Here is a 144,179-nt window from a genome sequence, read left to right on the forward strand (position 1 = left end):
CTGTTCTACTGATCTATGTTTTTGGTTTTGTTTTCTTCCAAGTTAATAACCAATAGTTTTAATGACTACTGATTTATAATATAGTTGAGGTCTGGTAATGCTGTAACTGTTCTTTCATTATACTTTTTCTTGTAGCTCCCCCTGGAGATTCTAGAATTTTGTTCTTCAAAATGAACTCTAATATTGTTTTTTTTCCTAGTTTCCTAAAGTATTCCCTCGATAGCTAGTTTTATGCGAATAGCACTAAATCCCTAAATTAATTAGTTTAATAAATGGTAACTAGATGAAATCAGAAAAATTGAATTCAAACCCTGCCTCCAACACTTACTAGCCATGTGACTTAGGACAAGTCATTTAATCTCTCTTTATCGTCTCTGTTGTTGTCAAGTTGTTTCATGTCTTACTCTTCCTGATCCCATAGAACATAGCACACCAGGTCCTTCTATCCTCCTCCATCTTTCAAAATCTGTTCAAGTTCAGGCTCATTTTTTCCATGGTACAATTAGCCACCCTTTGCTGTCCCCTTTCCTTTTACCTTCAATCTTTCCCAACATCAGAGTCTTTTCCAGTCTTTTTATTATGGAATTTTGGTATTTTAATTTTTGCTTTAGTATTTGACCTTCCATTGTATAGCTTGAATTAATTTCGTTAAGTATCAACTGATTTAATGTTCTTGATGACTTGAAGAGATTCTCAAAAGTCTTCTTCAATACCACAGTTCTGTAGTATTCAGCTTCCCTTCTATTCCAGATTTCATAGCCATGCCCTGTGATTAGAAAAATCCTAGCTTTCATTATGGGAGTCTTTGTCAGCAAGGTGATATCTTTGCTCTTTAGTATGCTGTCCAGATTTGTTATAGCTTTCATTCCAAGAAGCAGTTGCCATCTGCAGTGACCTGTGTGAGCACAAGAATATAAAATCTGACACTGCTTCCATTTCTTCTCCCTCTATTTGCCAGGAAGTGATGGCATCAGTTGCCAAAATCTTAGTTTTTTGGGATGTTAATCTTCAAGGCAGCTTTTACATTCTCTTAATTCAAGAGTGTCAAGAGGCTTCTTAATTCCTCCTCACTTTCTACCATCAGGGCGATATCTGCATATTTGAGATTGCTGATATTTCTCCTGGAAACCTTAATCCCAGTTTTTGATTCATTCAACCTGACATTTCACATTATGTACTCTGCATATATGTTAAATAAACAAGGGAGACAATTTTACAGCCTTGTCCTACTTTTTTTCCAATCTTAAATTAATCAGCTGTTGCAAGGTCAGCTCTAATTATTGCTTCTTGGCCCAAATATAGGTTCTCAGGAGAAAAATAAGATGATCTAGGATTTCCATCTCTTTGACATTTTGTTGTGATCTAAACAGTCAAAGGTTTTAGTGTGGTCAGTGAAGCAGAAGTAGATGTTTTTCTAACATTCCTTTATTTTCTCCCTCCTCTCCAATTTAGTTTAAAAGGCCAAAGTCTTCCATTATATACAGGGCCATTTCCAGTTGTTCTGATCTCTATCTGACCACTGGATCCAGATGGTTCTGGAGGGGAAAGTGAGGCAGGGGATCTTGCACTGCCCTCCTCTGAAATCCAATTCATTTGTATGCCATGACTTGATTTCCCTGATGTCATGGTCCTCTTCGAGAAGGAAGGACAAACAACAACTCTCCAACTATATCCTCCACAATCTCCAGTTACTTTGGAGCCCACATTGAAGGGTTTTCTATAAAAACTCTGCTGCAGAAGAATTTCCCCTAGAACCCCATTGATCTGATTGATAAATATTTTTTCCGACTACTATTTTCTGGATATTCAAGGCAACTCTCCACTTCCCTCCCTCCTCTACAGTAATCTCCATGGTCTCATCAACTACCTTAGGCATACCATTGTTCCTTTCTCCTTACACCCAACCCCCTCACAAATTCTAGAATTAATTATGCTATTATTATTCCTGAAAAGGCTGTGTAACTCACTTATGGCTCCACTCACCATCTCCTAAGCTTTTTCCTTCCCCACCAATTCTTATACATGTATTCTTCTCCATTAGAACAGAAGCTTCTTGAGGACAGGGACTCTTGTTTTTATATTTGTATCCTCAGCACTTAGTAAAATGCTTCAAACATCCTATTAATAAATGAATTTTCATTTATTCATTTTTTTCTTCACTAAGACACAATAATATATTATTTCGTGAGTTTGTTGGAAGGATCAAATGTGATAATATATGTAAAGCACTGTTTTGTAATTTTGGCAATACATTTTCTTATTTTTTTCTTGATAAGTTTAGCTAATGCTATATCAACTTTACTCAAAAAGTCACTTCTAGGTTTTGTTAATTGTAAGATTTTTATTTTGAGCTTCTCTTATTTTCTTTCTTTTTTCTGTTTTAAGATTTATTTATTTATTTTCAATACACATTGCTTTAGAATCATGTTGAGGGAGAAAAATCAGAGCAAAAAGGAAAAATCAAGGGAGAGATTTAAAAAAAAAACAGAAAAAAAGAAGTGAACATAGCATGTATTGGTTTACATTCAGTCTTATTAGCTTTTTTTTTTTTTTTTTTTTTTTTTTTTTTTATGCAGATGGCATTTTCTGTCCTAAATCTATTGGGATTGCTTTGTATCACTGAACTATTGAGAAGAACCAAATCTTTCATAATTGACCATTGCACATTCTTGTTGTTATTGTATGCAATGTATTCCTGGTTCTGCTTATTTTGCTCAGCATCATTTTATGTAAATCTTTCCAGGTCTTTCTGAAGTAAGCTTGTTCATCATTTTTGTTACAACAATAATATTCCATACCTTCATATATCACAATTTGTTCAGCCATTCCCCAATTGATGGGCATTTACTCATTTTCCAATTTTTTGCTACCACAAAAAGAGCTGCTACAAACATTTTTGCCCACGTGGCTTCTTATCCCTCCTTTATAATTTCTTTGGGATACAGACCCAGTAATGACATTGCTGGGTCAAAGCGTATGCACAGTTTTATACTTAGGCAGAGTTCCAGATTGCTCTCCAGAATTGTTGAATCATTTCACAATTTCACCAACAACGCATTAGTGTCCCAGTTTTCCCACATCCTCTCCAACATTTATCATTATCTTTTCCTGTCATCTTAGCCAATCTGAGATGTGTGAAGTGACATATTATTTTCCAGTTTTCACAGCAATTTTTGTGAGTTCTTATTCCAGAACTCCAGAAGTTGGAGTAAAAATACTAGATTACTATAGGTTTTGATTATTGTGTCATGTATATCTAATCTATTTCCCTGATCCACCACTCTATTTCTTAGCCAGTATCAAATGGCTTTGATAATTGCTGCTTTATAATATAGTTTTAGGTTTGTTAACTATTGTTAAGCCACCATCCTTTGTATTCTTTTTCATTAATTTCCTTGATATTCTTGTCTTTTTGTTCTTCCAGATGAATTTTGTTATGATTTTTTCTAGTTCTATAAAATAATATTTTTGTAGTTTGATTGGTATAGCACTGAACAAGTAGACCAATTTAGGCAGAATTGTTCTTTTAATTATATTAGCTCAGTCTAGCCATGAACAATTGATATTTTTCCAATTGTTTAGATTTGACTTTATTTGTGTGAGAAGTGTTTTGTAATTATGTTTATATAGTTCTTGAATTTGTCTTGGCATGTAGACAACTAAGTATTTTATTTTGTCTATAGTATTTTTAAGTGGAATTTCTGTTTCTATCTCTTGCTGATGGACTTTGTCAGTAATATGTAGAAATGCTGATGACTTGTGTGAGTTTAATTTAATTTACATCCTGCAACTTTGCTAAAGCTGTTAATTATTTCCCATGGGTTTTTGGATAATTTTCTAGAATTCTATAAGTAGATGATCATCATTTGCAAAGAATGATAGTTTTATTTTCTCATTGTCTATTCTAATTCCTTTTATTAGTTTTTCTTTTCTTATTGTTAAAGCAAACATTTCTAGTACAATGTTGAATAATAGTGGTGATAATGGGTATCCTTTTTTCACCTCTGACCTTATTAAGAATGCATCCAGTTTCTCTCCATTGCAAATTATGCCTACTGTAGGTTTTAGATAGATACTGCTTATTATTTTAAGGAAAGCTTCCTTTATCCCTGTGCTCTGTAGGCATTTTAATAGGAGTACTGTATTTTGTTAAAAGTTTTTTCTGCATCTATTGAGATTATCATGTGATTTCTTTTGGTTTTGTTACTTATATTGATTATGGTAATAGTTTTCCTGATATTGAACTAATCCTGCATTCTTGGTATAAATCCTACTTGGTCATAATGTGCTATTTTGCTGACAAGTTGCTGTAATCTCTTTGATAATATTTTATTTAAAAATTTTGCATCTATATTCATCAGGGAAATTGATCTGTAATTTTCTTTCCCTGTTTTGGCTCTTCTTGGTTTAGGTATCAGTGCCATATTTATGTCATAAAAGGTATTTGGCAGGACTCCTTCTTTACCTATTTTCCCAGATAGTTTATATAGTATTGGAATTAATTGTTCTTTAAATATTTGGTAGAATTCACTTGTGAATCCATCTGGCTCTAGAGATTTTTTTTTAGGGAGTTTATTAATGACTTGTTCAATTTCTTTTGCTAAAATGGGACTATTTAAGTAATTTATTTCCTCTTCTGTTAACCTGGGGAATTTATATTTTTGTAAATATTCATTCATTTCTGTTAGATTGTCAAACCTGCTGCCATACAATTGAGCAAAATACCTCCTAATTATTGCTTTTATTTCTTTGTCATTGATGGTAAATTCACTCTTTTCCTTTTTGATGCTGGTGATTTTTTTCTTTCCTTTTTCTGATCTATTTTATTGATTTTTTCATAAAAACCAACTCTTAGTTTTATTTATTTGTTCAATAGTTTTCTTAGTTTCAATTTTATTAATCTCTCCTTTGAATTTTAGAATTTCTAATTTGGTATTTAATTAGGGGTTTTAACTTTGTTCTTTTTCTAGCTTTTTTAGTTGCATGCCTAATTCATTGATCTCCTCTTTCTCTATTTTATTCATGTAGCTATTTAGAGATTTAAAATTTCTCCTAAGAATTGGTTGCATCCCTTAGGTTTTGGTATGCTGTCTCATTGTCATAATCCTGGATGAAATTATGGATTGTTTCAGTGATTTGTTGTTTGACCCGCTCATTCTTTAGAATTAGATTATTTAGTTTCCAATTAATTTTTATTCTGTCTTTCCCTGGCCCTATTATTGCATCATAGTCTGAAAAAGAAGCATTTACTCTTTCTACCTTTCTGAATTTAATTGTGAGGTTTTTGTGCTCTAATAGATGGTCAATTTTAGTGTGGGTATCATGTACTGCTGAGAAAAAAATGTATTTCTTTCTGTCCTTATTCAATTTTCTCCGGAAGTCTTTCATATTTAGGGTTTCTAGAATCCTATTAACTTCCCTAGTTTCTTTATTGTTTATTCTGTGTTTACATTTGTCTGATTCTGAGACAGGAAAGTTGAGGTTCCCCACTAGAGTAGTTTTGCTGTCTATTTCTTCCTGTACCTGGCTTAAAATCTTCTCTAGGAATTTGCTTGCTCTACCACTCGGTGCATACACATTTAGTATCATTATTACTTCATTATTCAAGATAGTCTTTATCTAGATGTACTTTCCTTCCTCATCTCTTTTAGTAAGACCTATTTTTACTTTTGATTTTTCTGAGATCAGAACTGCTACCCCTGCTTTTTTACTTCAGCTGAAGCATAATAAATTTTGTTCCAGTCTTTTACCTTTAGTCTGTATGAGTCTCTGTGTCAAATGTGTTACTTGTAAACAACATATCATAGGATTCTGTTTTTTAATCCACTTTGCTATTTGCTTTCGTTTTATGGGAAAATTCATCCATTCACATTCACAGTTATGATTACTAGTTCTGTATTTCCCTCCATCCTGTTTTCTCCTCTGTATATACTTTTGTTCTCTTTTCCCACCCTGTCCGTAGATATTTTTTTAACCCACCCCACTCACTACCTTATCTCCTGTCATCCTTCCCTCTTCTCTTAGTAGGTTTTTTTTTTAACCCACTCTACCTACTACCTTGTTCTCTATCAACACTTCCCCATTCTCTTACCTTTTTCTCTACTGTTTCTGCCTTCCCTTATATTCTGACCCTCCATTTTCTCTTCCTTATTCTCTTCCTACTCCTTTTTAGTGTTAGATAAATTTTTATACCCAATGATTAAGTTGTTCCCTCTTAGAGTCAAAACTGATGAGATCAGACAATGCTCATGCCCCTTTGATCTTTCCCTGGAGTGTCATAGGTCTTTTGCACCTCTTCATGTAAACAAAATTTTCAATTATACCTCCCCTTTCCTCTTTTTTCCAGTAGGGATCTTTTTCTACCCCTTAATATCTTTTTCTTTGATGTCTTCACATCAATCCATTTGCAACCATACTCTCAGTTCATGTGATACTCTCCCCTCTGTGTGCCAGATGCAGTCCTCAATAATTACAGATATTGTTTTCTCATCTAGGGGTATGTATAAACAGTTAAATAATATATACTTTCCCCTGTGTTCCTTTTATACTTCTCTTGAGTCCTGTGTTTGTAGGTTCTGTTTAGTTCTGTTTTTTTTTTAGTAGAACTGATTGAAAGTCTCTTACTTCATTGAAGCTCCATTTCCTCCCCTGAAAGATGATGCTGAATCACACTGGGTAGTTAATTCTTGATTGTAACCCTAAGTCTTTGCCTTTCAGAATATGGTATTCCTGGCACTCCAATCCTTTATTGTAAAAACTGCCAGATACTGGGTAATTCTGACTATTGCTCCTTGATATCTGAATTGTTTTTGTCTGGCAGCTTGCAGTATTTTTTCCTTGAAATTGTAGTTTTGGAGTTTTGCAACAACATTCCTTGGAGTTTTCCTTGTGGGGTCTGTTTCCGAAGGTGGTTGATGGATTCTTTCAATCTCTGTTTCTAAAATGTTGAAGCAATTTTCCTTGATGATCTCTTGTAGAATGCTATCCAGGTTCTTTTTTCGCTCTTGGCCTCCAGGTAGGTCAATAATTTTTAAATTGTCTCTTCTGATTCTATTTTCCAGGTCAGCTGTTTTTCCAATGAGGTATTTCACATTTTCTTCCATTTTTTCATTCTTTTTAGTTTAGTTAACTTTTTAGTTTGATTCTTGCTGCCTTACAAAGTCATTAGATTCCATTTGCTTTCTTCTACTTTTTTTTTTTTTGAGGCAATTGGGGTTAAGTGACTTGCCCAGGGTCACACAGCGAGGAAGTACTTCTCTTCTATTTTTTCCATTTAGTTCATTCTAGTGTTTAATGAGTTGTTTTCTTCAGGCAAATTTTTTCTTTCCTTTTCCTCATGCATATCTCTCATTTCCTTCCTCATTTTTTTTTCTTTTACCTCTCTTATTTACCTTTTAAAGTCTTTTATGAGAACTTCCAAGAAGCTTCTTGGGTTTGAGACCAATTCATATCACTATTTGAGATTTCTTTTGTGGAATTCTGTCCTCATTTGAGTTTGTGTTTTGCTCTGCCCTGTCACCATAGTAGCTTTCTATGGTCAAGGTTCTTTTCTTTTTCTTGCTTATTTTCTTTCCTTTTCTTTTGATATTTCCTTTTTTTTTTTTTTTTTTTTTAACTTTTATGGTTGAGCTCTGCTCCTGGGGTTAAGAGGGCACTGTTCCAAGATTCCTGTGCAGTTCTAAACCTTGGCTTTGAATATAGGGGCCCCTTGTGTTTGCAGGGGTAGTTTTGTCTGCTCTTTTCAGGAAACAGCCTATTTTCCCAGAGTTTGCCTTCGGAGCTGAGACTGAAAGCTGCCCATCTGATTTGCTCCACTACTGAATTAGGACTGAAGGTTTTAGTTTCTGATTTGCTATGATTTAGATTACTAGCTTTCCCAGAATCTACCTGAGTTGGGCTGACCATTCTTTTCATCCTAGTGAAACTGACCTTTCTTAAAGTTTTTCCAGTCTATCTTGAGCTGGAGAGTGGTTTCATTCTGTTAAACTCTATTTAGGGGCTTTATGTAGTTTTTGAGGGAAACTAGGAGAGCTCAAACAGCTTTCTGACTTTACTCTGTCATCTTGCCTTCCACTCTTCTCATTTTCAATTTTTTTTTTACTTATATGCTTGTTTTAAACTTTCTAATTTATTTAGCTTTTAGTCTTAATTATATAAGCCTTTCTTTTTCCCTTTTGTTGAAACAAATTCTCAGAATTATATATTTTCTTCTGCATCCTATTTTAACTGAATAGTATAAGTTTTAGAATGTTGCCTCAATGTTACTATTGCATGTAATAGAATTTTTTTTACTGTTACCATGATTTTTTTTAATTCAAAAATTATTTATGATGTCTTTATATAGTCTTAAATTTAGTTTGATTTTTTCTTATTCCCTTGATAATTTCTTTTGGATTCACATTATTGTCTATAAATGATGTATGTATTATTTTTGTATTTTAATATTTATTTGTGAATTCTTTATGCTAAGCACATGATCAATATTTGTAAAGGCATCATGAAATCCTGAAAATTATTTATGTATATATTCTTTAATATTCTCTTTCAGATATCACTATAGAGCAGTCCAGTCTATCTTTTCAACAATTTGTTCATGTCCATGGTTTCCTTCTTCTTTATCTTTTTGTTGGATTTATCTTGTTCTGACTGAATATTAAAGTATTTTATAATAATTGTTTTGCTGTCAATATCTTTGCATAGTTTACTTAGCTTTTCTTTTCAGATCAAAGACATTATCCTATTTGGTATACATTTAATAATGCTTTCTCTCTACCTTTGTTTTGGTTCCTTCCTTCCTTCCTTCCTTCCTTCCTTCCTTCCTTCCTTCCTTCCTTCCTTCCTTTCTTCTTTCTCTTTCTTTCTTTCTTTCTTTCTTTCTTTCTTTCTTTCTTTCTTTCTTTCTTTCTTTCTTTCTTTCTTTCTTTCTTTCTTTCTTTCGCCATTGGGGTTAAGTGACTTGCCCAGGGTCACACAGCCAGGAAGTATTAAGCGTCTGAGGCCGGAGTTGAATTCAGGTCCTCCTGCTTCAGAACTAGTGCTCTATCCATTGTACCACCTAGCTGACCCTTCTTGGTTTCTTTCTCTTGATATTATGAAAGTTGCTGCTTGTTTGAAACTGACTGCAATTCAATTGGATTCTATTTCAAGCCTGACTCAGTCTATGACTTCCTGGATTACTTCTGCACATCTATACCAGTGGCTTTCTCAAGTTGCCAATTCCTTCATTTCCTATCCTTCCCCTTACCTAGATTCTTAGCACCTTTTTAAAAGTTATCTTCTGTCATTAGAATTTAAGTCACTTGAGGTCAGGGATTTTTTTTTAACCTGGTGACCAAGTAGAACACAGTAAGGATTCAATATATATTGTTTCTACTGATCTATTCTTCCTTTTTATAGCTACCTAAAGAATATTGGATTTTGTTTTGTTTCTTTATTTTCACTCTCTATAGCAGTAATTGTTTTACATTTTTTTGAGTAGCTAATTATGGATTTTTTAAAAATCCATTCCACTATTTGCTTTCTTCTTATTGGCAAATTTAATCCATTCAAACTTCTTGTTGTTTATTCATTTTCAGTCATATCTGACTCTTCAGAACACAATTTGGATTATTTTATTTTATTTGACAAAGATACTGATGTGGTCTGCTATTTTCTTTTATAGATGAGAAAACTGAAGCAAAGAAAGTCATGTGACTTGCCCAGAATCATACAACTAGTAAATGTATGAGAAAACATTTGAATTTAGGCAAATGAATCTTTTTGACTTTAGACCCTGCATTTTAATTACTCTAACTACTATTCCATCTACTGAATGCTCTATTCAAAATTAGTTATATTTATTGTGATTTAGAATCAGTAATGTTAATTTTGTATTTTCCTTACGTACAACAAAACACAATCAATAACAAAATAGTTATAAATGTATGCATCTATTTCACAATCTCTTATCTACTGGTAACACCTTCTTGGGCAAATAGCTCTGTGACTCCTGCAGTATCTATTGGGAGGGAGAAGTGATTTCTGACTGTGGGAGAAAATGCTCAGTATGATGCTTCCTAACCATGTAAAGTACTTCAGTTAGGGGCAGACACTTTGAGAGAAGACTTTGAGAAAGATCGTTTAGAGACAGAGAGTCATGAATTTTTAAAAGGTATACTGGAGTCTGTAGAGCCCCATCATGTGATTATAAACCCAGGGCTTATAATGCTAGACATTGTAGAGACTGGACCTTAACTTACATGAGATCTTTCTTAATTTTCTGGTTTGAGCTGAGACTTTACTTCTAAATGAAGAGCTCATTTATTCCTGTATATTTTTTGGCATAACCTAATCTGTAGAAATTCTCTGATTTGTTTGCTGTTTTGCTTGTATAAATAGGTTTACTTGCCATTCTCTATTTATGGTGGTCTTTTGTGGTTGGTGAAAAGTAAATTTAAGATAAAGATTATGATTTTCCTTAAGAAATAATAAAATAAGTGGTTTTTCCTTTTGAACCAGACTAGTACCCTTATATTAGAGATATTTGAGGGATAGCAGAGACAATTTTAAGCTAACCTCTCTTAGAGATTAAGGGGAAATCTCTTAGGCTCCTGGTTTTTGCCTGCTCCTCCTCCAGCTAGGCTTCTGGTGGTGTTGGCTCAGACTCCTACACCCCATAAAGAAGAAAAGACAGACTCCTTAGAAACAGGTTGAGCCAGATTGGATCACAAATCATTTATATCCATACCACCCACAAGTGCTGTCTGTATATTTAGAAGTCCCTCCCACATTTATCTTAAATATCTGTTATTACTCTTTCTTTTTCTCTCTGTTTCTTTTGTCTCTCTGTTTCTCTCTGTGTATCTCTGTCTCTGTTTCTATCTCTCTTCCTGTGTGTAGCTCTCTCCCCCTGCTCTTTTAAAGTATCACTTAACATTTGCAGTTTGCTTTTCTTACATTCTGGTCTTCTTCCCTCAACTCCCTCTCAGTTATGTTACTGTAACTAATCTCAATGTGACTTGAGTTTTCTTATTATTTAGGTAACCTCTGGAAAAGTCCTTTGACTTCTCTCAGCTTCAGTTTTCTTATTTATTATCATTAAAGAATAGGGATAATATCTACTTCACAGATTGTTGTGAGGATCAAATGAGATAATACATGTAAAATACTGTGCAAACCTTAAAAAGTGGTATTCAGAATGATCCAAAAGGCTTAGTGTAGTTTTAAAATTAATGCCAACAACAGAGTTTTCCCCAGGATCCAGATACCCTTACCTCCTTTAATATGGCTTCCTGGTTTCCTAATAGCATAAAAATTAATAATAAAAATATAATGAATGATAATAATAGCTAGCATTTAAATAATTTATATAATATCTACTATATGAGAGACTTTACCAAGACTTTTACAAAAATTATCTCATATGATCCTCACAATAATTCTGGAAAGTGCTATTATTATTATACCCACATTGTAGTTGAGGAAACAGAAAATGCTATTATTATTATTCCCATATTGCAGTTGAGGAAACAGATAAGTGACTTGCCTAGAATAATACAGCTACTAAGAATCTGAAGTTATGTTTGAACTTAGATATTCTTGACTACAATTCCAGCCTTTTGTCCACTGTGAGACACTTAGGTACCCCCTAAAAAGTCTAACCCATGTAGAATGGAGTCACTTGGACTTGGTGAATATGTGAAGAATGCACGAGTGACCATATCTTGCCCTACTGACCAGTTATGTTTCCATATAGAAATAAAGGGAACTGTGTCTATAGAATTTAAGTGCTGCTGTAGCCTTATGGTATGGCTTTTCTGTGTAAGGCTTGTGTAAATCTCTTCTTGTTAACTGTTTACTGAATCATGCCTCATTTTTTCCAAAATTAAATCTAAACTCACCAGGTGCTGGCATCACACCTGTCTTTCATATTTGGTGAAGTAATTGAGAACAAGATGGGACGGTTTTGTGGCTTACATTGTGATTAAGTTGGAGGGAGGGCACTGCAGATATGGAGGATGAGGCAATTAGATACCACCCAGTGGTATCTGGTAGCATGAGTCTTGCCAGTCTTGTTTGAGGAGTCCTCTCAATAAGAAAAGGAGTCATCTTTAACTCACTCAGAGAGATTAGCTCAATGGTAGCTAGAGGAGGCTGCCAAAGAGAGCAAAGGAAGGGTCAAGCCAGCATTCTCCGGTAGCTGTTAAATCCCCTGCAAAAATTGGCTGGGCAGCCTAATAAAACTGAAAATGAACTTGCTTAAGCATTAAAGACAGAGCTCTTGCTTTTTAAGGACTGTACAATAAAGGAACTGGTGCCTTGAAAGTGAAAGGATCATTTCCCTTTCCTGATGAGTGGGGAAGAACAGATAGGCACTTTATGGTGTACAACCCAGATACTCTATTTCATGAATTCTAGGTCAGCTGTATATTACTGATACTGGAGGCATGAGGCAGAGAAATGAGTCTAGTCATGAGGAAGAGATGTGGGAAATACTACCAGTGATTTAAAACTTTAGAACTATCTTATTACTTACTCCCTGGAGGAAAGTGATTCCTTTACCCTGAAAGAACAGAGGGTAGGTAGGTCTTCACCATCAAGAAACTGAATGTATCTCATGTTTCATGTCCAAAAAGAAACCTAATGAGTCAATGGAGATATAGGTTCTTGAAATAGTCTAAATGGACCCAATATTGAGATACCCTATGTAGCTGACTTCTATCTATTTGGTGTGATATCTCAGGATTTATTGTTACAGTCAGCTAAAATAATTTAAGGTTTTAGATAGAAACCATCCTTGGTCCTTTTTTAGTTGGCTAAGATTGTGATTTATATGTACTTGATCCCATAAAAAAAGATGACTTTCCTTTGCATTTGACTCCCAAATAGCTATCTTCAAGGAATGGCTGAAATCTTTGAAATACATGTATTTTATAGTTTACCCTTATGTTCCCCCCTGTCCATGGTCACACTCAGTGGTGAAATCTGAGCAGGATTTTATATTTGTAGCTTGGCCAAATATTGATATTAGGGTGAAGAGGTTCTCTGGGAATGGGGGTGGGGAGTAGGCAGAGGGCATAATGTAACGTTAGGTTATTAAAGGGCAATGATACTCTGTCCTGGAGAGAGCTTTGGTTGTAGGATCCCAAAACAAGAGGTAGATAAGAAAGCAAATGATGGTCAACCCATGGAAATACAAGTAAAACTATATAATTTTAGCAATAAGTCTGTAAGGGGCTTTTTAGTCCCATACAAGTCTAAAGCATCCGCTTTACCCTGCCACATTAAGATTATTCAAGGGAAGCTATAAAGAGTTCATCATGAAAAGAAGCAGTATGATGAGTTCTTGGGAATCAATATCTATAGGGCCCTTTCCGGTTATTGTTTGTAGGATCAAACGTAAACTCTTAAAATTGCCTTTATCATCTCATGTAGTAGATTTCCCTTTGCATTTGATTCCCAAATAGCTACCTGCAAGGAATGACTGAAATCCTTGAAATAAATGGATTTCATAGCTTGCATTTATGTTCCCCTTTCTTCATGGCCACACTCAATGACCACACTGTCCCTGAGGCAACTGGATCTGACATCTTGGTGGAGGTCCTTAGAATGGCTCCACTATGGACCTCTTCTATAGATAGGGGCTAACCCATACAGACCCAAACAATATTGAATTCCAAGGAGTAAAAGATAATTCTTCTCTAGTGATGGGGATGGAGGAAATTGGAGTATTTCATAATAGCACTCCTCTTACAACTCTATGTTGCCCATGGGTAAGACAGATGGCTTATGGCAGTTTATAATGGTCCATATGGAGCTCAACAAAGTCATTATGTCCATCACTGCTGTTGTTCCTGACTTGATCAATGCCATAGACTAGTCAGTCAAGGCCCAGGGTGAATAGTTTGGAGTTAATGTTCTCTTTCTCCATTCTAATGACTGAGAACAGTCAGAAACAATTTTCTTTCACTCAAGAAGAGCAGAATTCTTTTATTGTTTTTCCTTAGAGTTATCTGAACCCTCCTTTATACTGCCACATTATAGTAGGCAGAGATTTGAAAGTAGTCTCTTTTCCTTTGGACAATGATATATGTATGTATGTATGTATGTATATATATATATATATGTATGTATGTATATATGTATATATATATATATATATATATATATATATATATATATAGTGGATAGGAAAAACCCAGAGGATTCCAGGGATAGTTTGGAATAAGCTAATGATTTCTACAATATCTAAAGAAAAAAACCCCAAAACTTATTGCACTCTTCAGGTTTTAAAGAACAACATTCCCCATTTGAGTATGGATATGACTTCCATTTTCCAAGTTCCAGCAAGCCTGTCTCTTTCAAGAGGCAAGAACAAGACAATTATGTAGAAAATCTAAAGCAGATTATCTAGCAGAACTTCCCCTTGGGCTCTTATGATCCTGAAAAGCCCTTGTTTCAGATGGTCTTTGTCCATAAAAACAAGGGGAGTGCAACATTTGGCTGATCCTAAGGAGTTTCCTGAAGAAGTGAGTTTCCTGAAGAAGCCTTTCCTGAAGAAGGCTTAGGAGGTGCAAGTTTTCCAAAGTATTCATTCATTATACTGCTTTTGAAAAATAATTATTTGCTTATAACTGGAATGAAGTTGCTACAGAAGAGATGGATAAAAGTTTATAATAATCACCCTTTGTCCAGAATTGCTTATAATGCATTGGGTAAGGCAAAATCTTCCTCCTCCTCCAATAAGATGGATACAATAGGCTTCTATGATTAAATAACAAGGGTATATTCAAAGTTATTTATCTAGGTCCCACTAGTATCCTCCACAAACAGGTGGTGACCATACTAGAAACTGAGGCTTATTCCTTTACTGGCCCAATAAGTCCCCACTGATTAGGACCTGACTCTTGAAGAATGCAATTTTTCCAGATTTAACCATGGCTCTTTTTGCAATTGGAGAGACATATGCAACTATACTTCAACAGCCAATAATCTGGCAATAGGGTAATAGGTTCATTTGTTTCATTCATGTCTGGTTCTTTGGCATCTACTTGGGGTTTTCTTTTCTTTTTTATTAAAGCTTTTTATTTTCAGAACATATGCATGGATAATTTTTCAACATTTTCAACATTAATGCTTGCAAAACCTTGTGTTCCAATTTTTCTCCTCATTCCCTCCACCCCTTCCTCTACATGGCAAATAATCCAATATATGTTAAACATGGGTAAAAATATATGTTAAATCCAATATATGCACACATAGTTATACAATTATCTTGCTGCACAAGAAAAATTAAATCAAAAAGGAAAAAAAAATGAGAAAGAAAATAAAATGCAAGCAAACAACAAAAAAGAGCGAAAATACTACATTGTGATCCACATTCAGTTCCCACAGTCCTATCTCTGGGTGTAGATGGCTTTCTTCATCACAAGGTCATTGGAGCTGGCCAGAACCATCTCATTGTTGAGCAGAGCCACGTCCATCCATCAGAATTGATCTTTGTATAATCTTGTCTTTGCCATGTACAATGATCTCCTGGTTCTGCTCACTTCACTTAGCATCAGTTCATGTAACTCTCTTCAGGCTTCTCTGAAATCATCCTGCTGATTGTTTCTTAAAGAACAGTAATATTCCTTAACATTCATGTACCATAATTTATTCAGCCATTCTCCAACAAATGGGTATCCACTCGGTTTTCAGTTCCTTGCCGCTACAAAAAGGGCTGCCACAAACATTCTTGCACATGTGGGTCCCTTTCCTTCCTTTAAGATCTCTTACAGGGGTCCTCAAACTTTTAAAATAGAGGGTCAGTTCACTATTCCTCAGACTGTTGGAGGGCCGGACTATAGTAAAACCAAAAATTTTGTTTTGTGACTTGATCAATGTCATAAATAATAAATATTTTATATTTATTTTTAATAAATAAATAAAGAAACTTTTAAAAAAGAAACTTTTAATAAAGAAACTTCATAGCCCTGGGTGAGGGGGATAAACATCCTCTCAGTTGCTGCATCTGGTCCACAGGCCGTAGTTTGAGGACCCCTGCTTTAGGATATACTCAGTAGAAATACTGCTGGATCAAAGGGTATGCATGGTTTGATAACCATTTAGGTATAGTTCCAAATTGCTCTCCAGAATGGTTAGATTCATTCACAATTCCACCAGCAATGTATTAGTGCCATTGTTCCCACATTCCCTCCAACATTCGTCTTTATCTTTTCCAACCATCTTAGCCAATCTGAGAGGTGAGTAGTGGGAGCTCAGAGTTGTCTTAATTTGCATTTCTCTCATCAATAGTACTTTATAGCATATATCTTGAAATGGTTTCAATTTCTTCATCTGAAAATTGTCTGTTCATATCCCTTTGAGCATTTATCAATTGGAGAATGGCTTGAATTCTTCTAAACTTGAGTCAATTCTATCAAAACCTTTGGATGTAAAAATGTTTTCCCAATTTATTGCTTCCCTTCTAATCTTGTCTGAATTAGTTTTGTTTGTACAAAAATTCTTTAACTTAATATAATCAAAATGATCTATTTTGTGTTCAGTAATGAATTCCCAGTTCTTCTTTGGCCTATTTAGGGTTTTCTTGGCAAAAATGCTGAAACTGTTCACCATTTCCATATTCAGTACATTCAACAGAAAAGGAAACTGAATAAAATAGTGTTAAGTGAATTGTTCAGGTTCACACAACTAGTAAATGCCTGAGGTCACATTTGAACTCAGGAAGATGAGTCTTTTTGACTTGAGACTTGGTACTCTATCTACTGCCCTACCTATCATCTCTTCCAGTTAGCTGCCCCGATAAGGAATGAGGCTTTTAGTAAATTCTTCTGCTGAGTTGAGTTGTATGGCTGGCATGTGAGAGGCCCTTGAGGAATGAGGAAAAGATTTTAATTTATATTAATTCTTAGATAGTGGCCATGGATTTGGCACAGTGTTCTGGTGCTTGGAGAGAAAAGGACTAGACAGTCAAAAGCTCTTTCTTTTGAGGCCATGAGCAGTGGAAGAATTTTGATTATGCTTTCTTTTCCAGTATGTATAGCTGTTTGTGGGGTACATTATTAATACTAAACAAGCAGCTTGCAGCCATTACAAAAGCAACAGTAATTGTGTAATGGTAATGGATCCATTGCCAATGCACATCAAATTAGCCACAGAACTAAGGACGTGCAGCTATTCCTGGCAGTTGGGGTTCCTTGGTACATCAAACCCAAATAAGCGATCCTCATTTTGTCCCCAGTTGGCAAAATGGCATTATTCTGTCTCAATAAGGAGTTTGCCTTTGCTGATCATCAGCAGTACTACCATGGGCCTCCCTGCTCAGGTCAGACATCTAGCTTCTCAAAAGCCACGTCTATGATGAATCAATGCTAGACTAGGAAGAAGAAGGACTCTTCAGTCCAGTGGATTCTGGGATCCTTTCTCCAGGAAAGGCTTACCTAAAAGGATTGGATTGCTTTGGCTGATTCTTTTTACCTTTCCTTTTCCTTTTTCCTTCCCAGATAGGAAGTCCTTAGCCCCTCAAAGATCTCTCTCTCTCTATCTATCTATATCTTGAAGAAATATATCTAGTTTTCCTCCACTGACTTTCTTTATTTCAAGATGGTTTGGACAACCAACTGTCCAGCAGAATCTTCCCTTGGACCCTTATGATCCTGAAAAACCCTTGTTTCAGATGGTCTTTGTCCTTAAGTTTAGAGGGAGTGCAACTTTGTGGATTTTGGGAAGAAGAGGCTTTTGGGTGCGCCAGCGAATGTTCAGCAGATGGTGATATTGGGAAAATTTTAGTCTACCAGCTTAGATCCTGGGACAGGTTGTAATGTAAGAAGTTTATGAACTTTTTGTCACTTTACTACTGTGCCAGAAAGGTCATCATCAGTGCCCTGATGCTTTTGGAGCTGCTTCTTCTCATTGTTATTCTTTCACTTTCTCTTTAGGAAAAATATTCATAGCATGCTGGAAGTATCATTATCTGTTTCTGGTACTGTTCTGCTTTGTTGGTTTACAGGTTTATTGACTGATCCTCACTTTCCCCTGCATGGGGAAGTCCCTTATGAACTTCAAAGATTTTTCATCACATGAATTAAGTCATTGAGATTTGGTATTTCTAAGGGAGAGAAAAAAAGTCTAGGATTTCTGGCTCTTGTTCTCCATATTCTTTTTGTTTATGGTGATTCTTTGGGCTGAGATGGGGCTGTGAAGTTCGTTTTTTTTTCATCCTAATACTGTCTATGCCAGAAGGATTGTCTTGTAAAAGTGATAGGAGCAACTTTATTTTTACTACAGAGAAAAAAATTTCCCCTTGTTGTTTAGTTATTTCAGTCACGTCCAATTCTTCATGACCTTATTTGGGTTTTCTTGGTAAAGATATTGTAATGGTTCATCATTTTCTTTTTCAGCTCATTTTCAGATGAAGAATTTCACAAGAAGAATTAACAGAGTTAAGTGACCTATTTGCCCAAGATCACACAGCTAGTAAGTTCCTGAGGTCAGATTTGAATTCTAGAAGATCAATCTTCCTCATTCCAGTCCTGTCACTCAATTCACTGAGCCATGAACTGACCTTAGGATTACTTGACTGTTCCTTTCTTTTTGCTTGACACAGATTCCTGATCATCTAAGGGAATTAAAAATTCCATCTAAGTGGAAGTGAGGTCTGGTGGATTTGGGTAGATTTCTGAAGAAAATGTGAAACACCTTTCTAAATACAAATAGGGAATTCTCTATCTATAGAAACTAAATGCCTCTATATCCTTGTTTCATTTCCCAAATATATTAGGATTAAGTACACGTCGTTTTGTTAACTTCAATGACTTATGAATGACTCACTTTGTTCCCAAAACAACTAAACTAAGGGGTGCTGGTATTAGAGCTGCCCCAAACAAAGTCAGAATACTACATATGCTATGTGAGTAATACAATAATTCTGGTATTTTAATTAAATCCCCCTTTTAGACTCTAAAAAAATCAATAAATGCAATCAAAAGTGTTACTCAGGATAACATATGGTAAACACAGAACTAAAGTGACCAAATTCTTTGATGACCTCCATATGCCTGCCTTGTGTTTGTTGTATTACTTTCAAACATAATCTGTTCTAGAGAAAGAGTTATTAGGAGGAAGCTTAGGTTTAAAAGCTTAGAGGAAAGATAATATATTATACTCTTAAGAAGCCTTGCAGGATATAAACATTAGTTCATGAACTGGAACCAATTCATGCTTTATTAGAAAATGTATTTGGAAATGGAAACCTCTGTAACCTTCCAGTGAAGAGGCAGCATGGTATGGTGACATGTGTAGACCATAGAATAGGAAGGCTACTCTTTTTGGCCTTGCTACTTATGATCTGGAAGATCTTGAGCTGGTCATAATATCTCTATTGTTGCTATTTAGCTGTTATAGTTGTTTCTGACTCTGGGATACCATTTAAATTTTTTTTTTTGGCAAAGATACTGGATTGGTTTGCCATTTCCTTCTCTATCTTGTTTTGTATATGAAAAAACTGAGTGACATGTCTAGGGTCATACAATTACTAAGTGTCTGAAGCTACATTTGAATTCAAGTCTTCCTGACTGTGGGTCTAATGCTGTATCCATCAGGCCATTTAGCTGACCCTGTGGTCAAAAAACCCCCAAACAAATAAACAAACAAAAAAACTATGTTCAAATCTTTTACATCCTGGGGATCTCAAAGTCCTTATCTGAAAAATAAGGGAGACCCACTAAGATCCCTTCTGGCTGTAAATCTATGATCTTATTTCCTCCAATAAAGTTCTCATATTCATCATTTTGAAATGCAGGAAGAGAGGGATGGGGATTGTCCAATGAAGGTCCAGTAAAGCCTATGCAGTATTCCCTGCCTGATATCTACCCCTCTGGAGGCTTAAGAAGTCCACTTTCAGAAATGTAATGGAGGAATTCTTTCCCCATTTCACTCTATGACATGCCCAATGACTGCTTTTTGTATTTTTTTGATCAGCTTATTATGTGGTCAAGAAAAGTCTTTTAATTCTATGTTGAGATAGAACTGCATGCATATACAAAAAAGTCTCAGATGAATAGATTATCTCTGCCTTTTCTGGCACCAAGGAGGGTAAATACTTCTGTGATCCTGAAGTTAGGGAGAGAGGTAGCAATGGCAGAAAGGGAAGCCACTTTTTGCCCCTGCTGGCTGTTTCTTCTCATCTGGATACCATGTGGTTGGAAATGCATCCCACTTCTATCCATACAATATTGTTCTTTTCTTAAGTATCAGAAACTTAAAAACACTTAAATGAACATCAGAAACAAAATGTATTAGGTTATAATGTTGCAAGCTTAGAAAGATCAGAAGAGCTACCAGAGTGGCCCAGAATAAAGTTTGTCAGTAATCTTAGCCACTGACCTCATTGAGACATGAGCCAGCTAGTAGATAGACTTCTGAGTCTGGAGTCAGGAAGACCTGACATACTAGCTGTGTGACCTTGGGCAAGGCAATTAACTTGTCTGCCTCAGTTTCCTCAACTGGAAATAGAGATAATAATAGCACCTGCTTCACAGAGTTGTGAGAATCAAGGAAGATAATAATTATAAAATGTTTGGCACAAAGTATTAAATAAATATTAGCTATTAATCTTAGTGAAAAGCGTGTGTTTGACCCAATCCGGCAATTAATCAATCCAGAAACTATAGTATCCAAGCAAGGGAATAACTATGCTGTACCCAGAAATGAATTTGGGAGTGGTGAGGAGAATATGGGGAAAAGAGAGTGGGCTCCCTTTTTAAGCTCTTTTATTACTACAGTTTTTCAGCAAATATTTATTTGCAAAAGTTAATTAATGCCAATTAATTAACTAATGATAGTTAATTAATTGCTGTTGAAAGGTCAATTAGTCAAAATAATAGTGGAGCATTAATTATTGCTTAGATGATATTGAAGAGACATTAATTAGGTGATCAACAATGGCATGATATGCTGAGTATAGGATAATGAGCTCTGGGGGAGCAGGAGCTTTGCTTTAAGTATTCAACCTGCTAGTTGGATTGTGGGTTTGGAGGGTAAATCTAGAGACTATCTGTGCTATATGTCAGGCTTCACCTGGAAGCATTTGTGTTCATTTTCATTTGTAAGGGTCAATTTGATTCTCTACTTGGAAATTTTATCAAAATCCCTAGTTTGGGGGATCCATTAGAGGAAAATTAAAATTTCTCCCTCTTTTACACTAAGCTATAAATTGTAAGGTAAGTTTTCAGATGTATTTTTGTGACTAGTTTCTCTATGATAATTTTTGCTTATTAGAACACCTGTATGTAATGATTTCTTTTCTATTATTGTATCCAGTATTAATATATCAGTTAATGTGAAAAATATGAATTTGGAATCCATAAAATACTGGACCTTAAGTCATAATGATTCTTTTTCTAATTTGTTTATGGTATCATCTTTTATACCCAAGTGATGTACTCATTTTGACCTTGTTTTTGGTATGGGGTGTGAGATGTAGGTCTATGCCGAGTTTCTGACATATTATTTTTCAGTTTTCCCAGCAATTTTTGTTAAATAATGAATTCTTATTCCAGAAGCTGGAGTTTGGGGGTTTATTAAATACCAGATTACTATAGGTCTTGCTTATTGTGTCTAATCTATTCCACTGATCTAGAGTGATTCCACTCTGTTTCTTAGCCAGTACCAAATGGTTTTGATGATTGCTGCTTTATAACAGTTTTAGGTTTGGTATTGCTAAGCCATTATCCTTTGTATTTTTTTTCCATCAATTCCCTTGATATATTTTCTACTTCTATACAATAATTTTTTAGCAGTTTGATTGGTATAGTACTGAACAAATAGATCAATTTAGGCAGAATTGTCCTTTTTATTATATTAGCTCAGGAAAAACAACAGGTGTTTTTCCAATTGTTTAGATCTAACTTAATATATGTGAGATGTGCTTTGTACTTATGTGTGTATAGTTTTTGGGTTTGTCTTAGCAGGTAGACTCCCAACTATTTTATTTTGTCTAAAGTAATTTTTAAATAGAATTTTTCTTCATATCTCTTTCTGATGGACTTTGTTAGTGCTATATAGAAATGCTGATGACTTGTGTGGATTTAATTTATATCCTACAACTTTGCTAATGCTTTTAATTGTTTCCTGTGGATTTTTGGATAATTTTCTAGGATTCATCATATCTTCTCCAAAGAATAATAGTTTTATTTCCTAATTCCTTTAATTTCTTTTTCTTTTCTTATTGCTAAAGCCAACATTGCTAGTACAATGTTGAATAATAGTGGTGATAATGGGCATCCTTGTTTCACCCCTGATCTTATTGGGAATGTGTCCAGCTTCTCTTCATTACAAATAATGGTTGCTGTAAGTGTTAGATAGATTAAATACTTGAAAAAGAGTAATCAAACAACAAATCACAGAAAACAATCCATAATTTAATCCAAAAGAATGACAATAATGTGACAACATACCAAAATCTATGGGATTCAGCCAAAGCAGCTCTTAGGAGAAATTTTACATTTCTAAATAGCTACATGAATAAAATAGAGAAAGAGGATACCAATTAATTGGGTATGCAATTTAAAAAAAAAAAAAACTAGAAAAAGAACAATTTAAAAGGCCCCAACTAAATACCAAATTAGAAATTCTGAAACTCAAAGAAGAGATTAATAAAATTGAAACTAAGAAAACTATTGAACTAATAAGTAAAACTAAAAGTTGGTTGTATCACAAAAAAATAATCTCTTTGGGAACTTAACATGTGTTGAGATGTTACTTAATCCTATTTTTCCCCTCTTAAATAGATACTGCTCATCTCAGTTTTGCTTGGATTTAGAATAAAATTCCTTTTTTAAGAAGAAAATTTGAGGAATCGGCTGTCTCATGTAGAAAGAAACACCTAAAGATTTTGCTTATTGGATTCTCTATGTGCTTCAAGCATTTTTGAAGAAAATTGTGGGTGCTCTATTGTTATTATAGCGACTCAGAGGAATCTTAGTAGCTTAGACTTATTAAGTGTGGATACCTTTAGGGTTAGGGGAGCAGTGAAGTTCTCTAATTCCCCTCCCCCACCAACAATGCCACTTTGTTTAAGCATCACATACCTTATTGAGTATTGTGACATAAGTACAAGCCAGTTTGGTGTGGTATTTCATCTGAGGGTGCAGGTATAACTTTCAGGTGATTCCAGGCCTTAAATGGCTACAAGGAGAGCTTCTTGTGGTGAAAAGAAAATTCTGTAAGCACCAGATTCATTCTGAGAAGGAAGCTTGATTTTCTTAATTTTTTTTTTTTTTTTTTTTTTTTTTGCCATTTGAAGTACCTTGAAAAGCTGTTGTTAAGTACCGAATAAGAAGCAATCTGATATACTTTGTAAAATATTCTTTCTTTGTATAATTATTTCGGTGAAATTATAATTTCTTGTACATGTTGAACCATAACATCTGTGAGACATTAACTACTTTCTATAAAGCACTTGAAAAACAGGTGAAAGGATAATATAAGCATTATAATGCTACATTTTCCTGGGATCCCAGAGAATTGTTCTGTATTGGAGATAGAGACAGTGGTTTCAAAATGCATTCTGATTGATTTTTCAAGTACCTCCATATTTTTACACAGGGCTAGGGTAGGAAGAGTATAATATAGTAGAAAACTGATCCATAAGGGCCTAGTCTTTGAACTAGGGTTTTTTAATTTGATCTCTCAAAGGATCTATGAACAGATTTTGGGAGAACCTGTCAACGTGAATGGAGAAAAAAGTTTTATCCTTATTTTCATTAACTTCTAGCTGAAATAATAATAGATAGCACTCATCTATTGCTTTTAGGCTTGCAAAGCATTTTAAATATGTTTAACTCATTTGCAATTGAACATTTCCTTCAATTATAAATATAAGCAATAAATATTACTCCAACTTCCTAGGCTTCATCAGTTTGCCAAAGAGATCTATAAAACAAAAAGGGTTAAAAAATAATGATGTAGTATAAACCCAGAAGCCTATATGTTCTATAATTTCTTGTTTAATCATGCACCTCAGTTTGTTTGATAAACTTCTCAATCAATGGGTACCCATTTTATTTCTTGTTCTTTACTACCACAAAAAGTGCTGCTGTGAATATTGTGTTATATATGTCCTTTCCATATGTTTCTGTCCTTCTTGTGATATATACTTCACAGTGGGAATCTAGTTCAAAGGATATGGGCCTTTTAGTCACTTTTTTCTCTATAATTCCAAATTGTTTTATAAAGTAGTTGGATCATTTCAAAACTCTACCAACAATGATATCTATTTTCTCAATCTTTCACTATGCACATTGATTCTTTTCATCTTTTATTATCTTTTCCAATTTCCCTAGTGTGAGATAAAATTTTAGAATTGTTTCAATTTGTATTTCTTATTAATGTTAAATAATTTTCATATAGTTGTTAATAATTTACATTTCTTTTGGGAACTATTTGCCCATACTTTGGCCATTTACCATTCAGTTACAATGTGGTACACTCTACAGCAATAGAAGATTTGAAGAAGGAACATTTGGAGGAGAAGATGAGTTCTGTTTTGAACATGGTAAGTGGCAGATGGCCACAGAACATTAAGTTCAAGGTGTCCAAAAGATACTTGGAGAAGAATAATCATAGATCATCAGAAAGTCTATGGTGTGTTTGTTCACTATTGCTAAAGAAGCATTTGGTGAAAATGAGCTAAACTGGCTTAGAGCAAGCTATTTATTCTCTCTTTTAGGGCAACCAGATAAAGTGGCTTTTATTCTGAACTCTTTAAAAATCATAGGTTTTTATTAACAACATATGCATAGGTGATTTTTCAACATTGACCCTTGCAATTATTCTGAACTCTTAAAAGAATATTGTGTTCTTAGATTGCAAATATCTCATGTGTAATAGATGGATATAATTCTAGCTTAATACTTTTTTTGGAGATAAGAGAGTGGAGAAGTTAGTGGCCAGTCAGGGACAATTCCAAAGGTGGAAATGGCACTCATTTTTAGGGAAGGTAGAATTTGGTATTCTAATTCTTATTTATTTAAACATATCCTTTCAACAGGCTGACCCTGTAGTTTTTACCTGTGGATTAACTATCCTTAAATCATGACTACTGCAATATGAGCTGTCCAGGCAGCCCATGAATGTTTCATGTTGCTTTTGGATGCGGAATGGAATCAACACTATCAACTTCTTTATTTCCTCTCCAAGAAGACTCAATGATTTTCCCATTTAATTGCAACTTCCTTCTAGTTTATAGCAAGAATGTCATGGTAAATGTGATTTGGTTTAGGGCATCTTGGTGGCTCTATAGGGCAATGGGCTTGGAATCAGGAAGACTCATTTTCATGATTTCAAATCTAGCCTCAGATGCTTACTATTTACATGACTGGGTAAGTCACTTATTTGCCTCAGTTTCCTCATCTGTGAGCTGGAAAGGGAAATGACAAACCACTCCAGTATCTTTACCAAGTATCTTTACCCAACAACATTAGTATGTACACTGATTGGCTTGCTGGGCAAGAAAATTACATCTAAAATACAAACAACTAAGTTAATGTTGATGGATGGCCTACATTGTGACTCTTAGCACTCTTGGACTAGTGCATAGAATTCTGATTTGGGTTTAGGAAGATCTGAGTTTGAATCCTACCTTTTTAGCTGAGAGATTCTAGGCAAGTCATTTAATCTCAGCTTCCTTATTTTAAATAAGGATAATAATAATATCTGTCTTCTAGGACTGTGAGGACAACATGTAAAAATACAAAATGTTTTGCAAACCTTAAAGCATTATATAAATGCTTGCTCTTTCCTGTAGAGGGTCACAGTCAGTGAGTAAACTCTGCGTGAGGTATAAGACCCTTCAGCCCAGAGGGAACCTGCTAACAATGTCTGGTTCTTCCCTTCCTCCCCCATCTCCCCTAAGGACTCTAGCCCTTCCTGAGCATCAGGGAGTGGTGAAAACCTGTGTTGTGATTGAAGGAGACCGATACCAGGTGGCAAACTGCCAACAATAGCAAGTTATTTATGTAGTCCCATGTGAGCAGTATTTTTGTCACCTAAGGGTAAGAGGGTATAAAAAGGGGAAAGTCCTTGAAATAAACAGATTCTATTTTCCCACCATCCTCGGGAGTCCCCGCTTCTCCATTAGGACGGTTTATTTTAATCACCTTGACTGGGGGCTCTAGAAAGCAGGCCACAATAATTTCCAACATTCTTTTTCCATCACTGAAAATGCACAAGATTGAGGATCATTCTGTTTTACGTTCTTTACATTTTTTTTTCTTCTTTTCCCCCACTAGATGTATAATTTTCAAAATACCACTTAATGCAATTCCTGCCTCCTAAGTGAAGTTAGGTCGGCATGATTTCAAACTCCAGACAGACTGTAAGGAAGTAGGGAACAAAAAGCGGATATTAGCTAGAGTCTCTTATGATCCCCTTTCCTATGAAAGAATGTCCAGGCTGCAGTGTAAGGGAAATTAGGTGACAAGCGTCCGATGTCATGAAGGAGGGAGAGAGAGATGTTACCTAAAAACCCTGCAGTCGGGCCTGTACCAGGACTTTTCTGGCCGTGCCCAACTATTACTTGCTCTGCCTTGGTGCAGGACCAGGACAAATGTCCGGCGCGCTTGTGGGGCGTCGTTCTGCGGCATATTCCTATAGATTGTGTGGGAAGCTGGGAGGGGAGGGGAGGAAGGGAGCGATATGAAGAGGGATAGAGAAGGTGAGAAGGGGGAAGGGAGGAAGGGGGGAAGGGAGAAGGATGGGGAAGGGGGGAGGGGAGAAGGATGGGGAAGGGGGGAGGGGAGAAGGATGGGGAAGGGGGGAGGGGAGAAGGATAGGAAAGGGGGGAGGGGAGAAGGATAGGGAAGGGGGGGAGGGGAGGGGAGAAAGATGAGAAGGAAGGAAAAAGGCCAAGGTAAAGAGGGGACAGAGGGAGGAGGAAGAGGTGGAGGTGAGCCTCACATGGCGAGGAAGGGGAGAAGAGGAAGGCGAGGAGAAGAGGAGGAGGAAAGGGGAGAGTGTTAAGGGAAGAGGAGAGGAGGGGGGGAGGGAGAACGGAGAGACGGAGAAGCGAGGAGGAGGACGCGGGGAGCGGGAGATCCCTGCCGGGCCCGCACTTCACAGCGTGCTTCGTCATTCGGGACATTTCGCGGTCGGAGGCGGCCGGGCCCTCCTGCGGCGCTCCGTCGGACGGACGCAGAGACGCGGCGGCGCAGCAGCCAGACCCGCGGCCACACTCCCTCCGGCAGCGCCAGCCTCCCACTCCCCCAATCTCGGCCTTCCGAGAACTTTATTTCCCGTCAGGGCGTGGGGCCCCACGCACGCGCGTAGCGGCCTCCGCCATGGCGACCGTGCTGTCCCGCGCGCTCAAGCTCCCAGGTAAGGAGAGGAGGCTCCGGGGCCGCGCCCCCGCCCACCCACTCGGGCCCCTTCAGGCGGGGGCGGGGGCGGAGGCGGAGGACGACCCTCGGGTCCGGCTCCCAGCTCGGGGAGAGGGAACGGAGATCTGGGCTGCGGAGCCGGTTCTCGGGGGCGCGGGCGGCCGGTGTGTCGGGGGCGGGGGGCATCTCACGGGCTGGGGTCGCGGAGAGGGACCCGGAAAGGGCTACGTGCCTGAGAACGGGCTTGGGGATGCGCGCGCCCGGGAGCGTGAGGGGCCAGCGGCGGGTGGGGGTGCGAGGGGCCGGCGGGGCGGGCCGCGGGGCACCTGCCTCAGCCCCAGCACCAGGGTCAGCGCCGCCCCGCAGCGGCGGCAGCGGCGGCTCCTGGCCGGCTCGGCCTGCGCGGGACCCAGACTGGATCCGAACTCCGCCAACCCTGGGTCTCCTGTCCCCGGCGGTTCTTGTGGGCTCCATGGCGGCTGGGGCCCGGCTAAACCTGAGCCTGCCCTCTTTTTAAATTTTAATTTTTGAGCCTGTCTTTTTTTTTTTAATTTTTATTTTTGAGCCTGTCCTTTTTTTTAAATTTTAATGTTTTGAGCCTGTCCTTTTTTTTTTTTAAATTTTAATTTTTTGAGCCTGTCCTTTTTTTTAATTTTTATTTTTTGAGCCTGTCCTTTTTTTTTAAATTTTAATGTTTTGAGCGTGTCCTTTTTTTTTTTTTTTAAATTTTAATTTTTTGAGCCTGTCTTTTTTTTTTTTTTTTTTTTTTTTTTTTGAGCCTGTCCTTTTTTTTTTAATTTTAATGTTTTGAGCCTGTCCTTTTTTTTTTTAAATTTTAATTTTTTGAGCCTGTCCTTTTTTTTAATTTTTATTTTTGAGCCTGTCCTTTTTTTTTAAATTTTAATGTTTTGAGCCTGTCCTTTTTTTTTTTAAATTTTAATTTTTTGAGCCTGTCCTTTTTTTTAACTTTTATTTTTTGAGCCTGTCCTTTTTTTTTAATTTTAATGTTTTGAGCCTGTCCTTTTTTTTTAATTTTAATTTTTTGAGCCTGTCCTTTTTTTTTATTTTAATTTTTTGAGCCTGTCCTTTTTTTTTTTTTAATTTTAATTTTTTGAGCCTGTCCTTTTTTTTAATTTTAATTTTTTGAGCCTGTCTTTTTTTTTTTTTAAATTTTAACATTTTTTTAACCTTTAAACGTAGGAGATGGAGAATGGGGGAGGGGGAAAGAAGGTGACACCTTGAAAACGAGTGTGGAGGCGTTCCTTTCTGTCCCCTTTGTCAGCTGAGGTTTCTGCAACCACGAAGAAAGTATCCCCGGAACTGATAACAAAGGGGTGTCCCTAGGAAAGGGTTCGGCAGTACCGGGCTTACAGAATGAGTCCCCCATCACCCGCAGGATGAGACTGCCCTCTTCCTTTTCTTTTAACGGAAATAAACACATACGTAAACTCAACCACCCGAGCGTTTGTTTTGTCTCTGTGAAAGAAACACTTCGCTTCCAGAAAAGTAATTCCACTGTATGTATATTCTTAACTTTAACATTAAGTCCATCGTGGGAAAAGCAAATCCTCTCTCTGGGTTCATCAAAAAGCTTTTCGTTCCTTCATCTAACAGAATGGTGGGGCCCCGAACCATGCTGGAGTTTGTTTGCAGCCTAATTTATGCAACCAAGTTTTATGATCTTATCTCTGCAAGGGAGAGCTCTGTTTTGTCTCCAAACTTTCCCTTTCACCTTAAGCCAGTTTTTTTTATGGGTACTTTCATCCAAGGTCACAAGACGCTGGGATAATTATTAATGTCATATCTCTGAGAATTTATGGAGAGACAAATTTCACATAATTTCCTTGATATAAGGAATTCCCTGCACTTTCTCTGCAACTTGCATTTTTATGAATTATCTAGGATACTGAGAGGTTAAATGTATTGTCCAGAATCACCTAACCAGAGGTAGGACCTGAATCCACATGATGTTAGTTTTTGAGACTGGTTCTCTATTCATTGGGGCAATGAGGTGGTACAGTGGGAAAAGTACAGGAAGACCTGAATTCAATAAGGCCTCAGGCATTTATTAGCTTTGTGACCTTGGGCAAGTCACCTAACCCAGTTTGCTTTAGCTGCTTCATCTGTAAAATGAGCTAGAGAAGGAAATGGCAAACCACTTCAGTATCTTTGCCAAGAAAATCCCAAATGGAGTCACAGACAGTGACATGACTGAATAATAACTGCTTCTCCTAGGAGGGACTAAATATACTGGGAAATTTAAATTTAGGAAGTAGCACATACTTTTATATGGTGAGTCTGATTGACTCTTTATGAATGAAGCTACCTACTGCATTATGGTCGGGTATCTTTCAAGGTCTAGAGATTAGAAATGAATGAATGAATGAATGAAGCTTATATTATTATGAAGGCACTACTAAATGCTGAGACTATAGATATATTAAGAGACATTCCCTGCCCTCAATGAATTTGCATTCTAGTTGGGGGCTTACACATAGGAGAGATATGGCTAGGGAAGGGTAATTTAGTCAAACAAGTTGGGATGGTGAGTGAATTTGAATCATAAGGCTTTTATGATTAAATGACATTCCAGAAGCATACAGAGCTATTTTTTTTATCAGTTTCTCCTTTATTATTATCATTTTTTTGGTCTTTGTAAAATAAATTGAAAATTTTTTTTACACAATTCTTCATTGTTTCATACTTGGGGGGGGGTTAGTTAGCATGATGGAAGTTTAGAAACTCAGAGGTTGTAGGCTGTAATTCTATGTCTTTCTTTTTAGGAAGAAAATGAATCACAGTTGAAAGCTCACTTTTTTCTATGCTGTGATAGATTTGACTAGGTCACTAGATTATATCTTCTCCCCCATTTTATCAAGGAAAATATTGATTTGAAGAATGATCTCAGGAAATGATAAAAAATCAGAGTTAGGTTGCATACTCAGGGCTCCATTGCAGAGTGACTTATGGAAGCATAGTCAGGGACCTTGGGAGGGCTAGATGTATTTGTCAGCCATGAGAATAGCACAATCACCAGGAGTTCTAAAATTGAATGACTTAACTCTGTTCTGGAAGAACAGGGGAAAAGCTGTATTAAAAAGATTCAGAATTTTTTCTTTAAATTCCCTTTTCTATGTCAGCGTGGGTCATTAATGATCCTTGGAAGATACAGATATAGGAAAAGATATTGTTTCAGAAATTACTGAGTTCTTCTCAATTCTCATCCTTAAGCCTGGGGCTAGGAGTCTCAGTGAAGTATTTAGTTTCAGAAACTTGGCCTTCTGACAAGGTACAAATCTTTGCCAAAGTCAATTTATTCATCAGGCTTGTGTGTAGACAAGGCATATGGTTTAAAGCATTCAAGTGTGTCTTTTTTTTTTTTTTTTTTTTTTTTTTTTTTAAATCTAAAAACCAGTTGCTTTATGTTCTGAAGTACAGAGCTATTTTTTTTTTATCAGTTTCTCCTTTATTATTTTTTTTGGTCTTTGTGAAATAAATTGAAAATTTTTTTACACAATTCTTATTGTTTCATACTTTGGGGAGTAGTTAGCATGATGGAAGTTTAGAAACTCAGAGATTGTAAGTTGTAATTCTATGTACTTACCTGATCATTACCTCAGTTAATGCCTTTGGTTAAGGGAATCTGAGATAATGAGTTAATGTCAGACTCCAGAATCGTAAGGATAAAAATTCTACTGATGAATCTTTCATCCATTAAACGTTCATTAAAGACAAGAAAAAAGGAAGATATTTGATTTATTTTCATATAATGAGTTTAATTAGCAACAAAGAAAATGTACTATTGGCATGATTAATCACCTAGTTCCTGATTTTCAGGGATATTTTAAGTGTGGGTGAGTGATTTTTTTTGAGAATTAAGCATGACCTTAGTCCAAGTGCTACAAAAACATTAAAAAAAAATATATATATATATATATATTCTTAGCTGTACCTTTTGGTCCTCCAAACCTATTATTCTTTATGTATATTTTGTCATACTTTGATTTGTTTCCCCCCGGAAATATTTAGGGAAGTTTTGTGGTTATACTTCCCTGTCCTTCTGACCTATTTATATCTCTTTCTATGTGTACTTTTGGGGCATACTCAATAAACAATACTCTTTAGTTGCTTTTTTTAGGAAGAAAATGAATCACAGTAGAAAGCTCACTTTTTTCTATGCTGTGATAGATTTGACTAGGTCACTAGATCTTCTCCCCTATTTTATCAAGGAAAATCAAGTGATAATTTGGGGAAGTAAAGCTATAATTATAACTTAAGATTAAGTTTGGCAGAATAGAATCATTAAATGACTTGAATATTAGAACACGAAGTTTGAATTCAGCTTTGCCAATTAAGAACTATCTTGAACAAATCCTTCTATATCTTAGTACCTTTAAGTCAAGTGTACAAGCATTTATTTAGCACTTTGTTATTATTAGTTTGTTTTTTCAGTTTATATCTCTTTTGACCCCATTTTTTTTTTTTTTTTGACTAAGATACTAGAATAATTTGTCATTTCCTATTCTAGCTCAGAAAACTGAGGCAAACAAGGGAAGTGATTTACCCTGGGTCACACAGGTAGTATAAGGTCAAACTCAGCTCTTCCTGACTTGGTGCTCTACTTTACCAATTAACTGCACTATTAATCACAATATATTAAGTATTATGTACCACACACTATCCCAGCACTGGGGATTCAAATAGAAGTAAAAAAATAAATACAAATAAAAGGTGTGTGTGTGTGTGTGTGTGTGTGTGTGTGTGTGTGAGAGAGAGAGAGAGAGAGAGAGAGAGAGAGAGAGAGAGAGAGAGAAAGAGAGTTTCTGCCCTTGAAAAGCTTAAATTCTAATTGTGAAAGATAACACACATAATAGTGCTAGGGTCAAAATAATATATCAATTAGAGGCAGTGTTACAGGAGAAAGTACACTAGATTTTAGACTCAGAGATATACATTCTCATTCCAGATGAAAAGCAGTGGTGGGGTAGGGGGAGGGAGTGAGAAGGTGTTTATATCGGGCATGATGATGAAATCCTAGGAATGAGAGTTGGCTGGGCTGAGCTTTTCCCCAAAACAGAGCTTCCTGAAGCAGTGGGACAAGGGAGCCATATTGAGAAAAGGACAAGGCAGGTGAAATGTGATGGCAAAGGAGTGTTTTATTTTTAATGTCATCCTGTGAACCCTCAGAAAGTTCTCATTAATTTATGGCTCTGCTAATTTAGAATTTGCAATTTATTGTTTGGGCAGAAATTTACCTTTATACAATCTGAGGAAAAGAATTGATAAGTAGTTTTTAACTTTATAATGAGCTTAAGAATTGTTTTTAAAGACCACTTCAGTGGGAGATTTGTTTTTAAAAGAATATATGTTGTTTATTAACATTTCCTTATTTGTTTATGCTTTTATTAGTTTTTATAAACCATCTAGCAAGTTATCAGTTACATTATATAAAAGTTTAAGAAAATGACCAACTAAATTTCTGAGTGCTTTGGCAATATAGGCTGCTTATTAACCAGAATGATTTTTTTTTTTAGAGTGAATTGGTGAGATCTCACTGTATTTTGTAGGTAATCAAAGAATTCAGAGGAACCTTTGAAGTGATGGAGTCTCCAGTTGAGATAATTGAATTCCAGATTAAGTTACTAGATTGACTCCAGGAGCTAGTCAGTGATACAGCTAGACTCAGAATTCCTATTTCTGGATCTATAGTCTAGTGTTTTTTTTGCTATGACACTGCCTCTAATCGGTGATATCAAAGTGATTTTATTTTGACTCTAGTACTAATTTAGCTTGAATTTAAAATGTGAGAAATTTTCTTCTGAATGCTGCTTAAAATGTAGACTTTTAATTAAAAAAAAATGCTCTTTATCACAAAAGGCACATAGGATTTTACGATACTAATCTTATTCCCTACAAGTTTATCAACACATTAATATATATAATAAATAAGTTATCAAGCATGAATCCTGAGCAAGTACACACACATAAATACGTGTGTGTGTGTGTGTGTGTGTGTGTGTGTGTGTGTGTAAGTAAACATTTAAAAATTTAATCTGTTTCCAGTCTGTCTTTCCAGGATTATTTCACATTAATCCTTTCTGCATATTCTATCTACCAGCAAATCATTCTCCTTGTTGTTCTCTGTATATGGTATTCCAACTTTTATCTCTGCAAAGGCTGTCCCTCATACTTGGAATGCCTAACATCTATTTGCCTCAGTTTCCTCAACTGTAACATTTGGATAGCATCTACTTCCCAGAGTTGTTGTGAGGTCAAGTGATATTTGTAAAAGGTGAAAGATTTATACAATCTGGAGAGAAACTGGAGAATAAGTGAGATATTTGTAAAGTGTTTAGTGCAGTGTCTGGCATATATAGATCATAAATAAATATATAGGGCCTGGGGTCCTGTGCCTCATTCCTCCTTGCTAGCATGACTCCCAGCTGCTATTCTCCCTCTCCTTCTCCCCATCCCCTACCCTATCCCACCTTTGCTGGCTGCTGCTGCCTGCAGCATGATTTTTGCCATGTCAGCTTCCAGAAGAATAACTGCTTTGCTGCTGCCATCATTTGTTTCCAGCAGGTGCTAGAGTTATCTTGTCATTGTTTCTCTCTCCACAGATGACTAGGGTTCCCAGCTTCCCATGGTCCTCTTTCTTCATGCTTTAGAAAACTTTCATGATTTTCTTTTCCCCCAGATATCAATCACTTAGTGAGATTCTCTTCTACATTATCTTCTTGGCTGGTGGTCATCATCAATCCTGGGACATATAGTAAAGGACTTGAAAGCTTGGTGGAACCTGCTTATATTCTGGCAGGAAACAGAGTGGCTCTAGGTTAGAGCCTAGAGAGCCAAAGCATAGAGAGTAGCACCATATATGCTTTTCTGTATACACTTTTGGCTTCATTTTAAGTTATTCTCATTCATTCATTTTATAGTTTAGCCAACTGGCCTAGCTTTTTGATCCACACATTACACCATCTTTTATCTCAGTGCCTTAGCACAGGCTCTTTTGAATATGTGGGAACCACTTTCTTCTCACTTTTACTTCATAGAATCCCTTTTTTTCTTCAAGATTTAGCTCAAGCACCAACTTGCATATGGAACCTTTCTTAATCCTACCAACTATTAGTGCTTTCTCAGTTACTTTGTATTAACTATCTTGTATTTATTTTCTTTTTATTTACATAGTCCCTTATGTTTACATGTCCTTGTTTTGTTTCCTATTAGAATAAGAACAAGGATTGTTTCATTCTTTGTATTTGTCTTCCCATTACCTAGTATTTGTTATTCAGTTATTTTAGGCATGTCTAACTCTGTGACCCCATTTGAGTTTTTCTGGGCAAAGCTACTGGAGTATTTTGCCATTTCCTTCTCCAGATTATTTTACAATTGAGGAACTGAGGCGTTTAAACAGGGTTAAGTGACTTGGCCAGCCAGTGAGAGTCTGGGACTAGATTTGAATTCAGAAAGATGAATCTTCCTAACTCCAGGCCCAGTATTCTATCCATTCTACTACTTAGCAGTTCCTGGTATCTAGCATAATACTTGGCAAATTAGTAGGTGCTTAATAAATGCTTGTTTACTGATTGATGTACAAAAGGCAGTAAAGAAAATTTGTGTTCAAGTATTGTCTCTGACAAATATTGGTGGTATGATCTTAGGCAAGGTGCCCCTGTCAGTACTCTAGACTTTTCTTTAGGATTCTAAAATGCAGAATAATTGCCATTATGAATTAGTGGAAAAGGTTTTCTCACTTCATATATCAGTGAAATCACTGGTTTGGAACATAAATGAATACATTCTTCAAAAAGCTCAGTGTTCATCTGGAGTTTATCGTTTTCTTTTTAATCCATGATGACAGCTCTCTCTGTCCTTAGGGAAGAAGAGCCCGGATTTAGGGGAATATGATCCTCTCACCCAGGCTGACAGTGATGAAAGTGAAGATGATCTTGTTCTCAATCTAAAGCAGAAAAATGGAGGTGTCAAAAATGGAAAGAGCCCCCAGGGAGAAGGGCCAGACCCTGACTCAGATGCAGAAGGAATTGGGCCTGCCAAGCAACATTTGTCAGAAGTCACCACCGAAGGTTATCCTTCGCCACCTCTTGGCAATCTGGAGCAAAAGACAGCATCTTCATTTGTGTCTCACATACGCACATTGATCTTCTTGCTCACTGTCCTGATTTCGATGATCCTGGTGCTAGTATGTGCCTTTCTGATCCCTTGTCCTCCCAGAGATCTGCAGAATATGTGGAGTCGCCATTTGGGCCCAGAAGGGGGTAAGTATCACTGTTTCTAGCTCTGGTTTTCTGAAACTTTATGGTGTTCCTCATTATCTCATGATTCTTCAACCAAAATTAATTTATATTTATTCTAATTGTTACAAAACTCTTAAAAAACTTTTTTGGTAATAAGTAGAGGGATTTGGGGTAGGTGAAACTAATCTAATGCTTTTTATTTTTTTGTGTGTGACAGACCTGTGTCAGATATTGGAATAAGGCTTACTATTAATTGCAGAGGTTGGAGCTGGATCTAAAAGTCCATTGGTGCATGGAGCTTAGGGGCAGAAGGCTTCCTCTACCAGTGCAGCTCAGTACTTTCTCTGAATCATGTGGTCTAAGAGAGTTGTCTGATTATAATACTGTAGCATAATATACTATAGTAATAATAACCACATTTATACAGTAATGTTACAATTATGATTTAATCTTCATGTGAGGTGGATAGATGAGGGAACTGATGATCAGAAAGGTAAATTTTGTTTTACTCAAAGGACAGGTGTAAATAGGATTTGAATTCGGGGCCTCTGACTCCAAGTCTGGTTCTTTTTTCCAACTGCAAGCTGGGGAATTATTACCCTACAGTATCTTTGTTCAGTTTGAGAGGCCTGGAGTAGATTCTGAGAGGAGGAAGCACTTATAAGTGCACCAGTGCAGTGGAATGCCATAGAAAGGTGGATTTCTAATGAGAAGTAAAACCTAAGGCCTGATCATTCAAGGACAAGTGCCCCATGTAGAAGGCACTTGGCCAACTCTATAAAACATGATGTATTCTTCTTTCTTTTCTGTCTAGCCATATAGGCTAGGGTGGTGCACACTGAGTGGTTAATATGCCACTTGCTGTGTTGCCTAGAGCTACCCCAGCAGTGTCTGTGTTTCAAACAAGCTTAGAATGGTTAGAAGATTGTAGATTAAAAAAAAGTTATGTATTTTCTTATAAGAAAAGTTAAGATGTATCTTGATTCCTGGAATTATTTTAATACAGAAACTACTTAATTTTTCCTTTCAAGGTGAGTCCTTGTATTCTTCCTAAGTGGTATCTTAGGGGGGTATCTGTAGTGTGGAATATCTTCCTACATATGGGATTATGTATCTTTTTCTGTTCTTTGTGCATCCTGATTAGCGAGTTGGCCCAGTTAAAGAGTAGGAGGGAATCTCTTTGTAGATTGGGTTTAAAAGGACAGGGAGAAGATTCTATATCTTATCTTAGACTATTACTGTTTCTTCCCCCTCAGACTTAGGGAATAGTGTAATAATTTCTAATGATTTCCACTGCAGATCAGATCTCATTGTTGGCATTTTGTCCTGATCTTTTTTTTTTTTAATTTAATAGCCTTTTATTTACAGGTTATATGTATGGGTAACTTTACAGCATTAACAATTGCCAAACCTCTTGTTCCAATTTTTCACCTCTTACCCTCCCACCCCTACCCCCAGATGGCAGGATGACCAGTAGATGTTAAATAAATTAAAATATAAATTAGATACACAATAAGTATACATGACCAAACCGTTATTCTGCTGTACAAAAAGAATCAGACTCTGAAATATTGTACAATTAGCTTGTGAAGGAAATCAAAAATGCAGGGTGGGCATAAATATAGGGATTGGGAGTTCAATGTAATGGTTTTTAGTCATCACCCAGAGTTCTTTCTCTGGGCGTAGCTGGTTCAGTTCATTACTGCTCCATTGGAAATGATTTGGTTGATCTCATTGCTGAGGATGGCCGGGTCCATCAGAACTGGTCATCATATAGTATTGTTGTTGAAGTATATAATGATCTCCTGGCCCTGCTCATTTCACTCAGCATCAGTTCGTGTAAGTCTCTCCAGGCCTTTCTGAAATCATCCTGTTGGTCATTTTTTACAGAACAATAATATTCCATAATATTCATATACCACAATTCATTCAGCCATTCTCCAACTGATGGGCATCCACTCAGTTTCCAGTTTCTAGCCACTACAAAGAGGGCTGCCACAATTTTTGTCCTGATCTTAAGAGACTGAATTGAAACTGCTTTTTTTGAAAGATACACATGATCTGATAGTTATCACATCTGAAGGCTTCTTCTCATTTCTTCTCATACTTGACTTCTCTGCAGCATTTGATTCTTTTTGTCACCTTTTTCTCTTGAATATTCTTTCTTCCGAGTTTTCATGACATTGTTCTCTCTTGGTTTCTTCCAACCTGACTACTTCTTCTATATCTCCTTTGCTGATCAATCATCCATGTAATGCCCTCCTAACTGTGAATGTGCCCCAAAGTTCTGCCCCTCTTTTTTTTACTCTCTCAGTTGGTAACCTCGGTAGTCCTTCTTGGTTTAATTACCATTTCTATGCAGATGATTCTCAGACCTAAGTACTTAGCATTAGTCTTGCTCCTAAGCTCCATTTCAAACTATATGTTCCACAAACATTTAAAACTTTGCCCATCTGAAGCAGAACTTTTTAACTGTCCCCCCCAAACTCCTCCCCCTCCCAGAATTCTCTATTTCTGTTTAGGGTAATTCCATTCTTTCAAGTACTCAGGTTTGCAACTTTGGTATTACCTTTAACTCTTCTTAAAGCAGGAGGGAACTGTTTCCTTTACTATAAATTGTGGTCCCTTTAAGATTATCACTCTGAGATTGTGTCTCCTTTGATCAGGATCTCCCAAACTCCAAGGAGTCCAAGACAGAGCCCAAACCTTTCAGGATGAGAGAATCAATTCCCATAGAAATTCTAAATTCTCATTCAATTGAGGAATCCTGATCTGAGCTGTCCCAGCCTCCACTTGGTCTGATCTGCTCTGGTTGTCCTAGCCCCCACCAAGATACCCAATATAACAGCTTCCCTCAACTAAGCTCTTTGCAGATGGGCCTAGGTAGCTTGAGATCTCTGTCACTCTCAGCTGCCAGGATCCTTCTGCCCACTGAAAAAGCATTCTCAGTGCCAAAACTTCATTTCCCACTAGAAACTGATTTCTATCCAACAATAAACTTTCATTTTGCAACTAATAATTTGGAAATGAGTGAATTCTTTCACTCCTAAACATGCAGCCAGTTTAAAGGGGATTCTTAACAACTCTCTTATTGCCACTAACCTCTTGACCACCAGGAATTGAGACCACTCAAACTGCATCATTCTCTCTCTCTCTCACTCCACATGTATTTTGTAACTATTGATAAATCTTGTTTCTCTTTGCATGACATTTCTTGAAACTGTCTTTTCTCTGCTCAAATGACCCCCATTCTACTGTGAAATCCTTATTATTTCTCACCTGGACCATTTAATTGATTTCCTTGCTTAAAGATTCTCCCCTCCAATGTATTGATTTTTCTAAAGCAATAAACCTACTCCCCTGCTCAATAAACCATTGACTTTTTGTTGCTTCTGTGACCAAACATAAATTTCTCTGCCATTGAAAACTCTTGATCACCTAGCTCCAACCTACATATCCAGCTATATTATACATCACTTCCTTTCTTTAACTTTACAACCTGGCCACACTGACTTTACTGTTGTTCATCAAACATGCCATGGCTTTGATTTCTTCTCATACAAGGTATATACTCCTTCCTTACTGCTGCTTCTTAGAATCCTTTGTTCCTCCCCTCCGTACCCCCAAACTTGGTTCAAGTATTACATTCTACTTGAAGTCTTTCCTTATTCCCTCAGATATTACTGACCTTTCCCCTCCCAATTATTTTGTACATTGTTTGTATATATATTGTCTTGCTGATAGAATATAAGCTCCTTTATGAAGTTTGTTTCATTTTTGTTTTTTGTATCCCAAATGCCTAAAAGAGTGTCTTATAGTAGGCATTTACTTGTTGCTAGATTTGCTAAGCATCTTCTTTTCTTTGTCAACATAATAGGTGGGAATTTGTCTCCACTGGAACTGGTTGATGTGAATGGTGATGGGTTGCCTGATGTCCTGCTTTCTTTTGTGAACTTAAAAAATGAAAGTATGATAGGTAAGAGAAATGATGCTGAATTTACTTAATTTGGAGAGTTTTTGGAAAACTTAATGCTTTTGATATGTTTCTCTCCATATGGCTGCAACATTCATTAAAGAGGATTAGAACTATGTAGTTTGTGAAATTATATAACTTTTATTTGTGTTTGAGAGTGTTAGTAATCTATTCAAATTTCTTGTCCTGAGACATTTATTTGGGGTTCCCATTTCGTGTTCTTCAAAAGTATGAAACTTTGAACTTTATTTTTGTTTAGAAATTTGTTTAACATTTTTTTTTGCAATGTACATAAACCGTTTGAGTAGAAATAGAGTATGAAAAAAAGTCCGGCCTTCAATCAGGAGGCATAACACTTATTTACTGTAGTTATTGCATAATTTTGTTCTTTGTTTTTAACTTAGAAAGTGGATCAGTGAAATATTTTATTATTTACTTAAAAATATGATTAAGTTTTTTAAAACTTATCTATGGTTCTTGCTTATTTTTTCTTTGCTTTAGCAGCTCTCTATTCAAAAAATATTTTCCTTACTAGCTTTTTATAGCTCATAAGCAAGGTAGCTTCCAGCTTTTTGAGATTCCATACTGTTAGAATCATAGTAATGAATAAAATCATTAGTTTAAGGCCCATTAGACCCAACTAGTTTTACTCTGATCCATGGTTATGGATGCATTGCACTCACATCCTTGGCCACCTGCCTCATAAATATGTGCCATTCATTGGTCACAAGAGAGATGAGTGAGAACTTATAGATGGATAAATGCCAACCCATCACCAGTCCTAGACAAACAATTCAGAGCACTCATAGTAGATCAATAGCATTGTTTGTTTCCATGAAGAGCTTTGTTATTCACAGATGGATAAGTGTCACAGTCTCCATTTTGTAGGAGAAATTGTCTTCAGCTGTTATTCAAATCTTATTGTTTAACTTTTCACATATTTTTTATCTACATCCCCCCTCCTCCCCCCCCCCCCCCAAATAGACTGTTGGGGAAAGAATGATTTTCTTATACTTTTTTGGGATATATACAACACTAATAGGTAACTTTTCTCTACCTTTTTCCTATGTATCTTTAGGTGTCCCTAAGCCCCAGGCCACTCTTCTAGCTCTTTCAGGGGTAAATGGTAGCACTCTTTGGACCAGTTCTCTTGCAGAGGAGGCACAAAGTTTGCAGTGTTCTGGGCTTACTCTAGTAGACTCAGCAGAAGCCATCTGTCTTGTGACTGGAATATCCAAGCTGCTCAGTGCACTCAATGCTACTTCAGGTAAAAATGAAATGTTACAGAAAAATAATTATGAGCCATGAAAATGGGTTAGATCGTCGCAGTAGGGAGTGGGATCCTTGCCCTCCTCCATGATGGGAAGTTTGATTTCCTTATACAAAAGACATATTTTACAGGGTATAGAGCAATAAATTAGAGAATATTGAACAAAACTAATTCAGATTTAGCTGTTTTGTGTAGTTTGAAACAAAAATGTACTATTCTTCAAACAAAAAGTACCCTGAGAACTTTGGTTTACATATTGCTGCAACCCCACCCCCTCATTATTTTTCCCTTAAAGACAACCAAGTTTTATAATGTCAGAATTGGCACATAGGAGTGATGTTTAAACACATAATTTAGCTACTTAAAATATATAAAGAAATCAAGGTTTGTTAAGCCATGCCAATTTGGTTATTTATACAATTGCTTTTATGTGCTTGTTTAGCTAGAAAGGCTGAAGTGCATTGAAAATAATTAATAATGATCTCTGCTACAAGACTTATTTATATGCTACCTATAAAATGCATACTTGAATCACTTTTTTTCATTGGATTTTGCCTCCCAGGTAAAGTTTTGGAATAAAACTAATAAAAACCTATTATGTGTGATTTATGAAGTGATATAGCTGGATTTTTAGCAATTGCATAATTTGTAAATTTAGGTGAGTATTATTCCCTTTTCAGAGTAGTCACCTCAGGGAGCTATATGTTTATAGTTATTAAAATTCCACTTATGGAATTACTTGTCATGCATTCTTTTGAATGTCCTCAGATTTTTGTTCACTGAGTGATTTTTGTAAAAAATAGTCATTAGGAACCGAATCTAGTGAGCAAAATGGGTTTTCAATCCAGGAAATGCAAATTTTGGTTAAAAATATTAATGTTCTTGTATATGATTCCTAAGCTGTCTTTGAAGGCAATCTCCAGTACTTTTTCTGGTATTTGCTTAAGTGTCCTTGTGGTAAAGATAAAGAATAGGTTTTCTGAAAAATTTCCCCTAATCCTCAATAGGACCAGCCATACAACAAACCACTTGCAACCCCAAAATCCCCTCAAAAAAAAATCATTAGCTTTTTCCCAGGCTGATTGCAACTACTTTTAAAAAATTATATATATATATATATATATATATATATATATATGTATATATGTATATATGTATATATGTATATATGTATATATGTATATATAAATTTAATACATTGCCTTGTTAGTTAAACAAATTTCCCAGCTTTACATGCTACCTATTTAATGAGGAAGAGGCAAGGAAGGTGGCTCTTTTTTTTTTCTTCCAACTCAGTTTTTTTCTTTTTGGGAGATGAAAGGTCTGCTAATGCAAAGTTGTATCAGTAATTAGTCTGCTTGTCCTCCCATAGGTAAAGCCATTTGGACTCTAAATCCAAGCCACTTATCCAGTGGGACTTTGGCCGCTCCAGCTGTGTTGCTGCCTGATTTGGATGATGATGGAGTTAGAGATCTCATGATTCTGACTACTGGGCTCTTACAGGTATGGCCTTATTTAGCTGAACCTCATTTTTGAAGGAGTTTTACAGTAGAAATACCTCAATGTGGGCTTGTCATTTCCTAGTTTTCCCACTGTTATGGAAAGATAATAAATAGGAATATATTATTCTTATTTTTAAACCTCTAAAGGACTCTATAGATATTGTGATTATTCCTATTGAAGTCTTTTCTATTACACTCCCTCCCTCAAGCTGCTGGTGCCTCCCGTTCCAAACTACTTTTTACTGATATTGTACCTATTTAGTAGAACTTATAGGATACGTTTTTTGATCTGGTAGAATATAAGTTCAGTGACTGCTTCATTTTTCTTTATTTTCCCAGTACTTATTTATTGATTAATTAAAACTTTCAGTTAAGAAATTGGACTTATGGTTCTATTAAGAAAAAAAATCCTAATTTATTATTATGGTTGTTTTTTCTCTGATCACTCCATTCTGGTTTTCATTGCATGTTTTTCTCTTGCTGTTTTTTTAAAAGTATTTTCTTTCTTTATTCAAGTTCACAAAAGTTTCCAAATTTACCAGCTTGGAGGTAAAAGTCAGAACAAATATAGAACAACCAAGGATAGTATGTATTTCTTCCTTTATATCCCAAACTATAATCCATCTTCTTTCAGATAGAAGAAAAGTTGACTCCTTTTCAGTGTTCCACTAAGGTTTTGGGGATTTTCTTCTTGTCAGCAGTTATTCTCAATAAACCAAGACCTAGATAAATAATATCAGAATCAGCCACAATATTCATTTTGTCTAAGAATCTGTTAAATTGGATGCAAATTTCCTGACCATTATCAATAATTTCATTCTAGGAACTAATAAAAAAAAAAAGAAACCTAAGGGATAGTTTTTAATCTTTGTGGAGAGGAAGTTTTTTTTTTATTTTTATTGTGGTTTCATGGAAAAGAAAACAAAGTATTGGTACCCAGGACTGGTTTCTTCATACTCTACCTGGTTTCTTTCTGGGATAGGTATCATCAATATAATAGACAGAATAGGATTCAGGCCTTTTTCAGGATAAGACTTTATAGAGGCTTTGGTTCCAACAAAAACTCTGTGCCTTTTAAAAAAATTTCTGTGCTGTATCTAAGACATTGACTTGTTCACCTAATTATAGTTCCATATGGGATCCATTCAGAGATGATGCAAAGGTAATAAATCTTCTTGGGAATGATAGAGATGATAGTGGTGAAGTCAAAGAGAGTAGAAAAATGGATTTCAACCTTTTCTTGACTTCTTTTAACTCCTGCAGTAGCAATACAATAGCTGTGGAAGTGTTCCATTCAATTCAGGATATGTGTATGACTTGTATTTCTATGTAAGAGCTCACTATGATTTTTTTCTTTAATAGAACAATTAAGTCCAATTTCTTGCTAGTTGACCAAGTCACTTAATCCTGTTTCCCTCCGTTGCCTTATCTATCAAATAATCTGGAGAAGGAAATGGCAAACTACTCTAGTGTCTTTGCCAAGAAAACCCTAAATGCAGTCATGAAGAGTCAGATACGACTGAAATGACTGATGACAGCAACAAGGGATATGCTGAAAAATTTTAAGTGGAAAACATGATTAGAGCAGTGTTTTTGTAAGATTACTAGGGTAGCATTACAAAAAAATAAATTGAAAGAAAATAGACTTGAAGACTGGAATACATATTAGTAAGCTCTTATGATTGTAAGGGGAAAAGAGATGAGGGTGTACACTAGAGTAGTTGCTGTGGAAATGAGAAGATAGAGAAAGAGTCAAGAGGTATTGCCAAGATAGAATTTGGTATTTCTTGGCAGTCACTTAGAGGTAAGAAATGGACAAGATGTCTCCAAAGTTATGAATTTGGGTGACTTGTAGAATGGTAGTGCCACAGTAGGGATTGAGAAATTAGTGGAGAGAACATGTATGGAGGTAAGAATATAGAGCCAAGGAAACAACGTTTGGTGGGAGATATTGTGTTTATACGTGGGGAGTTCAATGAGTTAGACTCATGGAATTAAAAGTGCCAGTAGGAGGCAGTGTGTTGAAATAAAAAATGCAATGTATTTGAATATGGTAATCTTGGTTTATAGGATCATAGGTCAAAAGCTGGAAGGGACCTCAAAATTCAATCCAAATTAAGGTCCAAAGTTAAATACTTTGTCTAAGGTCATACCAGGAATGGTTCTTACTCTCTGTGTGACCTAGAAAAAGTCACTTACCTCCTAGATCTTATTTTACTGATTTGTAAAATGAAGATATTGGACTTGATGGCCTTTATAGGTCCTCTCAGCACCATTTGTGATTCTGTGATTCAGGTGGGGATATTCAACAAGCATCTGAAAATACAACAGCTTGAGGGGAGAGATTGTCAGGGAATATAGATTTGGGGGTCATCTGTATAGAGGTGATCAATGAGACCATAGAAGTAGATTAAATCAGGTAGAGAAAGAATCTACTTCTGGTTTCTCTTATTTCCCATTATTCTTCCTCAAGCATTTTCCATTCCAGTCCCAAATATACCATTCCTTCTGTTACTTTGGTGCTTTTTGCACCATCTCTCACTCTCAAGGTATGGGTGCTCCCTTCGTTTTGAGACCTTTCCTGATGCCCTCAGTCATTAGTGCATCATTCCTGAAACTGCTTTGTGTTTATACATACCTTGGACATCCCTTGAGGTATAAAAGTTTGAAAGTTTCTCGTGGGCAGACAACATTTTGCTTTTGTCTTTATATCCCTGACATTAATAAATACTAAGTGAATGAAATCGAGAAGAAAATAAAACCAGTCTTAACCTTGTGGAAGATTTGGGAGGAGGATGAGGCACTAATAAAAGATAGACAGGGAAGACTCACAGAGGTTAGAAGGAGAACCATGAAATTCAAGTATATTTAGCAAAAACATGAATCCCTATATCTTTTACTTTTCCATTGAAATTCTGCCCTCTGTGATAAATCTAATCCTTCTTCAATATGACAACCCTTCAGATATTCGAAGACAATGACAATACCCCTCCAGGTCTTCTCTTTCAATTCAACTGAATTGAATAATTTTTCACGAAGCCTTCTTATCTTTACTCTAAGTAGTTTCTAGTCCCTTCACAATGTTGATTGCTCTCTCTGGACATTTTTTAGTTTGTCAATATCCCTCATAAAATGTAGTGCCTAAATGTGTTCTGACTCATGCAGAGTTAAATGGGACTCTTAGGGACTGCCTTGATGGTGAGAATTTATAAAGTACTTCTATTGATGCAGTCAGATACCACTCACATTGAGTGCACAGTTAATTAAAATTCCTTTTTAAAAATATGAACTGTCATTATGTCTCCTCTATCCTTTATCTGTCCATTTGTTTTTTTTTAACCTTATATTCTAGACTAAATTTGTGTGGTAATTTTCATTTTGTTTGTTTTGTCCTTTCCTTTTAGCCTTTTGAGACATTTTTGAATCTTTATTCTGACATTCAATGCTTAACCTGCTTCTTCTACTTTTGTGTTATGTATGGCTTTAATAAGCAAGTTTCCTGTGTCTTCATGAAGGAGTGATTGAATAAAAGAAAAATCATTTATTGAGCACTTTCTATGTGCCAAGTACTGTGCTAAATAGGTAATAAATTGTTGAAAAAGTCAGGACAACTCCCCTTAATTCTGGGGACTTCCTACTGCTGATTCTGTCAGATCTACTTATATGATGACTTGTCTGTACATAGTTGTTGGCATGTTGTCCCCCATTAAACACAGAGTTCATCAAGAGCAGGGATTCTTTTACTTTTCTTTGTATCTCTAACACTTATCACAGTGCCCAGTACATAGTAGGGGCTTAATAAATGCTTGCTAATTTGACTGGATATGACTTGACTAGGCTGTTCCTTATGCCTGGAATGTACTCTTTTCTCAATTCTTAGAATAGTTAGTTTCCTGTAGTTAGCTTACATAACACTAGACTGACTACCTGGCTTACACCACACTATTAAGAGAGGATCCCCTTCTGCTAGCCAGGTTGCCACCTATTCATTAATTAACGTTCTTTGGATAAAGTTGTTTGAGCAGCTTTTATTCTACCTAATTGTCCTATGATCTGGGCCAAATTTTTTGTTCTTGTCTGCAAGGGATATGTTATAGGAATTTTGTTAGATGCCATGTTAAAATCAAATATGACATCCCATTGATAATAATCCTATCAAAACAAGGCAGACTACTATAGTGGGGTTGGCTGGTTGTCAGGCCAGATTTCCTGATGTCATTATGTATTGGTGAGGAAGACCTCCTGGCCTTCTCCTGATTTGTATTCATGCCCCAACCTGCTGCTTGCTAACCTTGTACCTTTGTACATTTTAGCTCCATTAAAGTGAGGGATTCTTCTCACCTTCATACCAGAAGTTGATAAGCAATATAATTTTGGCTGCATGTATTCTGATTCTGGGTTCTTAGTCTTTTAGTTAATGAGGCTGTGACTGAGAAGGTTGTATCTGAGGGGGAGGGTAGGTGATCTCTGACATCCATCCCAGTATGATATTTGATAGGAAGTGGCAGGTCCACCATTAACTTTTTCTTATGCTGCTGCCAACTTTTTCTTCTCACCTCTGCAGGGAGATCTCTGTTTCCTGCTAGTTTCAGGCAAGACAGGGATTCCTATGGGCCGACCTGTGAAGTACAACATCGTGAGAGAGGGCAATCTGATTGGTCCTCAGGTTCACATCACCACACATGGAGCAATCTATATCCTGTTTGGCTTTGGTAAGAAGGGTGTCTAAGAGTGTTATTGAGCTTGTCTTGTGGGACTTGAAAGCTAGGAAGAATTTGGCACTATCCCCTACGGTATCTCCTGGTGGCAGAGGTCTAGGATTCTCCTCTGTCCTTCTGCTTGTGTTGACCTTGTTCTTCCCTCTCATGTTTCCTAAGAGGCAAATCATCATCCTTGAGTTGCTTTAGTCACTTCCTCATTTTTTCCTGAATCAGACTCATCTGGTCAGACTGTGTTAGAACTTCTTGTTCAACTTGGACCCTGTGATTAGCTTGTTAGTTCAGTGTTGGTTTCTTCTCGTAATGCTAGGCAACATTCAGGCCATCGCCCTGAAGGATATTTTTATCCAGGCTGAAAACCGGGATAGCTCACCGCCTTCGTTGCAGATTGAGGAACCAGAGTGGGAAAAAAGAAGATCCGTCAATCTATCTGAGCTTATTGATGTTTATAGGTAGGGCTGTCATCATTCTAACTTTGGTTATGGTAAAGCCCCAGGGAAATCAGCAAATGCCCATATGCTGCAAGAACCTGCAGTGTTGTCTAGGGCCAAAGGATTACAGAAGAAACTGTATTAATTATAACATGCCTCCACTTAAATTTTTTGCTCTGTATTAGTTTGTAAGTAGTGCTGTATTTATGTAGGAAATCATGTCACGGTTATCTTTCTGGCATATATACTTCACTTTTGCAGGGAGAAGTGACAGTACATTTATAATTAGCATTTATTCATTGGGTATGTGAGATCCAGTAATTTTTTAAGCTTTTTTGACTTGTAACAAAGCTGTGGTAAAGTGCTTGCTACATAGTCTATTTATATACTTTCCTAATTTTTTTCTATTTAATATAAATTATGATAATATAAAAGGAATCCTATTTTCCTTTCTTGTTTATTATCTTATTAGGGAAATATCTCATATTAGTAGACTTTCACTGTAATTTGTGCTTTATTTTCTGGGATTTTGAAGGGTTTTCCCAACATTTTGTTGCTAATTTCTTTTGTATTTCTGGGAGGGTATATAGGTAGTAAATATGATTTAGTAAATAATTTAGCCAAGTTCAGCCTGTAAATCATTGGCAGATTTTAATGCAGGATTAATGGTTTCTTCTATCTTTCTATAATTTTGTCTTGATTATTTTTCCTACACTCTTAGAATATTTAGTTAAAACATGTATCCAAGAAATAATCTTTTGTGTGCTTCTCTTGGTAGCACAGTTAGGAGTGTCCTAAAGATCAAGAAAATCAGACTGGGCATAGATTGGCATCATCCCCCTTGTGGAGTGAAAGTGAAAAAATAAGAGGATATATGTACACAAAAAGCCTACCAGAGGGGCCACAGAACATAAACTGCTTATGTTTTACTTTCCTTAGTGATGGAGTTGAATTCCTTCAGATGGTAAAAGCACCAGACAGCAATTGTAGCAACCTCCTTATCACAACCACTCAGGGTCTTGTTCTACTTCGGGGTCAAGACCTTGAACGTCATTGGGTGCTGAATCTCCAAGGTCTATGCAGGTTTGTAATATACCTACTATAGTATCTTTTATTTCTTAAAATTGCAGTTTCCTTTTACATAATTCAGTTTTGGCTGGAGAAGTTTGATGCCTGAGACCTATGTATAAAAAAAGGGATGGAAGTTCTTGTCTCCCTGATGGTTTCTTTTGTTTACACTTTTAGCCAACCTACTCTTGGATATTTTACAAATGACCAGACCTTGGATTTCCTACTGGAGGCACAGTATGGAAATGGGATGAAAAAGGTAAAATACAAGAAATCATTTTGTCAGTCAGCAATACTTTAGAAATGCTTAATACATGTCTAGCATTGTTCATATCTTAGTTTGCATGGGAAAAGAATAAGACATGTTCTCTATCCCTCTGGAAGTATATAATTTAGTTGTAAAACAAATACACAAAATCATTTGAGAACAACTAACTGGGAAAGTTTCAATGAGATATAACATTTGAACTGAGCTTTGAAGCTCAATTTGGCAGTTTATTTCAACGGACATTTATTAAACACCTAATATCAAGGCACTAAAACACCATACTAGGTGCTGGAGATTCAAATAAAAATGAAACAACCTCTTTTCCTCAAGGAGCTTGTAGTCTTCTGGGGAAATATTACAGGCATGCCAAAAATAATGTAGTCCAAGTATATTTTGTACTATGTAATGTAGTACAAGAAAATTGAGGAATGAAAAAGCATCTGAATTGAACTTCAAAGAAGGAGAAGAATTTTGAGAGGGAGATGAGGGGACAGATGAAGAGTGCATTCCAAACACAGGCAATCAAATAGTGCATAAAAATTTATTATATTGGGCATGCTATGTGCAGTGTCCTGGGGACAAAAATGAAGCAATCCTTGTCCTAAAAAGGAATTTCCATTGTAGCTTTAGGAGATGTCCTTTATCTACATAAAGAAAAACAAAATAAATAAAATATAACTTAGCGAAGGGAGTTCACTAGAGCTGTGGGGATTAGGAAAGGCTTCAAGTAGAGGGGAGAACTTGAGCTTTGCCTTGAATGAAACTGAGGATTTTAAGAGGTTGAGATTAGAATAGGGTACATTCTAGACAGGATGGGCCACAAGGGCAGAAGACTAGAGGTTGCATAGCATGTATAAAGAGAGAAGGCAGGTTTGACTAGATGATAGAATGCATGAAGAGAAACATGTTATAATGGAAATATGTTATAATGTTATAATAGTAGATTGTTAAACTCCTGTCCTTCTTCTCTCTCATCCCCTCCCCACTACAGCAAGCAACCCTATATATGCTAAACATGTGCAACCTTTCTACACATACCTTCACATTCATCATGCTGCACAAGAAAAATCAGATCAAATAGAAAAAAAGAAAGAAAGAAAAAAGCAAACAACAACAAAAAAGGTGAAAATACCATGTTGTAATCCACACTCAGTTCCCACAGTCCTCCCGCTGGATGCAGATGGCTCTCTTCACCACAAGACTACTGAAATTGGCCTGATTCCCCTGATTGTTGAAGAGAGCCATGTCCATCAGAATTGATCATTATATAATCTTATGGTTGCCATGTACAATGAAATCCTGGCTCTGCTCATTTCACTTAGCATCATGCAAGTCTCTCCAGACCTCTCTGAAATCATCCTGCTAATTGTTTCCTAAAGAACAATAATATTCTATAACATTCACATACCATATCTTATTCAGCCATTCCTCAACTCAGTTTCCACTCATTTTCCCAAAAAGTGCTGCCACAAACATTTTTGCACCTGTGGGGTCCTTTCCCCTTTTTTATGACCTCTTTGTTGTGATATGGTTGCAGTAAAAACACCGCTGGATCAAAGAGTATGCATAGTCTGATAGCCCTTTGAGTATAGTTGCTTTTGGAACTTGTTAAGGAGAGGCAAGATATGAACAGGATTGGGTTTTAGGAAAAATCATTGCAGTAGTTATGGGGAGGATGAATTAGAGTGAGGGAAATGAAATAGGGAACAGAAGCTGTTACTAGTATCTGGATAAGCAGTGATGAGGTCTAGAATTAGGCCAGGGGCTCTGGGAATGGAAAGAGAAGAGATCTGTGAAAGTATAAGTGACAAGATTTGGCAACTGATAGGACATGTGAGATGAGGAAGAGCAGGGAGATAAGGATGGGAATCTGGATGAATGGAAAGATAATGGTGCCTCAGTCATTAACACAGGTGAAGAATTAGGCATATTGTCAGACATGCCTTTTGTGTGGATTTCTTTTTTCTTAAATATTCTTATTAATTATAATGTATTTCTGGGAGTAAGGATAGAGTTATAGAAGAGTGTTGTGGTAATGATAGAGATGCCCCAAAAAAGGAAGAAAAGAAGAAAAAGCATCAATGAAACATTTTAAAAATACTCAACAGAAAGAGGTTTGGAAGGGGACAGAGACTAACAGGATAGCATTACTGCTACCATGTTAAATTTAATATAGACTTGTTTGTAACACATATTCATAATTTCTTTTTAAATGTATTTTTATTAAGATTTTTATTTTCAAAACATATGCATAGATAGTTTTCAATATTTACCCTTGAAACACCTTGTGTTCCAATTTTTTTTCACCCTTCTCCTCCACTCCCTTCCTTAGACAGCAAGTATATGTTAAACAAAGCAATATATGTTTACCATGTGAAATTCTTCTATACATATTTCCACAATTATGCTGTACAAAAAAAATCAGATCAAAAAGGAAAACAATTAGAAAGAAAACAAAATGCAAGCAAACTACAACCAAAAAAAGGTGAAAATACTATGTTGTGATCCATACAGTGTTCATGTCCTCTCTCTAGGTGCAGATGGCTCTCTATATCACATGACCATTGGAACTGGCCTGCAGATTCATAATTTGATGCAAAATATTTTTCTTCTTTATATGTGGAGATGTTTGTATTTAATTTTGTAAAGTTCAGAATTCCAAAAAAAGGGTAGTTTTTTGGGGGAAAGATTCTGAGTTCCACTGGCCAGACATCAGAAAAAAAAAAAAAAAAAAGCTGTGTTATTCTCAGGTAACCAGGAAGGGATATCTGTAGTTTGAACTTTTAGTTCCTTGAGATGATCAAGTTGAGAGAATGATTTCAATATCTTTTAAGGAAAAAAAAATTTCAAACTAACTAGCCTAATATACATATGTAGAGGTCAGAGGTTTAGGATATTGCTCCCACCACAACAATTATTGACTGGTGGTGGAAAGTAGGAGGAAGTGTGGGAGAAGGAAGAGTCAAGGTGATTGAAAGGCTAGTGGTATCTTCAATAGAAATAGAGAAATTTAGGAAATGGCAAGTTTTAGGCAGGGAAAAAATGAATTCTTATTTAGGCTTGTTGAATTTGAGACTCTTATGAGATACTTGGTCAGCATTTGGTAAAGTAGGAGAGGAGTTTAGGAGTTTCCCTCCTTTACCGAAGGAGAGAAGATGCTTGAATGCCTACGGACACTGGTGAGATCTACAAGAAACTGCAGATGTTCAGAAAGAAGAGCTAGGAAAAAGGACGGCGGAACACTTAGAATAAGGAGGGCAGGAAATGCATGACGTGACAACACTGTTGTGTTAAGAATAACTTTTGAGCAGCTAGGTTCTTTTGACTCTCATAGATACTAGAATTAACTACAGAGTTCATGGGAAGGAAAATGTTCTCTGCATCCAGAGAAAGAACTGATAAGTAGAAGCACATGTATAATGGTTTTACATATGTATGTGTACCGAAGTGCAGGCCCTCATCATCTGCACTATTGACCATTTTTCTGAATGAGAACCATGACATCAGGAAGGTGATGCCATGACACGCAAGTGAATTGGATTTAAGTGTGATCAGTGACACTTCCCCCATCCAGAGTCATTTGGGTTCAGTGGCCAGATATAGATCAGGACAACTAGAGATAGCTATGTACTGTCACAGCAGTCTGCTTCTAGTCTCTCCCCTCTCCAATCCTTTCCCATTTAGCCACCAAAGTGATTTTCCTAAAGTATAGGTCTGATTATGTTGCTCTCTTATTCGTGGACTCCAGTGGCTTTCTATTTTTCTATTGCCTCCAGAAGCAAATCCAAAATGCTCTGTTTGACATTCAATGCATTTCATAATTTATCACCACCCCCTGCCTTTTTCAGTTTTCTTTCACATTACTCCCCAACATGTACTCTTCAAACCAGTCACACTGGCCTCCTGCATGTTCCCCAAACAAGGCAGTCTATTTCTCAGCTCTGAGCATTCTCTGACTATCTCCTATACCAGGATGCTCTCCCTCCTTTGCTCTGATCACTGATGTCTCTGGTTTCTTTAAAGTTCTTAATGAAAACCTACCTTCAAGAGACCTTTGTCAGCTCTTCTTAATTTGCAGTTTTTTCTCTTAATTATTAATTATTTATCCAGCATATAGCTTGCTTCAGACATATTTGTTTGCATGTTGTCTCCCCTATTAGGCTGTAAGCTTCCTAAGGGCAAGAATTGTCCTTTGTCTCTTTTTATTCCCAGCTCTTAGCACAGTACCTGGAACATAGGCAGCAATTCATATTTATGTTTGGCACCCCTAAACTACACAGTTTAGCAGCCCTGCCATGCTAAATAGGAGTTTCTTTTGCATTTTCTGTGGATTACAGAAAGACATTTCTCTTCCTGGTATCTTACTAGGGTTACAGAGACAGGCTTCAAAAAGCTCTTGCTTTACTAATATTCCTTTTCGTTCATTCCAGCTAAATAGCGACACTTGTTACTATATTGTATATTTTTCAATGTCAATATTCCTTTTTCTAATTCCTCATATTTTTCTAAGTACATAACATACTTACTCCATGATTTCTCTTTTCAGGTGATTGTAGTTGATGGTAACTCAGGTGTAATCATTTGGAATAACAGTCTCCCATGTCACATGAAAGAATCAGCAGCTACTTCAGTGATGACATCAGACCAAAAATCTGTTTTTCTCTTTTGGGCTGAAGGCTTATCAGCATCACCATCTGATTCAGTGAGTAAGCCTGTGAAAGAGGGCATTTTATGTCCAAAGGCAGCTTGCTACTCTTTAAGAAATTACTATTGACTTAAGAAATTGTTGAGTTTTTTTCATGAGAAAACACTTTTCAGCTGTAAAAAACAGTAGTGGAAATAAAGTGGTCAGTCAGAATACTTTTGTATAATGAGGAACTAGAGCATTTTGCTTCTGGACATGTTGGAGTTTGTGTCAGAATCTAAGATCTTTCTCATAGGAAGAAATCAAGCTTTAGACTTTAACTATGAAAAGAATTATATCTTAGACAGATTTCTTCTCTGCTTTCTGTAGTAGGTCAGCATTAAACGAGGGAGTTAATACTTCTATTTTTCTTTCTTTTCTTCTTAGGATCTCAACTCAGAACCTGAACTACCTGGACTCCACCATCTTTATCTTCTACATCCAACCTTCCCCACACTCCTCCTGGATCTGGCTAATGACACAGGCACTGTAAATGCTTCAGCAAGTGAGTTTTCTGATGGGAGAGTCAGCATACACGGGGAGAATATTGTCTTGTTACATAAAAAAAATCTATTCCATCGAACCATCATTTTTAGAATATATCCCTTTGAGTTTTTTTTCCTATTAACAACATTGAATGACACACTCTTGCTTGATTCCTGTTGTGAGCAGCAGCATAAATATAAAAAATACTTACAATGTTGACTTCTTTAGCATTAGCTAAATTCTTAAATTCTCATTTAAAAATATTCATATTCAGAGAAGTCAGTTCAAATAAGTTGAGAGTTCTTCAGAGTAAGTATCATGAGATAAGTGATGCTTAGAGAATTTTTAAAAGAGAAAGGAATTTATAGAGGGAAAAGATATTTTAATAGGATGTTGGGTAATTGTTCTAGTCTTTGCCATCTCAGGATGAATGGGAATTTAATTCACTAAAGTCATGGAAAGTTAGCCACTGTTGCCTGTTGAATTGCAATTACATTCTCTTTTCTTCATCAGCCTATTCTTTCATGTTATTAGTCCTGAGTAATCTTCATACCTGAGTTGTAACCAGACTGGCTAAGTTTCCTTCCCTATCTTTCTCTATACCTTCCTGCCCTCTGGAAGCCAGACTTTCCATTTCCATTTTCCAACTGTTTCCTCTGAGGTTGAAGCCAGTGCTAGTATTTGTGACTCTATTGGAATGTTTTAGCTTTTGTTTTCACTCTTCAGATCTTCTAACATAGGCAAATATTTCATTCCATTAAACAGGAGACAATATACTGTTCATAGAGGAAATGCCTATTGGTTGTTTTATGTTCTTTCAATATTTTTAAGTGCCCTATGTTGGTAAAAATTTTTTTTATATAGTATGACTGAACTAATTTTTAACATCACCATCAAGCACATTAAAAGAACTCAAAAATAGTAAATAATAATGATAATTAAAAGTCATGACTGTATTATGATGCTTATTTAAAGGTGAGTCAAACTAAGTAATAACTGGATAAGTGTTAGGTTGCCAACCCAGTATTACAATTCTCAACCTTTCTAATCCAGTGGTTGGTTCATTTCTCTGCTGATTTCTTCTTCTAATTGTTGGCACAAATAATAATAAAACAATAATAGCATATGTTTTCATATCATCTTAAGATTTACAACAAATTTAATACACATTGTCTCATTTGATTTTAAAAACAATCCTATAAGGTTGTTAGTGAAGGTTTTATTATTTCCATTTTACCTATGAAGAAATTGTCTCAGAAAGGTAGAAACTTTTCCACAATGATGCAATTAATAAGTGATCAATTCAGGATTTAAACAAGATCTTACTCTCTATCCAGTGATCTTTTCTTACTAAACCATAGTTACCTCACCAATTCCCACCTCTTATAAGGCCTCTGGAAAACTTGTATTCTGCTTTTCACACTTCCAATTGGTACATAAGAGACTCTCCTTCTAAAAGAAGGAACATGTTTCCTTACGTTACTTGTTATTTTCTTTGTTTTTTCACAGTTGGAATTAATGATGTCTGGAAAGATGCCTTCTATGTTATCAGGAAAACAGGGCCTGGGTCTGAAAACCATCCAAGACCTCTAGTTGTCAGCAAGGTGAACTTAAGGTGGGCCTTGATGGAAAGCCAGGTTGTTCTGCTAAAGGAGACCACTCCCAAAATTGGCCGGGGAGAACTAAGAAGATTCCTTTCTAGGATCAAGTTTGTCAGTTCACAGAAGGTAAGTGGATCCCTTGTGAAAACGAACAAACAAACAAACAAAAAAACAAAGTTTGGCAAGTATTGGAATTAAGTGTAGTTAGATCATCAGAACCATAAAATCATAGAATAGAGGACTTTGGAAAGCACATGGGTAGTTATCTAGCCCAACCTATACTTGAATAGAAACCTTCCTTCTACAAAATCCCCAAGTATCAGAGGATATCCAGTGATGAGGAATTCATTACTTCCTAAAGGAATCCATTTTACGTTAGGACAGCTTTTTTATAAAAAAGGAAAAGAATGTTAGAAGAGACCTTTATTGAGATCCTGGCAAGAATGCTGGACTTGGAGTCAGGAAAACAATAGGTTCATATCCTTCCTCTGATGCTTACCAACTGTGTGACTACAGTATATCACTTTAGGTCTCTGGAACTCTATTTTCTTATATATTCAGTGATGAATTATAATACTTTCCTTATAGAATTGTTGTGAGGATGAAATGAGATTTGCCAATAATATCCAGCACTTTGCAAACTTTACTGTGCTATGGAAATTCTTGATATTATTATCTTTGAATACTTAGATGCTCAGAGTGAAGTTCTTTGTGGTCAGCCCTGTTTCCTAGAAGATTCTGCACCCCCTGGAAAAACTCAGTAGCAGATTACTGGGTAAAAAAGAAAAATAGAAGTACAACCATAGACTTAAGAATATGGAAAATAGAAGTTTTGTATTTAGAGATCTAGTAAAAAGATAGAGTGTTGGACTTAGACTCAGACCTTCATGCACTAGCTGTGTGATTTTGAACAAATCATTTATCTCTCTGAGCCTTAGTTTTTTTTTAACTGTAAAATGGGAATAATAATACTATCTACCTTATAACTGTGTTGTTGAGGACAAAATGACATAATGCATGCACAATGCTTTGCAAATCTTAAAGCTGCATAGAAATGTGAGCTATTATTATTACTTTAATAAATCCAAAAATTTTCATCTCAAAGCAAAATTAAAATAAAACATATATTCTTGTTTTTCTCTAGGTTTAATCTGAAGTTACCTCCACTTTCAAAATGGACTAATTGAGGACCCTTTCTTTAACTTAGAATCTTCTCAGTCAAATCTGTAAAGTCAGGTATATGGAGAAAGCAAAAGGAAGCTTCTTTCCCCACATTGTCTTGCCACTTTTGTCTAATTAACACAGAGCATTTTGGAGAGCAGGCTGTTACACTTTTATAATGGTTTCACCTGAATAGCAATGATATGTTTAGCTTTCCTTCTTGACTTTCATATCAGAACCATCCACAAGCTTTCTGTGGGTCGTTTAAAAATGTAAACCTTATGGGGTGGGGGAGGGGAAAGGAAAAGAATAAGGAGAGGGAGAGGGAAAAAGAGGAAGAGAGAGGGAGAGACAGAGACAGAGACACAGAGTCATGGAGGGGGGAAGAGATACACACACACACACACACACACACACACACACAGAAAGGAGATGGGTGAGGGAGAGAATGAATGAGAATGAATATGTAATTTATAAGGAAATGTTGAGAAGTGTCAGAGAAGTAGTTATATCCAGGAAATATTTTTTGCTTTGTGTTACTTTTTGGGTTTTGAAATGTGGAGTGTTTATTAGATGTAGTTCTAATTTCCTTGCACATGTGAAACATGTGAAACATATCTGGGCCATTTGGTCATCTCTGCTCCTTCAAATTTCCTACCACTTATCTTAGGGTCACCATTTTTCTGACCTTTCACTTCCTCCTCACCCATGTCAATCTTGAACTATCTCATTTGTCAATCATTGGCACCAATTTAAAACAATATGAGAATATTGCCTATTCTTATCCATTCCATCCGTTCTTTCTAAACTTCCCATCCAGATATCCAGAGGCTATGGAAAGAGCTACATTACTATCACAAGCAGAATAAGAGAAATAAGTTCAAGTGAATTATCTTCGATAAAGCCCCTTAATATATTGGTTTTCAGTATGTCAGAGATGATCCACTGTTTCTGTTGTGATGTCATGAATAAGTGGAAACTTCTTACTGGTCATAAAAATGCTAAAAGTTGGGAAGAGTTGAGTTTCATATTCTTTTCCTTATATTACACTGACTTTTCCTAATGAGTGGTACACTTCCCTCATTGAATCTGCTTTCTTCCTACAATTTCTTCTTGCTTTTTCTATATATGAACAATATTTTTGCATTGTTGTACAAAATCCTTATGGAAGGAAAAGCTATTCTTGAACCCCTCTCTTAAAACCTTGAGCCTTGATATGTAGTTCCATTTAGAGCCATGGAACAGCTTGTATATATTTTGTGATGTTCTTGTGTAAATACTGTAATTTTGTAAATAGCAAGTTCATTGGTGTAGTCTCCAGTTTTTTGTTCCCTTCCTTTTTTCTTAATAGGTGTAGATTCTAATAAGTTATCTTACAATAGGGTTATTTATTGCGCTAAACCTTTCAGTGGATACTTTGACCCATACCCACAATGGATGTGACATATCATAGGAAATCCTAGTCAAGGAGCAGGTAGAAGGACCATTTCCTCCCTTGAGCTGTTTTATAATGTGTCTTCACTGACATTTTCAGTAGTTCTCCCTTATGTTTATCTTCTGATAACTTCAGGTATTTCACTGATAACGTTGTTAAATTTGAAAGAGCACGTGTTCCATTTTCCCAGTGAAAGTCATATGACATAATAGAAAAAGGTCAGTCACTTTCGACATGTACCATGTACTGCTTGAATGCAGCCAGTCTGGGTATACTGCTTCTCCAAGTACTTGACCCATACCTGTGATGAAAGTCAGTTGCAGACTAGCTTGTGTCTGAATCCCAATTTGGCACAGAGAAAGGAAGAAAGAGTATCCAGTTTGATCTAAAAATATCCTAGTAGGATAAGATGTTCCAGGTCATCTGGAGTTTGTATCTACTTTGAAGGATGTAGTAGTATTAGGTCCTATTTTGAATGAGGATCTTTCTCTGCTTTACATAGATCCAGTTGTTGGAAAGGGTTCCAAAATCTAATTTGAGCCATGCTCTGTAATGGTCCCTGTGGCCTGGCTGTTCCCGGTCATATACTGCTGAGATCTAAGGATTTCATATTTCTCCAGTATAGCCAGGCTTTCAGATTGACTATCTATATTTAGGCATAAATATGTGAGACATTTGTTCAGAGTATATGTGCAATTGAGATCATTTTTAGCAGAGAGCTATGCTTCTTTTTTGGTTAAATTACAAAAATATAAAAGCTGGAAAGAAAGTTTTATGTGAATTCCTGATAATGTGCTTGCCTGCCACCTTAAGTATTCAATTTTGGTTATACTTGATATGACACCTTCCCCCTCCCTCCCTCCCCTCCCCCCCCCCGTCTCTTCCCTAAACCACTTACTAGATAATGAATTGTGATGGAAGGTTGATATTGATATCTGGACATTTTGGGTGTTAACCTATGTTCAAATGTATCTAAACCTCCCTCTTCTCTCAGGGAACCATTAACTGGATGAATGAGCATGAGTCTTTATTGTAAGCATTCCTTTTTTTTTTTCTCTATTCTTCACATTTGAGTACCTAGAATAGTCCAGACAACAACTGTGAGAAATAGGAATAATATTATCTGCATCTTGCTGCAAAGAAGCTGACCCCTCTGTACTGTGTCCTGAATTTGCTTCCCCTCCTCAACTAATCTATGAGGTATCCTTCTTTAATTTTGTTATTCTGTGGTATTGTTACATCAATTCCCATAAATGTGAAATGTTGCCTGCATCTTCTATGTAAAAGAAACATCAAACTATGTATTGTAAGAAAAGTATTTGGAATACAAGATAAAATAAATAAACCCCATGTATAGGATTATTTGTGTGTACAACCTTTCATTTTTCTTAGCTATGAATGATGGTTTTATTCAGTTTTATAAAATATAAAGAGCAAGTGATTCATGGCATTTTTTTGGTGGAGGAATAAGAAGAAAGTCATTGGAAGGACAAGGAAAAGAATTGGATTTAAAAATAGGAAAAGGATGAAAGCATATCCTTTGACTCCTCCCAGAGGTCTCAAATCAAAATCTTGTTTTATTGAGCACCTAACAAAAGGAAGGTACAATGCTAAACACCATGGAGAATACAAAGAAAACTGAGACGTCATATGTGATGCCAAATCACTTAACGATGTATTCTGTTTTCATCTCATGCTAGCCAGGATGACTCTGGTATACTTGCCTATAAGAGAAGTGCTAAAAATTCAGATGCTAAGCACAATCACATTGACAGCTTCTAATTCTCCCAGTCCTCAATAGACTATATATATCTAATTCTCCCAGTCCTCAATAGACTATATTAAGTAGAAAAGAGACCCTGGCTTCATAGTAGGAAATGGTGAGATGGGAAGAAGAGGCATCTGAGGAGATTTGGGAAGCTCTGGATAAGCTGAAAGATAACCTTGCACTTAGTGCCCAAAAGCCATGCTTAAAAAGGGAAGTTTGGAGTTGTACACATATTCCTCGTGGCTATAGGAGGTAAGATTTATTCTTTTTATGTGCCCCCGCCTCCTTATTCTCTCCCTTGCCTCTCCCATAGTAGTCCTAACATTGTTCTTCTTCAACTAATGATTCAAGCACTTCGTTTAATTTCATCCTAGGCTCTTGTGAAAGCATCTTTTCCTGTAGCTCTGAGCAAAAGTCAACCCCTATGGAGACCGAGTGGACAGACTGATTTTGGTCCTGGTAGAAGCTGCTCAGTTGGTCCCTGGAATTGGTTGGAGACCGTGACTGCTGCTGCTGCTGCCACTGCTGCTGCTTCTGCAACAGAAGGCATTGGTAGTGTAGGGACGAGGAGTGGCTCAGGTTCTCTTTGAAGGATTTGTAGTGGCTACACTTGAATTCCAACACCAGCTTGGTGTAGGTGTTGAGGGTTGTGACGGCTGACATCATGCAACAGATGAAAGAAACCCAGGCCATGCTACGGAGGAAGGAACAGAAGAATTAAAAATGAGAATCTGACGTTGTTCTCCCACTTGATTGGAGGTTGAGTCTATGGGAATAAGAGGGCTTCCTCTTTTCATGCATTAATAACAGGAAGATATATTTTAGGGAATTAGGGTCCAGTGGGGAAAAGTAGATGTATAGTCTTACATCCGTATTTTGTGGATCAGACTATGGATATCTTAGGGGTTCATAGAGCTTCATGGAGTAATAAATTTAATCAGACTAGCTGTATGAATATTTAACTGTTGTTTTATAACTTGACCATGTTGGTCAGTACAGTAAAATTGTCTATTATGTTAGACACTGACATATTTAATGTGGTTTCTCTGGGCAAAGGTTTAGAGCTATCGGATTTATGCACTTCTCATGTCTTTTGGGAACTATTTTGAGTATACACACGAAAAAGCCTAGTATGGTCCCATATTCTAAGTGTCAAGAAGTTTCTATTCCTATCTTTTGACATTGTGCTGAGGAACCCTATCTCCTATGTTGTCTTCTGTCTGGAATATACACAACTTAAGATCATTGGGTTTGAATTTGGGGAGATTAAGTTCTCCAGTGAAAGGCAAGTGTTCATTCATTGAGAATACTCCCTTCTCCCCCACTCCTGTCTTATCCCGAGCAATCTCTCCAGTTATGAAAAGCCCCCAAACAGAAAATATTGTGAGTTTGAGGAGATTGTTTTTTCCTTTGCCTCTAACAAATTTATTGGAATAAGGCTACATTTTCTCCTGTTTTCCAAGGGCAAACTCAGCTTAGTTTGCTTATGAGGCTAGTGACCAAAGCTAAGAAATGCCCCAATGCTATAGATAATAAGAATATTCTGTGGGCACCCAAGTGAGTTTGGCAAGAACAACATTAAGTGTTTAGTAGTTGATGAAGATATCTTAAGAAAGAAATTTCAAGACTTTACTATATAAAGTAGCAAGTATCAGGAGAAAGTTAGGCATTAGATAATATTTAGCAAATATAGAAAAGCTAAAAAACTTTCCCCAATACTCTTAGTCTTTAGGTTTATGATGTTCTTTTTAGAATAGTGATTCCTTTAGGTACAGCTTTGTGTTTTTAGAGTATTACCAAAATTTACTTGGAACTCTGTAGACACTTAATAAATGACAATACTTTAGAAAAGGGATTCTTTACCTAGTATCTATTGATTTCATGGGATCTGTAAATAGATTTCAAGAAGTGTATGAATTTGGATGGTAAAAATTATAGTTTTATTTTCACTAACTCAATTGAAATCTATTGTTTTTTGGATTATTTTTTGGATTATTAACGTATACAACAAAAATCATTCTGAGAAAGGATGTGGAGGCTTTGCCAAACTTCGCAAAAGGGTTTGTGACATGAAAGAAGGAATGACCACTGTTTTAGAGAATAACTAGTAATTAGATGAGGAAAGTAGAAATGTTCAGACACTTCATTGAGAAAAGTGAAATCATTTTGAAGGAAGAGAAGATTATAGTTTTTCTTTCCCTCATTTTTTTTTGGGGGGGGGAAAGCTAGATAAATAACATTTATCTTTTTTTTTAAGTTACACCATGATTGTGAGGTAATTTATGGGGTAAATTGTAAGATTTTGTAGGACGGAATGGAAGTAGATGATTTTTCACATGTGGAAGAATGAGCCATTCATAGGCCTAGGAATTAAATCCACTCTCCTGTGCTCCAGATGCCAAAGGATCATAGATTTAGTTAGAATGGATATTAGAAGTTATCAAATCCAACTACTTTCATTTTACAATGAGGCCCAGAGAGGGAGGTGAGTTTTCAAAAAGTCACAGAGACCATAAGCTGGGAACTAGATCTTTTGACTCCAAATCTAATATTCTTTCCATTGCATTGTGGTACTTCTTACCAATAAGATGTTATCTAATTTCTCCCTAGAATAGATGTATTTTTTCAAGTAAATGAGGCTTATTTTTATAGCTCACCCAAAATCATGAGTCTTGTTACACAGCTCTCATTTCTCATGGATAACTTGACAAGTGCCTCTCCATGAGGCACTTGAATGGTGATACAGTTGGCATAACTTCATGAAGTTATGAAGATTTGTGCCATTATGAGTAGGAGGACAAATGAACTGGGCAAATTATTTGGGGAAAAAAACCTGGGGGAAGCACATTTGCACTTGCTGGGGGGAGTTGTGAATTGGATGTCACCTAATAGGCCTTTTTCATTTGGCTACAGTCCTTTTTGGGAATTAATCTTGGTTCTAATTACACAAATTTGACAGTGACAGTGAGGGATAAGGTGAAGACCAAGGGACACTAAAAGACCATCTTATAACACGTTTTTAGAAGGTGATCTAGCACCTTGGGACTGGAGGACAATGAAGAGTGTGTGTGTGTATGTAAAACAACATTTTGGTGAACATACTAGAAGGCCCAGCCATAATCCCAAGTATGTGGCCTCCAGTCTTCTGGTCCCAAGTTGACAGTTGCCTGGAAAACTTGTGTATACATCATGTGTGCCACCATCCCCAAAAGTCCTACAGAGGGAATAGGAAAGCAGAGTCTGTTACTATGTCTTATGATTTCATCTTTGGTAGAGTCTCCCTACTTTGAAAGAAATGCTCAATTTCAAAGACCATAATTTAGGAAACTACAGGTAATAATTGAGGAGTAGGATGAGGCAGGGTGTAAAGATGGAGGAGTCCCATGGCATTTGTCCTGACAAATAGAAAAACTGCATCCCATAAAATTCAAAACTATAGTGAAAACTGTTTGAAAGGTCAAGAGCGTCATCTTGATTAGTCAGTCATTCAATCAACATTTATTAAGTATGTACTATATGCCAGGCACTGTGCTAGCATTGGGGATACAAAGAAAGGCAAACTCATAGTCTAATTATGAACTGTTTAGACATAGTACCTGGAATTTTATTTCATTCTATTTTTTTTCCCTGAGGCAGTTGGGGTTAAGTGACTTTCCCGGGGGTCACACAGCTGGGAAGTGTTAAGTGTCTGAGATCAAATTTGAACTCAGGTCCTCCTGACTTCAGAGCTGGTGCTGTATCCACGGCGCCACCTAGCTGCCCCAGTATCTAGAATTTTACATCCACAGCCTTTGAAAGTGTCTTTTTCCTTGCTATATTTTTAGCTCAATGGTCTTATTTCCTTGCTTTCCTCCTTTTCCCTCCCCTGAGTTTTCCTACTTACTTTCTCTTCTTGGATTCTTCTTCTTTTTTTTCCCCCCTGGGCCAATATACCTATATCTTTCACTATATTTAATATATTCTTAAAAAGTTGTGGAATCATCAAATGCTATTTTAAATGCGCTGGAAAAACTTTTAATTTGAAGGATTCTGTGGTGAATAAATTTTCATGAAAAGCAAAGAAATTTTAGAAAATGCAAATTAACTCAATATCTCACATATATGATTTTAAAAAATAACACATAGGGACTTATATGAGTTGATGGAGAATGAAGTGAGAAAAATTAGGAAAACAATTTATATAATAATAACACTGAAAGACAACTTTGAATGACTTAAGAACTCTGATCTGTCAGTTACCAACTATGATTCCAGAAGGTTGATGATAAAACATGCTACCCACCTCCCCAAAGAGGTGATGAACATAGGATGTTACTAATTTGAGACTTAGTTTTACTTGTCTATGAATATTTGTTCTGGTTTTTTTTTTCTTTTTTAGTAGTGGGGAGAGAGGAAAGAGAAATCTGTTAATTTAAATAAATAAAATCATTTAAAAACTACAGGTGGGATAGTGTCTATAATTCATTTTCACCTCTCAACTAATACATTCTGACATGTTAATCACAAACTAGAATTCATTAAGAATAGGTTTGCACTCTTTACATGTATTTGGAAAAATAAAATACTATTGAAAATAAAAGGGGGGGGGCAGCTAGGTAGTACAGTGGATAGAGCACTAGCCCTGAAGTCAGGAGGCCCTGAGTTCAAATCTGGCCTCAGATACTTAATACTTCCTGGCTGTGTGACCCTGGGCTAGTCACTTAACCCCAACTGCCTCAGCAAAATAAAGAAAGAAAAAAAAAAGAATAAGCCTGCACCAAGAGTCATTTTCAAATGGATGAGTGTCAATATGAAGAGTTTTCAAAAGAATTACAAACTACTAACAACCTTTTGAAATATTGCTTCAAGTCACTTTTAACAAGGATCAAAACAACTCAGATTTGTTTATCACACATAAAATTTGGGGAAATGGCAAAAGATGGGAATAGTCAATATCTTAAGGAATGATGTGCATACTAATGTACATAATGTGCAATAGTTATCAATAATAATGAACTAGGTCATCTTGGAAAGCAATTGGGAATTATGCTAAGAAAGGGACTAAAATGTTTATATCTGTTAACACTGACTGAGGTTTCTCTACTAGGTATATATCCCAAGGAGAGCGAAGATAAACAGTAGTTTTTGGTAAAAAACTGGAAACCAAAGTTCAAGTGCATTGATAGGGAGAATAGTTAAACTGATTTTGACACATGCATGGCATTCTTACTGTGCCAAAAAACAAGTTGAATGAAGAATACAGCGAATCAAAGAGAGAATTTTATGAACTGATGAAAAATGTAGTAATAGTAGAAAAACTATATATATACATATATGTAAGAACTGCAATGGAAGTGAAAAGAAGAATAAAAATGAAAACATAATTATAATAATCACTCAGTCTCAAAAAAAGAGGATGACTGGATATGGAATATTACATTATTATTACATGAGTTGGTCATTTTGAGTTGATTTTTTTTCCCTTAAGCTTTATTCTTTGTTACGATAGATGGCCCTGTGGATAATGAAGGGTGAAGGGATATATTTGGAAATCAATGGAAAAGCAAAAGATAAAGGATTTTTTAAAGGGCAAGTTATTTCTGTGCATACCCTTTGAGTCAGCAGTGTTTCTACAGGGCTTATATCCCAAAGATATCTTAAAGGAGGGAAAGGGACCCACATGTGCAAAAATGTTTGTGGCAGCCCTCTTTGTAGTGGCTAGAAACTGGAAATTGAGTGGATGCCCATCAATTGAAGAATGGCTTAATAAGTTATGGTATATGAATGTTATGAAATATTATTGTTCTGTAAGAAATGATCAGCAGGATGATTTCAGAGAGGCCTGGAGAGATTTACATGAACTGATGCTGATTGAGATGAGCAGAACCAGGAGATACATGGCAACAACAAAACTATATGATGATCAGTTCTGATGCACGTGGCTCTCTTCAAAAATGAGATGATTCAAATCAATTCCACTTGTTCAGTGATGAAGAGAACCATCTACACTCAGAGGACTGTGGGAATGAGTGTGGACCACAACATAGCATTTTCACACTTCTTGTTGATGCTTGCTTACACTTTGTTTTTCTTCTCAGATTTTTTTTCTAGATCCAATTTTTCTTGTGCAGCAAGATAACTATATAAACATGTATACCTATATTAGATTTAACATATATTTTAACATATTTACCATGTATTGGACTACTTGCCATCTAGGGGAGGGGATGGGGGAAGGAGGGAAAAATTTGGAACAGGTTTTGCAAGGGTCAATGTTGAAAAATTACCCTTGCATAAGTTTTTGTAAATAAAAAGCTTTAATAAAAAGGGGCAAGTTATTTTAGACTAACCTAATTTCCATTTTTGATAGGATTGTTAGATCTTTAATAAAACATTTGGCAAAACTTTATATATACTTGTGGGAAAAAATGGTGAGATGTGTAAGCAGTTTCTCTAAAAACATTTGGGGATCCTTCAATAGGAAGAAAAGATGATTTTTTTTGGGGGGGGAAGAGAAGAAAGGGTAGTTCCGGACCTCTGATTTTTATCAGTGAAGGAATCTCCACTGACACAGATAGACTACTCTTCTGTAACTAAAAAATTAAATGGCTTGCCTGTGGTCAAACAAGTGTTGTATGCTAGACTTAAACCTAGCTTTTCCTGTTGCCAAGACTGGTCCTTTACCCCCATCAAGCTCTCTGTCTCAGTAGAGGGATATGGCAGGCAAAAATGCTAACAAAACCTTAGGTTGCATTGAGAAGTATAATTTACAGGACTATAGGAGTTACTAGTTCCTCATTATTCTATCCTTATTTAATTCTGGAGATCATATTTTAGAAAGGTAAGTAGGCGAATGTCAAAAGGAGATCAACCAGAATGGCAATAGTCCTCAAGATTATACCATATAAAGATCACTTGATGGACTATGACAATATTTAGCCTGGAGACAAGAGTTGTGGAAAACATGATAGTTGTCTTTAAATATTTAAAGGGCTGTCATGAAGAAGAATTAAACTTGCTCCGTTTGGTCATAGAGAGCAGGAGCAATGGGTGAAAGTTTCAAAGCTTCAAAGCTTAATAGGAGGGAGGGAGGGAAGGAAAGAAGGAAGAATGGGAGCAGAGAAAAGAACATAGTGACTTATTTTAGAAGGTAACTATTTGTGGCAGAAGGACATGGCAAGCTTCATGTGCTGTAACTAGTGGTGATAAAGTTCTTCCAGAAACACATGGGCAGAAACATATGTGCTTGCCTACTAGCCTAAGAGGATATATCATAGACATTGTTGCTGAATTTCAACCTGATGTAGGGAAAAGGAATTTCCTAAACACTATTACCTTGGAATTTAGCAAAGAAGAGAAATTTCTTGGATAGTGCTCTGAGACTAACCTCAAATTCAAGAGTTAAAGGAATTGATTTCTGGAGAAAGAATTCCTCAGTGCTCTCTTGAAGAAAGAAAATTAACCACATGACTCCTGCAACTGAATGGACACTAAGGTTAAAACTATGTGATGGGAGAACTAGGTATTTACCTTTGGCATCCTGAGATTATAATAAGTAATTTAGGTAGTATAAATATGAAGCAAGAGGTTATCTGTCTAGTAGCTCCAAAGTGTGTTTGTCTTCTGGGAAGTTCAACCACAAAGGTCAATAAGAAAATAGAAGGGAGTATTACTCCCATAGGAAAGCTAAGGATTCACTTGGATGTTGCCTCACTGGCAACTTAAGTTCAGTTCTTTCTTAGGGGAAGTATATATATATATATATATATATATATATATATATATATATATATATATATATAATTGTTTAGGACTTGTCTTTTGTGCCTTCTGCATTTTTTGTGAGCTACTCCATGAACAAGTATATTTATTACTTGAATGATTATAAAGGATCAGGGGATCCCTATTACACATTTCTGTGAAAAACTAGATAAACTATATTTGAAGATTTCCCAAAGTAAACTTTGGGTTTAATCAGTTGAAAATTATCCTTTTGGGTTAATCACTGAGATCATAACTTCTTCATGTGAGTCCAAAACCTATTGCTTGAGACACATATTTATATATATTACATATATTTGGAATTCTCTCTCCCTTATAATGTAAGATTCTTAAAGGCAGGAATTGTTTTGTTTTTATCTTTGTATCCCCAGCAGCTAACACAATGATTTTCACATTAATAAAAAAAATCTTTATCAGGTGAATGAATGAGTGATCAATGAGTTTCTAGTAGAGCACATGCCAAATTGATTCTTGTATGTGCAAGAAGTATACTGGGGTGATCCTTGAGGTTCCTTCCAACTTTGAGGGGTTTGTGATTCTGTGCTCCTAAGGGAGATATTCACCTGACAAAACGGAGGACATAGCAGCAAAGGCATCAAGCTTTAATCCACAGCCAGGGTTCCCAGGAAAGAATAATTCCAGTAGCAACAGGAGGAGGCTGATGGATAGCAGACTGATGTAGACAATCTCTGACCCCAGGGAAAACCAAAGTATTCCTGCCAGAAAGCAGAGAAAGGAGGTGTTATATCAGAACAAAACAGTAACCCAAAGTGCCAGTTGGGAAAAAAAAATAGGATGCACATACAAGATTTATTGTAAGCCAAGCTAAAGGTTAGTGAACAGAACAGCAGAGGAAGTCAGGAAAGTCTGATCTCATATGACATGTCTAATTTCCCTCTCCTTGAGATTACCTTATAGGATAGCTTTGTCTACTCTGCACACAATGGGCATTTCATAAATGTTGATGACTAATTAAATTCATAAACTTCTAGGGAGGTTCCTAGAAAGTCATTCTATTCTCATCTAATCATTTATAGATGGAATTTTTCCCATTACCAGACTCAGAGAAAATGTCACCTCCCACACATTTCCCCCCCTTCCCACTTCATTTGCTTCTTTAACAAATAGTTAGTTACTATAATGGAACCATTGGGTGAGGATAGTGGAGGGAATATGCAGTTCAGTGAATTAATAACAACCACAACAATTATTTGTTGTTGTTCAAGTTCAGTCCTGTCCAAGTCTTAACCAAAATACTGGAGTGATTTGCCATTTCCTTCTTTACCCCAATTTACAGATGTCTGAGTAAGTAATAAGTGTCTGAGTTTGAATTTAAATTCAGTCTTCCACTGAACCACCTAGTCTTCCTAAAAACAATAATTAGCATTTAATTTCAAGTGCTTTAAAATTAAATGTAAATATGAATACTATATATAAATGTAAATAAATACATATTCATTTGAAACAAGAAAAGTAAAAGTAGTTAAAATTATGTTTTAAAGAAAAACTGAAAATCTGAGCTTATAAAAGGTTTTTGAAGGCAGCTAGATTTTGCAGGACATAAAGTTCTGAGCCTAGAGTCAGGAAGACCCAAGTTCAAATCTAGCAATAGGCAATTACTGTGCAACTCTGGACAAGTCACTGTTTATGTCTCGGTTTCTTCAACTGTAAAATGGAAATTATAACAGCATCTACTTCCCAGAATTGTTGTGAGGATGATATGAGATAATATTTATAAAACACTTAGCATAGTATCTGGTACATAATACATAAATGTTGTTACTATATTATTATGGTGATTATTTACATATATGTTAATTTTATTTCACAAATTGCAAGACCTAGAAAGGTTATCTTTGAAGCTATCTGGTCAAACTTGTACTTGACCAACAATTCCTTCTGCAACTTCCTCAAGAGATAGTCATCCAATCTCTGCTTGAAGACCTTCAGTGAGGGAGGGGAAATCTATTTGGAGACATCCAAATTATAAGTCATTATAAGTAGTAGAGCATTTGGGAAACTTGTAACTCCAAGTAAACTTGGGATTCTGGGTGGACTTTTTTGTGGGTGCCATGAGCTTTTTATCACCTTTGTGGACTTGTTTTCTTCTCTCTGGAGCACAGATCTTTCCTGCTAGATAACTTCTATAAAGTCTGTTTTTACTTGGGTAAAAAAACAAAACAAAATACCCAAACATTTTGCAAGGGGTCACTTAGAAAAGTTCTGAGGATTTTAGATTTTAGTGCAATGATAACTCCAAGTCAACAGTGTGACATGATAGTCAAGAAAAACATTGCAATCTTAGGTGTGTACCCAGATTAAAAAAAACAAACATAATTGGAGTATTGTATTCAGTTCTGGTTAGCACATTTTAGGAAGACTATAAAATGATAAATGAAAGAGTGTCCAGAGGAAGGTAACCAGGATGTGAAAGGATCTGGAGTTTTTGCTAGATGAGGGTTAATTAAAGGAGCTGGGGAAGGTTAGCCTAAGAAAAGACTTAGGCAGAGGGGAAAGGAACAAGATGGGAAGGGAATGCACAGAAAATTTATTAAATGCCTTCCTAGAGCCAGGCCTGGTTCTAAGCACTTTACAAATATTAATCTATTTAATGGGAATATGAGAGCTAGTTTTAAATATTTTAAAGGCTGTTATGGGGAAGAAGTATTAAACTTAATACTTTAGAAGCTGATCTTTCCTTAAGTTAAAATTATGAGCAGAGCTGCCATGTATTTCATGTCCACAAACTGGGGAGCTCCAACAGTACACACTAGGAAATGACTGAGATTTTACACCGAAAGATTGGGATTTTGGTCAAAGCTTATGTGCTCTAAGATAAATTGGAACAGAAAATTTCAAAATTTTGAATATTACTAACTTTGCCAAAGTAATGTCGTCTTCTGCCCCTTAGACTAAGAGTGTCCAGTTAGCTATGGTAAGCTGGTGACGGGGATGGGTACATGTGAGCCAATTATTTTCTGTCTTTGGGTTTTCCTTGAATAGATCAAGTAGAAGGGGATAGGGAATGAGGAAAGGCTCTGTCTCCGAGGCAATGGGAAGATATGGCCTGGGAAAAGGGACTATCAATATCCTTCAGGTGCCAAAGCCAGAGCATGAAAGTGAGTTCTTTTCTCCTTTTGCTCTTGCTTTAACTTCCTATCTTAGACTTTTAGACCTTACCACAAGGTAAGTGCAAACCACTAGGTTATAAGATAAAAAAGAGTTACTTCCCACACAGTCAATGGCCAGTGTCATATAGAAAAGGCCTCTGAGCTTCCTTGAAAGATTCTCAGTCTGCAGCCTCATCCAATGGGTGCAAATAGAGAGAGTTGGGTGGCCCTATGCGGCCTTGGGCCTCACACAGTACACAGTACAATCATGGGTTGTGTCTGCAGAAAGGGAAGTCAATTATCAGCTGTTTATTAGGATCACATGATCCAAACCAATGGCTAACATTTGGATCATTCAAGTTTCCAAATATTCTTTTTGGGTCTTGAATTATCTGAAACTTGACTATAATTAATCATGGAATCATCCAGACTCAGTAAGAGGTTTGGGGTCTAAAAGTTCCAAAAAGTAGCTGTTGACATGATTACTGTCTTTAATTAATTATTGGCCTTGGCCAAATGACTTCACAAGTTTGGGACTAAAATTCCTTAATGAGAGGGTTGAGTTAGGAGTTTCTAAGATCTCTTTCAGCTCTAAAATGTGAAGCATCTGAGAACCGGGCAGTTCAATTCAATTCAATAAATACTTATTAAGTACCTACCTATTATGTACCAGGCACTATGCTGAGGGATACCAAAAAAGGCAAAAGACAGCTCCTACCCTTAAGTAGCTTACAATCAAATAGGGGAGACAACATTCTAATAGGTATATACAAAGCAAACTGTATGTAAGATAGATAAGAAAAAACTAAGAGTGAAGGCATTAGAATTAAGAGATGTTAGGGAGGGTTTCCTGTAAAAAAAATAAGACTATAGTCTTAGTGCCCAATCTTTATTTGATCTGGGTAGTCAAATGTGGAAAAAAAATAAACCTCTTAACCTTAGCTTGGAAAATCAAGCCAGCTACTGTGGAAGGGCTCAGAATATGTTTCCCTTTAATTGTTCTCAAGAAGTGTCACGTAAGAAAGAGGAAGCCGAGATCCTTGTGCTTAGGTGATCTCTGACAGCTTGGAAAGTCCCCCTTTTTCAATAATCTCAACATATCTCTCTGTCTTCTTCTAGCATTCATCTTTTCTTACTGCTACTTAATTATTCTATATCCAACATAGCCCAGAACCCAGATTCTATTCCTCTCACTTTTCCCACTGCATTGACACTTTCTATCAAGGTCTTGAGGAATGACAGTTTTTGTAATATTTAATGAATTAATTAAAGGGAAAGTGTTGATCTTTTGCTATGCCACTTCTCCCATTGTTATATACACTAAAGAAATGAGTTTCATCTGGGTTCAGTGCTTTAAACCAAAAGGAACTTTAGCTGCTCTAGTAAGGGAAAGGATGGAGGGTATAGGACATGTTTTGGGCAGGAGTTTCTTTCCTTGTTCCCCACATAATACCAGCGGGAGGCAATATACTCTGTCCCCTGAAAGGCAGGCTCCTTTATGCTTCATCTTTCAGAGAAATATCAAGACACATTCATACCTCTTTCAACTGGTGGTGTGAGTTCAATGAAACTGCGGCACTTCTCCCCTAAAATAAAGACAATAAATACACACAGAAGCAGGTAGGTGACATCATGGGGAGGCAGAGGAAGCCAGAGATCCTTCATTTATCAGTTTTCCTACTACCTAAGTTGTCTCACCTTCATGAAGGTGCTGCCTTAGAGCCGTAGAGGACAAAATCAGTTCATAAGCATCACCATTATTATGATTAATGTAGCAGAGATTGGATTGGAGCCCACTCCATGAAGCACCCTTGAGCCTGAAGGGTTGAGTGGGCATCCAGTGGAGTATATTAGGAGTTGAGCTTGTTCTTATGCCAATTTCAGTGAGACGTGATGAGAATTGGAAAGGATTTTAAAAGCAAACTACCCCACCTTTTTTATTTTATAGATGTAGAAATTGGGGCCCAAAGAAGATCAACTGACTAAATTATAAAGCTAGAGAAAGGAGACAGGGACAGAACCCAAATTTCTTATTTCCTATTGTGTTCTTTTTGTTATAGAACGTTGCCCTTTATTTCTTTTTATTAATTTTCTTTTAATGAAGCTTCATTGTAATAAAACAGGGCTTCTTAATTGGGATCTATAAATTTGTTCTATCTATGTATCATCTACTTATCTATTTATACTCATACATACACATGTATATGAAAACTTTTAATATAACTTCATTGTGAATGTTATGTAGTTTATTTTACATATTTAAAAATTATGCTGAGAAAAGATCCATAAAGTTTTACAACACTGCCAAAGGGATCCTTGATATATAAAAAATCAAGCAACTCCTCTGCAGCACAATTGTTTTTTGTGCAGAAATTATTATAAAATGTGAGTAATAAGGGAAATTCTTAAAGGTAATGTTTTTGTATTCTTAACTGAAGATGTGAAGAATGAATAACCAGTAAAGAATGAATAACCAATGGAGAATACTGATTTTTCATCTTTTAGGAGGTAGTGGATAGAATCCTGGCTCAGTTATCAGGAGATCCTGGTTCTAGCCTTGGCTTAAGTTGTATGACTTTATGCATGTTTCTGCCTCACTCTTTTGTTCTCAGTTTTCTTGTCTGCAAAATCAGAGGCTAAGAATTTCAAAGGTGCATCTGTGGTTCCATGAAAGATCTCTATGGGGCAGAGGCAGAGGAGTTCTTGTCATTCTGTTCCTTAAGTTGCTTTCATCCTCAGTTAGATAACCTAAAGCTATTCCTGAGGTTTCTGGGATGGAGATATTACCTGAGCTTTCCATGTTCTCCTCGCATGAGAACCACATTCCGGCATGGAAATAGCGAAAGGAGAAGCGGTCATCTCCTGTCTCCCAGCTGTAGTTCACCACTTCCTGACTTGATGCATTGCTGCTCCCCCCATCCATGGGCACGGGCATCCCAATGCACTTGGTAGCCATACTCTTTCCACACAAGGGCTTGGGCACTTTCTGTGTGCCCACACACCAGTAACTGCCAAGGAAGGATGTGGTAGAGAGACAGAGGGCCAGCATGTTGAGGATGACTGCTACAATAGTATGGTGATGGAGGGCCAGGAGCTTCAAGAAATCCATCTGCAAGAGACAAACATTTGTAGGGGAAGGAACAGGAACACCCTTTCAGATTTAGCTATTTCCCTTTTTCATTCCTTGAATTCACATCATATTTCTGCCTTTACTGGAAACCAAACTCATGATAAAATCTTTTTTCAGTGCTTGTATGAAAATTCTATTTTACTCAGCATATCTGAAGAAGAACTTGTTATTTTTCCAAGTCAATCACCTCTTTTCCTAATCTCTAAGTTTTTTATTGAGGGTACCACCATTTCTACAGGCATTAAATTTCCAGCTTACAGTAGATGTTATCTTTCACTCTTTATGCTCACTTATTCTCTGCTTTATTCTTTATTCTCATTTATCCAATCTGTTGCCAAGTCTTATTAATTCTTCCTCTAAATATCTCTCAGATCAGATCTTTTGGTTAGAGCCAACCATTTCATCTGGATAATGCAAGAGCATCTTTATTGGTCTCCCTGCAACTAACCTCTTCTCTCTTCTATCTTTTTTACACAGCCACATATTTTTTTTATAGCTCTTTGGGTATCGTTCTTTCTTTCTTTATTTTTTTATTATAGCTTTTTATTTACAAGATATATGCATGGGTAATTTACAGCATTGACAATTGCCAAACCTTTTGTTCCAATTGTTCCCCTCCTTCCCCCAACTCCCTCCCCCAGATGGCAGGTTGACCAATACATGTTAAATATGTTAAAGTATAAATTAAATACAATATAAGTATACATCACACAGCCACATTTGATATTCTTAAAGCATAGGTATATATGACTTTTATCATTCTACTGTCCCAAAAAAACCTGATTGATTTTTCATTTCCTCTAGGATAAAATATGAATTCCTCTATTTGATGGTTACAGCCCTTCACAATATGATTTCAATCTTTATTATCAGGCTGATTATTATTACTCTTTTTCACATTTTATATTCTAATTAAATTGGTCTCCTTGCTATTTCTTGTATATGTTCTTCCACGTCTTGTCTCCATGCCTCTGCATGGACTGTCCTCATTCTCTGGAATGCTCTTCCTCCCTTTTTCTACTTCTTGGGATTCCTAGAAACAACTCTTGTCAACATGAAGCTGCTGGGATGGACAAGTCATTTGGGATTTCTTTGTCTTCATTACAGGAGAGTCACAGGATTAGCACACTCCTGGTACATAGTATGTGCTTAATAAATATTTATTGACTGATTGAAATGCTGTCATGGAAATAGTGAAAAGAAAAGTCATGATTGCCTATCTCCCAGCTATAATTTATCACCTTCTGGAACTTCATATTTATTTATCCACATATGTGTTATTCTCTACAAAATTCTACTCTAATACTCATTGTGGTGTGGAAGTGAGTTCTTAAAGGTTATGCTAACTGAGTATGGAGACTGGTTCATCACTAGTAGGCTAGTCATTTGGTGATGAGTTATGTGGTCATGGCAAGCTCTGATTAAAGGAAAAATGAAATGCTTTCTGAAACTGCAATGATATGTGGCAGAATGTCTACTTTGATTAAATCAGTGGCTTCTGCAGGAAGTAGCTGCTGAATTTCTAGACCAACTATCAACTTTAACATGTTTACACATGAGATCTTTGCCCAATAACCCAATGAGTGAACATTCTAATGGAGAAATCAGATCAATCTTGTCAATCTTACAGTAAATGAAATAAGAAGAATGAGATTGGTCTAAATGGAAGGGTGACTCACAAGTTCTCCTCTGAGAAGCAAATAAAAGAATTCGTGGGGCTGATTTTATCTTGTCCCCAAGGGCAACAAGAAACGTTATTTTATGAGGCAGTTGGTAATCATATTTTGAAGTATTTATGACAAGTATTTGCAATAAAAGACATAATGAAAATCTTTGTAGCTCATACTCTAAAATCTATTGCAGAGATTGAAGATGTGGATATATAAATTAGAGATTGGCCAATAAGGGCTCAGTCCTTAAGACAGGTACAATATGTTCTGACTGCAATCAATCCTAATGGAGTTGCGATGCTCTCACTTCCAAAAATGTGTGAGAGAGGAATCCTTTACCTCACTGACTCAGCATGCATAGGTATTTTCTACTTCATGGTGATTTGCTTTGTGATGATGAAAAGTCTCTTAATTTCTGTTGAACTGGAAATGAGTGTGCACATAAAAGGCTGGAACAGGAGAATTCTATTTCTCTTCCCTGGTAGCAATCAAGATAAGAATTGCTGTAAGCCTCAAGTTGGGAGGAGAGCTGAAATGGATAAAATTGGCAGTGACTTGTCATTGACTGACTATCTCCTTCCTAGCTATTATGTGACTATGACTATTTGTGAGCATCATCTCCTTTGTCTCTCTCATAGTTCTTTCTTGATGTTAGGTGAAAGAGCATTGGAGGTAGAACCCCGAAAGATCAGAAGAGCCACCAGGGGTTCAACAACTGGTATATATAGCAAAATTTGTAGTTAGCTGAAGAAACTTGAGTCCCCCAGAAGAATTGGCCCTGAGATCAGACTTGCATGGCCCAGTCTAATTGTGAATTGATCTGGCAGCCAGGAAACTTGTAAGCAAAGGAGTGACTCATTCATGGACTATGTCATTCCCAGAAGCAAATTTGGTGAGGAATCTCTAGAGAAAAAAGGCCATTTGAAGTCATGAAATTTCCCTTCCTCCAGGCTATGTATGTATGTAGGAATGTTTTGTAGGAACCACTTTACTTCTGAGTCCAGTCTTCCTAGGAACCAAGTGTGTGAATAGAGAGGAGGGTATGATCCTTGTTTGGAAAGTTTTTCTATTTTGCTCCTTGTTATACTTTATCAGTAAATTCTCCTTTGTAAGAATTAATTGTTGTTAATTGATTAATTGGTATTGGAGAGGTGTCTATTGATTGATATCCAGGGAAACATACCAAATGAGGACTCGTGAGCGATAATAGCTCTTAACATTCAATTTTTCACTATCATAACTAGAATCCTGAGGGTAGATGTAGCTATTGGGGATCTAACCTACTAGTCTGCATATATTTGGGAAAGTGAATATTACAACATGTAGAAAAATTTCACAGAAATTAATAAGATTTTCCAGATTAAATCAACATACTTTGAAACTTGGCAGTGCCCATGCAAAGGTAGGAATAGAAAAAGACTATAAGAAATATGGCAAAAATGCATGAATCAAGAACAAGGACTGAGAGAAGCTAAAGATATGTACATATTTATACATCTATGTATACAGAACTCTCATGCTTATTTTTTTCAAGAAAATAATTGGTGTTAGACATAGCATATATGAAATATAATATAATTTTCAGGAAAATAATTGGTAGGTTCTAGACATGATGAATGATGAGGTCCTGAATAGTGCATGGGGTAGGCAGAGAGAAATTGGAGAACTGATAAAAATTATTCTCTGGGGCAGGCAGGAAGAAGGCTCTGTTAATCAATTTAGTTCTGTGGTCATACCTTCTGAGGTAATCTAGTCAGAAATCCAAGTTATGTCAAATCCCTGAGGTTTTCCCTATAAAACAAGTTATGGTCTATAGCTTTTTTTTTGCTCTTCTTTGGGTCAGTCCACCAGGTACTCTGCTTTTGCATCTTTCCCTTTACCCCTCCTCCATGCTATGGGATATCTCTTCTAACCCCATTATACTTCTGACTCTACTTCTCTTCCTCTTTTAGCTAATTAGCTTTTTTAGGGTGTTAAATCCCTTTCAGGATTTACCCTGCCATCTAAGGGCACTTGTCTTTTATATGCTTTCCCAGCTCTAATCCATATTTACCATTCCTGGTTTACTTTGTCTGTAACCTCACCCTTTATATAGACCTACTTCTTGCCAAAGAGAACAGCCATTGTGAATTCTTCACATGACCAGACCTCAACATTTGAAGCCTACCATCATCTGGTGTCTACATCAGCCAGATCAATGAATACCATAAGAGACCACACACATAATACACAAAAGAAATAAGATTACATTGAAACGTACTAGAATCAACTCCTTACTGATGGTGGGAGTTGTTTCTGAATTAACTGTTTGTATATAGTTAGTTCACTAATTTTTAAAGGCAAAAATCAAAAGTACAAAAGTAGAAGAGAGAGTAAATATGAGAAAAAGCTATGACATGCAATTGAAGCAACTCAGTCCTGACCTTGTCAAAAAAGTTATTCAATTAAAAATGAGTGACAGATGGAAGAAAGAACATAAGCACATCATGTAATGATTTTCAACAGAAATTTAAATGATGTAAATCATGGACCGTTATCTAGTAAATCTAGTAAAACAAACAAAACCCCCACCTATAATGCAACCTAAAAAGCAAATATATGATATATGTCAAATAGGCAGAGATGGAAGTAAAAAACAGCACCAATTTAGAATATAATACTAATTTTTAAAATCTTACAAAGATGATGGAAGATTGTGAATAGCATTGTCTTATAAAATAGGCAAAAGAGAGTGAAACATTTCATTTACTTTTTCTTTTTCTTAAAAATTCAAAAAAAAATCTTTTTGGTGAAACATTTTTTCCTAGTTTTTTTTTTTCTTAATAGTATTCCCCTCCCCCCAATACATGTAAAGGTAGTTTTCAACATTCATTTTGGTAAGATTTTGTGTTCCAAATTTTTCTCTCTCCCTCCCTTACCTTTCCCTCTCCAAGACAGTAAACAATCTGGCATAAATTAAACACGTGAAATCCTTTTAAACATATGTCCATATTTGTCATCTTGTACAGAAAAAATCAGACCAAAAGTCAAAAAGCCATAAGAAAGAGAAAGCAAACAAATAAACAACAAAAAAAGGAAAATAATATGCTTTGATTCACATTCAGTCTCCATAATTCTTTCTCTGGATGTGTATGCCATTTTCCATCCCAAGTCTATTGGAATTGTGTTGAATCTTGGTGAAACATTTTTAAGGAAAGCTTGGTAAGAGATTCAATTAAGCTAATTATCCCAAGGACATTTTAAAGATCAGCTTGGAAGAAAGACAACAAAGGAAAAAAATGAAAAAGATCTGTAAAGATTTTTATAATAAACATTTTACATAAGCAAGAACAGTAAAGTCACTAACTTTAGCTTGAAGGAAGCCAAAGCATAACAAAATTATCATTGCATAATAAAGAACAGCTTAAAGGGTATCCCTTTTGGGAAACCAAGTCTCCAGTGCCAATGTATTAAACAAGTGGGTCCAGAGAGGAGTGTTACATGAGAGAGAAAATGTTATGGGTAAATGACAATAATTAAAAAAAAAAACAATAAAACACATACAAACAAAAAAAAACTAGCAGAACAGAAATCTATTTGAAGGAATGGAAGTAGGCATAAGAGATTAATGCAAAGAAGATGATTTTTATCTTGCCATAAAAATGAAGAAACTTCTATCTTTTCCTTCCCTAGCTTCTATAGGAACTTTCATATGCTTTAGGAGTCAAAAAAAATTACCAGAAGAAAGAAACTCAAATGAAAGACACTGACCTTCTAAGTTGCTCTTTTAGGTTGTTTGCTCTAAGAGGAAATGAAAAGGAAAAAAAAGGCAAAAAATGAATAAATGAAGGAAGATTCACCAAATCTGATCAAGAAATATGAACTTAATATTTTTCCACTTGCTATCTGAGCATTTCTATTGCTTCCTCCAAACACTTTGAGTCCTAAATTGGACAAAGAGAAAAATACTTTCAGAATTCAGTGACTGGATGATTTTAAAGCAATAAAGATTTTTTTCACTTAATATTTTATCCCCCCACCCCTTATTACATGTTATGATAGTTTTCAACATTCATTTTGTAAGATTTTGAGTTTTGAATTTTTCTCCCTCTCTTCCCTGCCCCCTCCCCAAAACAACAAGCAATCCTATATAGGTTATACATGCACAATCATGTTAAATATATTCATATTGTGAAGGAAGACCATCTCCAGTTGCCTTGATCTATATCTGGCCACTGGATCTAGATGGCTCTGGAGGGGAAAGTGAGGCAGCTGACCTTGCATAACCCTCCCCCACTTAAATCCAATTCACTTGCATGTCATGGCAACACCTCCCTGATGTCCCATTTCTTTTCAAGAGCAACAACAACATTCTGTGAAAGAAGAATACTAGTCAAAAAGAAAACTAAGAACAAAAGGAGGAAACCACAAGAATGAAAACATTTAAAAAATATTTAAAAAGTGAGAATGGTGTACTTTGATCTGCATTCAGACGCCATAGTTCTTTCTTGGATATGTATGACATTTTCCATTTCAAGTCTTTTGGAATTATCTTGGATCATTGTAAGCAATGGAGAATTTTCACTCCCATTATTCTCAACCAATATCCCTACCTTTTGCCAACACACACACACAGTCTTACTGGCTAGGATTTTTATTTTAGTCCTACTCAAAAGTAGTAACAATACTAAGGCCTTCAATCACAAACCGAAAGAAAGAGGTTTACTTATCTAGTGTTTTGACTATTACTGGTTTAGAATTTTTCTAGAGAACTTACATATTGAAGTGAAAGATGCCTAATTCTCTTATCTTGAGAGCTATAACAAGACTAGAGCAAAAGTTTGATGGTTATAAAGCTTTCTCTCTTATACTTGGCACATAATTTTTCTCTTTTTAGTGAAGGACTTTTTCCTAAAAGTGTCATTATTTTTTTCCTTCAGCATTCCCAAGAACTAATATTTCTATGTACTAATCAATACCTAGTGGAAATAATTTTATAAGGTGTAACTAATTTAATTATAAACATGTTTTTGGATCAGATTTGTTAATGGAGACTAATGAAGTAGACCCTAGAACTTTATACCTACCTAGAATGCCTACAGTACCATCCTGGCAACTCTTGAAAGAAGATGCAGACCTTGGAGCCTTGTATCTGTTAGCCTATTTGGACCCCAAGTTTTAACCATTTCCTAACCACGGATATCTTGGAGGATAGCAATTTCCCAATCACTTATTACTTTCACTTAAGTATCAGAGAGATTTCATGGCTGGCTGCTTACCCATGTCCCATTTCAACTTTCTCCACTCCTCTCTGAAATATGTAATCCATAACTAACGACTTCTATTCACTTTAGACCTCTTTTTTTCTTGGACCTTCCATCTTCTTATGTCATAGAGACCAAGCTTCCCCCAGGTGATGTTGCATTCCTGGTCACCTTCTCCAATACTGGCTGTACCTTCCCTTATACTATCCCATTGCTGCTGGAGGAGTTAGAATTCTCATTGCTTCCCACTTTTGCTTCTAGAACTTCCCTTTGCCACTATCTTCAGCAACCTTTTACCTTTTGACATTCACTCACTCAAAATTTATTAGACAGCCTAGTTCATGATTCCTGTTATCTATGACATTCCCTATAATTTCTACTTTTTTTCAGAAAATTCAATACTTGGCTCACTGTATTCTTTTCACCCCCCAATTCCTTCCTTCATAGAGAGGACTTCAGCATTCATGTTGAATTTGATCCCTCAAATTGCAAACTCCTTATTTCTTTATTCTTCTCAAATTCATGCTTTACTTCTCTTTCCTTCTTCAGCCATGCACAGGGATGATCACACCCAGATCTTGCCATCACATAGGTATTCTACTTCCAAGATTCAAAACTCTACCATTTTTATTTTTGATCATATTGTCATCCTATACTTCTCTATGCTGTATTGCCCAGTGTATAAGAGACCCATCCTCTTTGTGTGGGCAGTAAATCCCACAGGATAAGTAGACATGGATAGATTTTGATATGAATCCTATACCTCATTATGTTATCTTTCCCCCCTAAATCTACCTAACTTCTGAACTTTTCAAATTTTTTAATCAAAGACACTAGCATCTTTCCAGTTATAGAGATTCATAACTTCCATCTCTGAAGTTATACTTCCAATTTTTAGAGTATATGGGGAGTTCAGAGAGGACTTATGCACAACTTTAGTGTGAGGGCTTAGTGAGTCCTTTTTAGGACTGTCCATCTACCTTTGGTGTCCATTTTACACTGAATTCTCAATTGTGGCTCCAAGAAATTGTAACATGTGAAGAAGTCATGCACCAGTAAACAGTCTTGGCAGATGGGTTAAACCAGGCCAAAGATAAGGTACAGGCCCCAAATTCATAATGAGGTAAGGGGTGACTACCCCAAGATGTCCTTTGGTGGAATAGGCCAGATGAGAACAATTTTTCCAGTGGCCATAAAGGTGGCTGAAATAGTTACTTTGGAGCTTTTAGAACTTGGCCAGATAAGAAAATTCCAAAGTCATCTGCTGCATCCTGGGCCACCACCAGTCATCCTGACTTTTATCTTGTCATTGGACTTTGATGACTCTGGAAGGAAGAGTGAAGCTGATGACTTGGTGTAATTCTGTGTTAGTTTAATCCAATTCATGTGCAAGTCATCAAGGGATATCATTGGTCCTCTTATAAAATAAATGACAAACTGTAACAGACTTTATTGCTCCTAAATCTATTCTTGATCCAGATCTCCAAATCCTTAACCCTTTAGTACTTTTTTAGACTCTTACTTCGAGCTCCCTTCCTTTTCTAATCTTGACCTTATTGTTAACTAGATCAATTCTATTCAATTCTCTCTGGCTGAATCCTTTGTTCCCTTGTCTTATTACTATTCTTAAAAAAAAAACTTTTCCAATATTTTATTAACCATATCTTTGTCTTATTACTATTAATCCCTTTGCAAATTGCAACCTTGGGAAAGATTCTTCCAGCTGGAGGAAATCTCACAAACAAGCTGATTGGGTCTAACAAAATTTTGTCTCCTAACCTCTCTTTGACCTACATTGCAACATGATAATCCTTTTATTCATTCCTAATTCATTTCTTAATCTCCCCCAAAACACTGTTCTAAATTTCTTCTTTCCTCAAATCTTTTATACCTTTCATCTCCCCATTTTCTTAGTTAAGTACTCTTTCATTATGAGCTCCTTTTCTGTCCTCTTATTTTGATCTCTAGACTCCTTGTCATAAGCTCCTAATCTCTTTTACTTTATTCTAGTCTCTTATAATAAACTGGTTTTTCTCCTTGTTGGGATCAACTCAACTAGATGAGCCTTTGATCGCATCTCTTCCTGTTTTATTCACCTTACTGCCTTCTTAATTATTTTTTCTCTTTTTCTTTTTACTGGTACCTTTCCTGATGCATTTGAACACACTTACATCTCTACTATCTTTAAAAAAAAAGACCAACAAACATCCAATTTTTCATAGTACCATCAAATATCTCTCCAGAAAAAGCTATCTTTCCTCACGGCCTCCACTTTCTCTTCTTCCATTCACTTTTTATATTTTAGTAATCTAACTTCTGACTTCATCATTCAACCAAAATGTTTTTTCTAAAATTATTTACGATTTTTAAATTGTCAAATCTCAGTTCTCTTCCTTTTTGACATTTGCAACATAAGTTCTGTTTTCTGAGCTTTGCAGTGTAACTCTCTTCTGTTTCTCCTCCTACTTAGTTGACTGTTCCTTCTCTGTCTCCTTTCCTTGTTCATCATTTATGATATACTTCCTAAATACATATAATTCAAGTCTTTGTTCCAGGACTTGCCTGGATACACTCTTAATGATCTTATCAATTTCAGCGAATTTAATTCTCATCTCTATATAGATGATTCCTAATTCTAGATATCCAGCCAGAATTTCTCTACAGTTTCTCTGAGCATAAACAAATATTTCTCCCCTTCTTATATTCTACTCTCCACACTATTTATCCTTGCTATTCTTTACATAGAGAACTCCATTTCCTATCTCCATGTCTTTGTACCATGCCTGAAATTTACTCTTTCAATACCTTTACTTCTGAGAATCTTTTATTTCCTTCAAGAAGGAAGCTCATGTCATCTTCTACTTAAAGCATTTTCTTATTTTTACAGCTGCCAGGTAGATAGGAGAATGCTTTTTGATTGACTGATTTGTTAAAACTCCTTCTGTCCATGTATATTGGCACATGTAACTTAATCTTAGAGAGTTGTCTTTGGTGGGGAGGTCAATTGATTTGTACAATATCATCAGAGGAAAAATGCAAACCCAGGTAATCCAGATTCTGAGGCCAAAGGTTATTCACTATGACATACTGCTTCTTATTTTATGTGAATAATTTATATATAAATTGTATAGTTCTGCACTTGCATTGATAAAAATATATTATTAAGACTGTTAAGCAATATTCTACCCAAAAGTCCCAAACAATCCACATTTTAAGAAGTATTTAACAAAAGAATTTCTTCTGGAGACACTCTTTAGCACTACTTAGTTTGTGATCTTTCTCAGTTTAGCTAGTTACTCAAATGGCCACAGAGGCTTGAAGGTGGGGAGATGGATTCCTGGTGTCAGAGTCATAGCAGGATTTGGCATTGGACCCAATAAACTTCCCACTCCACTGAGCTATACTTCCATTTCTAGGGATTCTGAATCAGAGAGGACTATTTCCATTTCATTACTGCAGAGTAAACTTACCCACTTATACCTATGAGATAAATAGACCCATCAGTATAAAATATGAGGGTTATTAAAGTCCTGTGTGGTAGGAAAACATAACTCTGCTTAAAATAGAAATTGAGTCACTTTAAAATGATGTAGTAGAAACCTGTACTGCCTGCCAAGGACAAGGACGGGGAAAAGGGTTATGCTACTCAAAGAATCTTTCCTTGCTTCCACCTCATCCTTCCTCTTGCCTAAAAGCACCTTTCCTCTTCCTGATACTCAGAGCAGATATTCTTAACCTGGAGCCTTTGACATATATAGCTATATGTATGTATGTATGTACACACATGTATATCATCTAAATGTGCATGTATACATATATTTAATATATACATATGAGAGAACTGTTTTTCAGTATAATTGGTTTCCTTTGTAATCTTACGTATTTTATTTTATGCATTTAAGAACATCATTCTAAGAACATGCATTAAGAACATCACCAAACTCCCAGAAGGCTGTCCTACATGAACCGCCTCTGTCCTAGATCAGCGTGCTAACTGAGATCTCTAGAAATGGCAAAGTACAGGCTTTGTCCCTGTGCAGTAGCCCTTTCCTCTTTAGATATGGGACAGAGAAAGGATTCTCTTGAGGTTAAGGATTGAGAATAATTATGTGTCATAGAATACACTATTCTCTCTGACAGATAGGCTAATATGAAAATTTCCCAGGCCCAAAGCTCAGCATTAAGTGGGCTGGCAAAAACCAGAAAAGTAATCCTATGTAACAAACAGAAAAAAATATAAAACTAAGCTGAGGAACATTTGAAGTATGGAAATAAGCTCTCCAAAATGGCCCACGATAAAATGGACCTTGAACAAGGACCTTAAGCCCGAAAAATAAAAACAAATATTGACTCATACACCCATAACATACTCTCTCTTCAACTCTGTCTGTTAAAATCCTTGCTTCTATTAAAGTTCAGCATGAGTGGCATCTACAAGAAGAAACCTTCCAAAATTCATTTTTTGAGAAATGAGAGATCAGTTACCTTGCTGTGATGAGATTCCTTTTACATTGATGCTGTGTAGAGGAGAGTTATAGGACTCACTTCTCATTCCAAGTCTTTTGAGTTAAATGATGGAGGAATTAAAATAGTTTGTATTCCTCCTGCCACCCCCTTTCTGCTTTTGTTTTCCTTTCATCTTGTACTGTTGGAGTAACCTCCTGATTAAATGTGGCTTTGCAGGAAATATAGGCATCTAATAACTCACAATGCAATCATGGTCCAGCTGTTCTAGAGATTACACAAGTGAGATAGTGTCAGTGGGAGTCTATGATTAAGCACGGAGAAGACTTGACTTGCATTTACAGAGAGGATTTCATTCAAATAGAAAAGAAGATTTTCTTCTGTCTAATGACTATTCCTTAAATCATTGGTGAAAAAATGGGTTACGTGCCATTTTTCTGGCTAGAGATATGTCAAGGATCATCACCACTGGGCTTTCCCAACAGGCTATATCAGGTGAAAGATCAAGGCCTAATGCCAGTGTGTGAAGTGTCTTGCACATAGTAGGTACTTAATGGATGCTAATTGAATCCAACAGAATTAGTAGGGTTTTTGTGCTAGCTGTTACCTCCCTGTAGTTATGAGGCTTTTTTAAAAATCATAGTGAAGTATATGTATGAAACAGATGAACAATTTCAAAAGTAATCATGGTCTGAAGTTTAAACCCAAACCATATTAAAATGAATTAATATCTACCTCATGTTTTGAAAGGAGATTCTTTTTCTTTTCTCAATAGCATCCAATCATTTATTCAGCAGATACTGAGTTACTATTGTGCTTAACACTGTTAGGCTATGTAGACCCTATTCTCAAGGAATTTATAATCTTTATGATAAGATAAGCCTTAAAAAAAGCCTGATCATATTATTTCATCCTTATAATTATAACTCCTTAAGAAGAAATTTCCCTTTACCAATGTGGATCTATAATTGTTCTAGAACTTGAAATCTTAGCAAGTTGCCTACAGGCTCTGAGTGGCTAAGGTACTTTGAGATCTCAACTTGTCATCTTGATTTCAAGGTGAGTTCTCTATCCATTATTCAATATGTTCACTATACCTTGAAATAAGGTAATATAAAACAATTTCAGAAAAATATGAACTTGAGCTGGGAAACATTTGAAATCAGGCAATAAGCAGCAGGTAGATGGTCCAGTGTATAGAGAGCTTGGCTTGGAGTCAGAAAGACTCATCTTCTTGAGTTCAATTCTGACCTCAGACAATTACTAACTGTGTGATCTTGGGTAATTCTTCAGCTGACAACCATCCTTTAATTTTTCCATTTTTTTCTACCATAAAAAAGATAGCTTTGTATATAAAAGACCTTTTCCATTTCCTTTGATCTTTTTTTAGCTATAGATCTAACATGGGACCAAAGGCCACATGTTGTTAAAGAACTTTTTATTTATAATTCCAAATTGCTTTGCAGACTATTTGTATCTACTGAAAGGTTTCCTAATATTCATGCATGCACCATACTTGGTTTTTCCAAAGCTTCTCCAACATTTATCATTTTCCTTTTTTTTTTGTCATCTTTGACATTTTGGTGAGTGTATGGTAGAATCTCAGATACTGAGAACATTTTTGCAAATGTGTGGCCCAGTTTTATGTTTGGATAATGATGGATTTGTAACATTTAAGTTTACTTTAATAACTTGTGATGTTCTGCAACAAGATCATCTGATGATCAATTCTGATGGATGTGGCTCTCTTCAACAATGAGATGATTCAAACCAGTTCTGATTGTTTAATGATGAAAAGAGCCATCTACACCCAGAGAGAGGAGTATGAGAACAGAGTGTGGAACACAACATAGCATTTTCACTCTTTTTTTTGTTGCTTGCTTGCATTTTATTTTGCTTCTTTTTTTTTTTTTACTGGTTTGATTTGATTTTTCTTGTGCAGCACAGTAATTGTATAAATATGTATGCATACATTAAATTTAACATATATTTCTATCATTTTTAATATATATTGCACTACTTGCTATCTAGGGGAGGGCATGGGGGAAGGGAAGGAAAATTGAAACACAAGGTTTTTCAAGGGCTAATGTTGAAGAATTGTCCACACGTATGTTTTGAAAAATAAAAAGCTTTAATAAAAAAATTGTGAGGCTATTATTATTATTATTTCTCTCATAGCATTAATAAGTGAATGGTATGTTTAAAATCTAAAAATGTCATTTTTGAATGCCTGGTTAGTGTAAATAGAAATACACCAGTGGTCACTCATAAACAAAGAGATGAACAGTTCTAGATTATTAGTAGGACTTTGAGAGAATTTGATTGTAATAGTACTGGCAGTCCTTTCCCAAAATCTAGTTATATCAGTATAAAGCATGTTGAAGAAAGTCAGATAGCAACTAAATGTTCCCATGCCCATCTGGTAGGTTTGAAGAGCTCCATGCTGTACTCCATAGAGTAGGTAGTCCACTCCATGCACCTACTACACATAAAAAAGTTGCTAAACCTCATTTCACATGTTACATATTCAGGAATTAAATTTAACTTAAATTTTTCATGTGTGGTTGAAATCCTCCTTCTGTTATGCACAAGTATCCCCTACTTTTAGAGAGTGAGCCAATTATATTGTAGTGGAATGGAATTTGAGTTGGGAATCCCCACTTCGAGTCCTGTCTTTTTTGCTTGCTAGCTCTTGCAATTTGCTTCACTTCCCTGTGTCTCATTTTTTCTCATTTGTAAAAATGAAATTAATAATTTTTATACCATCTATCTATTAGAAGAAAATCTGATTAACCATCCCTGGGTAGTATTATAATATAGAATGACAGACCTTCTAATTATTTGAAATTTTGGGAGGATCACTAATGCCTCACCCTTCTTTTACTTGAGTCCAACCAGAATAATATTGTGGCCCAACATAACACATACATGAAACTATAGTGAGAAGATTTTTGGTTTGCTAATAGGGCAGCACCATTATTTCAATATGGATTCCCTCCTTCAACGGGAATGACTTCCAGAATTCTTAGAAGTTGATATATAGAATACATAAGGAAGTAGGTAGATGGGTGAGAAGCTCAGGAGCAAATATAGTATCAAAGGCAGAGCTGCATATTGTGATACTTTGGAAAGGAGACATCACCCATAATTAGTTGAGGACCAAGTGATGGAGATCAGCTGGGTACTTGGCCCTTTGTAAAAACTTCTCGTAATTTCAAGCCAATTCAACAAGAATTTTCTTTTTTTTATTATAGCTTTTTATTTACAAGTTATTTGCATGGGTAATTTTACAGCATTAACAATTGCCAAACCTTTTGTTCCGATTTTTCCCCTCTTCCCCTTCCCCCTCTCCCCCAGATGGCAGGTTGACCAATACATGTTAAATATGTTAAATAAATAAAGTTAAATAAATTAAATACAATATTAGTATACATGTCCTAACAGTTATTTTACTATATAAAAAGAATCGGACTTTGAAATAGTGTACAATTAGCCTGTGAAGGAAATAAAAAATGCAGGTGGACAAAAATAGAGGGATTGGGAATTCTATGTAGTGGTTCATAGTCACTGGGTGTCGCTGGTTCAGTTCATTACTGCTCTATTGGAACTGATTTAGTTCACCTCATTGCTGAGGATGGCCACGTACATCAGAATTGATCATCATATAGTATTGTTGTTGAAGTGTATAATGATCTCCTGGTCCTGCTCATTTCACTCAGCATCAGTTCATGTAAGTCTCCAATGAGCATTTTTCTAAATTTAAATATTCTTTTATACATATCATACATAGACTTATCATTCATCAACAAATACATACATTTTAACATACAAAAAACAAAAAATAAAATTGAATATGAACTCATGAATTTCAGTTGATTTTTTAAAAAGCAGACATGAAATTTAACCCAACATTAACGAAATTTCTATTATCTTTTGAACTTCTTTTTGTGGTGTTCTGTATATTTTTTAGTGTGAGTTCACCAAGAGTGACAGTATAATCCATTCTGGGATGCAATTTCCTTCAGCTATATCATCCCATGCTCAATCTGTAGAAGTGCTGAAAGGGCCGTTTCTGAGTTAAATAACATCCATATTCATCTTACCACAAGGTGGCAACCTTTATCAGGTTCTTTCTGCCAATATTCCCCGCCCTGAGCTCACGCCCAGCTTCCTAGGAAAGGGAGCAATTACTAATTCCTATGTCTTCTGTTCTCTCCTTTATCTCTCCTGTCAAGTCTTGCCAAGGCATAAAATGCTCCATCTTGTCTATCACTGTCTCGTAATGCTAGGGTTCTGATGAACTTTGGAGACTTCCAATCTATCCTTTCGGGAGGAAGAGGGAAGGACATCATGGGATCATTTCCCATAGCAAGCATATTTTCTACTCCCAGTTCCAGTTTTCAGTGACTCAACAAGACTACAATTGCTTCCTCTGGGAGAAGTAGTTTCAGAGTATTAGAAAATTTACTGTTAAACCAAAGCTTCCTGTTAAGTCTCCCTCGCATTTTTCTTCGCTTAATGGTATCTCAGTCTCTCTTCACCCTGGGACAGTGAACAATTCTTTTCCTTCCCCTGCACTTACACCCTTCGAATACTTGTGGACACTTCTCATATCCCGCCTGAGTCACTGTTTGGCTCGGCCACATGTCTTCATTTTTTATGGGCTCTGCTCATAAACCAATTCCCTCAGGCCTTCTCTAACAAGAAGGCTGCCTTCTCTAGGGAGAGGAGAATGGGAGAGGGACATCCCTAATAGCATGTAAAATGACAGGGGTACGTACGGGTGCTTGTGTGGTCGTGTACCAGCTCTCTGTGGCTGGCTGGTAGAGGAAATACATTTTTGTGAACCCATCAAAGTCCCCCGAGCAATCATGTCTTTGTATTTCCTCTTTTCTTCTGACAAACTATGTTTCAATGACTGCCCGCTGAAATTAAGATCCCCTCATGATGTATTGAGGATAATAACTTTCTTCTTTCTTTTCTTTTCTCAAACCAGAATAAAATAATTGCCAAAAACCTCGTCACTGCAATAGAGTCAGTTACACAGGATTTTAATGCAACGAAGAAGTTCAAAAGTTAAAGTTTTTGTAGTGATTCACACAGACATAAAAAGTGACTCTTTTAAGGATGCTGCCTTTTTTTTATAGCCTTAGTGCTTAGCACAGTTTCTGGCACATAGTAGGTGCTTAATAAATGTTAATTGACTGACTAAGTAGTTGGCAGACGACTTTATGACTCTGATAAGTCTTAAGATCTTGATAATAATATATAAGCAATCCTAGGAAATATAGTCTCCCTTTTGTGTATTATCTTGCTTCTCCCCTTCTCCCCCAAACAAGAGTGTATACCTATCCTTGATGGCAGGGACTACCTTTATTTTTTTGCCAAAATTTATATCCCTAGTCACAATGGCTGACCCATGACAGTTAATTATAACAATTAACAGATGCTTATTATCTGTCTGCCTAAAAGTTCTTTAACTTTGAAAATACTTAGTAGATGTGAATCAGGAACATTCCTTTTCTTGGGGCTGAAAGATGCAATTGATTTTCTCTTCATTTCTGTATTATTCCCAATAGTTTGTTGATCTGACCCTTCTCTCTCTCTTTTTTTTTAAATAACTTTTTATTGACAGAACCCATGCCAGGGTAATTTTTTACAACATTATCCCTTGTACTCACTTCTGTTCCGATTTTTCCCCTCCCTCCCTCTACCCCCTCCCCCAGATGGCAAACAGTCCTATACATGTTAAAGAGGTTACAGTATATCCTAGATACAATATATGTGTGCAGAACCGAACAGTTCTCTTGTTGCACAGCGAGAATTGGATTCAGAAGGTAGAAATAACCTGGGAAGAAAAACAAAAATGCAAACAGTTAACATTCATTTCCCAGTGTTCTTTCTTTGGGTGTAGCTGCTTCTGTTCATCCAGATCAATGAGTTGATCTGACCCTTCTCAATAGCACTTTTTTCTCCAAGGGCCTTGTATCTCTGATCCACTGCCCCCCCCCCCCCCCCCCCCCCCCCCCCCCCGTTCTATCCTGATGTTAAGTAGATTAGACAGAGAGGATAGGGAGAGTGGAGCACATATTTCTGCTGTCATGGTCACAAAAATTGAAATATTAGAGATAAATAGATTGCTACCTTTGCATGTAATATGGTATTTATTAACAATGAGCACAAATACAGCTAGAAAACTCCTAGAAATAATTGTCTATATACACTTAATCATTTTCCACTTCTGACTATCACTAAGCCACAATTGATTTTTCCATGTCATCTGTGATCTCTTTCTTGTTAAGTTTAGTATCGATTTTCTAGAGCTCCATCCTTTTTGACCTTTGCAGCATTTGATACTACTGAGCATCCTCTTTCATCCGTTGTTTTTTAGTGATACTTCCCTCTTTGGGCTCTTCTCTTTCCTGGTCCAACTTTTTCTCCTCAATCTTTACAAGTAATAGTGACTCATATAACATATGTATTAGTAATATTAGTAATATAAATTAAAATGATTGTTTGGGTATGAGCACAACATATTATATTGAACCCAAAGGCTACTGATTGGAATTCTACTCCTGTCTCTACCACTCATTAGATGGGTGACACTGGGTTAAGCCACTGGGACTTGGAACTTCAGTTTCTCCATTTATAAAATGAGGAAATTGGACCATATGATTTCTTTTTTTTTAATTATAATAACTTTTTATTGACAGAACCCATGCCAGGGTAATTTTTACAACATTATCCCTTGCACTCACTTCTGTTCCGATTTTTCCCCTCTCTCCCTCCACCCCCCTCCCCATATGTTGAATATGTCGTAGTATATCCTAGATATAATATATGTGTGCAGAACCAAACAGTTCTCTTGTTGCACAGGGAGAATTGGATTCAGAAGGTAAAAATAACCCGGGAAGAAAAAAAAATGTAAACAATTTACATTCATTTCCCAGTGTTCTTTCTTTGGGTGTAGCTGCTTCTGTCCATCATTGATCAATTGAAACTGAATTAGATTTTCTCTTTGTCAAAGAAATCCACTTCCATCAGATTACATCTTCATACAGTATCGTTGTTGATGTATATAATGATCTCTTGGTTCTGCTCATTTCACTTAGCATCAGTTCATATAATTCTCTCCCAGCCTCTCTGTATTCATCCTGCTGGTCGTTTCTTACAGAACAATAATATTCCATAACATTCATATACCACAATTTACCCAACCATTCTCCAATTGATGGGCATCCATTCATTTTCCAGTTTCTAGCTACTACAAAGAGGCTGCCACAAACATTTTGGCACATACTGGTCCCTTTCCCTTCTTTAGTATCTCCTTGGGGTATAAACCCAGTAGTAGCACTGCTGGATCAAAGGGTATGCACAGTTTGATAACTTTATGGGCATAATTCCAGATTGCTCTCCAGAATGGTTGGATTCATTCACAACTCCACCAACAATGTATCAGTGTCCCAGTTTTCCCACATCCCCTCCAACAATCATCATTATTTTTTCCTGTTATCTTAGCCAATCTGACAGGTGTGTAGTGGTATCTCAGAGTTTTCTTAATTTGCATTTCTCTGATTAATAGTGATTTGGAACACTCTTTCATATGAGTGGTAATAGTTTCAATTTCATCATCTGAAAATTGTCTGTTCATATCCTTTGACCACTTGTCAATTGGAGAATGGCTTGGTTTCTTATAAATTAGAGTCAGTTCTCTATATATTTTGGAAATGAGGCCTTTATCAGAACTTTTAACTGTGAAGATGTTTTCCCAGTTTGTTGCTTCCTTTCTAATCTTGTTTGCATTAGTTTTGTTTGTACAAAAGCTTTTTAATTTGATGTAATCAAAATTTTCTATTTTGTGATCAATAATGTGGACCATATGATTTAAAAGATTCCTTCTAGTTGTCTCGACTTTGCCATCATGCCTTACTGCCTTTATACTTTAGAACTTCATAATCCATGAATCTCTCATACATTAAGGATCTGTCCTGGACCCTCATTTTTCTTTTTCCATTCTCTATCTTAATGATTTCATCAGCTTATATAAATTCAAGGATCATCTCTGTGAAGATAGTTTCTAAATCTAGCTCATCATCAACTGCCTTCTGTATATTTCTTTTTGACTATACTTCTTACAGATATCTGAAACTCAAAATATTCAGAATACAACTCATCACTATACTCAACAAACCTGTTCCTCCTCTTCTCCTCTTTCTGTTGAGAGTACCCCCATTCTTCACATATTCAAGTTCATAACCTCTGAATCATCCTCAACTCTTACCTCTTTCATTTTAAAATTAATCACATTTTTATCACTTCCCTGAATGGAGACACAGACAATATGCTTACCAAATCTGTACATTAAAAAAAAAAGAGTGGACAGGTTAGTTAACATATTGGATGGCAGAGTTAAACTAGCAAGATTAATTAATATACTGGATGACAAAGTCAGGACTGAAAGGTATCTTGATAGGGAAGAAGTATGGGCCAAATATGATGAAGTGAAAATTAATGGGGATAAGTAATCAACTTTACAAGTACCAAATGGGTGAGACATGTTCATATAGCAATATATCTGAAAAAGATATGGGGATTTTAATGAATGCAAGCTCAATATAGGTCAATGAATCAATAATGTTAATGTGGCAGTCCAAAAAAGTTTATGCATATTAAGAAGCATAATGTGTATTGACACATGCTAGGAATATTATAGTAATCTTATTTTAATATGACATGGTCAGACCATAACTGGTCTATTATATTCAGTTCTTATCACACATTTTTTGGAAGGACATTGATGGAAGATAATGAAGATGATGGTGAAAGGTTTCAAGTTCATGATATATAAGGAATGGTTGAAAGAATGAGGACTATCTGATTTAAAAGATTTAGTGGGGACATGATAGCTGTCTTCAGGTATTTAAAGGGCTGTCAAGTAAAAGAGATAAAAGATTTGTAATGATTGACTTTAGTGGTTGGAAGTTGTAAAAATGTCAATATAGATTTGATGTACACTCAGGGGTTTCTCAAATGTCATCTGCTTAGAGGACCTTGGAACTGAGACAGAATGTTCAGCCTTTCTTAAAAGGGAAATGTCATGACTGTTGTATTCCAGCAAAAATGAAGTCGGAAAGCTGCACCCAATTGAATTAATGCTGTATCCTTGTTGGATATCCTTTGCCATTCTATGGCTAAGTACATTTCCTTTTGTTAATTATTAAATAATCTGTAAGTATCTCATTTCACTCTATTCTCAAACTTCAACCACCATACTTATCTGACTCCAGCCTAGCCTGCTCTTACCCCCTTAGCACTGTTGTTCCTTAAGCTCTTGTACTGGGGCCTCTTTTCTTTTCTTTCTGCTCCCTCTTCTAATGATTTCATTAATTCACATACCACATTTAAGGATATGCATCTTATGACTAAAAACCATTACATTGAATCCCCAATCCCTATATTTATGCACACCTGCATTTTTGATTTCCTTCACAAGCTAATTGTACAATATTTCAGAGTCTGATTCTTTTTGTACAGCAAAATAACGTTTTGGTCATGTATACTTATTGTGTATCTAATTTATATTTTAATATATTTAACATCTACTGGTCATCCTGCCATCTAGGGGAGGGGGTGGGGGGGTAAGAGGTGAAAAATTGGAACAAGAGGTTTGGCAATTGTTAATGCTGTAAAGTTACCCATGCATATATCCTGTAAATAAAAGGCTATTAAATAAAAATAATAAAAAAAGGATATGCATCTTAAATCTATATCTCGATCTCTAATTTTCCTTCTGAACTCATCTTTCATAATTTAATACTTGAATATCTTTTGATTTACACTTTAAACTCAAGTCCAAAATAAAACCATTATTTCCCCCATGAAACTAACACAAATTCTGACTTCCTTATTTTGAAAGCACCATGATCCTTCCAATCACCCAGATTCAAAAGCTCAGGGTCATCTTAAGCTCTTCTACCTATCTTATATCCTATAGCAATCAGTTGCCCTTACCTTTATAGCCTCTTTTATATACATCCTTTTTACTTCAGTGACATGGGTATAACAGTAATTCAAGTCTTCATCATCTCTCACCTAGAATGCAAGACCTTCCTAATTTTATCCTCAGCTTCAAGGTTGTACCTTCTTATTCCCTCTTCTAATTCTTTTCTATTTATTTATCAGTGTACTTATTGGATCTCCCTCCCCCCAGTAGAATATAAATTCTTTGCTGGCTTGGGTCTTTCATTTTTGTTTTTGTAGTACCAGGGAAAATGTGGTTGAAAAGAAAGAATCAGAAGACCTTGGTTCAGTACTATCTCAGATACATATGTTAGGTGATCAAATCATTTAACTTCTGTGTCTCTATATAATTTTTTGAGACTATGAGTTGCCAGTATGCATCAGTGGAGGAAATTTTCTCACCAGAAGTTCCCTACATGAATGAAATGGTCCGAAAAATATGCTTCTGTTCAGTAACTTGCATTTAGTAAACAAACTGTTAAATGGAATTGAATTATCATGACCAAAAAATTTTCCACCTACTCACGAAACCTTTGTTGATGAGTTTCTTCATACTTAGCGAGGATAGTTTTCAGACTCCAACCTTTTCCAGAGTTTGCCTCCATTGGTACATTGAACCCAGAGTTAGCTCCCCAAAATGATGAATCATTGGAATAAGACTTCTGTGGTTATTTCATAAAATAGACTTACCTCACCTTCCTCCTATTCCTCTTATAGTGTTAACTCATTTGTTAGGCCTTCCCCCACTGTTATATTTATTTCTAAATGTAATTACTTTCCCATTCTTCTATGAAATAAGCCCAGAAAACTATGATTGTTTCATATATAAGAGGATCTACAAAATCCCATGGTATAGACCTTTCTCCATCCTGATCTTCAAGCACCTGATTTTTCCTTTGGAAATCATCACAGAAGCCTTAAGGGTAACTTTCATGACCTATCCTAATTACTTCAGATGATTAATGATAATAGTAGCCACTTACATAGTGCTAATATGTGAAATATTATATCATTTGAGCCTTCTAACATCTCTGTTGGGAGGAACTCCAGGTACTATTAGCCTTATTTTACAGAAAAGAAAACTGAGATTCAGTGATTTGCCCATGGTCATGAAGATAGTAAATGTCAGAGGCAGAATTCAAATTGAATTCTTCCTGATGCTAAATACAGTATATTATCTATCATATCACACTGTATGTCCTAGAGGAAGGTAGTAAATGATGAGTAGCAGATTTGAATTGGTAGACAGTTTCCATACTGGGAAGTCTTCTCACAAATAAAATCACTGATCCAGATTCTCTATCTCCACCAAAAGATCATTTTACATTTTATAAAGTGATTTCCTAACAGTCTTAAGAGGGACACTCTAGATTGCAGAGCAGAAGAGTGGAGGATCTGGAGTTAGGACCTGAATTCAAATTAGGCCTTATATACTTACTATATGTGTGATCCTGGGAGAGTCACTTGACCCTGTTTGTCTCAGTTTCCTCATCTATAAAATGAGCTGGAGAAGAAAATAGCTGATCACTCCAATATTTTTGCCAGGAAATGACCAAATGGGATCACAAACTGTTGGATACAACTGATCGCCTAAATGACAACAACTTGAACACAACAAAAACCAATCCTAAGATAAAAGTAATACGTGTATTATTGCCCAGTTTTATAGATGAGCAAACTGAAGCTTAGAAAATAACTTGATCAACAAAGCCAATGCAGCCAAGGCTAGAAAAAAATTTTATAGCTAGTGTCTCTGATAAAGACCTCATTTCTAAAATATATAGAAAATGAATGCAAATTTATAAGAATACAAGTCCTTTCTCAATTGATAAATGGCTGAAGGATATGAACAGACAATTTTCAGATGAAGAAATTAAAGCCATTTCTAGACATATGAAAAAATGCTCTAAATCACTATTGATTAGAGAAATGCAAATTAAGACAACTCTGAGGTACTATCTCATATCTCTTAAACTGGCTAAGATGACAGGAAAATATAATGATGAATTTTGGAGGGGATTTGGGAACACTAACATTGTTGGTGGAATCGTGAAATGATCAAACCATTCTGGAAAGCTGTTTGGAACTATGCTCACGGGTCTATCATAATGTGCATACCCTTTAATCCAGCAGTGTCCCTGCTGGGTCTATATCCAAAAAAGATAATAAAAAAGGGAAAAGGACCCATATATAAAAAATATTTTTAGCAGTTATTTTTGTAGTAGCAAGGAGTTGGAAATTTAACCGATGCTCATCAGTTGGAGAATGGTTGAATAAGTTATGGTATATAAAGGTAATGGAATATTATTATTCTATAAGAAATGATGAGCAGGCGAATTTCAGAAAAGCCTGAAAAGACCTGCATGAACTGATGCTTAGTGAGTAGAATCAGGAGAACATTGTTACAGCAACAACAAGATTCTGTGATGAACTTGGCTCTTCTCAACAATGTGGTGAATCAAGGCAATTCCAGTACACTATGGATGGAAAATGCCATCTGCATTAGAGAGAGAACTATAGAGACCGAATGTGGATTGAAACATAGTATTTTCACTTTTTTGTTTGTTTTCTTCTTTCTCGTGATTTTTTCCCCTTTTGATTTTATTTTTTTTGCACAGCATGACAAATATGGAAATATGTTTAAAAGGATTGCACATATTTAACCTATATCAGATTGCTTAGGGAAGGGAGAAATATGGAAGAGAGAAAAATTTAGAACACAACATTTTACAAAAATGAATGTTGAAAACTATCTTGGCATGTATTTGGGAAAAGAAAAAGGACTATTTTTTAAAAAAGAAAATAACTTGCTCAAGGTTCCACAATTAGCAAGTTTGATTTAAATCAAGTTTTTTGTTTTTTTTTAAACTGCTATAATGATTACCCATGTGACCTTGCTCAAGTCATTTAATCTTTTTAAACCTCAGTTTGCTCATCTGTAAAATAAAAGTTTTGGATTAAATATGGCCTCTGAAGTATTTTCTGGTTATATATTTAGTGCTCCTATGATAAATAAAAAGGCAAAAGTGAGTATGTACACCATTTTGAATCTCAAAAGGATTCAGTGGGGATTGTTTACTAAGTAGGAGGCACATGACCTGGACTGAGAGAGGCAGGGAGGAGTGGGGGATACACTCATTATAATCTTACCCAGAGTGGAAAATGTAAATGCCTTTGAGTGATCTAAAATGGACTTTCCACAGCTGCCAAGGAGACTCTTTTTGTGCTGGGTAAAGCATGTGGGAACTGATTGAAAGAGCAGAACATTTTGAATAGCTCAGAGGCACATCTTAGATCCTGTCTTGTGAAAGAGCTGAAAAATTTAAAATAGCCCTGTGGCTTGTTGACTTTAGCTATTTCATTTTGAAAGAACTCTAACACTTATAGCCTTTCCCTCTCAGTCTTGCTACTGGCACTCTATCTTGAGGAAAAGGAGCTAGAGAACATTGTCAGGAGGAGAGCGATCATTTATGACAACCTTTGGAAGAAAAAAGGGAACACAATAGGGAGCTGGAGGGGAAAAATTAAGCTGAAGTCAATGGCAGCAAAAAAAAAAAAAAAAAAAATCTGTTAACAGAGCATGAAATGGGGACGTATCAGAAGAATCACAATAAAGAGCAAATGAATGATACAAATCTTGATCCTGACTCCCAATAGGTTCTCCTCTAGAGTAGTACAATAAATAAATCTTGTGAACTTTACATGTCTCTAGAGAGGCCCAGACAGAAGAGAAGAATCTTAACTCTTAAGTGAACTCTGAAGTCTTTTCTCTTCCCTTCAGATTCCTTCCAAAGTAGTAATTTAAGTTTAGAGAACTAAATAGGCATCTGGGTAGGACGTAGGAGAAAGAAGCAGTACTCTAGAAATAGAAGGGGGATTTTTAACAGGGTTATAGATGTGAATCTTTTCTATGTCCTTTACTATGCAAAGAAGACCTGTTCTATCTTTGAAGCCTTGTAAACCTGAGCACTTGTAAGAGGAAACAATGGCTATCATTTAGGGGAGTGTATATGATAATGTTCCCAGTTTTTACCTGGATGGTTCTCAGATGAGCAAAAGAGAGCTTATGAGAAGGCTTGAATATGTATCTGGGACTTTCATGTCAGGAATGAGCCTCTGGCACAAGGGCTACTACACATGTTTTAACTTTAAATGTTTAGATAGAAAGAGACATTGAAAAACTTTTCCCAAGTCAGTTTCCCATGGATGCAGGTATTTGGGGAGAATTGATCTTTGATTTTATCTTCAACCTTAGAAAAATTTAGTAATATGTTTCATTCTTCAATGGACAACCAAGTCACAAGTAGGGAAAATAAACTTGACTTAATGGCAAAGGTCTACTAGTCCAGAAAGGAAAGGCTATCCTCTCACCGCTATGGATTAAAAGCGTGTGCTGGGTGATTAAATTAACATGACTATAGATGGTGGAGTAGGTAGAGATCTGGGTCTAGAGTCAGGAAAAACTGAATTCAGATTTGGTCTCAGACATTTACTATCTGTGTGATCCTGGGCAAGTCACTTAACCCTGTTTACCTCAGTTTCCTTATTTGTAAAAATTCTGTTAACTCAGTTTCCTTATCTGTAAAATGAGCTGGAGAAGGAAATGGCAAACGAAGAAATCCCAAATGGCATCATAAAGAATTGGGCATAATTGGATGATTACACCACAATAAGGATACTTAATTCTGAGATTTTTCAGCTTTGGAATTTCTGATTCTTGACTACAGCCATATGAAAGGTGGAGTCACATAGGAAAAGAAAGGCCCAGTTTTAATAAATTTGGAGCCTCTGATGTTGGAAGCTCTTAAATATGTCTCATGCAGGAGGACTGAAGGTTTTTAGAGCCCTTCCTTTCTCCTTTCCTTTTATGCTTTTAAATGGGATTGTTCGAGGTCTTTTGCTAATGTAGTCATTTCCAGGGGGAGGAAATGGGCTTTTCTTTCATTTCCCAAGCAGCTGGAGTGAATCAGAGAGGCCAGGCATCTGCACATCCTGTGGAGCAATCACCTCGAGAGCTGGCAATGGCTTGTTCAGAGAGTGCATGTGAGTGGGTGGGGGGCCCAGCCAGTGGCTCCAGGTCTTTTTATCATGAGGAGGAGGGATGCTTTAGAACGTGGCCTCTGGTTAGGTTTAGATGGGCTTCCTTATTTCTGTGTGTGTTTCTGTCTTACTCCCACCTCTCCCTTAGGGCCCCTCCCTTCCCTTCCCCTCTCTGTCTGCAAGCCTTACTAGGGCCTCTCCCTGATCTGTTTCCTTCTGGACATCTCTCTGTGTAACTGGTTCTCTTCCTTCCCGTTTTTCCTCTACTCTGGAAGGTCCTCTATTTACTATCGAGCTTCCTGGTCACCTAGCAGCCAGATGCTCTGTTGTCAAGGCAACCCACCCAGGGAGTGTTTGGAATTGTTTGGCAGGGCCAAATTTTAGTGGCAGGGAATGAGCTTTGGACTTCCTGAATGGGTGGAGCAGGGGAATGGGGGACCGAGTTATTTCTTCCTCCCTGTTTTCCTTCATCATGAGAACAGCTTCCCAGGAACAATCCCACAGAGTAAAAGGAGAAGATGGAGGGTGGGAGAAAACAGGGAAAGGGAAATAGGAAGTGGTCTTGGCCACTGAGAATCAAAATTCAGATGTCACAGTGAGGGGAATGGATGAGATTCACTTGAGGGGATGTGAGATATAGTGAGGGAGACTGATGGGTCTCCTGTTAACCTGGCACTTGGGAAAGTGGGGCCAGGGACAGCAAGTCTCTTTTGGAGCCTGCTTGTCTGCCTGTTTGCTACTGCTCCAGCTGCTGGAGAAGAGATTGGCCACAAAACAGCTTCATCTGATAATTCCTCACACCCCAGGCTCAAGGCCAGATGGGTGGGGTGGGGAGTTGCCATGGAGTCTAATGTTATGTATTACCCCACCCCCACGGCCAATCCCTCCTCTGCCAGCCAAAGTTTAGCAGGGGCCCACATTGACCTGAGAGTAGAATCACAGAATATCAAAGATTTAGAGCTGGTTTAGCCCAACAAATCTCCTATTTACAGAGGAAGAAAATGGGACCCAGAGTCACAGCAGCATGAAAACAGCAGGCCTTGGATCTGAACCCAGGTTCTTGGATTCCTGGTGGAATGCCCCTTTCATTGTCTTGTTAAGAACCCACATGTCTCTGAATATAGGCTACCTTGAAAAGAGTTTGTCTCCTTAAATGAGATGCTGTTGAGATGTATATAGACACTGGGAACATAACACTGATTATAGGCTCCGCTCTGTTTTCTGCATGCCAGATTTGTGGGGAAAGGGTGACCTATATTCCTATCATAATGGTACATGTATAATGTCTGCACTTTGTACCTCTGCGAATGTTAGCTAGGATAGATTATGGTATAAGGGGAAAATGGACAAAGGGTAGAAAAAAAGTAAAGCACAAAAAGTGTGCTTATTGTGAGACCTCCAACATCCTCAGCTCACTTATTTACTCTAATGCATATTCAGAGGCTCATTGTGATGTCCCATGAGAAATGAAGTAATGGAGAAAGTATGTTTTATGTCCCTTTCCTTCACTTTCCCTTCTCTCCTCACTCAAAACATACCAGAAAAGTACTAAGAAAGTATACTGGCTGATTTTACTTTTTTTTGGTCATTTTTATAGGATTACAGATTTAGAGTTCACAGGGGTCTTGAAAGTCATATAGTCTAACCCTTTCACTTTATAGGTGGATCTCAATGAAGCTAATTGTTTTAGACTGGTAGTAAGTGGCAGAACTGGGATTTGAATACTTATTGTTGGCTCCTGATTTAATGCTGTTTCTATAGTCTTCCCATGAGCTTAGAGGTCTTGCCTATTTCCTTACCTTTTCTGTTTCTTGAAATAATGGTTCTATGTTTCCATATGGTTCCTGCATATTTCTGATTTTGCTGCCCAAATTATCTCTTGTTCTCGACCCTAATTTTCCTTCCTAGGGATTTTATATCTATCTTTTAGATTTCTCATTAGTTTGGAAGGTTATAGTATCACAATACCTGTATTTTCTTTCTCCAACTGTGTTGGACAGCTCCCCAAGAGTAGGGATTTCATCTTTTTTCTTTCTTTTGAGGGCCTTTCAAGTGCACTGTTCTGTACATAGCAAGGGCTTAATAAATATTAAACAACATTGGCATGATTTCTGAATCTACAGTTTTTTGGTTTCAAGAAAAAAATTCATATTTGACATTTGAATTCATTGTTGACCAATCTTTCCTCCTGGACATTTTCTCCTATCTGAGTTTTTGTGATATTCTCCTTCCCTGGAGCTGACTATTCCTTTTGAGTCTGCCTTGTTGGATCACTACCTATATTCCTCTCAGTCAACAGTGAACAAACATTAAGCACTTTCTATGTGTATTGTGCCTGAGCTTCCTTCTTAAAATGGAAGGAAGGAACCAGCCAATCAGAGTGAGAGGCCAAAGAAGAGGTTACTTCCAAAGTGAAGTCCAGGAATGACATGAGCTTCCAGGATCAAGAATTTTTTTCTAGGACATTCTAGAAAGACTTGCAGAGTCAAGAATGCATCCTGGAGTGCTTCCTAATTAATGGCACCCTTTTAAGTTCTAACCTGAACCTTCTCTTCTCTATATTTCACCTGGTGGTTTTCATTGGCTTCCATAGGTTCAGTTCTCAACTTTATGCAAATGGATCTCAGAATAATATATTTATCCCTGATCTCTCTCAAGTTTTAGTTCTACATTTCCAACCATTTATTGGACAGTTCCCATTCAATGACCCAATGACATCTCAAATTCAACATGTTTAAAGCAAAAATCATTATCTTTTCCCTAAAATTCACCTTTCTTCTGAATTTCTCTATTTTTTGCAAGGGTATCATCATCTAGTAATTCAGATTTGCAATTTCAATTCCTTATTCTCTCTCACTCCATATATATGTACACACATATGTGTATATATGTATATGTGTGTGTGTCTCTCTTTCTATATATATAATCAGTATCTGTGTCTTAATAATATTACCTCCCCAACATCCTGTCTTTCATCTCCAAATTCCTTTCAATTTGGCACTTAAAACTCTTTCTTTTGAGCTATTTCCTTCCCACTGACAGGTTGTGCATTGTTTGTTCTGATCCTAGTTCTAATCCTATTTATCACCCTAGTTCTAATCCTATTTACCTCTCAACTGAACTATTGAAAGAGCTTGTTTATCTCTTCTTCTCAAATCTTGTCTCTTTCCAATCCATCTTTCAGGCAGCTGCCAAAGTGATGTTTCCAAAGCACAGGTATGTTCTCTACTGAATAATACTGGCTCCCTATTATTTGTAGGACTGTGCTTTTAACCTTTTTTGTATCATGGACCCCATTGGCAGTTTGGTGATGTGTATGTAACTTTTTATCAAAATAATCTTTTAAAATAAAAACAAAAAACAAAAACCACTCATAGAATTACAAAGAAACAAAAAATCCCATGGATTCAGGTTGAGGACCTTTGCTTTAGGATAAGATACAATCTGTTAGCCTATTATTTAAAATCTTTTTAACATGGCTCCAAACTACTTTTCCAGCATTGTTATATGTCTGCTTTAAACAATACAAGGTCCATTGAAAATTACCATCTTGCTGCTCTATCTCTTGTTTCTGTGCTTCCTCCTCCTCATTTCTCTCTCTTAGAATCTATAGATTCAACTTTGATTGAATGAAGAATTCTGATGAATGCAATGACCAATCACAATTTCAAGAACTCATGTTATATAATATAGTTCCCATCATCTGATAGAAGTTATGGACTCAGAAAGCAGATGAACATAGATATTTTGCAGACATGGTCAATGAGGGAATTTGTTTAGTTTTCCTATATACATTTATTACAAGAATTTTCTTTTTGTTTTTCCAATGGAAAGGGAGTAAGAAAAACATTTTGCCACTTGAAAAAAAATTGTAAAGACCTATAGTCTTCTCCCGCCCCCCCCAAGGCAATTGGGGTGAAGTGACTTGCCCAGGATCACACAGCTAGGAAGTGTTAAGTGTTTGAGACCAGATTTGAATTTAGGTTCTCTTGACTATCCTCTGCGCCACCTTCTCCCTATAGTCTCTTTTAAAGATCAACTCGTGTCTCTTTTCACCTAAATCTTTTCCTGATGCCCAAACAACTAGTGCTTCCCCCAAAACTATCTTTTATGATTTCGTACATTTGTGTATGCTTATGTATGTAGCTGGTTTATATAAATATAGTGCATTTTATCATCAGATAGAATATAAGTTACTTGAAGGCAGATACCACTGCTCCATTTTTCTTTGTATCCATGATAACTCTTGCACAATCTTTGCCATTCATGCTTCTAGCCTATATAATTACCATCTGTTTTTGCAGTAATTATATAGACCAGAAGCTGTCAACAGGTCTCACTCTCCGACATTAGTTCCAGGTGTGCATTCTTATCTTTATAAAACCAGAGGACTCCATCTTGGCTGAAGTATTCTTGGTTTCAAGTTGCTTTGTAATTATTCAGAGAATCAGAGAATTTGAGAATGGTAAGCAATTTCAAAATTTCAAAATGTACTCACCAAGCATTTCCTCCAAAAAATCTCAAAGCAGTCCTCCAATCTTTTCTTGAAGACCTCTAATAAAGAGAAATAAATGGAAAATATGTATGTTCATCTGCATTCTGAGTCCATAACTTCTGTCAGATGATGGGAACTATGTTATATCATGAGTTCTTGAAATTGTGATTGGTCATTGCATTCATCAGAATTCTTCATTCACTCAAAATTGATGCTATAGATTCTGAGAGAGAAATGAAGAGGGGGGAAGCATAGAAACAAGAGTAGCAAGAAGATAAATTTCAGCGGACCTTGTATTGTTTAAAGGAGGCATAATGCTGGAAAAAGTAGTTTGGAGCCATGTTAAGAAAATTTTAAATAACAAGCTAACAATTTGTATTTAATCCTAATTCCCAAAATATTGAAATCCATTTAATTTATAATAGTTAGGAAGCATTCTCTTTCATTGTTTCCAAATCTGCCATTCTATAACTTCCATCCATTGCTTCTAATTCTGTTCTCCACAGCCAAGCAAAATAAAACAAATTCAGTCTCTCTTCCATATGTCACCCAAGTGCCAGACAGAACTAGATCCTCATAAACTTGGGTTTCATATCTGTGGGGGGGATATTTTCTGCTAAGTGATCCCCCATGTGGTTCAAGATTCCACCTTAGTGTGAAATTGAGGACTTCTAAAGTCAACTTAAGTGTTTATACTTAGTAATTAAAATGCTAACAGAAACCTAGAGCAGCCAGAGCATGAAAGCAATATAAACATTTAACTGGAACACTAAAGGAAAGAAAAGAAACATTACAAACATTATTAGAAACCATTTCCCAAATGAGTATGTTACTACTTTATGCTTCCCAAGAAGGGTAACCTTTATCTAAGAAGCTTTCATTTATTTAAATTCCCACATGAAAAAAGGAGAAAACAATATAGTTTCCTAGTATCTCACTCACTTGTAACTCAATTATCAGTCTGTCTTTGACTATAGTTTTAGTTATTTGCATAAATTGGCACTGCTTACCATCTCTCCAAAACACATCTGTTTTTCTGTTTTCCTTCTTTCATTCCTATTTTTCATCCCCCATCTTTTCTTTTTGATGATACTCCTTTCCCAGAAGCACAATAAAATATAGGAATGTGAATTCTTGGATCACTGCCATTTTGTATGATTATATCTGGTATGACTTATTCTTAATGAAGCCCCATTGGTTCTTAGTAGTCACTACTTCCTTTCCTCGAAATTTTGAACTATTAACCAGGAAATCATTATATACCTCAGCAACGATACTATATGAGGATGTATTCTGATGGAAGTGGATTTCTTCGACAAAGAGAAGATCTAACTCAGTTTCAATTGATCAAGGATGGACAGAAGCAGCTACACCCAAAGAAAGAACCCTAGGAAATGAATGTAAAGTGCTTGCATTTTTGTTTTTCTTCCCGGGTTATTTATACCTTCTAAATTCAATTCTCCCTGAGCAATAAGAGAACTGTTCGGTTCTGCACACATATATTGTATCTAAGATCCACTGTAACCTATTTAAAATATATAGGAGTGCTTGCCATCTGGGAGAGGGGGTGGAGGGAGGGAGGGGAAAAATCAGAACAGAAGTGAGTGCAAGGGATAATGTAAAAAATTACCCTGGCATGGGTTCTATCAATAAAAAGTTATTAAAAAAATAAAAAATTGGCAGACACTAAAAAAAAAAAAGAAAAGAAATTTTGAACTATTCTTTAATTACATATTTTAGAACTTACCAAGAATTGAAGGTAAGCTTAATGGATAATAATCTGAAAATTCTTTATTTCTTTTCTTTTTCTTTCTTACTTTTCTTTTTCTTTCTTTGTTTCTTTCTTTTCTTTCTTCTTTTTTGGAAAAGGAGGACATTTGCTTGTTTCCAATTTTGTGACCCATTCCTTTCCCATTCATCACAACTTTTCAACTATTACTGGAAGTATTTTTGAAAGTATTTCAGAAATCATGTCTACAAGTTTTGGGATTTCATGCTATACTTCCTAACTCCGGTATGATTCAAAACAGAAATGGCATGAGAGGTATCTTGAACTATCATTGATTTGCTGGCATGCTCTGGCAGTTTCACTAAATTGATAAGTGATATGTGTCCCTATATCTCCACCTTTGTCCTTCCCAGAAATAGATTTGGACATCAAAAAGTGGGAATATGAAAATTTATCCAAATTAAAAAAAGTCAGATCTCTCTTCTCTCTGAAGATAAGTAAAAACAAATAGCATAGAGATTTAATTAGTTCAGTTCCTTATTGCCTTTCATCTACTTTATTGCAACTGTGTCCTAATTGGACATCTTGTTTCAAATCTCTTTGTGCTCCATTCTGTCTTCCATATTGTTGCCAAAGTGAAGTTCATATATATTTTGCTAGCACTGGAAGAGAACTTAGTGTTCATCTAATCTAATCCCCTCATTTTATATATGAAGAAGCTGCATCCTAAGGAGGATAAGTAATTTATTAACAGTTGTAGGCACTAAAAATCAGACACAGAATTTGAATTCCAATCCTCTGACTGGGGCAGCCAGGTAATGCAGTGAATAGAGTGTGAACATAGAATCAGGGAAGACTCATCTTTGTGAATTGAATCTTCAGTTCAGAAGCTTCAGATACTTACTAGTTGTGTGACCCTGGGCAAAGAACTAAACCCTATTTTTCTTAGTTCCCTCATCTATAAAATGAGCTGGAGAAGAAAGTGACAAAGCCATTCCAGTATCTTTGCCAAGAAAACCCCAAGTGGGGTCATGAAGAGTTAGATACAACTGAACAACAACTGAAAAACAGCAAACCTCTGGCTTTAGAATCAGTGTTTTTTCCACTGTACTGAAATATCTTTTCCCTTAAATTCAGGTCTATGCCATTGCTTTACTTAATAAGTTCCAGTGGCTCTCTTTTTCAAAAATTAGATATGAACTCCTCTATTTAGCTTTTAAAGATCTCCAAAACTTAGCCCTAATCTATCTTTTCAGTCTCAGACTGGGTATCAGTCTCCTTGTGTTCTGAAATTCAGCCACACTGCCCTCTTTGTTTCTCACAAATGACATTCCATCTCCTTTTTGTATGTCTTAGCACTGGCTGTTCCCATGCCTGTAATGAACTCATTCCTCACCTCTGCCTCAGAATTGCTCTCTTTTGTGTTACATCTCACGGACCACATTTTACATGAAGCCTTTCCTGACCTCCCTAAATGCTTTTCCTTCCTAACAAACTCATCTTTATCTGCCTTGAATTTTTGCTCTTTCCTAACTTCCTTATTACTACTGCAGATATCTGTTGTTGATTTTTGTCCTTCATTCTTGAAGAGGACCGAGGACCATGACCTCAGGGAGGTAGTGTCATGACATGCAAGTGAATTAGATTTAAGTGCACTATCCTCCCAGTCACTCAGTCTCATAGCTTAGGTATCATCCTCAATTTTTCATTCTCTTTTATCTCCGTTCCCCATAGCCAAGGTCCATTGATTTTTACCATTGTAGCATCTCTTGCATACTTCCCCTTTTTCCCTTGGTCACTGCTGTCATTCTAGTGAAGGTCCTCATACTTCACACCTGCACTATTACAATAGTCTTCTAGTGGTTCTACCTGTCACAGATCTCTCCCCACTTTACTCCATCCTTCACTCAGCTATCAAAATGATCTTTCTAAAGTGCAAGTCTGACCATACCTCTCCTCCACTCAATAAACTCCAATGGCTTCCTATCACCTTCCACAATCAGATATAAAATACCCTGCTTGGCCATCAGTCTTTCATATCTATTCCCTTAGCCTCCTTTCCATCTTACATTCTCTTCTTCCATTTATTTTGTAAATGGAAGTGGCCACCATTGAAACAGCCAGGGCCAATGGCTTCCATGAAAAAGACATTTCACTTATTGATTCCGAACAAGATCCTCTTTCCTGACAGTGAGCTTTTTCATTGGCTTCCCTGGATTCCTTCAAGTCCTAACGAAAATCTCACCTTCTATGGAAAGCCTTTCCTGATCCTTCTTTATTCTTATATTGTCCCTACACTGATTATTTCCAGTTTATCCTGCATATAGCTTTTTTGTGCATTATTGTTTTCATGTTGTCTCTTCTATTAGATTATAATAGAGATTAACTTTTGCTTTTCTTTGTATCCCCACCATTTAGCACAATGCCTATTGCATGCAAACATGTACACATGTGAATTTGATTACATACATGTGTAAATATGTACATACAACCCATATAATAAATATATAATAAATAAATTATAAAATTACATATATTTTGTTAATCCCTGAATAAAATTATTATGACAACCTCCTCTTTCCTTACCATTAGGACTGAGAGAATTGAGTCAGGAAAAACTTTGAAGCTCTGACCACTTTACATACCATTGTGTTATAAACTCCAGATACTTTATCTCAATCCTTGTTAGAATAATTCCCCCTCCTTTTGAGTATTGCTCCTCGCCTTGCTGTCTCTTGTCTGTGACCTATCCTGTCAGAATTAAATTATGATCCTTTCCTGGAATTGTGGCTTGTCCATCCTCCCAGCAACCTCACTCCCCTTATCTGCCTTTGTTAAATCCTAGTTAGCTAAAACCCTATTTAAGTTCCCTGCCTCAGTTCCTGGCTGCTGAATGATTTTGGACATGAGTCCCATCTGGTTGGCTAGCCTAAAACTCTCCACATTAAAAGATTAAAAACCAATCTCTCTGTCTTGTCTCAGTTTCTCTGCCATTACAATATGTTTGTGTATATATAATATATATATATATATATATATGAATATGTGCTTATCATTCTTACCTCTCCTTAGGATATAAGCTCCTCATGAGCAAGGGTTGTTGTATTTTTGGTATTTGTATACCAGCACTCTGGCAGTGTCATATAATATGAGCTTAATAAATTCTTTTCCAGTTGATTGATTAGAAATAACAATGTGGTTCAGGGAAGAGAACACCGGGACATGAAATTAGAAAGATATGACATCAAATCCAGTCTCAGACACTTACTAATTGTATGACCCTGGAGAAATCACCTTACTTCTATTTATTTCATTATTTTCACCTATATCATGGGGATAACAATAGGATTTACCTTTTAAAGTTGTAGTGAGGATCAAATGAGATAATATTGTAAAGTATTTAGCACAGTGAATGAAATATTTGTTGTTCAGTTATTCAGTCATATCGGACTCTTTGTGACCTCATGAACCTTAAAGCACGCAAATTCCTCTGATCTGAGGGGATCATCTTCTGATTTTAGCCCTCCCCCCTTTCAAAATATTGTTCATAGGGTTTTCTTGGCAAAGTGTTTGCCATTTTCTTCTCCAGTTTTATGGAAGTGGTGGTAAAATGACTTGTTCTGAATTACTCTCTGGTCTTTCTGACTTCAATACTGGGCCTGGAATCAGGAAGAGTCACTTCCCTGACTTTACATCTGTCCTCAAATACTTACTAGCTAACCAGTGGAAATGGCTATTATAATAAATATTAAATATCTGAGATCTTTAACTGTATGCTTCTGAGCAAGTCACTTAATCCTGTTTGCCTCAGATTCCTTATCTATAAAATGAACTGGAGAATGAAATGACCACTTTAGTATCTTTACAAAGAAAACTGCAAATGGGGTCATGAAGAGTTGGACATGGGTGAAAATAACAAAAAAAATTATGTTCTGGGTCCAGGCTCAGTGCTCCATCTAATTTGCTACCTAGCTACTTGGAATGGAATATAATAGCTCCTATATAAATGCTTATTCCCTTCCTTCCTCCCTGATTAATAGTCACAAAGACTGAAGGAAGGGGAAAATAGGCCCAAAGAAATTAATATGGAATTGAGGGGAAAGGATTCCCCTCACCTCAAACTTGAACAGACCTAAATTTTAAAATTTGTAAACAAGAGTATCTATACCCTTTATCACTGTGAATTCTTCTTTAATTGGTTATGAATGGAATAGCTTATTGGCAAACAAAACAAAATAGCCATACCTTTGGGAGCGGTAAGTAGGGAGAGGAAGTTCAAGAAGGGGATTAGATAAGTAAGCAGGCTGACTAAGAAGTAGAGGATTTTAGGCTTTGGAGTGGTTTGAGGAGATAATTCCCCTTTTTTGAACCAGAGAGCAGTAAGGAGGGTGAGTGGGAATTGACCTGAGAGGGAGGGTACAATCCTCCTCCCTATTCCCATCTCAACCCCTAATATCTGTCATGTCACCCAAAGAAAATAGGTTTCTAGCAGTCAATGCGTCCAGAATACACATATAGGATAGAGATATCAACAGATATGGGAAAAAAAATCCCAAAATAAAAAACACTCTCTACAAGAGGAAGCAGCTTTAAGGATTATGACCCCTTGCATCCAAGAAGAATGCTGGTTATGAACTCAAGAAAGGACTTTCAGAGATCAACAATTGTGAGTTTACCCTTTGGCTGCATGACCTCATTAATATTGTACTTTTGAGTTGAAGGACGTTCTTTCCCTAGATTCTATGCCTGTGGGGGGAAAATGTGTTCCAGGCTTTTTTGGAGGAAAATAATTCATTTGTTTCTATCTTTGTAACTAATTTTTCTGAAAGCTAATTATAGTCTATTTGGCAAATTGCTAATGGGAAACACACTAGTGGGGGCCCGTGAACAATAGTACTAGAAATCTAGCCCTGAAGGTTGAGGGAGTAAGAATCAGTTGCTGTCAAGGAATTCCAAATTGTGAGTATACTAGTAAATTAGAGGAGTAGTCCTAAAGGAAGCACTACAGAAACAAAAGGGAGAGAGGAGATGAGGGGACCTGAGGAAAAAAAGAAACCTTAGGGTCAATAGAAATGAAAGGTTTTTTTTTTTTGTTGTTACATTTTGTTTAGATATAATAGAAATATACAACAAACATCCCAACAAAGTACATTTCCCATAAATAATTAAGCAAAACTGCCTAATGGAGTATCTGTGACTGATAATACATATTACTTTAAAATCTTTGTTATTTATCATCTATTTAAATGTAATACTTGGGTTCCAACATGCCATTGCTTTTGACCTGAATTGTTTTTGCCTTTTATTTTGTCTTCACTTACAGTGTGCTAAGCATTGAGTATATTGTTCTTTTGGTTGTTCATTCTTTAGCCTATGTGATCTCCAGTCATATTTCCAATAATTTTATCTACTGGTTCATCTTTTGGCTTAAACTTCTTTGCTGTCATCTGTATTTGATCCGAGTAAGCTCTTTCAATGACTTATGGCCTAGGCTCAGGGAAATGTTGTGGAGGAGCAATTTTAGTTATGAAAAGCATGATCTTGAATGTACCAGTTTCATTTCTTTTTGGATAATTTGCATCTTTAATTCTTCAGAGATTGTGACATTCTATCATTCATGGTCATTTAGCATCACAATTATTCATATTATTATTCATATTAAGAACATTGATCTTTGTTTCAGGGACAAGCTTGAAGTTATTAAAAAGATAGTCCAATTTCCCAAAATGAAATGCAATCCATTTTTTCCTTCCTGTTCAATTGGGGACCTATTTCATTGTCCATTTGCAGTACCTTTATAGGATATATATGTAGGCTCTTATTGGCAAGGGAGCTCTTGGGAAATATAATAATTTTTTTCAGTATTGAAGAATGATAGAAGGTGCAAATGGCACTGGGCCAGGAGAATCCCAGAAACTTTGGAGCTAAGCAATGATGTAAAATGCCAGCATTAGCAGATTCCAAGTAAAGGACATTGCTACACTGAAATGAATATAATCATGAGTAGTTGGAGTCTTGTCTGACTGACTCATCATCCCATTTAAGGACAAAAGTCTGCTGGGACAAAATTTTGCTGATTTAGACCTGATGAATTTGTCTCTTCTCTATGTGCTTACCTCCTCTGCCTGTTAAACTGTCATTGTTTGCCCTTAAATTTTGAATATTTATTTGCCATCTGTATCTTAATAATTGGTTATATTTCCAGACAGAGATAAAAAGATTTTCATTGTATTCTGAGTGAATGTTTGATATAAAAGTGTGCCACAAAATTTGGGAAGGATGGGGAAAATCCGTGGCTCTAGACTTAATTACACACCTGAATTGAAATCTTGCTAACACTCTGAAGAAAGAAAAATGCATGCAAATCTACTGTTTATTTATTTATCTGTGTATCTACCAATTATCTATTGTAGATAATCTATCAAACATCTTTATCTACCTATCTATCTATCTGTCTGTCTATCTATCTATCATCTATCTATCTATCTATCTATCTAGACTAGCTCTTTGAATTGTTCATAGGATTTTATATATCACAGTCTGAACAATAGAAATTATATTAATTTACAAGATTTTAGCTATTCAGAAGGACTAGACAAAAAGCTCTTGTTGTAGCATCTCTTCCTTCTCACTGTATCTATAAGAAGTCTATCAGTGCAATCTTCTTCATATTTCCTTAGTTTTGTAACTTGGCTGCAAATTATTTCCTGTGCCATATCATTTGCCTCAAATATTTAATCTTTTTGTGTGACTCTTTCCTTGAGACTTCTTAAGATACCTTCCTCTCTGCTTGTCCTTGACTTTTAATTCTCCATTTAATTCTACTGCAATTACAAATTATTCTATAGATTTGCTGGTATTTTTGTTTTTTAAAACAATGATGCAATACAAAAGGCCTGTTAATTTGCTTTACTCCTCCCTCCCTTCCTCTTTCTTCTTCACATATTATGGCCCCACAACTTCTTGCCCATCCTGTTTTTCCTGCCCAGGTGATCTGGTCTTGGAATACTCAATGAAGCAAGCTAGTTCTCAAAAAGCATCCTGTTCCAAAGGTAGCTTCCTTCCCTATCCACCTGCTCAAAGATCTTAGAAATCTAAGCACAGAAAAGTTGTACTTTCTAACCTTTTTTGTTTGGATGCACAGTTGTAATTTATGATTTTCCCCTCCTTTTCAGTATGACTCTCACAAATAACATGAAAATGGCAGGTGTGGGAGGACTGTGAAAAATTATGTTCCACTAGACAGTGATTATCTTTTTAATGAAGGTAGAAAGTAATAAGCGGTGTCAATACAAATCATTAATCTGATCATCATCTCAATTAAAAAAATAGCTCTTTCATGTAATTGAAAAAAATTATATGCTTGGAGACATTCTTAAACTTGAAAGAAAGAATCCACTGGGAGCCGAGAGTCTCTATCTCAAGGAGTTCCTCCTACTTGTTCAGGCTGAGCAGCTTCTCTTTTTATCCTTGTAGCTATCACATGAATTGATATCTGTAAATATGGCATCATGCCATACTTTCCAGGTCTAGGTAAGTAGAAATATCTTATTATTGTTCTTGTAATTCTCTTCACATTATGGTTTGGAAGCACATATGGGAACCCTAGAAATTAACACTCCTCACCCCCAACATCCATCAGAATGTTTCACTGCATCAATCTGGATTATAAAGCCTGTGAATCCAAAAACAGCTCTATAATTTGGATTGCAGAAAGGGGCAGAGATAGAGATTTAGGCTTCTAAACAGGAACACCTATTATAGTGAGAACCATGTTCTATCTTTTGGAGTTTCCCTGTGCTGAGCATAATTCCTTCAGTGTAACTGGCTCTTTTTTTTAAATTATAGCTTTTTTATTTACAAAACATTTGCATGGGTAATTTTTTCAACATTGACACTTGCAAAATCTTCTATTCCAAATTTTCCCCTTCTTCCTCCCACTCCCTCCCCTAGATGGCAGGTAGTCCAATACATGTTAAATATGCTAAAATATATGTTAAATGCAATATATGTATATATATTTATACAATTATCTTGCTGCATAAGAAAAATTGGATCTAGGAAGAAAAAAAACCTGAGAAGGAAAACAAAAATGTAAGCAAACAATAACAGAAAGAGTGAAAATACTATGTTGTGATCCACACTCATTTCCCATAGTTCTCTCTTTGGATGTAGATGGCTTTCTTCATCACTGAACAATTGGAACTGATCTGAATCATCTCATTGTGGAAGAGAGCCACATTCATCAGAGTTGATCATTATATGGTCTTGTTGCCGTGTATAATGATCTCCTGGTTCTGCTCATTTCATTCAGCATCAGTTCGTGTAAGTCTCTTCAGGCCTTTCTGAAATCATCCTGTTGGTCATTTCTTACAGAACAGTAATATTCCATAACATTCATATACTACAATTTATTCAGCCATTCTCCAACTGATGGGTATCCACTCAATTTCCAGTTTCTAGCCACTACAAAAAGCTGCTACAAACATTCTTGCACATACAGGTCCTTTCCCTCCTTTAAGATCTCTTTGGGCCCAGTAGTTAATACTTTGGGATCAAAGGGTATGTATAGTTTGATAACTTTTTGAGCATAATTCCAAATCCCTCTCCAGAATGTTTGGATCCATTCACAATTCTACCAACAATGTATCAGTGTCTCTGTTTTGCCACATCCCTTCCAACATTTATCATTCTCTTTTCCTGTCATTTTAGCCACTCTGACAGGTATGTAGTGATATCTCAGAGTTGTCTTAATTTGCATTTCTCTGATCAATAGTGATGTGGAGCACTTTTTCATATGATTTAGCTCTTGATAAAGATGTGTTCAGTGAGTAGATAAATAAATTTGCTATTGACTCAAGTAGATGGAGGAGATAGGGTGCTGGATTAGGAAGACTTGAGTTCAAGTTTATCCTCAGACACTCCCTAGCTATGTGTCTGGACAAGTCACTTAAATTGCTTGCCTCAGTTTCCTACATGTAAAATGAGGATCATAGCACCTGCCTCTTAATAGATCAAATGACATAACATTTGCAAAATATTGGGCATGGGGAATATCACACAGTAGGTGCTTAATTACCAATATTATTTAGTCATGTCTTTTCGTGACCCCATCTGGGTTTTTTTGGGTGAAGATGCTGGTTTGCCATTGTAATTCCTTGCCCAGGGTCACACAATTAGTGTCTAAGGACAGATTTGAATTTAGGAAGAGAGGGAATCTTCTTGACTCCAGGCCCAGCAGTTTGCAAATTAATTAATCAATGCTCCTTCTCTATTTATTTTGGTTTTCTCCTTGATTTATTGTTCTTGCCATGACAGATTATTAAGGTAGGTCCACGTAACTTCAGGAGCAAGTAGCAATAAAGGCTGCAGACTGCTATCTAGATTACAGTATATGGTACAGTCTTGTTCACATCTGGGTTTGCTCAGGTTTCTCTTCCTCTTTTGAAACTGACAGTTAAAGATGAAGTAACCCACTTCTCTCCTCTGCGTCTTCTTCATCCCCTCAGCTCCCTTTTCTTAGTAACATTTTGCCTCTGGGATGGGTATCTCCTCACACAGCGAAATTACATGTCACATGAGTTCTTCAGAGTAAGTTTCACCTTTTGTCCTTTAGATTACAGGTGTTTCTGTAGGAGGATAATAACACACAGGACCTATTAATAATCTCTTATACCTTCCTTGTTGTGCCTTTCATCCTAGAGGATTCTAAGGCACTCGAATAAAAGAAGCAAAAACATTAATTAAAAATATTAACATTTATATGGCAGGTACAACAAGTTGCCTAGATACATCCCTACCATAAAATACAATAGCATTTGAAGCATGCAGGTTATCTACATGGAACTTCCAGGATAATTTCATCTAACCCTCCAGACTTGAATTATTGAGCCTCCTGCTCATTCTTCCTCCATATCCTTGGGGGCTGTGACAAATGACAGTGATAAGAAGGGTTGAGCCAGCCATTTCTAACAAAGTTTCTTTACATGGGGGAAGTAAGAAAGTCTGGGAAAAAGAGGAAATCAGAAGAAATGCTGTAGTAAGGGAAATAATAACAGAATCAGGAATTAAACTTCTTGTTTTCTTAGGGCCTTTCATCTTAAGGATCTCAAAGATCACTATCAGCTGACAAAATAATTGTCATTATTTTAGTGAGAGAGCCATTTGGTTAGCCCCATGGTTAGAGAAGTTTCATCTGCCTGACCAAAAAAAAAAAAAAATCAACATAAAAAATATATAGGGCCTTCTTTGGGATCTATTCTACACTCTGCTGCCAATCTATATCCGAAGATTGCAAATTGATTCTCCAAGGAATTATTCTACTCTAGCTAAAAAGGCATTGGTTGGGTCTGTACTCTTAGCTCATGAGTACCACATAGATTTCCATTTTATAGTCAGTGACTGGATACAACTAGCACAAAGCAAGATATTTATTGATATGGCTTAGCAAGGACATTAGTTATAAACTTTTCTTCCCCCAAACCTGGATTATACTTTCCACAAATAAACAGAGCAGGTGGGAAGAGGGGTCACATAGATATTGTACACTGGTAATACATGGGGAAATAGATATGGGCAAGTCAGCTCTGGCATTTTGCAGGGTACCAGTGTCCCCTCTCTCCTTGTAGTATTATCATGCTGCTTCCCATAAGGCACAGCATCTCTTTTGGGCAAATTATTCATCTGGGCTTCTTGGGCCTAGTTTTCCTAGGTTTGTCTCTGAAGTTTAATTTCTAATGTAAGGAATATTTCCTCCTTGAATCCAATGTTAGCTCTCTTCTCTGCTTCCAGGGTCAAATTCCACAAAGCTCTTCTGTTTCAACCATCTCCACAGCTATCAAGATAGCCTTTAAAAGGTTGCCAAGGACATAGTCAATATTCAGCTATCCAGTGCAAACCGCCATCTAATATTAAAAATTTCATAAAGGAAGAATGTCTTCTTCACACCCTACAAAAGTAAGAGGTCTTCTTTGTGCTTCATTCAAGACCTTTGTTACCTGACTTTTCTGTGATTTCATCAACTAGGCTAAAATGGTCATCAAATGATGAGGGATCCTGACCAACTTCCTCACAAACAAAAAACTGTATTAAATTCAGAAATACTCATTTCACTGTTTCTAAGTATAATCTACTAGATTCTCAAGTACTTTGTCATTTTTAAAAAAGTTATGGGCAAAGGGTAAACCAGGTTTCTCTCCTTTATTTGTTCATTTTAGCATACTGGATAAAATTCCCATCTATTTACTCATTGTAAATGTAACCAAGTCAGAAATAGTATGTCTGACTTCTATGTGGGCATATTTCTTCAGTTTTGTTCCAAGACAGCATCTACTTTCACCCCTTTTGACAAGTTCCTGGCTGTTTTGGTCTACTTGGGCTAATGCAAAGGAGGGAGTCAGCTTAAAAATAGATCTTGGAAGTTTATTATAGGACAGGACAGGCTTTGGAATTAAAATAAAATGAGACACTTATAGACTATCTAACATTTACCAAAAGGAGATTTAGTTAACAATTGTATAGAAAGAATGATTTTCAGGGATACAATATTGCTCCATTTGGGTACAATTCTCCTATCAATATTTGCTATGAAAGTACAACTGGTCAGCAGAATGTGTTAAGCCAGAGAAGTCCCTGATTCTCATGTGCTAATGTTTTACATTTAGGTGACCCGGGAATTATACAAATAGTTTTAAATTTTAGATCCCTAGGCCAATTAAGTTTTGAGGGTGCTTTTTGTTGCTTATTGGGAAAAACTCACTTAATTTGCATAGGGTGATGTCATTCCTACCAGAAAGTGGACGGTACACTTTGTTTCCTAACTTCTGCTTTCTTTAAATATAAAATTCAGGGAGTATCAGAGATAAAAGATATTTACATATAGCAGATACACAGTCTGCTTAAATTAATCATCAGTAAATCTGTTACAAAGGTGATAAAACTCATAAGTTAAGCAACAGTTGCCTGCTCAGTCAAGTGTCTGTCTCATTGAAATTCTAAGAAATAATTCCTTCAATGACTTTGATAAAAGCAGATAACATAAGGATGGGAATGATAGATAATGCCCTGGAAACAAAATCTGGAGCCATAAAGAATACAGTCCAGAATGATAGGATAAATCTATAAAGATGATTCTTAATAGAAATGAATAAAAAGTCATTAATGTAGTTTAAAGATTTAAATATGAGAAGCAGGAGAGATGGCTAAAAAAAGAGTTCATATGAAAAACACCTCTCAAATTGACTAAGATGACAGGAAAACATAATGATAAATGTTGGAGGGCAAAACTGGGTCATAATGCATTATTGGTGGAGTTTTGAAATGATCCAGCTATTTTGGAAAGCAATTTGGAACTAAGCCCCAATTCATCAGTGTCACTGCTGATTTTGTAATTTAAAAAGGTCATAAAAGAGAAAAGAACTCATATGTAGCAGCCCTTTTTGTAGCGAGAAGGAACTGGAAATTGAGTGGATGTCCATCAGTTGGGGAATGATTGAATAAATTATGGTATATAAAATTAATGGAATATTATTGTTCCATAAGAAATGAGGAACAGACTGATTTTAGAAAAATGTGGAAAGACTTATATGAACTGATGCTTAGTGAAGTGAGCAGAATCAAGAGAACATTGTACAGCATAACAACAAGAGTATGTGATGACCAACTGTGATGGACTTAGTTCTTTTCAACAATGAGGTGATTCAAGGCAATTCCTCTAGACTTGTGATGGAAAATGCCATCTGCAACCAGAGAGAGAACTATGGAGACTTAATGTGGATCAAAGCATAGTATTTTCACTTTTTGTTGTTTGCTTGTTTTTTTTTTTCCTTTCTCATGTTTTGTTCCCCTTTTTAATCTATTTTTTATTGAGCAGCACAGTGAATATGGAAATATGTTTAGATGAATTGCACATGTTTAATCTATATGGAATTGCTTACTGCCCTGAGGGTGGGGTGGGGAAAGAGGGAGAAAAATTTGGAATATAAGATTTTGCAAAGGTGAATGTTGAAAACTATATTTGCATGTTTTTGGAAAAATTAAATACTATTAAAAGAGAAAAAAAGAAAAAAAGAATTCATGTGAAAAAAAGATTTAAGAATCTAAGTCTACTCCAAGCTCAGCAGCACCCCCCCCCAAAAAGCTACTTCAATCATAGACTTTATTAATAAATGTGCAGTGTCCAGAACCTAGGTTGTAAGAGTCATCCTGTAATTCACCTTTCACTGGGCACATCTGAAATTTTGTGTTCAGTTCTAATCATATTTTAAGGATAGAAACAAATTGTAGAGTCTAGAAAAAGATGACCAGAATAATATTATCATGACATTTGATGATTTATGGAAAGAAATTAAGATTCTTGACTTGGAGAAGTTTCCTTTGCTTTATTGTCACCCATATTTCAAGTGTAAATCTTACCTAAGGCTTTGTCTTACACTTTACTTTTTCTATACGTTCTCTCACTTGGTAATGTTTCTTTTTCCTAGATGTTCAATTTTTTCTTTATGTACTTGGTTCCCAGATCTGTAGACTCCACCGTATTCTCCCTTTTGAACTCCAGTCCATCATCAACAATTACCTGCTTGCTTTACAATTATACCTGGTATTCAACATGATCAAAACTCATTATCCTTTCCTTGGTCAATCAATTAATCAATCGAAAGATCAATAAAAATTGTTTATTAAGTATTAAATATATGCTGGGCACTATTGAGATGCTGGTAATGCAAACTCCAAAGCAGAATAACTCTTAAAATCAGGTAACTTACTTTTCTAATGGGGGATTCATGTACACATATAAGAATTGGAGGTACAGCTCTTAATACCAGCAGTCTCTTAGTTTGGGTTTAATGCTGGTACAAAACGAGGCACTCAACAAATCATTGGAAATGTAACACAAATGAAAGTGTTCTCAATACAATAAGGATATTCAACAAGGATATGGAGGGTCACTTAGCTTCTCGTGGTAGTCCATCCTCCCTTTGACTTCCATATGGAATCATGTTTGGGTACTAGGACAGGATAATATGTGGGTTTCAGAAGTCTACTAAGTCCCAGGGGTTTATATTTCTCATGGCTGGGACATTTTATGCCATTATATGATCAGAAAGCTTCATCAGGGAAGTTAGGACCAATTAAATCCCAGGGACAGTTTTTTCCTAAACCTGGTTCATGTTGATGGGGGTGGATTTGGGAGTAGTTAGAGAAGAAAGGGAGTAGTTAGAGAAGAAAGTTGGGATCAATCACCTGGGCTAATCAGGTTCTGGGACCAATTCAGTCTGTTTTCTTTCTTTCTTTCTTTCTTTTTTTTTTTTTTGATAAATATTCTTCATGTTGTGGGTAGGAGGCTTTATGAGGAGGTGGTAATTGATCCTACAAGAAAATCGGGGGATTTAATTCACTCATTCAAGTAATAATGACATTTAAATGCCTACTACATGCTAGGTATTGTAGTAGAAACTGAAGATACACAATTTCTATAGTTCAATATTTAAATGCTATTGAAGGAGCCAATTAGACAATAACATTTAAGCATAAAAAGAATAAATCTCCAAGTGTAAAAAAGCAGGCAGGAGTTTGAACTTCTATGTACCTATAGTTGATGTTATAGAAAGCAAAGAATAGATAATAGAAACAGTAAGATATGAGTGTGTTCTTATTCATTGATCTCTTTATGAAGTATTAATACCTTTTCCTCATGAAATTAAAAATAATCTAATTGGAGTAACAAAAATTAAATGAGCCTTTTCAAGGTTTTAAATAATTAATCTTTGGATAAGTTAGAGAGTTGTGAAATTTATATGAAACCTAATCAGAAACCTTTACTCCCAAGAGGAAATTGGGCTGGGCATGGGGAGAAACAAAATCTCATGCCTGGTATTAGATTCAGGATAAATACAGGATGGTTACTATGGCAGGTTGATAGCAGTTTGGGGAATCAGCAAAAGTTTCATGCTAGAAAGTTGTTCAAGTTATTACTTCATCTGCATCTTGAAGAAAAGGAAGGTTGTTATAAAATAGAATTAAGGAAAAAAATGAAGTCCAGCCTTGGTGGGGGGAGGAGACTGAAAGTACAAAGACATGGAGGTGGGAGATGGAGAGTTATACGTAAGGAATGGAGATTAGGCTATTTTAGCTGGAGTACAGTAAGGAGAATCATGTATAGTGAAAGTAAAAAGATAGTTGAGGCTAGCTTGTGGTCAAACAGAGGCATTTATTTTAATCCTAATGGTATATAAGAGGTCACTGAAAAGTACTTAGAAGGGGAGTGACATGGTCAGAGTTGCAATTAAGGAAAATCATTTTAGCAGCTCTGTGGAGGATGGATCAGAGTGAATTTAGTAGGCTATTGTAATAATACAAGTAAGAAGTCATCAAAGGCTGAACTCAGGTAAGGTGTTGAGGCAATAAAAAAGGAAAGATTTGAAAAGAGGCAGAAGTGAAGAAGAAATAATAAAGGTGACAATTAAGGAAAAATATGGAGATAAAAGATGGATAATAATGTGTGAGGGACAAGAAAGTCAGCCTGGCTGGACCAAGAAGTGCTAGAAGCAAGCAGAGTAACAGAAAACTCAAAACGTAGGAAGGGGACCAGTCATGAAGAGCTTCAAATGCCAAACAAGAGAAATTTTTATTTGATCCTAGACATAATAGGGAATCACTAGGGATTATTGAGTGTGGGGCCCATGGTTATACTTGTGTTTTAGGAAAACCATTTGGGAAGCTGTGGGAAGATAGATTGGAGTGGAGAGGGATTTGTGATAGACCAAATAGGAGACAACTTCAAGGGTCTAGATAAGAGATGAGGGCCTGTATAAAGTAGTGGCTAAGTGAGAAGAGAAACGACATATATGAGTGATGTTATGAAGAGAGAAACAACAAGATTAATTGATGAATTAGATATCTGGTAAGAAGGAATTAGTAATTGAGAATGATCTCAAGATTTTGAACTAGAGCGCTAGGAAAATGATGATGCTCTCAACAGTAATAAGGCTTATCAAGATGTTCTTGAATGATGACTCATATAGTGTGTTAGCTATTCCCTCTTGGTTTTGTGTCATTCAAACATTTGGTAAGCAGGGAAGTTGTGCCTTTGCAAGTCATTTGAGAAAACTGTTTACAAGCAAAAGACTGAGCATAAATTCCTGTGGCACTCTAGTAGAGACTTCCTTCCAAGCCGAGCCATTATTTGAGTCTAGACATTCAACCAGTTTCAAATGCCCTTAATTCTACTTGCCTTTAACTTGTCTAGCCTCCAATCTCTCTCTTTTTCACTTAAGAACCATGAACAAATTTGTCAAATGTTTTGCTAAATATAGAAAAGTTGTAGTTATTCAATATTCCTGACTTAGTTTGGTAATCTTGTAAAAAAGGAAATAAATTGGTTTTTGGGGGAGCATGATCTATTCCTTATGGAATCATGTTGCTTCTTTGTAAACACCATTTCCTTAGCTAAATATTCAACAATAATCTTCACTATTTTGAATAGTAAGTTCTAGTGTTTTGCCAAGAACTGAAGTCATATTCACCAAACTTTAGTAGGCAGACAGCTTTCTTCCTTTTATCTTTTTTTTTTTTTTTTTTGAAAATCAGAACATTTGCTGTTTTCTGGCTTTGAAACACATCTCTAGTTCTCTATAATCTTTCAAAGATCATTAATAGTGGTTCAACAATTATATCTGCCTGTTCTTTCAATTTCCAAAGATGTAGTTCCTTTGACCTATTAACTTGAATTTAGCAAGTGTGTAAGTGGGATTAGATGGCATCTGAGGTTATCTTCCAGTTCTCAAATTCTGTGAAGGGTGGTTCAATACTCTCTTGGGATTTCAACTTCCTAATAGCCATTTTTAAAATATATATTTTATTTTTTCTCCCCACTTTAATTCTACCCTTCTCAGTCTAAAGATTCTTCTCTTTGTTAGATATAACAGAAAAAAATAACTATTCAATAGATGATCCTTCTCTTCACTTTTTGTTACTGACCTCTTGTCACCAAGGGAGTATGCTGGTAAATGGTTTTTCTTTGTTCTTTTTTTTAATCCAATAGCAATTAACAAGACAAAAACAAAAGAAAACAACAGGACAATCTCTTTTTGAGGGTGGGTGCTTGGCTGTGGGTAACCCTTAGCATTTTTCAGTAGTTTTAGTACATTATAAGTCTTTGGATTCTTGGTATTCTGGGATTATGACATGTTCATAGGATCTTTTTGCCATTGCCTACATTTTCATCCATCTTCTGCACATATCGTTTTATTTTTTAAATAATAGCTTTTTATTTTCAAAATATATGCAAAGATAATTTTCAACATTGACCCTTGAAAAATCTTTTGTTCCAAATTTTTCTCCCTCCCTTCCTCCTACCCCTCCCCTAGACAGCAAATTATCCAATATATGTTAAACATACATAATTCTTCTATTCATATTTTCATGTTTATGATGCTGTACAAGAAAAATCAAATAAAAATGAAAACAAAAAACAAGCAAGCAAGCAACAACAAAAAAGGTAAAAATACTATATTGTGATCTATACTCAGTCCCCACAGTCCTCTCTCTGGATATAGATGACTCTATCCACCACAATACCATTAGAACCTGCCTGAATCACCTTGCTGTTGAAAAGAGCTATCTTCTCAGAGATCCACTGGGTCGTGTTCCCAAATCATGCTATTAATAATGATAGCGTGTCACATTTCTATGACTCTTTAATGTTTTACAGAGCTCTTTCCCATAGCCAACTCTGATAGTCCTAAGGGAGAAGTAGATAAAATTACCTTCTCTAGATGACCCCCAGAGACTTATTATTTTACCAAGATTATTAGCTTCTAGTGATTACTCAAGTCTCCCTTGCCTTAAAATCCTTTACCTCTCCATCCCATTCTAATATCCTCTGAACTTCTCTGACCTGATGTGTAACACATAGAGCCTTCCCAACTTAGAAACAACTATTCTTCAAGGCATGTTGATTCCAACTTGTTTTGTCTCACCTATTTTGTCATAAGTGAACCTTAGTGAACTACAAGATTGGCTGCCATAGCTAGAGTTCTTTCAATATCTTACTTTTACCTCCTTTTGGTAAAAAAAAGACTTAATTGCTGAAGATGGAGTATTCCAAAGTATGGGAAAGTTCTCCTCCCTGTCTGACCTGACAGATAGATTTCTGAGACCAGATAGTCTTAGATGTAATTCCCTTATTTATTTCCTATAACTAAGAATATATATTTTTCTCCAATAAATATATGATTTTTTTGGTATTATTGCCTTTTATGAATACCGTCTTTATTTTCTTTGTTTCATACAATATTACTTTAAATAATGTTTAGATTATGAATGCTGCCCTAAAAATTTGTATATAAGAAAATCTATATCTTGATACCATTCACTTTGTTATCTATCTTATCTGGCTGGCTCTTAATTGACTCTTTACTGCTATTGTTTGATCCCAGCATCAAGAATCCAAATTGATGAGTAATGACTCCCTTGGATTCTTCCTCAAATTTTACTTCAATTCCAGTACCATTTTTTTCCTGTTTATAGATGAGGGCCATCTCCATGTCATGCTATCTGCCCACTAGCCTCCACCTCTGAACTGAAGGCTTCACCCTGTGACTTTAGGCTCTGGAGTTTGAGCATGTGCCTTATCTCACCTGGCATTGATCCCATCATGCTACTCCCCAACTCTTCCTGTTTTCCAACTTTAGCTTCTATATGTGTCATTTATTAGAATGTAACCTCCTTGATGGCAGAGACTATCTAACTTGTTTATATTTGTTTCCCCAACTTATCACAGTTCCTTGCACATATCAACTACTTAATATGTGATCCATCATTCATTCATTCTTCTTAGGTCTCTTAATTCTAAGCCCAGCATTCTAAAACTTATAGATGCTTAGTTAAATGAAAAATATATATGAAATCCAGTTGTTTTGACTGAATAGAAATCTATATTTACTATTGTGATGATAGACTTTATTGGTATTTTAAACTTTTTATTTGAGTAGTTTAGGGATTTGTGGATATAGGCTATACCAAACATAATGACTTAGGAAGAGAGACAGCAATGATATGAATAATTTTTGATTTAAAAATTTGATGTTAATAATTTTTGATTTAAAAATTTGGGTTTGAATCATGCCCCTGCCAGTTGCTACTTGGGTGGTCTTGGGCAAAGCACTTCTGGGCCTTTCTTTCTTTATTTTAAGATGAAGAAATTAGGCAAGATGGTTTTAAACTTTCCTTACACCTTGAAATACAGTATCACTTATTTTAATAAATGAAATACAGTTCATTTACCTTTAGTCACTAACTGTAAGTTCAAGGGTAACAAATGCTTAATTAGTATTAATTAAGTAATTAAGAGCCTGGACTTACACAAGAAATATAGGGCTGTTTTGATATTAGGAAGAAAATCAACAGCTGATTATGAAATTCTTCTATCTCTTTCTCTTCTCTCCTTCCCTCTCTCTTGCTCTCTTTCCCTCTCTCTGTCTCTCTGTCTCTTTCTCTGTCTCTCTCACTCTGTCTCTGACACACACACACACACACACACACACACACACACACACACTAACTCCTGACTTTAGAGAGAGTGCTACAGAATTCCTGAAAAGCCGGCAGGTATCTGGGCTAGACAAATTGTGTAACCTAATAGAAATTGTCAGAGGACTTATTCTGTGTTTATGAGGTCACTGAGAACAGAAAAACTGAAAGTTGCATATTGATTGTTTGTGTAATGATGCTAAGGCTGGTCCTGGGCTGAGAGGATATTTGCTAAGGTGAGCCACACCATTCAGAACAATGAAGAATCACTACCTAAGTTTGTGATGTGAGTAGATAGCATACAATTAAGACTGTTAAAAAAAAATCAAGACAAATCAAAATAGTGATGAGAATACAGGTGACATATTCAACATGTATAGGACTGTTTGCCATCTGGGGGAGGGGGGTGAAGGGAGGGAGGGGAAAAGTCGGAACAGAAATGAGTGCAAGGGATAATGTTGTAAAAAAAATTACCCAGGCATGGGTTCTGTCAATAAAAAGTCATAATAATAAAAAAAAATAGTGATGAGAACCTGAGAGCAAAGTCAGAAGGACCCAAGTGGGTAATATTCTAAAGGACAGATGGGCTGAGATTGAGACACTCTAGCAATTCCCATGTCAGGGAATATACACTTCACCTATTTGCAGTATTAGATAAAGCAAAAATATTCAGGTAGTCTGGCTGTACAGCATATCTCAGTTCAGGAAAACACAGCTCCAGGGAATTTTAACACTGTTCTAAGTAACTCTAACCTGACATCTTTTTGTATATGAACTAAAGAAGGGCAATGAGAGTATTCTGCTAACACAGATTTGAAAGATAAATGATTACAGAGAAAATATGGAAAGATGACACCAGACACAATTGTTTAGGACCATAGATTAGTATAGTCTTATGGAAAAAAAAGCATCAGGGGCAGCTAGGTGATGCAGTGGATAGAGCACAGTACTGAAGTCAGGAGGACCCGAATTCAAATCTGATCTCAGACACTTACCACTGATCCTGGGCAAGTCACTTAATCCCAATTGCCTCAGCTAAATAAATAAAGAAATAAATGAAGATTTTAAAAAATGAGCATCAGCACATAATAAACAGAAAAAGAGAATAATTTGCTATTACAAGGTTCACCTGTAAGAATATAGAAGTGATGAATGTAAACTAGATTTCAAGAGTCTATTTTCAAAGAATCAACATAAAGAAGCAAAGATGGAGTTAGGAATGGAGATTATCCTGAATCATGAAAATAGTAAGCCTAATTTCATCATCAGTTAATCAGTTAAATCACAACATTATTATATAAGAATACCACCATCAAGATACAATCAGAAAATAAGCATCATTTTATTTTTTTATTCATCTCTCACTCTCTCTCTTCTTCCTTTCTGTCTCTGTTTCTCTCTCCTTTTCATGTTTTTTATTTCTCTAACTATTTATTAATTTATCTAAGTTTATTTTTAAAATTTATTTTTTATTGCAGCTGTTTACTAGGTGGCCATAAATATGTCAAGTGCACAAGAGAGAAGAATTATCCATTGGGTTGTCTATCGTACTTTTTTAGCAAAATGGAGTTTTGCTAATCTCTTTTAAATAGGTCTGGTTTTGCTTTTACTTTCTCTGAGATCATGATTACAACCCTTGCTACCCCCTTTTTATTTCTTCAACTGAAGCATAATAAACCAGTACTGAATGGAAAATTTGACATTCAAACACAAGACTTAATATAAGAAAAGAAAGGTAAACATAAGAGAAACCATAAAGGATTTAATATGTTTAAACTGTTTATATTCCTATATAGGAAAATGATATTTGTAATGCCTAAGAACTTTCTCATTATTAAGGTATTTAGAAGGACTTTACATAGACAGAGGGCATGAACATCAGTCAGTTATGCTAGGATGATCTCCAAAAGAAAAACACGAAATTAAAAAAAGGAATGACTTTCACATCAACTGTATGTGCCTTTCTATTTAGTGTACCTGTTGTAAACAACACATTGGATTCTGGTTTCCTAAACATTCTGCTATTTGCTTCCATTTTATGGATTAGGTCATCCCATTTATAGTTACTATATAGTAACTAGCCCGGAAAATAAACCAAGGGAAAATAATTTAAGAAGCATTGGACTACCTGAAAGCCATGATCAGTGGAAAAACTGAGACATCTTATTTTACGAACTTATAAAGGAAAATTGCCCCAAAATTTTAGATCCACAGTACAAAATACACATGTAAACAATATGCCATTCACTTTCAGAAAGAGATCCCACAATGAAAACTCCCAGAAATATTATAGGCAGATTTCACTGTTCACAGATCATGGAGGTAATAAGTAAGAGAAAGAGAAAAGAAAGAGAAAAGAGAAAGAGTAAAAGAAAGAGAAAAATAAGAGAAAAATAGTTACTAACTGTATATTTCTCTTCAACCTATTTTCTTATGTTTTTTCTTCTTGCTCTTTCTCTTTATCCTGTCTCTATTCATACATTTGTTTTGCTTCTGATCTGTGCTTTCCTTATTCCACCTCCCTTTTATCACCTCCCCTCCCCCACATCTCTTATTCCTTTTTCCTTCCTTTCACCTATTGAGCAAGATAGATTTTTATGCCCAGTTGAATGCATATATATATATATATATATATATATATATATATATATATATATATATATTCTTCCCTCTTTGAACCAATTCCAATGAGATTGAAGTTCAATCATTGACTGCCACTCCCCTCAATTTCCCTATCTATAAAAGCTCTCCCTTGCTTGCCTCTTTTATGTGAAAAAATTTACTCATTCTTTCTCTTCCTTTCCCCTTCTTCCAGTACATCCCTCTTTTTCATTTGAAGAACATCCTAACATAAGTGACTGACACTCATGTCCTCTGTTTATATAGATTTTTTCTAAATGCCCCTAATAATAAGTTCTTAGGAGTTACAAGTATCATTTTTCCATAAAGGAATTTAAACAGTTTAAACGTATTAAGACCTTTATGATTTCACTCATATTTATCTTTGCTTCCCTTGAGACTTTGTTTGAATGTCAAATTTTCTATGCAGCACTGGTCTTTTCATCCGGAACATCAGGAAAGCTTGAAAGTTCTCTATTTCATTAAACATCCATTTCCTCTCCCTGCCAAACGAATTGTACTCAATTTTGCTGGATAAATTATTCTTGATGATAATCCTAGCTTTGCATTTCTAAGACCTTCACTCTTTTAACATGATAATTGCTAGATCTGGTTTGATCCTGACTGGCTCCATGATATATGAACTTTTTTCCTTTCTGGCTACTTGTTACCTCCATGATCTGTGAACAGTGAAATCTGGCTATAATATTTCTGGGAGTTTTCATTTTGGGATCTCTTTCTGAAGGTGAATGGCAGATTGTTTGCCTGTGTATTTTATACTCTGGATCTAAAATATTGGGGCAATTTTCTTTTATAGGTTCGTAAAATAAGATGTCTCAGTTTTTTCATTGATCATGGCTTTCAGGTAGTCCAATGCTTCTTAAATTATTTCCCCTTGGTTTATTTTCCAGGCTAGTTACTTTTTTTTTTTCTGATGAGATATTTCAAATCTTCTATTTTTTCATTCTTTTGACTTTGTTTTATTTTTTCTCAATATCTCATGGAGTCATAAATATATATTTCCCCAATTCTAATTTTTAAGAAATTATTTTCTTCACTGAACTTCTTGTATTTTTTCTATTTGGCCAGTGCTGCTTTTTAAGGAGTTCTTATCTTCAGGAAATTTTTATATCTCCTTTTCCATTTGGCACGTTCTATTTTTAAAGTGTTATTTTCTTCCATTTTTTATGTCTCTTTTAGGAAGCTATTACTTTTCTTTTAGATATAAAGAAATATCTAGAAACTAAAAACAGAACCATCATTTTGATAGGAAAGAACCAGTAAAATCAGGGGTAAATCAAGTATATCAACTTATTACAGTTATGCTTATATTAGTATTCAATATAGTGCTAGAAATACTAATTATAGTAATAAGATATGAAAAATAAATAAGTATAGGCAAAAAGGAGATGAAATCATCAGTTTTTTTTGCAGATGATATGATGATTTACTTTGGGAATATTTGAGAGTCAATTAAAAACCTAGATGAAACAATTAAAAGGCTTTGACAAATTTGCAAGATATAAAATAAACCTACAGAAATCATCATTTCTCTTTTACCAGCAGAATTCATCAAGAAGAGATAGACATTCCAATTCAATTAACTACAGTCAGTATAAAAAAATTTGAATGTCTACTTGCCAAGATACACACAGAATTATATAACACAATTACAAAACACTCTTTACACAAATAAAGACAAATCTAAATATTTGGAGAAATTGTTTATGGATAAAACAAAACAATATAGTAAAATGATAATACTACCTAAATTATTTTACTTATTCAGTGTATGTCAATTAAACCACCAAGGAATTATTTTATAGCACTAGAATAAATAATAGCAAAATTCATTTAGAGGAACAAAGAATCAAGAATGTCAAGGAAACTAATGAAAACATTGGGAAGGATAAGGACTTAGCAGCAACAAATCTCATATCTGATTCAGGTCACAATACACTTTGTGCATGGAGTTTTTCTTAAAATGTTTCCAAGAAGTTAACTCCAAAAATCTGTGTCTAAAACTGGAGATCCCAGAAGGGATGCAAGAATGCCCACAGACTAACAAAAGGCTTAGGATGGCAGGCTGGTAAGAGGGGGAGTATCAGGAACACAAAGAAAATAGTGCTGTGGGACGGAGGTTCTCCTAGAGACTGACGAGGGGTTAAATCCAAAAGTTTCTGCCCTGGCTTTGTATGGGAGAGAGTGACAAGGGCTTTTGAATTGTTCTGCAGTTTTTTTTTTTCTAATGCAAATCACCTTGTAGTGGTTTTCTTCAATTTTTCTTTTTCAGTTATTGATGAGTTCATTGCATTTTGGAATTTAAAAAAAAATGGTAGGTGAGAGGTTTAATTGTACCTACCTCTAACACTACCATATTCTAAGGATCCCTGATTTCTCCATATAATGTAACATTCTTTCCAGAGATTAGCAAGAAAATGGGAAGTCTGTACATTGCATAAATTATTTCTCTCTCAACTTCAGATTGAGTTTGGTTTGTGGAAATTACTTCCTGAGAGAGAATGGAGAAGAGATAGGGGGAAATGGTGTAGACAAGAGTCAAATTGCATTGCAATTGCTGGGAACTTTGAAACAAAGAGAGGTTACAAGTTAGAGAATGAAGGAATCAAATGGAGATAAAAATCACCAATCTTTATTGGTGATGCTTATTTGAAAACTCATCTCATTTTCTGGGAACTGATTATATTTGTGCATCATCATTCTCAATTTACTATCTGTCAAAATCATTCATGAATAAATGTATTCTTCCACAACAGTTGACAGAAAGTATAAAAATATGTCAGAACTTGCAAGCAACAAAACTGTATAGCCATTGTCATAGTATTAAAGATAAAAAGAATGGAGTAATTATCAAGTAATATATTTAAGAATAGCCATTACACATCACCACGCTGACTTGAGAGAGCTATGAGAGTTTTGTGAACAATCATTGGAAGATTGTATCAATTATTGGTATAGAGTAGACACTTGAAGACCATATTTTCTGACTAAAGGTAACAAAAATAAATATATGGATGATAAAAATCTATGATTCCTTTTGTTAAAACCCCCAAACCTAAAGTTTAATGCAATACACGAAATCAAAACTTTACAAAGAACAAAATAGACAAGCCAACCCGCAATGAAAAAACTTAGATTTTAGAAACTATCACCCTCTGAACAGGGCAGGATAGTCAAGGAATAGAAATCAGCACTTTTATATCCAAATTTCACTTGATATGGGGATGGAGAACTCTAATTAGAGTCATCTAACCAGAGATAGCTTAGTTTTGGATATGGGAGAATGATGTAGGGTTTGTTTTGCCATTTGTAAGAATATTGCCATATAAGGAAGTAGTAGAAATTAAGATTATGTAGTCCTCTCCAGACCCATAATACATTATTTATTCAGTCTTGTAAATGTGCCAGATTTAAGGGAAACAATACATTGAAATGAATTCAGAGAAAGAAACACAAATTACCAAAGACTAATTTGTGATCTAGAAGGAAGGATGGAAACAGCAACATGTAAATTATTGTCTACACATTTTGTATAGGCATCCAGAAGTTTAAGTACCAAGAGCTAGATGTACCCTGTGTAACTCCAGTTGTATATTTGATTATTTAGAATTTACACAAAAGATAAAAGGGGTGATGATTTTATTTTGTAAAATGATTCATGCTTAACAGCCATTCAGAGAAGTGCTCTCCTCCTTGATCTGGTAAGACTTTTCTGCCTTCTTCTGGCATCACATATGCAAGAAAGAATCTGCTCTACAGAAATGAACTGAACCAGCTACACCCAGGGAAAGAACTCTGGGAGATGACTATGAACCACTACATAGAATTCCCAATCCCTCTATTTTTGTTCGCCTGCATTTTTGATTTCTTTAACAGGCTAATTGTACACTATTTCAAAGTCCGATTTTTTTTGTACATCAAAATAACTGTTTGGACATGTATACATATATTGTATCTAATTTATTCTTTAACATATTTAACATGTATTGGTTAACCTGCCATCTGGGGGAGGGGATGAGGGGAAGGAGGGGAAAAATTGGAACAAAAGGTTTGGCAATTGTCAATGCTGTAAAATTACCCATGCATATAACTTGTAAATAAAAAGCTATAATAATAAAAATTAAAATTTGAAAAAAAAAAGAATCTGCTATAAGTATAGAATCATAGTTACCGATCTGGAAGGGGTTGAAGAAGCCACTTAGACAAATCTCCTCATTTTACAAATGAGGAAACCAAGGTCCAGAAAGATCTGGTGGCTTTCTTCTGGTCCCAAAGACTGTGTGCATCAGAGAAGAGATTTGACCCCAAAATTTCTGACTTTGCTCTCCATTGTGCAACAATGAAGAGGCATGTGGACCGCAAAGAGACTTTAACCTGAATATGTATATATTTATGGACGGGTTCTTAATGTGCTCCATGAAATGGTTTTCAAAAATATTGTGATACTTAGGTATGAGATCACACCATCCATTCTGTTAACCTGAGCAGCAAACAAGCTGATGGTGATAGTTAAGAAATCATTCCCTATTTTCCCACCCAGGTGCATGAGCTTTGGTTTTACTGTCTCTTAGTAAGAAATTAAAATGTAATCTCTTTTGAAAAAAATATTGTGATAACTATATAATTAGTTTTCTCTGTAATCCTATGTATTTTATACATTTATAAAATCTTCACCAGTCTACTAAAGGAGTCTATGAAGCAAAAAAGGTTTTAAAATGCCCTTAGGGGACCTTGTGACCTGAGGAGCTAGTATCACAACAGGACACAGATGAAAAATGAGCACAAGGCAGTTCCTGCCATTGCTACTACTAGAGATTAGCACATCAGGGAGCCACATGCACTAAGGAGCCATCTGGACTCATCTCTTTGATGGCATTTTGAATCATTTAAATTGTATAGGTCTGAAAAGAAAGTAGGATCCTTTGGAAAACAGAGAAGAATTCTGTTTTTATATAAAGCTTTTACTTTCAAAACACATACATAAATAGTCTTGAACATTCACTCTTGCAAAATCTTATGTTCTAAATTTTTTCTCCCTTCCTTCCCTCCTTTCCCCTAGATGACAAGTAATCCAATATATGTTAAACATGCACAGTTCTTCTATGCATATTTTCACAATTATCATTCTACACAAGAAAAATCAGATCAAAAGGAAAAAAATGAGAAAGAAAACAAAATGCAAACAATAACAAAAAAGTAAAAATACTATGTTGTGATACATACTCAGTCCCCATAATTCTCTCTTTGGGTACAGATGGCTCTCTTCATCACAAGACCATTGGAACTGGCCTGAATCCTCTCGCTGTTGAAAAGAGCCACGTCCATCAGAATTGATCATCATATAATCTTGTTGCTGTGTATAATGATCTCTTGATTCTCCTCACTTCACTTAGCTTAGTTCATGTAGGTTTCTCCAAGCCTCTCTGAAATCATCCTGTTGATTGTTTCTTATAGAACAATAATATTCCATAACATTCATATACAATAACTTGCTCAGCCATTCTCCAATTGATGGGCACCAGTTTCCAGTTTCTAGTCACTGCAAAAAAGGGCTGCCACAAACATTTTTGCACATGTGGGTCTTTTTCCCTTTTTTATGAACTCTTTAAGATACAAGCCCAGTAGAAACACAGTTGGATCAAAGGTATGCCCAGTTTGATAGGTCTTTGGGCATAGTTCCATATTGCTCTCCAGAATGGTTAGAACAGTTCCAAAGAAGAATTCTTTATTATTATTATTATTATCTACAGTTATTTTATTTTATTTTTTTAAATAACTTTTTACTGACAGAACCCATGCCTGGGTAATTTTTTACAACATTATCCCTTGCCCTCACTTCTGTTCCGATTTGTCCTCTCTCTCCCTCCACCCCTTCCCCCAGATGGCAAGCAGTCCTATACATGTTAAATAGGTTACAGTAGATCTTAGATACAATATATGTATACAGAACCGAACAGTTCTCTTGTTGCTCAGGGAGAGTTGGATTTAGAAGGTATAAATAACCCGGGAAGAAAAACAAAAATGCAAGCAGTTTACATTCATTTCCTAGGGTTCTTTCAAAGAAGAATTCTTTATCCAAAAGTTTATCACCCACCTGTTACCCAAATCTCACCTGTTGCTCCAAGAAGTTGTACCATGATAAAAGAAACCATTATGACAGATTGACTAAACCACATTTAAACAGATCTTAAACCTATTGGTGAGTTAGACAGATACCAATCCTAATCATGTGAAAACGCATGACAGAACAGACAGATGAGAACAATTTGTTGCAATGGTCATAAAGGCAATTGAAGCAAGCATTGTGGAGTGCTTGGAGCTAGATCAGACATGGAAGACCCTAAGGTCATCAACTGTATTCCAGGTCATTGCCAGTGATCCTGACTTTTGCCTTGCCACTGACTTTTATGATTCTGGAAGTTAGAGAGGCTGACAACATTGGACAACTCTGCTTTATTTAAATGTAATCTGTGCACAAATCAAGACATCACTCAGTGATGTCATTGGTTTTCTTTAAAAACAAAGAAAGAACAACAATCAGTTAATGGTCTCAACTATGATGAGCCCAAGCCATGGTTTGTTTGGTCAAGTTCAATAAAACCTGTATTCAACATCTTACTAGCTTGAATGTTTGTAGGGAAGCTGAGACTCCTGGATATCAGAGTAAACCAAGTTCAATATTGATATTTCCATAATTACCTTGGCTAGAAACAAAAGCCTGAAATTTCTTTTTTGAGATATGTTAAATATTGACATTTTTAGGATTTTACTCAATAGAAACACAAGCTAGAGGGATGTTATGAGAAAACATTTCCAAATTATACTTAAGTCCATCATGTCCAGAGATTGATGCCTAACTGACAATAGGTTATGAATATCTTTGCCAAGAAAACTCCAAATGGGGTTGTGAAGAATTGACTGGATAACAATAACAGCTTCCAAACAGAAAATGACTAACAATAGGATTTTTAGAAAAATCAAGATTCTCTAGTGCATTTAAAAAGTAAATTGACTGGCAACACCAAAAGATCCATTTATATACAATTTATTTCAGGCACACATTTACGTGGAAAATGCTGCCCACTTGGAACTAATGGAAACTGGACATGGGAGAAATATACAATTGGACCACCAGAAACTTTGGGACTGATGCAAAGAATTAGCCTGGACAAGGGAAGATGGAGAAACCCTATTGCCTGTTAATTAAAACAGATTGAACAAAGCATACAACTAAGAACAAAGCTCAATCCTTATAAATGTCTTTCATCTGTAGTTATATGCTGTTATACCCACCAGTTAATAAAGTCTTGCACCATTCAAAGAACCAGAGAGGACTATCATCACGACTTTTATAGATAATGAGTTGACGCACAAAAGTTTCATATAGCATGCTCAAGGTCACCCACTGAGTCATAAGCTGAGTCAGGAATGAGATTTAAGAGATTTCCCTTCTGTCTCCAGGCCCTACTAACTAAGAAAGGATACTCCTTGTTTTTTGGCCTGAGCAAGTAGCAGAAAGAAGACTTGTTGCCTTTAATTTGATTTAGAAGAGAGATGATATCTCACACACACAGATTTTTTTTTTTATGGTGTGTGTATATATACACTCACACCATATCATATGTTGTATACACAAACACATATGTATAGATACATATATATATACATACACATGTGTGAGTACACATGTAACCTGTGGCCCAGAACCACAACTCTGGGTGTATATGAATCTGTTCAATCTTGGGGTATCTCAAAATGTTTTCTTAGCTTGGGAATCACATTAAGGGTCTTACTGAGTATATTTGAAATTAGTTTTTATTTTCTTTCTCTCTACTCCCATCTGATGTTTCTAATGGGAATATCAGAATTTGTCTTATCTATATCACCATGAAAAAAAAGGAAAGAATTGTCAGCTCCTATTATAAAGGAACTTGGTTTATGTTACCTAACCCACTATATTTATATTACCTTTCTGTTATCTGACAAAAATGAAATGCAATTTTGACTCTTTTTATTGTTGTTTGCTTGCATTTTGTTTTCTTTCTCCTTTTTTTCCCTTTTTGATCTGATTTTTCTTGTACAGCAAGATAATTGTATAAATGTATATAAATATATTGGATTTAACATATTTTAATATATTTAATATGTATTGGATTTCTTGCCATCTAGGGGAGAGGGTGGGAAGAAGGAGGAGAAAATTTAGAACACAAGGTTTTGCAGGGGTCAATGTTGAAAAATTATCCATGCATATGTGTTCAAAATAAAAAGTTTTAATAAAAAAATGAAATGCAAAACTGGAAGGACTCACAGTTGAGCATGTAAACTGTTGAGACACCTTTTCATTCCAATTCTATGGTCTTCCACTTTTCATAGGGACCTTTATTGTCTATTAGACTTAACTAAGATTAAGGTTACCCAAGGAGGGAAATGAAGTTGGTCACTACAGAATAAAGAATGCTCCCTTTTTATGACTTTTACTTTTTCCAGGAATCTTGGTGTTAGATATTTAAAATTATAAGACACCTCAGAGACCATCTAGTCCAACCTCTTCCTTTTATTGAAAAGGAAACTAAAGTTTCAGGAAATTATGTAGGTGACTTGCTCAAGGTCCTCTTCTTCATCCTTCATTTTTGAGAATGTCTACAAATGAGAGCCCTGGTCTCTCTGAGAGAGATTCCTGATGATACAGGATGCAGTGAACGACCTTAGTTGTGAGCCCTCCACTACATCTGCTTCAGCCGCCTTCATGGCCATTGAAACAAGTTGTTCTCATCCATCCATTCTGCCAGGGGAAGCCTTCACATGCTTAGGGTAGACCTCACCCTCATTCACCAATGAGTTTGAGATCTGTTCCTTACTCCCGACCTGGTTTAGTCACCCTGCTGAGAGGGGTTTTACCTGAGTGTGGCTGCTGACCATCCCATAGCTTTTGGAGTAACAAGTGAGAGTTGAGTGCCAGGTGGACACCAAAGATGGATGAGCAGCCCTGAGAGGGGTTCATCGGCCCTCATACCTGAACACTCCCCACATCTTTCATACAGCTAATCAGAAGGCTCTCTTACTCCACCATCATTCTATTTTACCATGATAGCAGAGCCTGGGTCTTTGCTACTGCTAACAAGAAGAAATTGAACTAAGTCACTGGAGTGCCAGCCTCTCTCAAGCCAACACTTTCTCATACAGCAAAAAAAAGTACAATAAAAAGGCAAAGCCTGAGTTTTCATGTGCTTCACTGCCCCCCTTCTATATTAAGTCCCTATCCAAGAGGCAGATAGCCTCTAAAACCCCTGTTCTATCTTTAATAGACTTTGTATCATATAATTTCCAGCTTCTTGCATTCTTAAAAACATAGCAGTCTTCAAAAGATGTTGTATATCTGGCCACTCTCCATAGTAATATCTTGTATACCTTATTTCACGTATCCCAAAACACCAGCCAAGAGAAAGTATAAGCAAACTCTTTGTTGCCCATCACTACTTTCAGATTCTCTTTCTCCTGTAATTACTTGGCAACTTCTCCCCCTAAGATGTTTACTCCCTCCATCTGTATAACTAATCAGATCCTAGTTGTGGCCATCCATTAACCCTTGAGCCATTTCTCCTTCTATCTTAAATAGTTCAGTCTCTAGCATATAATCTTCCTCTCTATCCTGACCCCTTTTTATTGGGCACTTCAGTATACATATTGAAATTCCCTCACACATCCTGTCCTTCTAGCCCACCATCACCCCAATTTCAAGGCTTCTATCTCTAATCCAACTGTATCATATATTGGGATGATTGTAATCTTGTTCTCATCCTCACTCCATGGTTTGCCTCCGTGATCCCAAATTCTAAAACTCTTCCCTCTAACAGCAAATGTTCTCTCCTTCCATCTTTCCCCCTGTCCCATCTTTCTGAGGGAGACAGTAAATGAAGTACTAGGCTTGGAATCAGGAAGAACTGAGTTCAAATCCATGCTCAGAAACTGTGTTTGAACAAGTCACTTAGCTCATGTTGAGTTCAGTTTCCTCAACTGTAAAATGGAGATAATTTGCAGAGCTATTATTGAGGATCAAATGAGGGAATATTTGTAAAGCACTTCTTTAATGTGCTTAGCACATAATAGGTATTATTCCCTCCCTCCTCTATACTCCTTATCTTCCATTATTTATTCTTACCACAATATCTAAGGTCTCAGTTCTCCCTACTCTAATAGTCTATGACCTCATTTCCTATTTCACATTCCTGCATTTGCAACTGTCTCTTTAGAGTCAATCAGTTCAGTTTTACACTGTACTTCAGCCCTTACCCTTTTGCTCTTAAGCCACTAATCCTTGCTAAACCCTGACCCTGGATTGCTCTCATCATCCAGTTTATCTTCTCTTCCTTAAAACCTGCTGAATGATACCTAAGGAAGTCACACAACATGCTGACTAGGTCCATTAAAATTAATGCCACTTTGAAAAACTTAAGAACTATGACCAAAGCAATGATAAAAATTCAAGGATCATGGATCAAGCTTGCTACTTACTTCCTGACTGACTGGTGAGAGACTCAAAATACATAATGAAAGTTGTTGGTTTTGGATATGGCTAATGAGGGCATTTTCTTACTTGGTTGCATTTGTACTTCAAAGATTTCTTTTCTTTTTCTTTAATGGAAGGGAAAAATAGAAGAGCTAAAGACATAATTTTTACTAACGAACAAGAAAATACCTAAATTTATGTTATTCAGTTTCAACTGGGCCCTCAATATTACATGGCAACCCTTTTATTTCTCACTAATTTGTCTTATATCCTATTCTTCACAGTAGCTATTCCAAATCATATCTTTATTACTTCAAGTTTTCAAAGCAGTCCTTCCCTCTTTAACAGAGATCCTTGCCTCCTTTACTGAGAAAATAGAAGCTATTCACCACTAGCTACCAGTAGCTATCTCCATTTTACCTTCCTTTGCTTCAGTCTCTGAAAGATATGATCTTTTTCTTTGCCCAAAATCAATGCTCACATTTTACCATGGTTCCTTGCCCTATCTCTTATAGAAACTTGCTTTTTTGGTTATGCCCTTTCAATTATTTTTCCCTTTCAATTTTTTGACAATGTACTTAAACCATAACATAGTCACATATGCCATGGTTAGAACAGAGGATGAGACTACTGCCCCTTTTTTCTTGAAGCTCTGCCTCTTATGATCCAACTCATGGTTTAATTATTATAATTGACTACCTTATCACACTGTTGAATCATATTGAGTTTATAGTCTACTAAAAACTCCAGAGGTATTTTAGACAATCTATTGTGTAACCAATGCTTCCACCATCCTATATTTAGAAATTTTGGGGAATCATGTATGATCTTGTCTATAGTAATGAGAATAATAATAGTAGCATTTCTATAATGTTTAAAAGTCTATAAAAAGCCTTACAGATGTTATCACATCAACTGTGTTGAATTTCATCTTATAAAATTAAGCCACGCGCTTTAATCTGTCAAGATCCTGATTTTGTCATTCAGTGTGTTAGAAATTCCTCCCAAGCTTTCCTCCCTCACCATTTGATGAGCATTCCATCTGTGACTTTGTTCAAGTCATTGATAAAAATGTTGGACTGGAAGGGGCTAAACACCAACCTCTGAAGCACTTTAATAGATAACTGCTGTCAAGATAAATGAATGAAGCATTTATTGAGTGTTACTATATACAAAGCACTGAGCTAATCTTTGGGGATACAAATAGAAAAATAATACAGTCCCTGCTCTCCCAGAGTTCCAATTCTAAGCAGGAGAAAATAAGTACTAAAAGTTTTTGCTGCAAATCAGATGGAAAAGTCCCACAGTCCTTAGAGTTAAGCAGCAAAACAGATGTTAATGTCTATTACTGTACCTATTCATTAGTATCATTTCCATTGATGAAATAATTTAGTTTCTCATATTGAAGCATTTGACAATACCAAGAACTTTAATGTAAAGAACTTTTATTTTTTGGTGGGTCTTTAGTAACTATGGCTATATCATATTGAGGAGCCAAGAATCACATCATATGATGATGGCTGAGAGTACTGGGCTGGAAGTTTTGCTTTTGCCAAGGCTTTTGGTTTTACAGTCCCGTGGTGTGATCATTAAGGTCTTAGGGAAAATGTTGATCAAGTTGGTGATGCTAGTGGTCATTTGACTTGTCTGGTACTATAACCTCCTATCTCTCTCTTGCTATTTCTGCCAGATTGATTTATCTGTCCTGTGTGCCCTTTGATGGAGATGACTGACCCCTTTCTCTACAAGAATTGGTTTCTTAAGGACTCTTATTTGAATCTATTTAATCAGCTCCCAATTCAAAATATTGTATTGTTCTCTAGTTAATTGATCAATAGATATTTAAGTATTTACTATGTGAAAGGGATTTTTCTAGTTATGATTCTCAAATCTATATATCCATCATTAGTCATTCTTTTGCGCTTCAGCCCTGCCTTTTCAAATTTAGGTAGCCTACAGATACAAATTGAATATTGTCCAAACAGAAGTCATTGTGTTTTCCCCCAAACACTAAGCTCTTTTCAACTATCTTAGTACTGCCTAGCATTCTCTCTGCTGCTCAGGCTCATCATGTTAGTATCATCCTTGACTCTTTACTTGCACTAACCCCACATATTCAATATCTTGTCATTTCTACCTTCACAATATTTCTCATATACATCTTTTCTCCATTCACATGGATAACTACCCTATTGTAAAAGATTGAATTGGAAATGAGAGGATGTGGAGGCATTGAAAATAGATAGCTTATTAAAAAAATCTTTTTTTAAAATTTCAATTTTATTCAGTTTTCATTTCCAAATCTCCCTCTCTTTTACTGTATTTATTGAGAAGATAAAAAAATACAAAAACTGTTATACATATGAAGTAATGCAAAATATATTTCTACATTGGATACGCCCCCCCAAAAAAAAATAAAAGAAAAAAATAAAGAAAAAAATTCTCAATCTCCAATGCAAATCCATCAATTCTCTATCTGGAGATAGCATTTTTCATCCAGAGTCCTTTGAAATTGTGGTGGATCATTGTATTAATCAAAATTATCTATCAGAATCTTTCCTAGTTGATTATCTTGACAATAGTGCTGCTATAAATGCTTTTGTACATATAGGTCCTTTTCCTTTCTCTTTTATCACTTCAGGGTAAAAGTCTAGTAGTAGCCTCAAAAGGTATGCACAGTTTTATAGCTACTGGGGGCTTAATTTTAAATTGTTCTCCAAATTATTTGGTTTAGAACAGATTCACCAATAGTTCATTAGTATACCTTTTTCTACATCCCCTCAAGCATTTGCCATTTTTCTTTTCTGTCATCTTAGCTAATCTGTTTGGTATGAGGTGGTACCTCAGAGTCATTTAATTTGCTTTTCTCTAATTATTAATGATTTCGAGCAATTTTTGATATGACTATTGATAGTTTTGAGTTATTCTTCTGAAAACCACTTGTTCATATTCCTTGACTATTTATCATTTGGGGAACATTTCTTATTTTTGAGTATTTGGTTCTATTACCTATATACCTGAGAAATAAGGCCTTTATCAGAGAAACTTGCTGAAAATTTTTTTCTTTTTTCTTCAAGAATAATAATTATTATAAAATGCTTTGCTAAAATCTAGGTGAAATATAAACATACTATGTCTCCAGTTTATCAGTTAAGTAAATATTTTCTCTCTTCAAAGAAAGAGGATTAGCTTGGAATGACTGCTCTTGATGAAGCCATGCTAGTTTTTGTAGTCACTGTTTTCTTTTTTTAAATGTCCACTAACCATTTCTCTAATAGTCCTTTCTAGATTTCCCTCAGAAATTGAAATCAAATTTACTAACTGTCATTTGGAGACTTTCAATTTGCCCTTTATCAGAACTGTGGTATCACTCCCATGCTCCATGATTTTCCAAAGCAATCACATTTACCAGATATTTCAATACTCATGTATAGTGTTCATCCAAGCCAGATGGACTTGAATTTATTAAGTGTACCCAGATGGTCTCTTCTTTGTTATCTCCTTACTTATCTTGGTAATAACTCCCTATTTGCCTTTTAAATTGTTATTGCCAGTCCAAAGATCATTCTTCTCCTCCACTTTAAAGAATGGTCCTATTCTTTGATTCTCTATATTCCCAAGATAAAAATTGGGACTAGATATGTGATTTAATTGATATAGAGAATGCCTGGATGAGAATACTTCCCTTACCAGTTTTGGTTGGTGTCTTCCCTATAACATAATTTTGGAGAGTTGACCAGAGTAAAGAAAGGCTAACTAATCATTATCTGTGAGACTGGACTGAAATCTAAGTCTTCTTGGATATAAGTCCAACTCTCTACTCATTATATTATGCTGCTGCTCATGCTTTTTTCTCCAATATAATGACATTCTCCTTATTTTTATTCTTATTTATTTATTTTTATTCTTTTTTATTCTTTTTATTCTTAACTTGCCTTGATAACCTCAGCTCATCCTAACATTCCAGACACTTTTCTTTATAGAAACATGTGAATCTCTCATAGCCATCCTTCTTCATTATCTTCTTCCTTCTGTGTATATCTTTTGAAAATTTAAATTGGTTGGTGACTTCTTTGTGCATCCATATTGATCTTTTCAGTCCATTCTAGTTTTTATAGCTTAATTTTATTTTTTTCATAGTTTTTCATTCCTCTTGGGCTGACTTTCCCTGTAGTATTTTAGTACTAACATTAAATGAACTCTACTTATCCCTTTTTGGAAATCCTTGAAATCTGCTTTCCCAAGGAACATGCAAGACTGCCTGAATTTCTGCTGTTGAGTATGTCTCTAGCAGGGATGGGTTTACTCCATGTTCTCTTCCTCCCTATCTATTTTTTCAGCCCTAGCATTCAGCTTTTCTCTATTTGTTAGATTCAGATCCAGTATAACATTTCCTCTTTCTGGTTCCTTCATTTTTGGAAGGAAAAATTATCATTATGGTAATTAAAAAATTATCTGCTTCAAGAGAGCTAATTGAATTATTCTATCTCTACTGTCAAGGCTCTGTGCCTGGTTGGTGAATTATGTCTTTACCTCTTCATCTATTTTCTCTTTTTGACTAGATAGTCTGAAATATATTCTGATGACAAAAATCCCTTCTGAACTGATCTTCACCCAAGTGCTTTTCCCCATGCTTTGTCCCACCCTCTTCCTGGATTTCTTCACAAGAATGCATTCAGTGTTGCCTTCCTTTGGCCTACCCTTTTTCTTCTTTTTATTTTTAAAAAAAAATTCATCAGAAGTCATATTCCAGTTATGGATTTTATCCAGCCAAGTCTTTTATGCTCATGAGGTCATATTTTCCTCCTTGTTTTAGTACCTCCAGTTCTTTTTTTACTTATTAAACATGATTGTAGAGACA

General features: G+C 36.0%; 2 protein-coding genes across 2 annotated transcripts; one reads left to right on the forward strand and one right to left on the reverse strand.

The window, feature by feature from the left end:
* Positions 1 to 27,023: 27,023 nt before the first annotated feature.
* Positions 27,024 to 59,573, forward strand: FAM234B (family with sequence similarity 234 member B). The gene is made up of 13 exons (XM_031938225.1): positions 27,024 to 27,354; positions 35,237 to 35,635; positions 39,492 to 39,590; positions 40,666 to 40,854; positions 42,230 to 42,360; positions 46,924 to 47,071; positions 47,388 to 47,529; positions 48,448 to 48,591; positions 48,754 to 48,835; positions 53,391 to 53,546; positions 53,916 to 54,033; positions 55,524 to 55,741; positions 56,760 to 59,573. The coding sequence occupies exons 1-13, from the start codon at positions 27,318 to 27,320 to the stop codon at positions 56,763 to 56,765; spliced, it is 1,869 nt and encodes a 622-aa protein (XP_031794085.1). The 5' UTR covers positions 27,024 to 27,317; the 3' UTR covers positions 56,766 to 59,573.
* Positions 59,574 to 60,212: 639 nt separating this feature from the next.
* GSG1 (germ cell associated 1) lies at positions 60,213 to 74,947 on the reverse strand. Its single transcript, XM_023504586.2, has 6 exons — positions 74,925 to 74,947; positions 73,638 to 73,921; positions 72,389 to 72,436; positions 68,304 to 68,456; positions 63,082 to 63,193; positions 60,213 to 60,673 (listed from the first exon to the last, which is right to left on the reverse strand). The coding sequence occupies exons 1-6, from the start codon at positions 74,945 to 74,947 to the stop codon at positions 60,298 to 60,300; spliced, it is 996 nt and encodes a 331-aa protein (XP_023360354.1). The 3' UTR covers positions 60,213 to 60,297.
* Between the last annotated feature and the right edge of the window lie 69,232 nt (positions 74,948 to 144,179).

Source organism: Sarcophilus harrisii, chromosome 5, assembly GCF_902635505.1.
Source record: "Sarcophilus harrisii chromosome 5, mSarHar1.11, whole genome shotgun sequence".
In the NCBI taxonomy this organism is placed as follows: Eukaryota; Metazoa; Chordata; class Mammalia; order Dasyuromorphia; family Dasyuridae; genus Sarcophilus; species Sarcophilus harrisii.

Excerpts from the sequence above, each read along its gene's own strand:
- GSG1 (XM_023504586.2), bottom strand. The coding sequence starts at position 74,947 with ATGGAGACAAGACGTGGAAGAAC. Across the intron at positions 73,922-74,924 it reads GAGACAAGACGTGGAAGAAC|TATTGTAGCAGTCATCCTCA; the intron begins ATATACAAGAAA and ends CCATCACCATAC. Across the intron at positions 60,674-63,081 it reads GATTATGGCTGGGCCTTCTA|CATGGCCTGGGTTTCTTTCA; the intron begins GTATGTTCACCA and ends CTTCCTCCGTAG.
- FAM234B (XM_031938225.1), top strand. The coding sequence starts at position 27,318 with ATGGCGACCGTGCTGTCCCGCGCGCTCAAGCTCCCAG. Across the intron at positions 39,591-40,665 it reads AAAAAATGAAAGTATGATAG|GTGTCCCTAAGCCCCAGGCC; the intron begins GTAAGAGAAATG and ends ATGTATCTTTAG. Across the intron at positions 53,547-53,915 it reads CAGCATCACCATCTGATTCA|GATCTCAACTCAGAACCTGA; the intron begins GTGAGTAAGCCT and ends TTTTCTTCTTAG.